Source organism: Pristis pectinata, chromosome 33 (assembly GCF_009764475.1).
Source record: "Pristis pectinata isolate sPriPec2 chromosome 33, sPriPec2.1.pri, whole genome shotgun sequence".
In the NCBI taxonomy this organism is placed as follows: domain Eukaryota; kingdom Metazoa; phylum Chordata; class Chondrichthyes; order Rhinopristiformes; family Pristidae; genus Pristis; species Pristis pectinata.
Window position 1 is genome coordinate 1,236,992 of NC_067437.1, and position 110,523 is coordinate 1,347,514.

General features: G+C 47.4%; 1 protein-coding gene across 2 annotated transcripts; it reads right to left on the minus strand.

Moving 5' to 3' along the window:
- Positions 1 to 46,890: 46,890 nt before the first annotated feature.
- On the minus strand, positions 46,891 to 97,432 carry LOC127585578 (vesicular glutamate transporter 1). 2 transcript variants are annotated; one of them, XM_052043152.1, is made up of 13 exons: positions 96,836 to 97,432; positions 86,262 to 86,494; positions 75,019 to 75,271; positions 70,452 to 70,570; positions 63,298 to 63,412; positions 61,873 to 61,960; positions 59,673 to 59,759; positions 57,761 to 57,903; positions 57,122 to 57,271; positions 56,350 to 56,482; positions 54,344 to 54,454; positions 54,019 to 54,146; positions 46,891 to 51,387 (listed from the first exon to the last, which is right to left on the minus strand). In XM_052043152.1, the coding sequence occupies exons 3-13, from the start codon at positions 75,130 to 75,132 to the stop codon at positions 51,055 to 51,057; spliced, it is 1,521 nt and encodes a 506-aa protein (XP_051899112.1). In that variant the 5' UTR covers positions 75,133 to 75,271; positions 86,262 to 86,494; positions 96,836 to 97,432; the 3' UTR covers positions 46,891 to 51,054. The 2 variants fall into 2 exon arrangements, with proteins under 2 accessions (XP_051899112.1, XP_051899111.1); XM_052043151.1 differs by lacking the exon at positions 86,262 to 86,494 and having other exon boundaries at positions 96,836 to 97,431.
- Between the last annotated feature and the right edge of the window lie 13,091 nt (positions 97,433 to 110,523).

The window sequence follows — 110,523 nt, forward strand, 5'->3', positions numbered from 1 at the left end:
TGGGGTCAGAGTGCTTGTATATTTTCCACTCTGCTTAAATTGACTGGGTTCGCTGGAAATGTTATTATACCACCGTGTAACATGATATAAGACCATAAGACATAGGAGCAGAATTAGGCCATTCGGCCCATTGAGTCTGCTCCACCATTCGATCACGGCTGTTTTAGTTTTCCCTCTCAACTCCTTTCTCCTGCCTTCTCCCCGTAACCTTTGATGCCCTTACCAATCAAGAACCTATCAACCGCTTTAAATACACCCAGTGACGTGGCCTCCACAGCCGTCTGTGGCAATGAATTCCACAGATTCACCACCCTCTGGCTAAAGAAGTTCCTCCTCATCTCTGTTCTAAAGGACCGTCCTTCTATTCCGAGGCTTTGCCCTCTGGTCCTGGACTCTCCCACTGCTGGAAACATCCCCTCCACGTCCACTCTATCCAGGCCTTTCAATATTCCGTAGGTTTCAACAAGATCCACCCTCATCCTTCTAAACTCCAGTGAGTACAGGCCCAGAGTCAACAAAAGTGCCTCATCTGTTAACCCTTTCATTCCCAGAATCATTCTTGTAAACCTCCTCTGGACCCTCTCCAATGCCAGCACATCCTTCGTTAGATATGGGGCCCAAAACTGCTCACAATACTACAAATATGGTCTGACCGACACCTTATAAAGCCTCAGCATTACATCCTTGCTTTTATATTCTAGTCCTTTAGAAATGAAAGCTAACATTACATTTGCCTTCCTTACTACTGACTCAACCTGCAAGTTAACCTTTAGGGAATCATGCACTAGGACTCCCAAGTCCCTTTGCGCCGCCGATTTCTGAATTCTCTCCCCATTTAGAAAATAGTCTACACCTTTATTCCTTCTACCAAAGTGCATGACCGTACACTTCCCTGCGCTGTGTTCCATCTGCCACTTCTTTGCCCATTCTCCCAACCTGTCCAAGTCCTTCTGCAGACTCCCTGCTTCCTCAACACTACCTGTCCCTCCACCTATCTTTGTATCATCCACAAACTTGGCCACAAAGCCATCAATTCCATCAATTCAATAAAAGTGTGATGAGTTAATACGTGAGTCACGTCCAATGATCTGAAAAATCTGCAAGTCCAGCAGATCAGAGTCGCAAGTGTGAGAACCTGCTGGAGTTTATTTCCAGATGTTACCCAGTTACATCAGGGCCAGTGTTATCTCTTCTGTGACTGCAAACCAGTGTGATTGGGTCAAGTGTCTCTGCAAACATCCAGATTTTATAAATTCACAACCTTAAAGCAATATAGTGGTTTGCATTGTAAAATATCCTGCCTAAAGGGAGTGTTATCTGTGCAAACATAAAAATGTAGTTTAATTTGTGTGTCTTTGGAAGAGATTTCTTTTGGCTATTATTGTAAAAATAAAAAAGACTCCTATATCTCACTTCTAAAAATAAATGAGTTTAAAATTAAGTTTACAACATTAGAGGCATGAAGTTGTACAGCATGGAAAAAGGCCCTTTGGCCCATATGTGTCCACGCTGACCAAGATGTAGATTCAAGTTAATCCCCTTCCCCGACACTTGGCTGATATCCCTCTAAACTTTTGAAATGTTGAAATATTGAAATATTCTTGAAATACTCTTGAAACATTGACACAGTAAATTTATAGGGTCCAGGCATTTTAACTCAAAGTTTTAATTTGAAATCAGTGTTTGATCAAAGTTTGAGCAACTGAGAATGGGACGAAGTTGTGCCTTGAAGGGTTAATGTTCAGGGAGCGCTGCAGAGGATTAGTCATGTGGGCACAAACAAACCTCGCACAGTGACTCCAGCGCGGGGTTGCCATGACGATTGTGCCTCAGAGTGAAGAAGGAACAAGGGCCACTCTGTGATCACTTGAGGCCTAGGTCTCTCATTGCAGCACTGAGCACTACAGTGGCACCGTTAGTAGAATCGCTGCCTCACAGCTCCAGTGTTCCCGGTTTGATCCTGACCTTGGGCACCGTCTGTGTGGAGTTTGCACATTCTCCCTGTGGATTTCCCCCGGGTGCTCCGGTTTCCTCCCACATCCCAAAGACAAGCAAATTGTTAGGTTAATTGGCCGCTGTAGATTGTCCCTAGTGTGTGGGTGAGGGGTAGAATCTGTGGGGAGCTGATGGGAATGTGGGGAGAAATGGGATTGTTTATGGGAGTTTAGTGTAAATGGGTGCATGATGGTTAGCATAGACTTGATAGGCCGAAGGGCCTGTTTCTGTTCTGCGTGGCTATAATTCTGGCCTTTTCCTGCTTCAATTTCTGATGTTCTGTCTTCTCTCTCTTTCACTTCCCTCTCTTATCTCGTCCCCAATGACAATTCAGATCATTGGAAGTAATCACAGAGACGGGCATTCAGAGATAATGACCCAGTCCTTATTACTAAGCAACGAGGCAACCAATTCATTTACTAACCTTCCTCAAAGTCGGGATTGAAGAAGTAACCTTGGAAATTGCAGATCCTCTTTAGGATGTCCCAGAAAGCTATAGAGCCAATTAAGTACCTTTATTTTGGAATTGCATTTCCAGTTGTAATGTGGTAAAAGCCAGACTCAGTTTGTTCAGCAAGATCCTACAAACACTGACAATAACTAGTTCGGCCATTAATTGGGTGTGACTGGAAAATAACTCATTTCTTCAGCTTAGTGTACTGGCATCTTTCAAATCAGCTTGCCATCTTATCAGAGAGTGGTTCCTCTAACATAGAAACATCGAGAGACAGCAGAGCAACAGGCCCTTCAGCCCCCAAGTCTGTGCCGACCATCAAGCACCATTTATACATAATACATAATCCCATTCCCACATTCCCATCAACTTCCCCCACAGATTCTACCCCTCACCCACACACTGGAGACAATTTACAGCAGCCAATTAACCTACCATTCTCTGTCTTTGGGATGTGGGAGGAAACCGGAGATCCTGGGGGAAACCCACACGGTCACAGGGAGAACGTGCAAACGCCACACAGACGGTGGCAGAGGTCAGGATTGAACCCCGGTCTCTGGTGCTGTGAGGCAGCGACTCTGCCCGCTGTGCTGCTGTATTGCCCAATCCCCCAATGTCCCACGTTGAATTGTCTTTGATTCTTGTGCTCAGGACCTTGTTGTGGGGTTTGAACTCGCAACCTTCTGGTCCTCTACCCACTGAGCCACACGTGGCCTGGGGTGGACACAGCAGGCAAGTGGAGAGGGATGGCAAATTCCTGGCAAAGTAGCGGCAAAAAACAAGATGCTGGAGCAACTCAGCGGGTCAGGCAGCATCTGTGGAGGCAGAGGGATGCAGGGTCTTGACCCGAATCAACGACTATCCCTTCCCCTCCACAGATGCTGCCTGACCTGCTGAGTTTCTCCTGCGGCTTGACTTTTGTATCCACAGATTGGGCAGGAGGTGCCTGATGGGGCAAGTGGGGGGGGGGGGGTAATTTGTGAGATGGTGCACTCCTCCCCCCACTGACACAGGGCTCCTGAGTGCTCCTGACACATGGATGTGGTTCTCAAAGCCATCCTGAAGGCCCCATCTTCACCGATTCAATACTTGGATCAATCCGAGGATCAAGGGCAGAACTTTCCAGTGTGAATGTTGCCTTTTTTCCTCAAGGAGGCTTTGAGAAGATCCTTGAATCTTGCCTTCTGGCTGCATGATCTCTTCCCATGACAGAGTGTCTACTGTGGGAGTCTGGTGTGGGGCATGCCAGCGATGCGACTCTCCCGATGGGGCCTCAGTACTGGGATGTTGCCATGTCAGAGAGGACACGGATGTTAGAACATTGGAAAACAGGAGAAGGAGTAGGCCACTCAAACCTACCCCACCATTCAACATGATCACGGCTGATCTGCCCCAGGCCTCATCTCCTCTTCTGTGCCAATTCCCCAGAGCCCTCAATTCCCTGATCTTTCCAAGATGTATGTTCTTCCACTTTCAGTAACCCCCAATGGTCGAGCCTCTACAACCCTCTGGGGTAGAGACTTTGAGAGATTCACTACCCCCTCCGAGAAGACTATGTTCCTGATTTGTTCCGCATCAACACCGAGATGTCTATAATTTATGGCAATATTTCTAAGAATTGGGAGTTTATTCCCTGTGTCCTACCCAAAATTTAGCTTTCAAATGTGGAACTAAAACAGATCATCCACCTATTACCAAGTTGCCAATTCTGAGAATTGTCGATGTTTTGGGACTGATGCAGGGTTTCAACCCAAACCATCAACAATTCCTCCCCACCCCCACAGATGCTGCTCGACCCACTGAGTTCCTCCGGATTTCAGCATCTGCAGTCTCCTGAGCCTGCCATTGTTGAGATCTTGCTGTGCACTGTTCTAGTATTAAACCACTGCAATTCAGAAAGAACCCAGTTGCTACAAAACAACTAGAGAAATGCAAAGAATGACAACATAAAAATATGTAAAACCAAATCTTTTATTCCCACCTTCACTTAAACAGTAAATTCTATTATTTCTGTTGTAAAATCTTATAAGAGCGGCAAACAGAGAAGTGTGACTTCATACAATTCATCAACAGGAGTGAGCTGCGATGGTTTCAATCCCGATTTCTCACTTCCAGGACCTTGATTTCGTTGCAGCCCAGGTTAATTTGGTGAAAACATCCAGAGCTCTGGGGATACCTGAAACAAGCTTTTATTGCGTCAACCACTCTGGCAGTAATTCCCCTGTGACCTGCTCCTCCACCTCTTCCAGTGCTACTGAGGATTAAAAAGCAAAGACTTAAGTGGGGCACTGTTCAAAAGTGGGGTTCCCTGAGAGCCCTTTAGAATTAAACCAAACACACACACACACACACACACACACACACACACACACACACACACACACACACACACACACACACACACACACACACACACACACACACACACACACACACACACACACACACACATGCCCAGGTGGTGTCCCTGGCCATGTGCTCAGATCTTGTGCTGATCAACTGGCAGAAGTATTTGTGGACATATTTAACCTCTTCCTGTTTCAATCTCAGGTTCCCACCTGTTTTAAGAAGACCACTATCATCCCAGTACTGAAGAAAAGCAAGGTAGCATGCCTCAATGACTACAGACCAGTGGCTCTGATATCCACCGTCATGAAGTGCTTTGAGTGGTTGGTCATGGCACGCATCAGCTCCAGCCTCCCAGACAACCTTGACCCACTGTAATTCGCCTATCGCAGAAACAGGTCTACAGTGGACGCCATCTCCCTGGCCCTACACTCAGCTCTGGAGCATCTGGACAGTAAAGACACTTACATTAGATTATTGTTTATTGACTACAGCTCTGTCTTCAATACAATAATCCCAAGCAAACTTGTCATTGAGACCTAGGACTCAACACCTCCCTCTGTAACTGGATCCTTGACTTTCTAACCAACAGACCGCAATCAGTGAGGATAGACAGCAATACCTTTGGCACAATTATTCTAAACACTGGTGCCCCACAAGGCTGCATCCTCAACCCTCTACTCCCTATACACTCATGACTGTGTGGCCAGATTCTGCTTTAACTCCATCTACAAGTTTGCAGATGATACCACCGTTGTAGGCCGTATCTCAAACAGCGATGACTCGGGGTACAGGAAGGAGATAGAGAGCTTAGTGGAATGGTGTCATGACAACAACCTTTCCCTCAATGTCAACAAGACAAAAGAGCTGGTCATTGACTTCAGGAAAGGGGGCGGTGTACATGCACCCATCTACATCAACAGTGCTGAGGGCGAGAGGGTTGAGAGCCTCAAGTTCCTGGGAGTGAACATCACCGACAGCCTGTCCTGGTCAAATCACATAGATGCCACGGCCAAGAAAGCTCACCAGTGCCTCTACTTCCTCAGGAGGCTAAAGAAATTCCGTTTATCCCCTTTGAGTCTCACCAACCTTTATCGATGCACCATAGAAAGCATCCTATCTGGATGCATCATGGCTTGGTACGGCAACTGCTCTGCCCAGGACCGCAAGAAACTGCAGAGAGTTGTAGACACAGCCCAGCGCATCACGGACACCAGCCTCCCCTCCTTGGACTCTGTCTTTACCTCTCGCTGTCTTGGTGAAGCAGCCGACATAATTGAAGACCCCACCCACCCGTCAATCTCTCTTCTCTCCTCTTCCATCAGGTAGAAGATACAAGACCCTGAGGGCACATACCACCAACTTAAGGACAGCTTCTACCCCACTGTGGTAAGACTATTGAACAGTTCCCTTATATGATGAGATGGACTCTGACCTCACAATCTACCTTGTTGTGACCTTGCACCTTATTGCACTTCACTTTCTTTGTAGCTGTGACACCTTAGTCTGTACTGTTATTGTTTTTACCTGCACTACCTCAATGCACTCTGTACTGACTCAATGTAACTGCACTGTGTAATGAATTGACCTGTACGATAGGTTTGTAAGAAGTTTTTCACTGTACCTTGGTACAAGTGACAATAATAAACCAATACCAATATCAATACCAACACAAACACACACACACACACACACACACACACACACACACACACAGATGCAGACACAAAGAGTTTAAATAAAAGATTTATGAAAATGTAGGGTTTTCTGAAATCCCTTTGGAGACACACACAGACACACAGAGACAGATACACACACACACACACACACACACACACACACACACACACACACACACACACACACACACACACACAGAGTTTCTCTCTGGCTGCCTCTGTTTGTTGAGTGGCTGTTTACTGGATTTCTCCTGTCCTGACACAGCTCAGCTGAGGTCACTTGGGAGATGCCAGGTTCCGTATGATCTCACATATGCCCAGGATGCTGGGAGAGGCTTGAGGTACCTGAGGAGGAAGGACACACCCACAACACGACAACTGCTGCCGTGACTCTGCACCCCAGCACTGTAAGTACAGATGGTCATGTGTTTGAGGAACTGATTTCAAATCTCAGATCAAAGCAGAAATTATGTGTGTGTGTTTGTGTGTGTGTGTGTGTGTGTGTGTGTGTGTGTGTGCGTGTGTGTGTGTGTGTGTGTGTGTGTAGGGAGAGAGGGAGAGAGGGGGGAGAGAGAGAGAGTGAAAGAAACAGAGAGAGAGAAGAAAGAGGGAGACAGAGAGAGACAGAGAGAGATATAGAGAAAGAGATAGAGAGAGAGAGAATAAATAGTTCATCATTGACCTTTCATCAGAACTCAGCTACCTTAGAGTTGTAGGTTTATTGGAACTCTCCCAGGGACGAGGGACTTCGGTTACATGAAGAAGCTCAGCTGTTCTCCTGGAGCAGAAAAAGTAAGGGGAAATTTGATAATGACGTTTAAAATCATGCCAATAGGAGTAAATAGGACACTGCCTCCATCAGCAGAAGGCTTGCTAACGAGAGGAGATTTAAAATAATTGGCAAATCCATTGGGATGAACGAGAAGAAAGCTTTCACAGTGAGTTGTGATCTGGAATGAAATGTCAGAAAGAGCAATAGAAGCAGTGCAGCAGGAACTTTCGATAGTCAACAGGATGAACACTCACTGCACGTTGGGGCAGGAACAGGGACATGGGGCTTAATGGAGAGCTCCTTCAGAGAGCTGATGGGTTGAAGGATCTCCTTCTGTGCTGTGAACCAAAAGGTCTATCCACAGGTGTATTTACAGCCTTGCTTCCACAGGCATACCTCTCGGTAGTTCCAGATATCAGACATCTCCTTGCCAGCAACTGTTTTTTTTGCCACCTTCAGATAATTATTTGCTTTGAAGCAAAACATTGCAGATAGAGTCATAGAGTCACAGAGCAATACAGCACGGATACAGGCCCTTCGGCCCAAACAGTCCATGCCGACCACGGTGCCCACCCAGCTAGTCCCAATTTCCTGCATTCGGCCCATATCCCTCCAAGCCCCGCCCCTCCATGTACCTATCCAAGTGCTTCTTAAATGACACTGTTGTACCTGCCTCACCCACTCCCTCTGGCAGCTCGTTCCACACACTCACCACCCTCTGCGTGAAAAAGTTGCCTCTCAGGTCCCTTTTAAATTTTTCCCCTCTCACCCTAAACCTATGCCCCCTAGTTTTGGACTCCCTTACACTGGGGAAAAGACTGTTACTGTCCACCCTATCTCTGCCTCTCATTATTTTATAAACCTCGATAAGATCACCATGCTAGAAATCAGAAACAAAAATGTGAATGCGAACACTCAGTAGGTTAGGACAAAGCAGTCCATCTAACCTTCCTAAATATTTGTTCCCTCCACAACTGTAAAGCAGTAAAACAGCCAGAATAGTCAAAGACCCCTCCCACCCTGGACATTCTCTCTTCTCCCTCCTCCCATAGGGCAGAAGATACAAAAGCCCAAAAGCACGTACCACCAGGCTCAAGGACAGCTTCTATCTCGCTATTATAAGTCCCTTAGTATGATAGGATGGACTCTTGACCTCACAATCTACCTCGTTATGAACTTGCACCTTATTGTCTGCCTGCACTGCACTTTCTCTGTAGCTGTGACACTTTATTCTGCATTCTGTTATTGTTTTCCCTTGTACTACCTCAATGCTCTGATGTGATGGAATGATCTATCTGGATGACATGCAAAACAAAGTTCTTCACCGTACCTCGGCCCATGTGACAATAACAAACCAATTTCCCGACTGGCTGCAGGGTGGACCATCACCGGTTACTCACACAGGCTGCTCCAACACCACCTCCCACACCCATGGCCAGCAGGAAGATTGAGGGCGGCAGGTGCGAGGCAACACCACCACCTACAGGTTTCTCTCCAAGTCACACACCAGCCTGACTTGGAAACATGTTCACCGCTCTTTCACTGTTGCTGGGTCGAACTCCTGGAACTCCCTCCCCAACAGCACCGTGGGAGCACCTTCACCAGGTAGACTGCAGAGATTTCAGAAGGCTCACCTCGCAGTTAGGGATCGGTAGTAACTGCTGGCCTTGCTGGTGACACCCAGATCGCAAGCAATGAATAAATAGGAAAGTGGAACAATGGAGGATCTCCTGCGGTTATGAAAGCACAACAGAAATTCAAGTCTTTCTTTAGCAAATCAGTCCGAGAGAATGCCATTGTTGTAGGGAGATACGGCACAGAAGCAGGCCCTTCGGCCCACTGAGTCTGCACCTACCCATTTATACTTATCCCACTCTAACTCATTTTATTCTCCCCACATTCCCGTCAACTCCCCCCAGATTCCACCCCTCACTCACACACCGGGGGCAATTTACAGTGGCCAATTAACCCACCATCTTTGGGATGTGGGAGGAAGCTGGAGCACCCAGTGAAAACCCACGAGATCACAGGGAGAACATGCAAACTCCACACAGACAGCGCTGGAGGTGGGGATTGAACCCAAGTCCCTGGAGCTGTGAGGCAGCAGTACTACCCACTGCACCACTGTGTTGCTCCAGAGTACAGACTCAGATACCTGATAACAACTTCAGCATTAGCTCTTTCTTCCGGATGTTCCAGTGGGCTAACTTTCTCCCTTCTCTTTCCTTTCAGTCTCAAGGCAACAAGGATCCAGAGACCTGGGACGTAGCGCTGTGGGAATCCAATGAATCCTCTGCCGAGCTTCCCCACCATTATACTCCTATGTGGTCTCTTCCATTCATCCATGGCCCTGTCAACCAATCAATCCACCCTCATGACGCCCTGCATCACCTGTGGTGTCAGCTATTCCACCCTGGAGGACATCAATGCAACGTTGGACCACAGCCCGGAAGGCAGTTCTGAATTGGATGCGTTCTCCAACACAACCGTCCCTCTCAACGGGTCCTCCACCGCTCCCAACGTGACAACAGCTGAGGATGAAGATCAACTCAGCAGCTCAGTGGGAGAAACAGGAACACTGGAGACAGAGGTGACCAACTCATCACAGGCAGTGAGTCTAACCACTGAGCCTTGGCCTGAGGTGGATCATCACGGACCCAACGAGACACTGTCATCTGCAGCCCCCTCCGTCACAGCCTCTCCATCAGAGGAAGCCCTTGTCCCGATGTCCCCGCCGACAGAAACAGCCCCTGCAACGAAGGACGGCTCTGGAGACCTTCCCACCAAACTCGGTAAAGATAACCCTCCTCCAGTTCCCCTACTCTTGTCCCTTTCTCCACACCCCACCCCCAGCCCCTCTGCAATCAATTTGTCCCCCTCCCGGTTCCATCCACCCCCCCCCCAACCCATGCACTTCACCCTCCGGCTCTTCCCCCAGCCCCCCCCCCCCCCCCCCCCCCCCCATCTGGTCCTGGTTCCATCTGCCACACACCTCTCCCCTAACGCTTCCCATTCTCACTTCCCAGAGTCCAGCACTGGTGGCCTCTGTATCCCACCCATCTCCCCCCCCCAGCTGTCTCCACCTTCGTTCTCCCCTCTACCCCCTCCCCACCTTGCTACCTCTGCCTCTTTCTTTTGGAGACACAAGAGACCACAGATGTTTGATGCTCTTTTTTTGTCTGTCTCCACCTATCACCCACCTGCCTCTGTCCCCGAACTCCACCCTCCCCCTCCCCTACCTGGCTCAATCTGTCCATCATCTTTCACCCCTCCTCAGACCACCAACCACCTCTGGCCCCTATCTCTTTACACCGGCCACCTCCCCCCTCCACTCTCCGTCCTGATGCAGGGTGTCAACCCTAAACACCGACAGTTCCTTTCCTCCCACAGATGCCGCTCGACCCGCTGAGTTCCTCCAGCAGATTGTTAGTTGTTAAAGAGAAACCATTTTGGTTGGACACCACTTTCCTTTGTGCTTGAGGGAAAAAAACCCTCGTATGTCTAACATGTGTTCCCTGATCGTAAGGGCACCCGAAATGGTAGGATAGCTCGGTGATTAAGTTACTGCACCAGTATCCACAGGACTGCCATGTTAAGCCACGGAGGTGAGTTCAAGTCCCACTGGGAATTTGAATTCAAGTAATGAATTGAGCTCTGCATTGAAAAGTTGCTGTTGGTATTGGTGCAACACAAAAAGCACTGAAGGAACTCAGTGGGTCAGGCAGCATCTATGGAGGGAAATGGACAGTCGACACTTCAGGTCGAGACCCTTCACCTGGACGGGTGATCATGAATCTGTCTAATTCCCTAATGTCCTTCAGGGAAGGAAATCTGTCGCACTTATCTGGTCTGGCCTCCACGTGACTCCAGACCACTCTTGTGTTTGGCTCTTAATTCCTTCCTTAGCCTCAGGGCAATTGGGGATTAGCAATAAATGCAGGTGTTGCTGGTGATCTCCACACCCAGACAATGAATTTATTAAACAGTCAAACGAGTGGTGGGACTGCTGGTACAAGTAGGTTTGTATTCACTGGACCTCAGAAGGATGAGAGGGGAGTTACATGAAACTTACTCGATTCTGTCAGGGGGAATCAGACGGGATGTGGGGAAGATGTTTTCCCTGACTGGGGCGTCTATAACGTTGGGTTACAGTCTCAGGACAGGAGAGGTAGGACTGAGATGGGAAGAGACTTCCTCTCTCAAGAGGGTGGGGAGTCTGTGGAATTTGCTGCCACTGGGGGCAGGCGAGGCCAATATATTGAAGAAGGAGTTAGATAAGTATGCAGACACATCAAGGGGCTTGGGGAGAGAGCAGGAACATGGTACTGAGGTAGAGCATTGGCCACGATTGTACTGAGGGGGAAAGTTTTTTATGGGGAGTGGTGGGTGTCTGGAACGGTTTGCCAAAGGTGGGGATGGAGGCAGTGTGATAGTGGTGTTTGCGGCTTTTAGGTAGACACATGACAGAGTCATAGAGTCATACAGCACAGAATCAGGCCCTTCGGCCCAACACATCCATACTGACCAACATGAATCTAAATTAATCCCATTTGCCTGTGCTTGGTCTGTGTCCCTTTAAACCTTTCCTTTCCATGGACCTGTCCAAATATCTTTAAATGTTAATGTACCTGCCTCACCCACTTCCTCTGGCAGCTCGTTCCATATACTCACCACCCTCTGGGTGAGGAAGTTGCCCCTCAGGTTCCTATTAAATCTCTCCCCCTCACCCTAAACCTGTGGCCTCTAGTTCTTGATTCCCCAACCCTGGGAAAAAGCCTGTGCGCATTCACCCTGTCTATGCCCCTCATGGTTTTATACGCCTCTGTAAGATCACCCCTCAGTTTCCTACTGGGAATAAAGTCCTAGCCGGTCCAACCTCTCCATATAACAGTCCCTCAGGTCCTGGCAACATCCTTGTAAATCTTTCCTGCACTCTTTCCAGTTTAATAACTTGTCTTATCCAGTTTAAAATCTTACCTTTCTTAAAGCAGGGCGACCAAAACTAAACTGAACTGAATATGCAGTGAATGGAGGGATATAGATTGTATGCAGGCAGAAGAGATATAATTTAGTTTGGCATCATGTACGGAACAGACATCATGGGCCGAAGGGCCTGTTCCTGTGCTGTACTGTTCTATGTTCTATGTTCCGTGAATGGTGACACGGATTTGAAGGGCCGAATGGCCTCTTCAAACTTCTGACACCTATGTTTCTATGCTTTTATGAATTCTCTACACTGAGAGAACCAGGGGGGCACAGGTTTAAGGTGAGAGGGGAGAGATTTAATACGAACCTAAGGGGCAACTTCTTCCATCCAGAGGGTGGTGAGTATCTGGAACGAGCTGCCAGAGGAAGTGGGTGAGGCAGGTACATTAACTACATTTAAAAGGCACTTGGACGGTAAAGGAAAGGGATGTGGTTCCACCGTGGGCAAGTGGGTCTGATTTAGACGGGAATCTCGGTCAGCATGGACCAGTTGGGCCGAAGACCCTGTTTCCGTGCTGCATGAATCTATGACTCTCCAGTCATAGAGTCAATGAGAGCTGTGGGGGTCAGAGGGGGGATCAGTTGGGGGGGGGGGTCAGTGGGAGGGGGGGTCAAAGGCGGGGGGTCAGTGGGGGGAGGGGGGTCTGTGGGGAGGTCAGTGGGCAGGTCAGTGGGGGGGGGAGGGGCTTCAGGCTCTCTTTGTTCCCAGCTGAAATGATTGGACGTTCAGTTCCAGAGGCTGGGGAACCAGTGAGGAGGAAGATGAGATTGGGATCTGTCCTGATGCTTTATCTACAGGCTGTAGGTTTGTTCCTGCCTTTGCTGCTTCCTCTCTGGCTCTGGGTTGGAGGGTGTTGACCTGTCGGGGGGTGGGGGGGGGGAGGGGGGGGTGGGGTTGGCTGAGGGGAGGGGGTAATGGTTTGCTGCCTGTAAAGCTGCTTTGTGAGGTCACAGGGAGCCCAGTGTGATGCTGCGAGGGAGCCTTGTGCCATCACAGTGCCCGGTGTGGTTCTGCTCCAACTGTTGCACGGCATCTCGTTGCTTCGTCTGCAGTGGAGGGGCCGGAGCCACTGGGGAGGACGAGCGGGAGAGGTGGGTCTCAGTGGGACTCAGACAGATCTCGGAGGTAATGTCGGTGGGGGTGGGGGAGTTGGGTGTTGTAGGATTCTAGAGGGAGAGCAGAGGCAGGAGAGAGCAAGTCTGAGCGCACCACCAAGAAAGGAAAGCTACATTTTCACGGCACCTTTCACATCCCTCTCAGTATGTCCCAATGGAATGTAGCAATGCAGGAAACACAGAGGCTGGCTTGTGCACAGCAAGCTCCCACAAACAGTGATGATGACTAGCTGATCTGTTTGCAACTCTCCTGCGATTTGTCCTGAGATGAACATCCATCTCACTGGGCAGATGGGGCTTTGTTTTATCCAGCTGATGGACTGTGACAGTGCTGCAGTCCCTCGGCACTGCCTTCGGTTCTGTGCTCGTGAGTCTAGAGAATGACACACGGATGGATGAAGTAGGAGCACAAGTAGGCCAATTGGCCCCTCTAGCCTGCTTCAGTGTCTAATACTGTCCCTGCTGATCTGAGTGCAACCTCAACTCTGCATTCCTGTCTCGTCCCGGTAACCCTTCACCCCTCTCTATTACTCTGCCTTTAGATCCACTTCCGTTCCATTCTGGGGAAGACAGTTCCAAAGTCTCACAAAGAAAATGTTCCCTCATCTCTCAGTGGGTGACTCCTTACACTAGGTCTATAGTCTTCGAATCTTTCACAGGAGTCATAGAGTCAGAGAGTAATACAGCACAGAAGCAGGCCCTTCGGCCCAACTGGTCCATGCCGACCACAGCATCCTCCCTGCTAGTCCCAGTTGCCCACATTCGGCCCATAACCCTCCAAGCCCCTCCCTCCATGTACCTATCCAAATGCCTCTTAAATGTGGCAATTGTACCTGCCTCGACCACTTCCTCTGGCAGCTCATTCCAGGTACTCACCACCCTCTGTGTAAAGAAGTTACCTCTCAGGTCTCTTAAATCTCTCCCCTCTTGTCTTGTATCTATGCCCTCTAGTTATGGACTGCCCAGTCCTGGGGAAAAGATGATGACCGTCCACCTTATCCATACCTCTTGTGGTTTTATAAACTTCTGTGGTCAGCCCTCTTTCTTCTGAACTTCAAGGAATAAAGATCCAGTGTGGCCAACCTCTCCCTATAACTCAGGCCCTCCAGTCCAGGCAGACTCCTCGTAAATTAAACCTCTCTGCACCCTCACCAGCTTGACAATGTTTTTCCTATAACAGGGAGACCAAAACTGTACACAATACCCCGTGTGGCCTCACCAACGACTTATAAAACTGCAACACAGTGGCCCTACTCCTAAACTCGATGCCCTGACTGATGAAGGCCAGTGTGCTAAACACCTTCTTCACCACCCTGTCTACTTGCGCGGCCATTTTCAGTGAGCTGTGCACTTGTACACCCAGGTCCCTCAGGAATGTTCCACAACACTCGTCAGTGCCCTGCCATTCACTGTACAAGTCCTCCCCTGGTTTGACTGTCCAAAGTGCATCACCTCACACCTATCTAAGTTGAAATCCATTTGCCACTCCTCAGCCCATCTCCCTAACTGATCAAGATTTCTTTGCAATTTATTGTAACCTGTTTCACTATCAACAAATCCCCCTAATTTATTATCATGAGCAAACTTGCTAATCGTGCCATGTACATTCATATCCAAATCATTTACATAAATAATGAATAGCAGAGGTCCCAACACTGACCCCTGGGGCACCCCACTAGTTACAGGCCTCCAGTCAGAGAATTGACCTTCAACCATCACCCTCTGCTTCCTATCATCGAGCCAATTCTGAATCCACCTCGAATGCTCCTCCTGAATTCCACGCAACCTAACCTTCCGGATCAGCCTGTCATGCAGGCCCTTGTCAAAGGCCTTACTAAAGTCCATACAGACAACATCCACTGCCCTACCTTCCTCTATCCCCTTAGTTACCTCTTCGAAAAACTTCAGACATGACCTTCCACACACAAAACCATGCTGACTATTCTGAACAGGCTTTGACTATCCAAGTGATGGTAGATCTTGTCCCATAGAATTCCCCCCAGTAACTTCCCTACAACTGAAAGGAAGCAACAAGAGGAAATATCTCCACATCCACCTTGTCAGCATCCCTCAGCATCTTACACTCAGTCTTCTAAACTCTCGTGGATACAAGCCCAGCCTTCCAACCTATCATAAACCAACCTGCCCTGCCCATTACAGGTGTTAGTCCAGCAAACATCCAGGTTACTTCCAACACATTAACGTCCTTCCTTAAATAAGGAGACCAATATTATTCATCGTACTCCAGATGTGGGCTCTCCAATGTCCTATGGAACTGGAGACTTGACCTTCTGACCCAACTGAAAACTCCACCCACTGCCCACTGGGCCTTGTATCTGTGGTTCATTGACAATAATCTGCTCTGGCACATCTTGGAAAATGTTAAGGACCTGCATAAATGCATGACTTTGTTAACTCTAAATTCATTTCTTGGTCCCTTACCTTTTATCTTTACATATTAAGTCTTTGAAACGTATGTTGCTGCATCAAAGACCCAGTGGTACATTGACATCAGCTGAAAGTCAAGTTCAGCCATAATAAAATAAGGTATCTTTATTAGTCACATGTACATCGAAACACACAGTGAAATGCATCGTTTGCATAGAGTGTTCTGGGGGCAGCCCACAAGTGTCGCCACGCTTCCGGCGCCAACATAGCACGTCCACAACTTCCTAACCCGTACGTCTTTGGAATGTGGGAGGAAACCGGAGCACCCAGAGGGAAACCCACGCAGACACGGGGAGAACGTACAAACTCCTTACAGACAGTGGCCGGGTCACTGGCACTGTAATAGAGTTATGCCAACTGCTACACTACTGTGCCTGCCAGTGACCTGTTTTCCCTTGTAGACTCAGATGTGATGTGGGGTGGGGTTCTGGGGGCTTTACAATGCCACTGGTGTGCTCCAGTATGTTAAGCAGGGGAAAGTGAGCAAGGACGGAATGGAAGCAAAGGGGAGGATGGTCCAAGGAAGGAGATCCAATGTCTTGGCACCGAGATTCTTCAGCTGCTTGATGGTGTGTGGACTTGATGGGCTGAAGGGCCTGTTTCTGTGTTATCTCTCTATAACTATCCGTGACTGTGGGAGGAATGAAATGCTGGTCAGTCAAATCCTCCTCACCAGTGAGAGTGCAGTGTCACTGGCATCCCATGATAGACAGCAGGAATTTAGATCATGTCCTCCTTTCAGAAAACATGTTTCTCCTACGAACTAGGAAAAAGTGACAAGAAGGCATTCAGAAAGCCAGGTAGGGTGTGAGATGGAGAGGGAGGTGAGAGGTTGAGGCTCAGTATCTCAGGACCAGGTAACTGAAGGCATGGCCACCAATGGTGGAGCAGTTACCTTCAGAAATGGTCAGGACTAGAGGACCTCAGTGATCCTGAGGGCTGGACAAGGATACAGACGCAGAGTCGGGTGAGACAATGGGTGGGCGATGGTTTAGGTACAAGGAGGGGAGTTTTAAAGAGGGTGAGGAGGGGAGGAAATGAGAGAGAGGGGCTGGGGGCAGAGTTTTACAGAACATCAGAGATGGGAGCAGGAATAGGCCACTCGGCCCCTCAAGTTTGATCTTCCATTCAGTAAGATCATGCTCTTTCTCTTGTCCCTCGCCTCCAAAGATCTATCTACCTCATCCTTGAATAAATTCAACTGTGCCTTCACCTGTTCTCTGGGACTGAGGTTCATGACTCTCTGACAGGAGCAATGCCACCTGTTATTCAGTGGGTATGCCTTTGTTCTGAAACCATGCCCCCTAGTTCCAGGTCCCTCCATCAGGGAAACATCCTCTCAATGCCCCCTGGAGAGACTTGCTCAGATATAAAGTCAGAACCTACCTGGAACCCAGCTACAGCTCTGCCACTGCTCAGTGCCCAGTATTACAACTTTTATCCATGTCCGACTCGACATGCCCATCACTGTGAATACAGCAATCTCAAACCATGGATGTGTTTGCGGATGGAACCATATATTGGCTGATAGGACTCACATGGTGGAACTTCAGTATGTGGATCAGGTTCTGGGCCGGGACAGTACAGCCGGACCTGACCTCAACCCCAATGTTTTATCGAAATGCACATGGACACAACTGGAGGCCAACAGTTTGGTCCCATCAGGCCTGGGTCAGGTGGGCAAGCTCCAATCTACCCTGTCCAGCTCTCTCACAACCTCACATGTTTTAGTAAGATCGCCTTTCATTCTTCTAGACTCAACCTTTCCTCCCAAGTCAGCCCTTTCACTGCGGATATCAACCTGCTGACCTCTGGACAGAAGCCAAAATCCAGAATCGGGTTCATTATCACTGACTTACATGATGTGAAGTTTGTTGTTTTCTGGCAGCAGTACAGCGCAAAAACACAAAAATGTATAATTACAAACATAAATAGTGCAAAAAAAGGGAATAACGAGGTGTTGGTCATGGGTTCAGGGACCATTCACAAATCTGATGGCGGAGGGGAAGAAGCTGTTCCTGAATTATTGAGTGTGGGTCTTCAGGCTCCTGGACCTCCTCCCTGATGGTAGTAACGAGAAGAGGGCATGTCCTGGATGGTGAGGGTCCTTAGTGATGGATGCCACCCTCTTGAAGGTGTCCTCGAAAGTGGGGAGGGTTGTGTCCGTGATGGAGCTGGCTGAGTCTACAACCCTTTGCGGCCTCTTGCGATCCTGCACATTGGAGGCTCCATACCACGCGGTGATGCAACCAGTCAGAATGCTCTCCACCATATGTCTATAGAAATTTGCAAGAGTCATTGGTGACATACCAAATCTCCTCAAACTTCTAACAAAGTAGAGCAGCGGAGTGCCTTCTTCATGATTGCATCAATGTGTTGAGTTCAGGGTAGATTCTCTAAGCTGTTGATACCCAGAAACTTGAAGCTGCTCACCCTTTCCACCGCTGACCCTTCAATGAGGACTGGTGTGTGTTCTCCTGACTTTCCCCTCCTGAAGTTCATAATCAGTTCCTTGGTCTTGCTGACGTTGAGTGCAAGGTTGTTGTTGTGACACCACTCAACCAGCCGATCCACCTCACTCCTGTACGCCTCCTCATCGCCATCTGAGATTCTACCAACAACAGTGGTGTTATCTGTGAATTTCTAGATGGTGTTTGAGGTGTGCTTAGCCACACAGTCTTGGGTGTAGAGAGAGTAGAGCAGTGGGCTAAGCACATGCTACTAAGGACTCTCAGGACTTGGGTTTCTGGCAGGTACAGGCTTGGGGAGTGGGCTGGTTCAGTTGACTTACACTGTACTTCTGGTTTCAGATCAGAAACATTTCAACACAGAGGACAGGGTGCCACGAGGGAAAACCCTGGGGGTCTTCATTGGCTTGGTGGTGGTCCTTCTCCTGGCCCTGGGCCTGAGCTACCTCATCTACAACAAGTCTCAAAAGGATGACCCCTTCTCACACCAGAGGCTCTACAACAGCGACCCAGGTACCACGGCTGGGTCACAAAACGGGACCTGTTCCCTCAGGCTTTACCACTTAAGTTGACAACCATGGTTTGTCCTGGAGGGCCCAGAAATGAGTGACAATCCCATACAGAGCAGCTGTGGGAGGACAGGCAGCAGGTAAAACCAAAGAAACCATTGGGAACAGCCCAAGCAGGTGGAGTTTCTCTGTAGATTTTATTTGTTCTAAAGATCCAGGAGATGAAATAAAGGTGGTTTGACTGACAAACCAGTTTACTAACTAGTTTACCAACTAACTGAATAGTTGGAAACCTTTTTGCTTTCCAAAGGATCTTGGCGATTTATTGCACAGGCCCAATTTGTTCATGACAACCGATAAACAGCATTGGAAACACATCCCCCTGTTAAGGTCAGGTCTATAGTCCTGGATGAAGGCATATTCAGTATAATTGACTTTTGGGAAGATTGATGTGTTACAAGAGCAATTGTTGAAGCCCAGGTTTAAAACCTGAAATCCACGTGGCAATACGTCCAACAAGGGCAGTGACCTGATTTACTTCTCCCTTCAACGGGGCTGGGGAGAGCTTTCATCTGCCTCCACTCCCTCCTACCCACCCCAGGATAGTGGAGGGCTCTCTGGACAAGGAGCTGGTGGGGAAGACCTGTGGAGCACTGATGGTGTAGAGAAGGGGTTTCTCCTCATAACTGGAGCAACCTGCTGCCCCACCACGTATGCCCCTTCTTCTCACCTCTCCATCCAACTCACCCCCACAACACCCACAGCCAACCCAAGCACCCTCTGGAACGTAGAGACGGCTGACTCTGGATCCCAGTGTGACCAACAACAGAAAGGAGGCAAATTTTATGTTTTTGACGGGACCCTTGATCTGTGAACTTTCCTGGCTCCGGGGAGCAGAGGGCAACAAGTGATCGGTGGTGGGGGGTGGGGGGGAATGAGTGTGTTTTACACCCCAGCCTTCACTGCAGGCCCTTTCTCCCTGCTGTAGATACCCTTGTGGCTGGGACCCAACCATATCAATGTCCTTACAGTCTCATCTGAAGTGGTTAAAACCAGTTCTCAAGAAGTTAACAGGGACAAGGGTATGGGGTGGTGAACTCACATCTATGGTTGTAGTGTGTTTTGTGGGGGCTATCGGTCAAGGCTCAGGGTGAAAGCAGTCCCTGAGGTTACAGTAGGTCAGATAGTGATGTAGATCAGGGATCCAGGTTGCATGCTGAGACCTGTTCAGGTTACAGATTGATCCCCGCGGTTACGGTTTATCAGATGGAGGGTGTCGGTCAAGGGTCAGACAGTGACACCAGTTCCTGAGGTTATAGAGTGTCAGAAACTGTACCTCGGCACGGAAAAGGCCAAGGTACATGCTACCCATCAAGCATCCATTTACACTATTTGTTCTCCCCACATTCCCTTCACCTGCACACTGGGAGCAACTTATGGTGGCTAACTAACCCATGGACCTGCGTGGCTTATGATCATTCAGGGACAAAGTTAAACTGGGAAGGTTCGACCATTTTACAGTTGCCACTTCCCCTTTACTGCTTTGCGTTTTATTCCCAGTTCTCAGCCTGGATGTCTCGATGGAGCCAGCAGATCGGTTCTATGGCGGCTTGGGTCCTGGATTTGGCGGAGAGGCTCAGGGGGCTCATCTGACATCACAGAGAGCCTTAAACCAGGCCCCAGGGGGAAGTGGAGACCCACCGTCCAAAGCACAAACCAGCGGCGAGATTCAGCTCAAACCCGTGTCCGAAAGCTCAGTGAAGGTCTTTCTCTGAATCTGTTCCTTGTTTCTTTCATTTAGAAGTAATATGCAAATAAATATCATGCTAATTGTTGCCTGGAGTGTCATCTCTGAAGAACTAGTCCCATGGAATTCCTTCTAGTCCACCCGTTCCTTCCCTCTCTTGAAATGGGATCTGATTGAAAATATATAAGGTTCTTTGGGGGTTATCGGGGTTAATGCTGGGAGGATGTTTTCCCCAATGAGAGAGAACAAAACCAGAGGGCAAGGTCTCAGAGTAAGGAGCAGCCGTTTTAAACTGAGATGCAGAAGGGTTTGTTACCAGCTGGATGTGAGGGCTTTGGAGAGGGTGCTCAGGAGGTTCACCAGGACGCTGCCTGGATTAGAGGGCATGAGCTATAAGGAGAGATTGGACAAACTTGGGTTGTTTTCTCTGGAGCATTGGAAACTGAGGGGAGACCTGATAGAAGTTTATAAAATTATGAGAGGCATAGCTAGAGTAGACAGTCAGAATCCTTTTTTTCAGGGTAGAAATGTCAAATACTAGAGGGCGCAGCTTTAAGGTGAAGGGGTGAAGTTTAAAGGAGATGTGTGGGACAATTTTTTTACACAGAAAGTGTAACGGGCTGCCAGGGGTGGTTGTGGAGGCAGATACGATAGAGGCATTTAAGAGGCTGTTAGACACATGAATGTGCAGGGAATGGAGGGATGTGGATAATATGCAGGCAGAAGGGATTAGTTTTGGCATCATGTTCGGCACAGACCTGGTGGGCTGAAGGGCCTGTTCCTGTGCTGTACTGTTCCATGTTCCTTGTTCTATGGTTCTGCATCTTTAGAATTCTTTGCCACTGGGAGCTGTGGACACAGAGCCCTTGGGTGTACTTAAGGCCTAGACAGATTTCTGATCAATCGAGGGTTTCTGGGAAAGGGCAGGGAAGTGGACGTTGGGAATGTCAGACCAGCTATGGAGCAGGATTGAGGGGCCGAATGGCTGACTCCTGCTTTCCCTTTTGATGGTTTTACGGCCTTTTTAGCCCCGGACAGCGCTCTGACTCTGCAGGTTGTGGGTTCAAGTCACTCTCCAGATAGTTCAGTACAGAAAGATCCCAGTGCAGCACCAAGGGAGTGCCGCACAGTCCAAGGATCTGTCTTAGAGATGAGATGGTATCCCCTCTCTGGTGGGCAGGAAAAGGCCGGTGGTTGTTGCTTTGAAAGAACATCAGTGGCCTTAGGGTCAATCAGGCTTTTTGAGAGGGAGTGGGAGGGCTGTTGAGAGAGGCTAATTTTGAAGGAGTGTGGGGAAAGAGTGGTACAATGGGCTTGGTGGCAAAATTCTCCTAGGAGTTGGCACAGACTCGATGGGCTGAGTGGCCTCCTTCTGTGCTGTAGAAACTCTGCAATTTTATGTCAGAGTCAGACAGCCATGCAGCACAGAAACAGGCCCTTCAGCCCAACTGGTCCATGCCCGCGTTTGGCCCATATCCCTCAAAACCCTTCCTATCCATGTACCTGTCTTCTAAATGTCCTTATTGTCCCTGCCTCACCCACTTCCTCTGGCAGCTCATTCCACATACAGGCCTTCCTCTGGGTGAAAAAGTTGCCCTCAAATCCCTCCTTTCACCTTAAACCTATGTCCTCTAGTTCTTGATACCCCAAACCTGGGAAAAAGGCATTCACCCTGTCTATGCCCCTCATGATTTTATACACCTCTACAAGGTCACCCCTCAGTCTCCTATGCCTGCCCAACCTCTCCCTCTAACTCAATCCCTCAAGTCCTGGCAACATCCTCGTAAATCTCTTCTGCACTCTTTCCAACTTAATGGCATCTTTCCTATTGCAGGGTGACCAAAACTGAACACAGTCTTCCAAGTGCAGCCTCACCAAGGTCTTGTACGACTGCAATATAACGTCCCAGCTTCTATACTCAGTGCCCTGACTGATGAAGGCCAATGTGCCAGAAGCCTTCTTCACCACCCTGTCTAACCTGTGACACCACTTTCAGGGAACCATGTACTTGTACTCCCTCTGTCCTACAACACTCCCCAGGGCCCTGCCCTTCACTGTGAGCTCTCTCCAGTGCCCTGGAGCTCCTGTATATGTCTCAAACAACACCACTCAGTCATGAGCAGGGATGTCTTGAAAGGGCTGGTTCTGATTTCCCCAACCTTCAGTGACTCAGTGCAGACACCAGGTGGTGCACATCACCCACCTATCACTTCCTTGGCCTGTAAAGGAACTTTTCAGGGTTTGGCTGATTCCAATCTCCAAATGTACAGAATTTTATTCTTTGCGGTTTAACAGCTGGGCTTTTTGGGGATTCTAAATATCTACAATGGGAGTAAGGTGGAGAACAAGGGTTGAGCCATGTAAGAATATAAGTTAGAGCAGAAATGGGCAACTCTCCCCTCAAGTCTGCTCTGTCATCAACAGGATGATCTTACCTTGGCCTCAGCTGCACTTTCCTGCCTTTTCCCCATAACCCTTGATTCCAGCAGTCCAGAAATCTTAGCTTTGAATACACGGAATCAGCTCTCTGGGGTAGAGAATTCTCACCACTCACCACCATCTGAGAGAAGAAATTCCTCCTCACCTTAAATGGGCGACACCCTATCTGAGACTAGGACCCCCAGCAAACATCTAATCAGTCAGAACTTTATAAGCAGTCACCTCTCATTCTTCTAAACTTCAGAGAAAATGGTCCAATCTGCTCAATGCTTCCTGATCGAACACACAAGAGAGAGTCAAACAGCAACGAATCTTTCATCAAACTGCCCTCAGCTCTCAGGTAGGGTTTGGGCCTTGGGTTTGTTTTACAACAACTTTGCAGACAGCAGCATCATGGATCAAGTTACTGGATGGGTATCCAGGACTTGGGCAATTGATTAGGAAGGGAAGGTGGGGAGCGGTGGGTGAGGGGAGAGAGGCCGGGGTGGGGCAGTGGGGAGAGGGGTGAGGGCCACAAGTTCAGTCTTGGCAGTTGGGGGAAAGTTAACTCAAGCTAGAAAAAAATAGTCTCAGCAATGGTGACTGCAAGACTAGTGGATTGTCATAAAAATCTTTGTCCATCAGTCTCTCCTGCTCTCTCTCCCTCCCTCTCTCTCTCCCTGTCTCTCTTTCTCCCTGTCTCTCTCTCCCTCTCTCTCCCCTCTCTCTCCCTCCCTCCCTCCCCCTCCCCCCCTCTCTCTCTCCCTCTCCCCCTCTCTCTCTCCTTCTCTCTCCATTGATGCTAATCTCCGTGGTCACTGTTTGGTCACTGACCCCCAACAGAGGAGGGGATCAGCCATCCTGGCCTGGTCTGGGCTACATGTGAGTCCATCCCCTCGAATGTTTTAACTGAGTCTTCAGTTCAGGGGCAAGGTGAGGTGGACAATAAATGCCAGAACTACCAGTAATATCCACACCTGTTGGACAAAGAAAATATAACCTGCGCTTACATAGTGACTTTAATGGAGAAAGACCTCCAGTTTCTTTGCAGGAACACCAGGGCATGGAGGGGGATAGCAGGGCCCGCTGACCCAAAGCCTGGTCAATGAGGTAAGTCTAAAGCAGTGACTTACAGGGGGAATAGAGGCAGGATGTCTCAGGGAGGGAACTCCAGAGCTTGGGGCCTCTGAGGCTGGACACAGCTGGACATAGCTGGACACAGCTGCCAGTGGTGAGCTGTTTAAAATCAGGGATATCCAAAAGACTGGAATTAGAGGAATGTAGACATCTATAGACCATCAGACCATAAGATATAGGAGCAGAATTAGGCCATTCAGCCCATCGAGTCTGCTCTGCCATTCAATCATGGCTGATTTTCTCAACCCTATTCTCTCGCCTTCTCCCTGTAACCTTTAATCCCCTCACCAATCGAGAACCCATCAACCTCTGCCTTAACTACACCTAGTGACTGTGCCTATGCAGCCCTCGGTGGTAACGGATTCCACAGATTCATCACGTGCGTGGGTAATGCGGGGTGGAGCTGGTTACAGAGATGGTGAAGGACGACACTACGGAAAGATTTAAAAATGACAAAAATTTTAGAATTGATGTGCCGTTAAACCGGGTCACAATGTAGGTCATTCAGATTAGTCTCAACCTTTCACCTTGTGTTTTTAGCTGCACATCTGCTGATATTGTTGTTTACCAGATGTGCAATGTAGCAGATTAAGTTTCTTGCGAATGGGGATTATTGAAGACCAGGCTTCAAGTCATGTCCAGCATTGCTCACTCCCCTCACAGTACCGTCCACACTGGCCTCTTCCTCAGTGCCTTGTCATACAGTCATACAGAAACAGACACAGGCCCTTTGGCCCACCGAGTCCCTGCTAACCACCAACCACCCATTTACACTAGTCCTGCACTGACCCCATTCTGTTCTCCCCACATCCCCCTCAACTCCCCTCAGGATTCTGATACTCACTCACAGATGAGGGGCAATTAACAGCAGCCAATTAACCCACATCTCTTTGGGATGTCGGAGGAAACCAGATTACCCACAGGGAGGATGTGCAAACTCCACACAAACAGCACCTGAGATCAGGCTTGAACCTGGGACTCTGGAGCTGTGAGGCAGCGGCCCTACCCGCTGTGCCACCTAATCCTTCATTTACCAGGTTGTGCCCACTGCTGGCAAGGTCAATGTTTACTGCCAACCCCTTTGAGAAGCTGGTGGTCAGTCACCTTGAACCTCTACAGTGGGTGTCCTGGTGTCCACGCAGTGTGCTGGGTGGGCAGGACAGGAACCAGTGCTGATGTGGGAAGAGCTGGTACATCTCTGGCTCAGTTTTGTGACGTGCCTACCCCCTGTGCCGACTGCTCTTGTCCCTCATGGTTCTGGGCGACCCTGTCCTGAGGGAGTAGTCATCCCTCGTACGTATCTGGACACTGAACGATGACAATCGCCCTCACTGTCCAGCTAAATCCCTTTGTCCACACTCTGAAGGGAGTTAGTCTCAGAGTCATCTCCTGGCTGGTTTGTCCGTCAGGTGGTGAATGAATGTGTTCAGGGCCCACCCTGGTGGAGGGGTGGTCTGGTCAAGGTTGTGGATGCTTTAGGTGGGGTGGGTGCTGATGGAGTGTCCCGGCTGTGGGGAACAAGATGATGAGATGCAGAGTTCCAGAAGTGTCTTTACCTGGAGAGCACTGAGAGTGGGGGACAGTGAGAGGACTGGTGTGAACGTGTTTCAGGGGAGGATGGACAAAGGGTGAGGTAGCAGGGACCGGACGTAGGTGGGGAAAGGTGGCAGAGGTTTGAGTGCAGGGGATGAAGTACTTTGTGGCCAAGCTTAACATAACCCAGTGATCGGACCTGGGGCATTCTCTGTGTGGATCAACAACAGAGGATACCATTCATCTGTAACCCAGCGCCCTGTGTCACTGGCTGTATCCCCACTGACGTTAATCCCCCCCCCCCCCACACTGTTCCTCAGTAACCCCTCTCCCCCAGCGCCCCGTCACTGACTGTATCCCCACTGACGTTAATCCCCCCCACACTGTTCCTCAGTAACCCCTCTCCCCCAGCGCCCTGTGTCACTGACTGTATCCCCACTGACGTTAATCCCCCCCCCCACACTGTTCCTCAGTAACCCCTCTCCCCCAGCGCCCTGTGTCACTGGCTGTATCCCCACTGATGTTAATCCCCCCCCCCACACTGTTCCTCAGTAACCCCTCTCCCCCAGCTCTCTCTCTCTCTCCCTCTCTCTCTCTCTCTCTCTCTCTCTCTCCCCCCCCCCCTCCCCCCCTCTCCAAACTAGTGTTTCTGGTCATTGAAGAGGAACCACCGGAGAATGTTGGAGGTTTGGCCCAATTTCTGAGCAGGTCTGGGACATATAGTATCTGGGCTCAGGCTGAGTGAGTGCTGTTGCTGTTGATGCTCTTGGCTACAGGGAGACCTTGGTATCAGCCTGCCTTTACCCAGGCTGGTACTAAACCCCGAGAGGCTGGCCTCAGCTGTGGTGTTGGTCCGCAGGTGCTGTGTGATGTTTCTGGCTGTGTAATTGGCAGACACCAGCCGTTAATTAGTAAAGGATGATGCACATTGTTGCAGCCTTCCAGGCAGAGGTCTGCGAGAACATTCCTCCAAGTGACGGCAGGAGACAGAGGAGAATATGGGGGGAGAGAGAGAGAGAGAGAGAGAGAGAGAGAGACTGAGAGAGAGAGAGACTGAGAGAGGGAGAGAGAGAGTGTGTGAGAGAGAGAGTGTGTGAGAGAGAGAGGGAGAGAGGGAGAGAGAGAGAGACTGAGAGAGGGAGAGACTGAGAGAGGGAGAGAGAGAGTGTGTGAGAGAGAGAGTGTGTGAGAGAGAGGGAGAGAGGGAGAACGGGTGTAAAGTAGAGAAGGAAGTGAATAAAAATGAGGGATGGTGAGAGAGGTGAAGGAGAGAAAAGGAGGGCGAGTGAAAGAGAGGAGAATGTGGGAGAGAGAGACAGAGAGAGAACCAGAGAGAGTGTGAGCGAGACAGAGAAGGGAAAGGGAGAGGAGGGAAACAAAGTAAAAGGAAGGGGATAAAAGAGTTGAAAGGAGAAAGGGAGTGTGAGAGCGAAAGAGAGAGAGCAGAATAAGGGAGAGAACCAGAGGGGGAGAAAAGATGAAGAGGTGGTGAGAATGAAACAGGAGAGAGATACGGAGGGAAGTTTGAGAGAGGAGGGGGTGTAACAGGTGGGGGGGGGGAATGAGAGAAGTGGGGAACGTGAAGATGAAAGGGGGGAGGGAGAGGGAGGGAGAGGGAGGACGAGCCGAGGAAGGCCTCAGCGGATGGATGGGCCAGAGGCAGAGAGGGAGAGAGAGGATGGGGAAGGGGTTACAGAGGGGACGGGGGAGAGATTCAAAGACACGGGGATTAAAGAAATGGAGATTTAGAGATTGAAAGAAATCGAGGCAGGACGACGAAAACGGTGAAAAGTTTGCGAGACCCAGAAAGAGAAAAGGGAAGGAATTGAGTGAAGAGAGGAACAGAGACAGTGCGATAACGGGGCGGGTACAGGCAATTAATGGGCAGAGTAATTAGGTACCTCGAGAAGTAACAGAGAATGGAGCAACAAAGCAACGAAGGTATCGAGGAAGAGAGAAAATGAACTGCCAGAGTGAGACAACAGAGAAGTGGGGAGTGAGGATCATTTCTACGCAGCCACGTTAACTGCTCCGTTCAGCAGGTGACTGGAGAAGACCTGAAGCCGTTGCAATCTGCTGTTACTGTTCCCCGGACTGAAATGTCCCCGGTGCTTGAGGTGATTGACTGTGATCGTGTGGTAATAAAGTCAGTGTCACAGAGAGAATCAGCACAGAAGCGGCCCTTCAGCCCATCGGGTCTGTGCTGACCATCAAACACCCATTTACACCAACCCTATTTATCCTGCCACATTTTTATCAACTCTCCCCAGATTCTACCCCTCACCCACACATGAAGAGCAATTCACATGGCCAATTAACTTACCAACCCGCATGTCTTTGAGACGTGGGAGGAAACCGGAGCACCCGGGAGAAACCCACATGGTCACAGGGAGAACGTGCAAACTCCACACAGACAGCACCGGAGGTCGGGATCGAACCCAGGTCTCTGGTGTTGTGAGGCAGTGGCTCTTCCAGCTGTGCCAGTGCTCGAGACGGTCAGGAGGACAGAAGTATGTCATTCTGTGAAAACGTGATATGTTTCCGTCAGACACCCGGTCACACTCAACTGTCAATGATCAATCCTTCCAAGCAATTACCTCTCTGCATCTCAGTTTTTTTTCTCTGGAAAAATCCTTAATCTTTTTAAATTTCTCACTATCTAGGTATTGTCACACTGAGCACTGGGAACCCGTTGACACCTTTGGACTGTCCCACCTCGAAGGTACGTTGTCCGTACATGGGCCACAAGGTGGGGTTGTGGAGAAGGCAGAGAGAGAAGGAAGGGAGAGAACACAGGACGGAGACAGTCCAGCACAGGAACAGGCCCTTCGGCCCACCATGTCTGTGCTGACCATGATGCCAATCTAACTAATCCTGTCTACCTGCACAAGGTCCATATCCATGCATTCCCTGCCTGGTCATGTGTCTGTGTAAATGATTCTTAAATGCTGCTGTTGTATTTAATTTCACCCTCTCCCCTGGCAGCGTGTTCCAGGCACCCACTACCCTCTGTGTAAAACCTTGTCTCGTAAGTCTCCTCTAAACTGTCCCTCTGGTGTTTGACATCAGTCTGTTTCAGGGGAGTCCAACCCGGCTGATAGATGCTGCTTATTTTACTTTTATTTTCGACTTTGCTTGTTTTTTAATTTGAGAACCATTGTCTATTTTTAGTGTCGTGTTTATTACTGCTGGGGGAGGGAGAGGAGTGTGGAGGATGCGAGGAAGAAAGAAAGGGAGGGAGAGAGGGAGGAAAGACGGAGGGAGGGAGGGAAGGCGGAGGGAGGGAGGGAGGGAGGAAAGGCGGAGGGAGGGAGGAAAGGCAGGATGGAAAGAATCAAAGGAGGGAGGGAGGGAAAGGAGGGATAGAGCAAGGAAGGGGAGGAAGGAAGGAACGGAGGTAGAGAGGGAGGGAGGGAAGAAGAATCGGATGACCCGCAGAGAGGCGAGAATGTGGATGGCCCAGAGGAGGTGGGTGTACAACAGAACCGTCAGTGCGACCAGCTGGACCGACAGCTTCTGCCCAGTTCCGACAGCCGCTTGGGCTGAGTTTGCAGAGGGATGGTGTGGTGACTGGAGATGTTCCTGCTGTGAGTGGGGTCCTCAGACCAACCACTCCTGAAGCCCACAGCCTCTGGAACCTTGGAAGATGTGGACCAATTCCCATTCCTCAGGAGCCACCTCTCAGCGTAGGCAGGCATTGATGATACAAATCAACACCACCTCCAGTGCACCAGCACAGTCTTTGGCCAATCTGAATAAAAGAATGAAGTTCAAAGTCAGACATTATCTACCGGGCAGCTCCTGAACATTCCGGAAGCTTGGACTGATCTCCCCAGCCCCTGCAAAAGCTTCTGAGCCCACCGCTGGTTCCCACACTGCCTCATCAGTCACCTCAGGACTTGTGGAGGTGAATCACCCTCCATCCTGAGGGTCTGTCTGAGGAGAATGTTCCCACACCTTCTCCCTGAGGGAGCGAGTCCCACATTCACACCACCCTCTGAGTAATTCAACCGCTTTTCTGCCCTTCTCTCCCTCCCTCCCCTCATCCCCCACCCTCCCTCCCTCCCCTCATCCCCCACACTCCCTCCCTCCCCTCATCCCCCACCCTCCCTCCCTCGCCTCATCCCCCACCATCTCCCTCCCTCCCTCCCCTCATCCCCCACCATCTCCCTCCCTCCCCTCATCCCTCACCCTCCCTCCCTCCCCTCATCCCCCACCATCTCCCTCCCTCCCCTCATCCCCCACCATCTCCCTCCCTCCCTCCCCTCATCCCTTGCCATCTCCCTCCCTCCCTCCCCTCATCCCTCACCCTGCCTCCCTCCCTCCCCTCATCCCTCACCCTCCCTCCCTCCCCTCATCCCTCACCCTCCCTCCCCTCCTTCTCTTCCTTTCCCTCCTTCCTTCCTCTTTCCGTGAATTCTTTCCCAGCACCCCTCACACCACCACGTTTCCTGGCCCTCGAATCCAGTGCTGCCCTTCACTGGATGGCGGGTTGTGAGCAGGGTTCTGCATGCAGAAAGCCCCAACCCGGCTGAGTTGCCCACAGAGCCTCGAACCCGAGGCAGGACAGGGGTCCGTGGGGAGGGCGGTGGCTGCGGAGAGAAACCAAAACAAGGAAAGGAAGGAGGTTCTGCAAGAACATGAGTTGAGTTTGTCAGGAACCTCATTAATAATTGACCTCCCCATTGATCCATTGTGATGTCCAGCAGTGGGCTTGTCTCTGTGTTTATTGTTGACGAGCCAGTTTCTGCCCTCTCACTGTTTAATGCTCCGTCTTCTGGACCAGGACCAGCTCCTAAGGGCAGACAGAGGACAACTGGAATAAACATTGTTGTGGGCCGGAACACGCTGCTTGATGGCGCAGCGGAAGCAGATTCAATGGGGAAGGCTACGGGAAATGGCAGGGAGCATGGAGCTAATTGGATGGCTTGTTCAAAGGGATAGCACAAGCATTATGGGCCAAATGGTCTCTGTTGCATGATTATATGAAAAGTGAAGGGAATTTGGCCTTTAACAGTGAAATATATCCTGTCATTAACTTGGTTGGACGTGAGTGGCTGTTAGCACTTGGATAGTGCTCAACAGTCTACGTTACCCCCCCCTTGTTTTAATTCCTGTGCATTTAAAGCCAACAGTTCCCTCGTCAACCAGATTATACTTGATGATCAATAAAGCTCTCCACATCCACTTACAGCTGAGGCTGCAGATCCTGAACCACAAGCTCAAGGTGAATGATTCGTTGTCACGGCAGGCACCCGAGACACCCTGTTCCAGGATTCACCCATGGACCGTGGATTCGCCGATCCTTTCACTCAGTGTGTGTGAGTTTCATTTTATGTCAGTGCTGGGAATGTAACGTTTCTGACATCTAAAGGTAATATTAAACACTCCCCGGTCAGGAACAAGTGTGCAGAGAGATCATGGTTTGGTACAGTAATTGCTCTGCCCAGGACCACAAGAAACTGCAGAGAGTTGTGGACACAGCCCAGTGCATCACGGACACCAGCCTCCCCTCCTTGGACTCGGTCTTTACGTCTCGTTGTCTTAGTGTAGCAGCCAGCATAATCAAAGACACCTCCCAACCGGGACATTCTCTCTTCTCTCCTCTTCCATTGGGTAGAAGATACAGGAGCCTGAGAGCACGTACCACCAGGCGCAAGGACATCTTCTATCCCACTGTGGTAAAACTATTGAATGGTTCCCTTATACGATGAGATGGACTCTGACCTCACGATCTACCTTGTTTGACCTTGCACCTTATTGCACTGCACTTCCGCTGTAGCTGTGACACTTTACTCTGTACTGTTATTGTTTTTACCTGTACTACGTCAATGTACTCTGTGCTGACTCAATGTAACTGCACTGTGTAATGAATTGACCTGCACGAACGGTGTGCAAGACAAGTTTTTCACTGTACCTCGGTACAAATGACAATAATAAACCAATACCAATAAACCAATACCAATACAACAGTACCATTACTGAAGCTCCCAGTGGTGCAGCGGGTAGACCCTCTGCCTCACAGCCCCAGAGACCAGGTTCGATCCCAGCCTCCGGCGCTGTCTGTGTGGAGTTTTCACGTTCTCCCCGTGACCACGTGGGTTCCCTCCGGGTGCTCTGTTTCCCTCCCCACCTTGGATCTGACATTTCACCGGACCAGCCATGTAAATACTTCGGGTGCCGACCGAACGGGATAGTGTGGAGCTTGTTGAGTGTTGTTGGAACTGTTCTCGTCCCGGACAAGGGGGAGTGTTCCAGTGTCGGAGCTGTTCTCGTCCCGGACAGTGGGGAGTGTTCCAGTGTCGGAGCTGTTCTCGTCCCGGACAGTGGGGAGAATTCCAGTGTCGGAGCTGCTCTCGTCCAGGGCAGTGGGGAGAATTCCAGTGCACTCCTGACTTCAGCCTTGTAGAAAGGGGAAAGTCAGTGGCTACAGGATATCTACTTGCAGCCATGGTTGTTCAAAGAACATCGATTCCCATATGTCCTTATCGATAGGAGGCCATTCAGCCCACGGGTTCACAGTGCAATCCCATTCCCTGACCAGTTTTCCCTGTAGCCTATTCTCTCTTCATTCCCATCAACGGCTCTACACCCACCTACACACAAGGGCTAATTTACTGTGACCAATTAATCCACCAACCTGCACATCTTTGGGATGTGGGAGGAAACCGGTGCTCCCGGGGGAAACCCATGTGGTCACAGGGAGAACGTGCAAACTCCACACAGTCAGTGCCGGAGGCTGGTTTTGAACCCAGGTTGCTGGCACTGTGAGGTGGTGGTTCCACCAGCTGCACACACAATGGTGGGAGAGAGAGGATGAAAGGTGGAGTGGGGAGCATGAATGCTTGGATAGACCGGATGGGCAGATTGGCCTTACACTTTGCAGGGTTAAATGGACACTGTAAATTACTGTAGGTTAATGGCAAAAAGAATCAAAGTAGATGGGTGTGGCAGGGGTACAGAGTAGATGGGACTGATGGGATTACTGTACTGCTGGGGGCTGACCTGGTGCTGAAGGGCCGAATCACCTCCTGTGTTGTGGAGCGGGGACTTCAGACACTTTATTGGGGAAGTGAACGAGCGCCTTTCCCGAGCTGTGGGGGAGGCAGTTTGTGAGGAGGGAGTTAGCTGACAGACTGGTGACAGATGGTTCCACCACTTGCCAATGGGAAGTGACAGGTGAGGAATGAGCAGTGAGATGTGAGCACAGCTCCTGGCTGCCGCATCATTACTCACCCAAGTGTGGGTGGTTCAACAAGGGCCAGAACTGCTGAGAGGTATCTCATTAAACCACACACTGACGTTGGAACCAAGGAGATGGAAGCAAGGGTACGGGCGATCGGTTGTGATGTTCACTGCTTCTGTTATCGTGTCTCCTTCTCGCTGTGTCTATACTCTGAGTCTCTGACCCAATGGCAGTCTGTACTGGTGCAGGATATGTTAACCAGCAGCGTCTGAGATCATGAAATTCATCTGCATGTAGCCCACGCAGGTACAGCTCAGGAACAGGCCCTTCGGCCCACCAGGTCTGTGCTGAACACAATGCCGAATTAAACTACATCCTTTCTGCCTGCACGTGACCCACATCCCTCCATTCCCTGCGTAGTCACGTGTCTGTCTAACAGCCTCTTAAACCCCTCTATCATATCTGCCTCCACCACCACCCCTGGCAGTCTGTTCCAGGCACCCACCGCTCTGTGTAAAAAACCTGCCCCGCACATTTCCTTTAAACTTTCCCCCTCTCACCGTAAAGCTGTGCCCTCTGGTATTTGACATTTCTACCCTGGGAAAAGATTCTGACTGTCTCTCATAGTTTTATAAACTTCTATCAGGTCTCCCCTCATCTTCTGACACTCCAGAGAAACAACCCAAGTTTCTCCTTATACTCACACCCTCTAATCCCAGCAACATCCTGCTGCACCCTCTCCAAAGCCTCCACATCCGTCCTGTAACGGGGTGACCAGAACTGCTCACTATCCTCCAAGTGTGGCCTGACCAAAGTTTTATACAGCTGCAACGTGACTTCCTGACTCTTATACTCAATGCCCCGACTGATGAAGGCAAGTGTGCCGTACACCTTCCTTACCACCCCATCTAGTTGTGTGGACACGTTCAGGGAACAATGGACTTGCACCCGAAGATCCCTCTGTACCTTAACGCTGTTCAGTGTCCTGCCATTAACTGTGTACTTTCCCCTTACGTTTGACCTCCTGTTGCAGATGCTGTAGCCGGGGCCCTTCTTGGTGGCAGAAAGTGTGTGTTTGGAAGGTGCTGTTGGAATTCCCGAGGTGACACATGGATACAGAGCCTTTCACCTCCACTGCTGGAGGTCCCAGAGTGTTACACAGACGATGAGTTACTTTTGGTCACAGTCGTGAGTTAGGAAATGGAACCGCTAATATGCGCACAGCAAGCTCCCACAAATAGCATGGTGATAATAGCCAGGTGACCTCGTTTAGAAATGTTGAAGTAGAGATCGATCGTTCAACTGCTACTGAATCGGACCCCAACCCTATTAAGGTCTGCTTGTTGTGAGTGGACTGTGCCGGTCACACACCAAGGTTGAGTGCTGTCTGCTGCTTGTTGTCGTTGCACAGAAGATCTGCATGAAAAGTCTGGGAGTGTGCAGTACTGGCACAGAGAGTCCGATCAGATTTAGCCATTGGATGTTGTTTTGAAAGAACCCCATTGCCTGGCACACGAGAACATTACACTGCCCTCTGGTAGAGTGGTGCTGTGCTGGGACTGCAATAGAGTGCGAGGCTAGCTGTTTATATTCAGGTCTCTGGAGTAAAACCTGAACCCACAACACACTGCTACTGACTGCTTATAAACAAGAGCTGATCTATAAGGTCGTAAGACACAGGAGCAGGAATTAGGCCATTTGGCCCATCGAGTCTGCTCTGCTGTTCGATCATGGCTGATTTATTTTTCCCTCTCAATGAAATCAACCGCTGAAGCACTGAGTTTTGGCACCTGTGTTTGGTAAGAATTTCAAGCCCTTGAGGAGATTTCAGAGGAAAATGATTGGAATGATATGAGGGATAAGAGGCTTTACCCAAACAGCGGGAGTGACCGAACTTGACGTTGTTCTTTTCACGGAGACTAACAGAAAGTTTAATGAGGCTGTTCAAAATGTACAGAGCAACGCATGAGAACTTGTGCCCCTGACAAGATTTAAGGTCCAGTTTACGGTTCTTGTCACCAAACCGTGGGAAGGATGTGGTTGCACTGGAGAGGACTGCACTGGGATGGAGTGTTTCAGTTGGGAGAGACTGGTCAGCCTTGGAGTGGAGCAGTCCTGACTGAGGTGTACACAGTGATGAGGCTTATAGATAGGGTCGATGGTAGGACACATTTCCCCATACAGACAGATCTAAAGTTAGAGGGGAAGGAATAAGAAGCTTAGAGGTGATTTGTGAAAGAATGTTTTCACCCAGAGGGTGGTCTTAATCTGGAACGCACTGCCTGACAGGTAGTGGGGCAGGTACTCTCATGACATTCAAGAATTATCTAGACGAGCACTTGAATCACCAAACGTAGAAGGCTACAGACCTAGTGCAAGGGAATTAATGTAGCTGGGTACTTGATGGGCTGAAGGGCCTGATTCTGTGCTGTACAACTCCATGACTGGGAAGGAAAGAGGAGTGTTAAGGAGAAAGTTTCATCACCAGGGAGACTTGCTGTGTTCTGTAATGTGTTGCTTGAAGGGGCAATGGAAACAGGCTCAACTGTAACCTTCAGGAGGGGACTGGATCCATAAACCAGATTCTAGGGAAGTATAGAGCATGGTGACTGTTCCCTCCTCCACCACTTCTGGCCACTATGGAAGCAATGAGCTGAAGGGAATCCTTCCATGACTTACATTTCATGGTTCATTGAGTCTCTGGTAAGCTGCGGCTGAGCAGGGGTGAAGGACCGGGGCTCTGGTGTGCGGTGATGGGCCAGTGGTACAGGGGATGTGTCTGAAGAGACTGGAGATGATCTGCATGTAAGGAACGTTGGTGAGGCTGAATTTAGAGTGTTGTGTGCAGCTCTGGTCGCCTACCTACAGGAAAGGTATCAATAAGCTTGAAAGAGTGCAGAGAAAATTTACACGGGTGTTGCCGGGACTTGAGGACCTGACTTATAGGGAAAGGTTGAATAGGTTAGGACTTTATTCCCTGGAGCACAGGAGAATGAGGAGAGATCTTATAGAGGTATACAAAATTATGAGGGGTTTAGAAAGGGTGAATGCATGCAGGCTTTTTCCCCTCAGGTTGGGTGAGACTAGAACTAGAGGACATAGATTTAGGGTGAAAGGTGAAATATTTAAGGGGAATCTGAGGGGAAACTTCTTCACTCAGAGGGTGGTGCGAGTGTGGAACAAGCTGCCAGTGGAAGTGGTGGATGTGGGTTCAATTGTAACATTTAAGAGAGGTTTGGATGGGTACGTGAATGGGAGGGGTTTGGAGGGATATGATCCAGGTGCAGGTAGATGAGACTGGGCAGAAGATCAGGTTGGCATGGACTAGATGGGCCAAAGGGCCTATTTCTGTGCTGTAGTGCTCTATGACTTTATAAGGATGGTTGAAACTGAGTCAATGAGTACTTTAAATGGTTACAAGAACAGGAGAATAGGACTACAGAGATCAGTCTGTAAAGGGCTGGGTAGACGTGATGGACGGAATGGCCTGTGTTGCAATGGCTTTATGATCGAGAAGCTGGCACAGCTATGATAAGTCACATGGCCTTTGGCACTTCTGGCCTATGGCACGTCAGAAATCAGGATGGGAATGGAACCAGTTTCCAGGGCTGAGCCGTGTGGGACAAAGATCCTTCCCAGTACCGCAGGATCCCGTCGTCTAGAGAAATAGTAAACGAGGGGTTAAATCACTTCCTGACGGGTATGAAACTGTAAACAATGAATATGTTAGTGGTTTAAGTCAACAACTTCTGTAGATTAAGGGAAGTGATAAAATAACCTAGCAAATGGGAGAATAGTAAATCCAATAAAGAGTTTAACGGAGATTTGAAAGGCTTTCGTATTGTATTTGGTTCACTTTTGTCTTTTTTATTCAATGCACTTTGTACACTGCATTTTACTGGTGGTCCGTGGAATGTAGCAATCAAAAGATAAAATGGCATTTGGGCTTGAATCCAATGCTGTAGAGTGGTGTTCAAATCTGAGAATGATGTCCCAATGGAGCACTGGCTGAGTGAATGCGTGCATGCATGTGTGTACATGCATGTGTGCGCGCGTGTGCGCGCATGTGTGCGCGTGTGTGTTCATGTGTGTGCGTAAGTATATGTGCACGTGTGTGTGTGTGCATGTGTGCACATGTGTGTATATGCATGTGTGTGTGTATACGTGTGTGTGCGTGTGTGCATATACGCATGTGTGTGTGTGTGTGCGCGTGTGTGTGCGTGCATGTGTGTGAGTGTGAGTGTGTGTGAGTGTGAGTGTGTGCACATGTGTGTGTGTGTGTGTGTGTGTGTGTGTGTGAGTGTGATTATTCTTTGATGAATCAGAGCAAGGAGTCAGTCTAACGAGCAATTACTTGCAGTTCCTGTACCATCCTTAGTAACACCGTTGGGTGTGCTGAGCATTCACCCCCTGCCCCATGACAGGGAGTGACTTCCACAGCGATAGTTTCAATGCTTTTACAAAGGACACCCTTCTGTCTCCCCCAACATCACATCATGACAACTACTCAAAACAATTGTGACAAAATGATCTTACATCACAAAGGACTAACTTTTCATTAATGTTCTGAGCCCCAAAGATGCGGAACTCCTTATCAGACTGCAATATTGTGAGGTCGTAACTATTTATTTACAGTTTTATGGCCGTTGCTGAGTAACAGTAAAGTTTCCAATCAAATGCAGTGTTAAATCAGCTCCCTGGTACACCCCAGGCACAACCCCGGGACCATGCTGGCAAAGCTCGAACTAGTCCATGCCCAGAAAGACGCCAAGTGCTCCTTCCCTCTGGGGCCATACCCACGATACACCTGGATCCATGAGGACACCCCAGAGGATGGCCTGGACAAAGCTTGCTATGAGATCTGGAAACGTGTCCAGCAGCTTTCAGCCCAGCTCGACCACAGCCCAAAGGAGGTGAATGGATCCGAGCTGAGCCAAACCGAGCTGGACTTTGAGGAGGAGGAGGAGCCAGGTGACACGGTCCGGGACAAGGCCGAAGGAAAGGTGGCGGACAGCTGCGGCAAGGATGACGTCTCTCTGCTGGTGCAGTTGGAGTACCTGAGCATAATGGGGGAGAATGCCAGTGTGGACCTTCACCAGACCAGGCAAGAAGGGAATGGTCAAATGGTGTCCATCCTGGAGCAAGGTGTGAAGAAGAGGAAGGAGTTGCAAGGCCCTGGATCAGAAGCTCCAGATAAGGACAATTTCTTGAATAGTTTCTTAAAGTCTGGCGATGGGACAGAGCTCAATCAGAGCAGCTTGGCCAAAGGAGAAGTGGCAGAAGAGAAGAAAGCAGAGCGGGATACAAAGGATGATCTGCAGCTTGAACCCAGCACCGGTGTGTCCGTCGCCTCCAACAAGGAAATCTGCCAGCTGCTCGCCCAGTTTTCCCTGAAGCACATCAACGAGTCTGAAGCTCCTGACAACAAGGTGATGATGCAGGAAGCCCAGATCATCAAGGACTTCCTGCAGAACAGCATGTTCAGCTCGGCTGGAGACAGGAAGGTGGAGGTGTCCTCGCCGCTGCCTCTCAGCTCCCAGGAGGCGCCGGACGAGCAGTCCCGGAGGCAGCTGCCTGTCTTTGCCAAGCTCTGCGAGGACCCATCTCCCTCCTCCAAGCTCGAGGGCCGCCAACTGCTCGCCATGGGCGGGACCTCCGACTGCCGCAAGGAGCCTCCCGGAGTGCCCGTGAGCCTCACACCAGCCTCGGATGCACGGCTTCAGGAGATTCCGGACTCTGGGAATGACTTGGTCAGGTTGCTTTGCACTGGCCAGAAGGAGGCCTATCAGCATGAGGTGGAGGGACAAGATTCACCCAAGGCTGTGTCCCTGGAGCTGAAGGAGAAGATCCAGGTTGGCTTGCCCACTAAGTCCGAGCACAGCTACAGCACCACACGCCACTCATTGAAAGGTCTGGCTCCCTTCATGCGTAGAGCCAACCAGGCCTCGAAGGAGCCGGGCAAGTTAAGGGAAATCCCCAGCGGACAAGTGGGCTTCAAGCTCAAGGAGGACTTCCCTGGGATCAAATGTGGCGATGGCAGGAAGGAAACGGCTCACAAGGTGACAGCCTTCACACTGAGTGAGGAAGATGCCAAGATGCCGGTGTCCAGGAGGGACTGTCAACTGCTGGAGAAGTCCGACGCACAGGACGGTGATTCGACAGGCAGTCACTCCAGTTCAGACTCAGTTGGGTCCGGGTGCCCGACAGGGAGCGGGGAGGAGGACCACGTTGGGGGGTCAGGCCTCCCGAAGGTCAGCGGTGGGAAAGACAGTGAGGGCAAGTGTGGGGGCAACCCCTTCTCCTCACCAACAGAGATGGAGTCTTCCGGCACGGAGGGCCCACCGGTTGGTTACCAGGACAAGTGCGCAGCTGGCTCCACGCTCCAGCAGACGGGCAGTGTGTACGACTCCAGCTCCAAGTACGGCACCGGCGTTTACCCAGCCCGTTACCCCGGAGGCCCGGTGACAATACCCAACAGGCCACCCCTCATCAACTACCCTCCAGTGCCCACTGCCCCTCCTGCCACCCCCTCTAACCCTGGCTACACCCAACACCAGCCCTTCTACCAGCCCCGCACCATGCGGATGCCCCACCAGCAGCCCACCTACCAACAGGCTGGTTGCTTTGTCCGTCCCAACAACCCCTACAGCTACAGTCAGGTGGCACAGGAGTACGTACCACGCCAGGCGTACATCAGGGCTGCCTATGCCCCCTTGGTGGGCTACTGGTCCTTTGTGCCAGAGTACTCCTACCCCACACGGAACAACCCAAAGCCCATGAGCTCGGTTGGTGGAAGCAACAACCCTCCGCCCATGGCAGGGGACGGGCCTCAGTGTCTCTTCCAGCCAGCTTATGGCTACTTAGACTCTAACGTGACACCCACAAGGTTCAACTCCGGGCGCACGGGACCCCTGTACAACAGCAGCAACTTCCAGATGTACTACCCTGCTGATGGAAGTGGTTACAGCTATTGGTAGACGAGGGAGAGAACGGAAGCAAGAGACAATAGGCCAGAAAGCCTTGAAGCTGATGGAACAGTGGAACAACCTAACTTATGATGGATGTCCAAATGTGACAACCTTCCCAAGTTTATAAAAAATTATCCTAGTTCATAGATAAATCTCCCTTTCCTATATCTTCCTTCAGTAAGTTACAGAAGTCTTTTATGTTTCTATTTTTTAAGTGTTACTAAAATGTGTTATGAGTGTCTCTGGGATGTATCTGTCCACGTGGTTTATCTAATGTATGCTATAGATACCTATGGACCACATATCTTCTATAGCCTACCTATAGCATATAATGGATCCCCATATGGTGTACATACATCCCGATAGCTCCCTGAAGCATACTTTGGACCCCCATGTAAGGCCACTATAGCTTATCTGGAGTAACTTGAGTCATGAAATACATATAGTCTGATAGCTTCCACAATCCTATGGCCTAACCAAAGGAAGCTTTAGGGCTCTGTATATTATGCTTTTGCTATGGATTCAGTTGGAATCAGATAGTTTCTGGAGGTTTACTGCCTCCTTGTTCTCATTTTAATCTGCTCTTGAATTTTGGAATGTGGGTCATCATTTACTGAGACACACACCGTTAATGACCAGCCACGGTCTTGGAGCCACAAGGTGAGACTCTGCACCCACACACCGTGGCCGAGAGCACCTTGTAAACTGGTTTCAGGGAAAAGCTGCTCTGACTACAACTCCTTTCCCTTCATCAAAAACAGACTGGATTTTCTGAAACACTGTCAAACACTCATCTCCTGTAATTCAGGTCAGTTGGAGATGATTATTGGCGTTTACTTACAAATAAATAAATGCATTAAAATGAGGTATTTTTTCTCTCTTTGTCTTTCTAATTTATCTTCCTCAAGGATTGTAGGAAGTATAGCAGGTGATATGTACAGATCAAAATCCTCTAAAGCATGAGATAATGACCAGGTCATCTGTTGTTTCTTTGCGATGCTGGTTGATAGTTTGTCTGGGATATTTGGGAGACCTTTAGATTGGGAAAGTCTTCCGTCCACCAGTTAGGTTTAAGTCTCATCTGAAAGATTGCCCCAGTGACAGTGGGAGTGTCACTCTACACTCAATCCCAATCCCAAACTTTCCAGTAAAACTCCAATAATCCAGAACCCAATTTTTCGGGAATGCCGATGACCTGGCACCAGCTCACCAGATGATGCTTCCTGGGCTCACTGGGACCCTGGCTCCTGAGCTCTGCAGAGGAGCTTAGGGGCAAAATGAGAGAAAAGGCGGGAGGTTCAGAGGAATAAATGGAGACTCAGCAGTCATTTGCTTTCATCATGATTTGTAATTAAAGGGTATTTGTGTGTGGAAGAGAACAGCGCTGCTTTTTCACTCAGTAGGGGTCTTTGTGGAGTTCTGACATATTTTCTTTTGATAAATTTACTGTCAAGCTAACCCAGGGTTGGTTCTGCCTGGGGATGTCTGCTCAATCTGTTACCTGTAACGTTTGCAGTTTATTACCAAATTATTTATTTTCCCATCTGTACATAATTCAGAACTAATTGGGACAGCAGGAGAGTTAACCTGCCAGTGGTGACAGGGCAGGGCAGGGCAGGGCAGGAAGCCTGGAACAAGTTTTGAGCTGCTGGCTGGAGGCTGTGACAGGAGTGTGCAGCTTTCTCACATCACAAGGTCAATGAGCAAAGTAGGGCTGTAGGCTGCAGGCGGTACCAATGTGGACGGGCAGTGGAACGTTGTGACCCACCTCACCCAACACTGTGGAATGCCAGGCGCTGCCAATTGCCTTGATATGCATTAGGTGAACTTCAGGCTGTTGTAGGTAGATCCAGTGAAACAGTAACTGACAATGCTGGAAAGACTCAGCAGGTCAGGCAGCATGTGGGAAGGAGAAACAGTCAGCGTTTCAAATCCGGAACCCTTCATCACGATCTGGACCTGCACCTGAAACATTGACTGGCTCTCTCTCCCCAGACACTGCCTGACCTGCTGAGTGTTTACAGCATTTTCTGTTTTTATTTTAGGTTTCCAACATTTGCAGCTTTTGTTTAGGTTGGTATAAAGTGGAGGAAAAGGACCTCACATATCTGGGGCTCCTTTTCCCACACCACCCGCCTTTCTTTCACTGACCAAATGGTAAAGAATGAGTCCATTCAGCCCATCGTGTCTATACTGGCCCAGAAGAGGGCTCTTAGGATGAAGTGCACCTTCGTGCTCTTTGGTCAGCAGCCCTTCTGCTCACCATGTCCATATTGACCGTCACGTCCAATGCATATGAATCCCATTGACCTGCACTTGGTCTGTACCTTCCATTCCCTGGAGATTCAGATGCTCACTCAGATACTTCCAAGATGCTGGGAGAGTTCCTCTCTTCCATCCCCTTCCAGTGGCATGAGCTAAGTGATCTGCCACTCCCTTCAAATCAACAGAACTATATTTCCAAACCGGAGTGAATGGAAATGTGCCCACAACGTTTCACATCAGTGCAACTGACCAGAGACAAACTTCTGCCCCGTGGATGTTGATCACCTGCCAGTTGGAGACTGCTGGATGATACATGTTCATCCCCGTAGTTTTAGGATGCAATCTCTGCCTCTATCAGTTCCAAATCCCGTTTTTCTACCTAAAATCCACTCTGGACAATGTGATAGCAGCCAAAAGAAATACATCCAGGTCACCTTGAAATGGTTCTGCAGGATACGTCACACCACTGCTCACATTACCACACAATGACAGGCGAGGAAGGGGCAGTGACAGAGAGCCAATCTGCTGCTTCCTGCTGTCATGAGACAGATGGTGGCTGCATGACCCACAGATTATCCTACCTCTTCTGACAAGGGCACGCACCAAGCTTGTGTCAAAGTCTGGCCTGGTAAAGCAGGAAGGGGTTGGAGGAGGGGTAGTTGGGAGTGGGAGGAGGCCAACCCTGATTTATGGTGTTGATGACATCAGGACTCAGCTGTTCTCTGCCTGTCCTTGACTACTAATGAACCATAAGCCCTGTTTAAACAGAAGGACAGCTTCTTGCAGAATATATATCAAGGGGAACTCTGAATGTTTTATGTATGAGTTCAATATCCTAATTAAAATGTTTTTTTTAGTGAATCAAGGACTGTTTTCCTGTTTTTAACTAACACCAGTTCTCCCAAACTATTTGTTTGAACTTTTGTTAGGGTGGCCTTTTTGGAACCAGGCTATCCCAGCATGCACCTGGGAATGACCTCTACCTCTTCCTGATCTCCCTGGAACAAGGAGGTCACAACCCAGTCACTCCCCACTGGAGTCCCCTCTTTACCTATCTACCTCACTGCAGGGAGAAAAAACTCTTTGATCTTCCTTGACTGACGTTTTAATCAGTTCTCGGCTATTTTTAGAGCAAAACAGAAGATGGGAACTGTTTCTCCAGGAACAGTGATCATAGAGTTTAGCCCCTGGAGACAATGAGACCATCAGAGTTGGGCTGTGAATGAATTTCTGGGATGTGAATCACCAAAACTCTGGATTCTGCAGCTATTGAGCTTTCTATCTCCTGACGAGAAATATGACAGATTATGATGCATTTGGAGCCTTATGAAAGAAAGATTTGGGAACCACAGTTTTGAAATGACGTTAAGGCTTTGAAAAAGATGCAGAGGAGAATTGTCTCGGGGGTGAGGAATTATAGTTACGGGGATGGTTTCTGATGAGGGAGATTAGTCCCATAATCTCCTGAGGCTGTTCTGTCAGTTCTCTATTCTTGAAGAAACAACTCTCATTCTCTCAATATTGCACTAAAGATAGCCGAGAGAATTATGCACTTGCTACACCATTGGATAAATCTTGGACCTGCATCAAACCACTTCTACATTCTACCACTCAGATACTATATAAATTAAAGAACGTGTATAAAAGATGATCTTTCACACACCCCTTGTGTTTTTCCTTCCTGCTGTAGCTCAGAACGGTGTCCTGGAGATTAACCTAAATTCCAGGAGACGCCACTACAATTCTGGAGCGATTGTCAGAAATCTGATGGCTTTCTCTCTCATTACTGTGCAAAATGCATCAACACGGGCTCAGCCTGCTCCATAATTGATATGTTTCGCAGTCGGTATGTTGCATCGCAACAACTCGAGATCTGCAGCTTCCCTCCCCACATCCCCTGAGTCAGAGGATTAGAGGATTTGGTTTGCAGTTTTCTGCGATGTATCATCTGTTCAATCCGATGAGATCCTGGTTTATCCGACTCCTGGGCTAGGTTATTATTTCATGTTGGCATTTGATGCAAGTGTTCCACTTGGAAGACAACAGCCCTGTCCAGCTTAAATGTCCACAGACAGAAAGATCATAAAATCATATCAGGGCCTGTCAGTCATGTTCGGGGAACCTTACCAGGAATTTCCCTTTTCCTGGTTAACCAGATTGATGATCAGTTGGCACTGGAGGTGGTGTGGGGAGGGACCGTCAAATCTTTATACATTTCCCAGTGGATGTGGCCTAGTTTCCTTCCTTTCTCTCTTTCTTTATGTCATTCCTTATTAACCCATGGTTATCAAATGCTCTATCTTCTATACAGATACGCACACCTGCTCATCTGTCTATCTGTCTGCCTCACTGTCTGTCAGTTTATCCAGCTCCCTCACACCGCCCCTCAGTAACCCCTCTCCCCCAGCGTCCTGTGTCACTGACTGTATCCCCACTGATGTTAATCCCCCTCCCTCACACCGTCCCTCAGTAACCCCTCTCCCCCAGCGCCCCGTCACTGACTGTATTCCCACTGACGTTAATCCCCCTCCCTCACACCGTCCCTCAGTGGCCCCTCTCCCCCAGCGCCCCGTGTCACTGACTGTATCCCCACTGACGTTAATCCCCCTCCCTCACACCGTCCCTCAGTGACCCCTCTCCCCCAGCATCCTGTGTCACTGGCTGTATCCCCACTGACGTTAATCCCCCTCCCTCACACCATCCCTCAGTAACCCCTCTCCCCCAGCGTCCTGTGTCACTGACTGTATCCCCACTGATGTTAATCCCCCTCCTTCACACCGTCCCTCAGTGACCCCTCTCCCCCAGCGTCCCGTGTCACTGACTGTATCCCCACTGACGTTAATCCCCCTCCCTCACACTGCCCCTCAGTAACTCCTCTCTCCCAGCGTCCTGTGTCACTGACTGTATCCCCACTGATGTTAATCCCCCTCCACGCTGTCCCTCATTGACCCCTCTCCCCCGTGCCCCGTGTCGCTGACTGTATCCCCACTGACATTAATCCAGTTCCTCCACAAACCCACCCAGTCACTCCTCCCAGGTATTAACGTGAGTAGCCACTGCTCCCTCTTTTGCCCTCCTCAGGTGAAAGCACGCATTCCTGTCATGGTTAAATTAAATAAATGTTGCAAGAACTAATAATTGGTGAGCTTCCTGGGCACAGGTTGGGAGGGCCCAGTGAATGAAACCTGCCGTTAACACGGCTTCATTTACTGAGCAACTGAGAAGAAGCCTATCTTTGAACTTTGAACTCCAAGCAGATCCCAGAGTACACACAGGGGATCCCAAGGAGGCGAGTGTTGCCACAGCTTTGTACACGGGACACTCTCGGGATCCGATCAATAAATCATATGGATGTGGGCTGCTCCTTGACATCAATTGTGGATGTAATCACGGGCTCTATGGACCTCTCGGGAACACCAGCCCGCCTCAACCTTGGCCCCCTATCAGCAAAGAACAAAGAGAGACTCATCAAAATTTATTGCATGCATCGACTTCAGGGCTTGTAATACGTGAAAATGACATTAAAACATCTTCTCCCAGAACGAGCTGATTGAATTATTTATTTATCGATGTCCTCCTAAATCTCTTCATAAGCAGCCTTCCAGAGCCTCTGTCTGTCTCCCTCTCCTCTCACCCCAACACTCCACACTCTCAGTAGGAAAACTCAGGCAGTGATAAGACTCCAGTGTTTAGTTGCTTTACAGCTTCTGTTTGGTGACCAGCACAAAGAGTCACGCAGTGCAGATGGGTGCTTTGCAGTCAAGTCTTTCAAAGGAATATCATTTTCAGACGGTTTACCTCACCCGAAATACTTCAGTCAGATGATAATTCTCCCACACCTCGCCGATTCTTTTGACCAAACCCCTTACCCTTGCCCTTTCTGTACAATGCCAATGGATTTAATCCTTATTTCTCTCCCTATATTAAATGGCAGCCTTTTCCATTCCCTTTGCTTGTAGAGAATTGCAATGGATAAAAGCTCTTCCCATTCCCTTCTCCTTATAAAGTTCCAATGCATGAATGCACTTCCCATTCCCTTCTCCTGTACAGAATTCCATGGATGAATGCCCTTCCCATTCCCGTGTAGAACTTCCTATCCCACAACCCTTTCTTATTCATCATGGATAGATAGTCAATGATCCAAACCCCTTCCCGTTCCTCCCCGCATCAAATCCCAATAGACCAACCCCCTTCTATTCTCCTCATCCCACATACAATCAGCAGATTGAACCCCTTCCCATTCACCCTGCATGGGATTTTCTACTGGGAGGGGGTCCCGGGTTAGACTGCAGCATCAGTGTATTCATGAGAAGGTTGACACACTGGAACACCCACCCTCCCTCATTATACAAGCTGGGGACTTCTAGAGAGCAGTCATCTCGAGTGGAGAGGCCAGAAGCTCCAACCTGCTGACTGCTGGCAAGTGCTGGACAACTTGAGTTCCTTTGGACTGCAGTGATTCCAAGTTTGCTCTGAAGTCCTCTGAGGCCTGGGAATTTTCATTGAGTACCAGGGGCTCCAGGTCAAACCTGGAGAATTCCCTGCATGCTTGTAAGGTTCCACGGGGAAATGGAAGTGGCCCAAGGTTGGGTTCTGGGTGGCGATATAAGGAGTCGTCAACTCTTTATCCCAGTTTTTGGAAGAATGCTTATATTCCAGGGCCTAGGCAGCAGAAAACTTTTCCTCAAGAATGTTGGAAAAGTGAGAAAAGTAAGTGAAAACACACATGAAAATAGATCCTTTCCTTTTATCTGCAAGTGTCTTTATGGTGCCAGAGCCCCATCGTATTGTGTCTAAGTAACATTGACCCAGTCCCACCTTCACTGTGACCTGTTGAATATTATCTGAAATAATAACAAGAAATTAAATTTTTAAAAAGTTTCCTTGTGTGATATTTTTATTTGAATTTTTTCCAAGATTGGGGAATAACAAGGGAGCTGCTGCATTCAGGATTTATGAAGGAGGTGGACAGTGGTGGGGTGGAAACTTGGTCACACAGCACAAGGAGGCCCTCCTCTCAGTTCAAACTACGCGGATGGGAGGGAGCCAGTGTTCTGTACCTAATAGGAACATGGGCCATTCCTGCTGTGGTGAACGTTCTTCCAGTCAGTCCCATTCTGCTTGCTCTGCTTCTCCGTTTATCTGCCTTATTTTCGGATCATTTAATGGACTGACCAAATAAGACATTGACAGTGCACGTTGACACAGGCCAGAGGATGGCACCTGTCGAGATGATGGCAATGGTAGCTGATTCTTCTCTGTTGAAGAGTAACAACGGAGTGTTTGTGATTCAGTCACTCTTGCACTTCACTCTCTCGAGCTCTCTGCTCCTAATCCCGGTGTCCTTTCCCCATCATCTGAAACCTTGGCTGTCCCACAAAGTGGGTCTTGGATTCATCCCATCAGGATGCACTCCAGTTAGGTTCTTTCATAATAGCCCCACACACCCTGAGTGACCTCAGAGATGTCCCTCAGACCCCACACTCTGCATCCTCTAAAGATGTCCTCAGCCCCCACACTCTGCATCCTCTAAAGATGTCCCTCAGCCCCCACATTCTGTGCATCCTCTAAAGATGTCCCTCAACCCCCACACTCTGCATCCTCTAAAGATGTCCCTCAGCCCCCACACTCTGTGCAACCTCTAAAGTTGTCCCTCAGCCCCCACACTCTGTACAACCTCTAAAGTTGTCCCTCAGGCCCATACTCTGCAACCTCTAAAGATGTCCCTCAGCCTCCTGTATGTTGAACAACCTCTAAAGACTTCCCAGGCTCTTATTCCTCATTGTATGGGTGTTGGGGATTGAGGTTTGAAGGTAGGGATGGCAGGATTCCATCAGTATCACCAGGGGCATCACACTGATATGACACTGAATATTATCACCATCAAAACATGAACACACTTTGGACATACTTGTCATGCTGCAAAACATCTGGTTTTATAAGTACAAGTCCCTTTACTCCCTTTACCAGGTCAGAGTGAAGTGATGGATCGTGGGGGAATGACTAGTTACCTGACCAGTTTGATCTGCTGGTTTGAAGTCTGCTGCAGCTGGAGATCAGGAGCTTGGAGCCTATTGGCTGGGGGGTTATTGGGCCAAATGGTCGGGAGTGTGGTTGGCAAGCTGGCTGGTGGGCCTGGTGTTTGGGACCTTATTGGGTCTCAAAAGGTCCTGGCTGTTGGAGTGTGGTAGACTTTGTGGTTGGAAGTTTGGTGGGACAGGTGGTTGGGTGTTTGGTGGGCCAGTGGGTGGGGAACATGGTGGGACGGGGGTGGGAGTTTGATGGGTCAGGGAATGGGGAACATGGTGGGACAGGGGATGGGGAACATTGTGGGCTGGGGGTGGGGAATGTGGTGGAACAGGGGGTGGGAGTTTGATGGGCCAGGGGGTGGGGAAAGTGGTGGGACAGGCGGTTGGGTTTTCGGTGGGCCAGGGGTGGGGAACGTGGTGGGATAGGGGGTGGGAGTTTGATGGGCCAGGGATGGGGAACATGGTGGGCCAGGCTGTGGGGATACGTGGTGGGCCAGGGGGTGGGGAACATGGTGGGACAGGCTGTGGGGATACGTGGTGGGACAGGGGGTGGGGAACATGGTGGGCCAGGTAGTTTGGAGCCTGCTGGAACCTGGACGACACACCAGCAGCTTGCTGGGGTAAGGTTCCCCAGTCCGCCACGGGTCCCACAGTTACTGACCTCAGCTGAGCAACATCAGAACAGAAAATGCTGGAACCACTCAGCAGGTCAGACGAAGGGTCCTTGACATGAAACATTAACTCTTGTTTCTCTTCCCACAAATGCCGCCTAATCTGCTGAGTGTTTCCAGCATTTTCTGTTTTGATTTTAGATTTCTAATTTCTGCAGTTTCTTCAACTTTAATTTTAAAAGTGGGTGCGGTGCTGAATGCAGTGAACCCTCTTACCCGCTGGCCCGTTCACACTGTGACACATGGGAGCTGTGTGGGAGACAGGCCTGGAGCCAGAGAGGGTGAGGGAGGTAAGCTGGGTCTTCATGGCCAGTGAAGCTGCCAGGGTTCTGGCTCGGAGTGAGTTGGTCAGGTGAGGGGATGGACTAGAAAATCAGAGGAGGTAAACTGAAAGGAAACGCATGTGCATACACACAGCAAGCACACATTGATACACCTGCACACGCCACACATGTGCGTGCACACGCACAAACACGCACACAGTCAAGCAAAAAACGGATGGATCATAGATTTAACCGGGCAGTCTCTGGGGATCCCGACCAGAACGAGACTCTTCCAACAGACCCTCACTGAGCAGTGGAGGGGTTTGGGGGGGTGTGTGGATGAGACGAGCTCTCAGTCAACACATCCTGCTTCTGACCAACTGCTCTGGCCCGAGTTACTTCTGGGACTTCCACCAGTGGGATCCAGCTCAGCTCCCACGTGTGATCCAAGTGCCAACCTGCCCACTCCCACTTGGATGAACAAGGTCGGGCTTAGAACATTCCCGGGGCTGAGAGTGAGCACAGGTTTGTGACCAGTTCTAGGCAACGGTGGCAACTGTACAGGGGTGGGAGTTTGGTGGATCAGGGGTGAGTGGGTCAGGGGTGGGTGGAACAGTGGTGGGAGGGTCAGGGGTGGGTGGGTCAGGGGTGGGAGTTTGATGAGCTGGGTTAGTGATCTCTCACAAAGTGTGGCATCGTGTTTAAGGGAGCCTCACTTCAATAGTTGCTGTGACGTGACTGTGGAGTGACCAGACATGGATAGTTGGGGTTCAGCTCTGGTCTGCCAACCACTCAAGTTCCTGAACACCCTGCCCTACCTACCTCTTCACGGCCCAGCCCACCTGCTCATATCCACATCCAACTGATCATCATGGAGTCACTCAGCACGGGAACAGGCCCTTCAGCCCACCGAGTCCATGCTGACCATACAACACCCATTTCCACTGATCTCAATTTTTTCTCCTCACATTCCCATCAATTCCCCCAGATTCTACCCCTCATGTTAACACTTGAGACAATTTATAGCAGCTAATTAACCCACCAACCTACGTGCCTTTGGGGGGATGCCCACACAGTCACAGGGAGAACATGCAAACTCCACACAGACAGCACTGTAGGTCAGGATTGGATCAGGGTCACTGGAGCTGTGAGGCAGTAACACCACCAACTCTGCCACTGTGGAGAAGTTCCCCACACAAGGTCCCTGGCTTTGACCTCTCAAACAGCTCTGACCCTGGCTGATCGGGACAAGAGGGAAGTGAAATGTTCCCCAGTGTGTGCCTGATCCCATCCAGGGCAGGTCATGGGCTGTGTACCCGTGGTGTCCCGGTTCCTTTACATAGTCTGGTGCTCACCCCTGCAGTGCATTTATACTATCAGGGTATGTGAAAAGAACAGACATGTCTTACTAAAGAACTGACACAACCATGTACATACCAGCTGGAACCTATACTCGACTGATCTATGAGGTAGCCTTGACTTATGATGTCATCACATTGTTTGGCATGTGACCCTGTTGTAGCCAATCATTGATTTGGATCTATTACCCAGTTATGGAGCTATACAAATGCTGTAAGTCTTGTAAATACACCACAGGAATGACTCAATGTGCAATCCACAAGTAGATTGGAAGTGTCACAGCATACAACCAGGCTGGAGCCATTGTCTGGCTCAGCTAAATGAAGTGAAGGAAGAGTCCTCTCCTCCCCAAAAATGAGAGAGGGCAACATGAAGGTGAGGGGCATGGGACTAGCCTCCAGGAAAGGATGCAACACGGCTTGCAGGGCACTGATTCAACACGGAAGGGTTTCACTTACAGTCTCCCAGTTCACTAGGGGCAGTTCATACAGTCTCTCACACAAGCAGTGTTTCTCAGCTGCACACACACCCACACACTTTAAATGTCACTTGCTTTGCAGGGAGAAATTGTCCTTTAAACAATTGGTTACTTATGTACAGAATATTCTACATTGCCCTCTCCACTATCACGGTTACCAGTTGGACTTTGTTTAATGATGGTTCTGGGAACGCGGGACGGAGAGCTCCCCGCCCTCGGCTCTGTGCTCAGGGCAAGTCCCTATCTTGCGCACTGCCGTACATGTACACATCCCTGCCCTGCTCCTGAACAAACTGTTCCTTCTTGTCCCACTCGGGGGCCCAGCCCCCGTTGGTGACTTGGGTTGTCTCCGTTGCTCCGTAGCTGCCGTAGCCTTGGACGCCGTCGTCCATCTCATTGGCCAGCTCGTCCTCGTGGATGAAGCCACACTTCTCCTCGCTCAGCTCCTCGGGCTCCGCCCAGGCCTGCTTCTCGCCCGAAGCAAAGATCCCGTAGAAGATGACTCCGCCGTAGTGCACCAGTGAGGCGATCAGGAAGACGTACTGCCATTCTTCTCGGGTCTTTGGGGTGGCGGCGGGTGTGGGAGGGACGGGGAAACAAATACAGCGGCCGTTAGACAGGCTTCAGGATCATATGACTGGTGGAAACACTGGCCCTGCCCCCCCCCCCCCCACACACACACACATGCACACACATGCACACAGACACACATGCACACATGGATACACACATGAATGCACAAACACACACATGCACACACAAATGCATGCCACATGCACATGCATGCACACACAAACATGCTGCATCCACATACATGCATGCACACACACAAATGCATGCACACACGCGCGCACGCACACACACAGACACAGACACAGACACAGACACACACACACACACACACACACACACACACACACACACACACACACACACACACACACATGATGGAGGGTCTCTGGGGTCTGGGAAGGTCTATAGAGACAAACCGTGGGGAACCAGAGCCCAACAGAGTGCCCACCCATCTCCCCCTGTCCTCACCCATCTCCCCCTGTCCCCTTTACACAGCACACTTTGTGATGCCTGGGTGTCATGAAGTGGAACTGAAGTGTTTCAGTTAACACACTTACTTGGTCTTGACTGGTACAGTTCTGCTGTGGTTAAGCAATTAGACAAGTAACCAGAGTTCTGGACGATTAATCCAGAGATATGGGTTCAAATCCCACCCTGGTAGCTGGGGAACTTAGATCTAATTAAATAAATCTGGACTGTGATTAGAAAGCTATGGTTTCAGTAACGATAGGCACAAAACTACTAGGATGTCACAAGAGCCCAGCAGTTTGCCAACATTGTTTGGGGAGGAGATGCGCCTGCTTAATTGGCCTGTCCTATATGTGATTGCAGACATGAGGTGTCTGACCCTCACCCATCTCCTCATACGGGGCAATGCCAGCAGGGTCCACATCCTGGGAAAGAGAATTGGGCACCCACCATTCATTTCCAAGCCTGTGGGGCTGGGGAAGGGGTAGTTGGCTGCTGTGGTTCCAGTGATGTGGTCACTGGGTGACAGTGAATGGTTCAGGATGGATTTTTGTTGTATTCTCACTCAACCTCCTCCTCCTCTCGTCAGGCTGGGGATGTGGGGAGTGTGGTTTCTCTGGTGCCCTGGTGATGTTCTCAGCACCTACACACCCGCCCAAGTAATGTAGGAATGATGGCAGCCCTCCTGTACACAGCTAGCTCCCACAGACCACCACAACATCATGACCAGATTGAGGGGTAGGCACCTGGCAGAGTCCCTCTGGTCCTCCAGGTGGTGACTGTTGGACCTTTTACTCCTGGGGTTAAAGTCTCAACCAAAAAACAACCTCTCTGATGATACAGTGTTCCCTCAGCTCCGCATGGAATGCTCACTGGATTTTTGTACACAAGTCCCTACAGCAGGATTTGAACCAGGAACCTTCTGGCTGTGGCAAGAGTGCAGCACACTGATTCACAATCTTCCCTCTGAGTCTGACACCAGTACTGTGCACACCAAAGGCCAGGTATAATGGTCTGATTTGCTGACCTGGTGATGTCAGCAAGCTCAGTGGGCTGGGAACTGAAGAGCGGGGCAGGGCATCTGGGCAGGGTCATAGTAGGGTCATCACCCTCCCTTCCAACATGGCTTTGGTGGAAATGGTTCTGGTTTGCTCCTGGGAACCTCTTGTCTCCGATCTGTGTGGTGAGTGTCAGTCTGCAGTGACCAGGGGCTTCGGAACACTGGTGCCTTCAAGTCTGACACCTCTTGACTTGGACATGTATCTGCTATTCCTGCACCTTATACTTGCAGAGCCCAGAAGGAGGCCATTCAGTGCATCGTCCATGCCAGCTCCAAGGGGAGCAATTAGGTTTCCAGCAACACCTTCAATAACCAACCCACGCATTGTTGGAATGTGGGAGGAAATTGGAGCACCCAGGGGAAACCCATGTGGTCAAAGGGAGAACGTGCAAACTCCACGCAGATAGCATAGGAGTCAGGACTGAGCTGAGCCTCTGCACTGGTTGTCACTGGATTGAATAGTTAGAACTTCCGGCTTCCATTTCACCACAAGGATTGGGATAGGTCAGGAAGGTGTCTCAGTGCTGGTGTGTTCAGGGGTAACTAATACATAGGTACAAGAGCACATGGGAGGAGTTGAGCATTTAAAAAGCCTCTTCTGCCTTTCACTGATTTCATGGCCGACCTTTGACTGAACTCCATAGTTCTGCCCATCTCCCATATCACTGTTATTTTTGGTAAGCAAAAGTCTATCATTCTCCGACAGAGAACGATCAGCCTGACATCAGTTGACCTTTGCAGCAGAGCTCCAAATTTCAACCACCCTTTGCTCATTGAAGTATTTCCTAATGGAAACATCTTGGTCCTCCCTTGTGTGTCTTGCCCCCAGTCCAAGCTCCTCAATTCAATCTGCCAGCTCAGCAGCTCACAACTGACAGCTGGACAAACCAGGCATTAATTCTACACCAGGTGGCATCCCCACAGGAAGAGTGGAGATCCTCTAATCCTATCCTTGGCCTATGCTAAGGCACCTAACCCTTGGGAGAAAATGACCGAGGGATCTCCAAATGCCATGTACTATTGCCAATCCTAATATTCCAAGCCCAGGGGAACGTTGAAATCCTGGATGACACCATTTATGATCGCCTACCTTATGTTTTGTCATGGCTCCCACGATTAGAGGGCAGACCATCCCAGATAATGTCCCAACCCCATTGGACAGTCCCATCAGGATACTGGCATAACGTGGAGCGATGTCCAGGTGGTTGACATTGAACCCTTCAGTGCAAAACGCAAACAGAAACTGGTGGATTAAACATAAGTCATGTTTCCTTCTGTGCCAGCAAATCACACATGCTAACACATGATAATTCATGATAATGCAATCACATTTATGCTAATAGCTGATTCAGGCAAAGTACTTTTCAATAATACGTGATAAACTCACGGGAAGCAAGGACCAGAAGACAAATCACCTGAGATTGCGAATCCACTGAAACCCACGGCTAGAATAAGGAAAGAGATGGCAACGCCTTTAGTGTGGGAGAAGCCCACCACCAGCAGGAAGGTCGCTTCCATACCAAAACCTTCAAAATAACAGGAGAATGAGGTCATTGCAGAGGATGCAGGGGTTCTTGTCGACATTCACCCCCAGCAGTTGCACTACACAGGACTCTCTGATCTACGGGCTGTTCCCAGGTCTCAGTGTGATGGGTATCAAGTGCTGCTGGAAGATCAACTCAGTGAAGGACACCCTTTGGGCTGCCCGAAACTTGTTAGTCTTCCAGTGTAAGGAGGTATCCGTAAGGGAATGCTGCTGACCAGCAGATTCCAGGCTGCAGGAGTATGTGCTGAGGGACGCACTGAAGCTCGGTTCAGCCAATGCAAAGCCTCTGTGGGGAAGGACCATAGTCTAGGGGCCTGCTGTCACTGGACTCTGTTCACAGAACCACAACAAGACAGTGGATTTAATATAGAAAATCATCCCAAGATACTTCACTGGAGAATAATCAAACTAAAACAGTTGATGAAACACTGTAGAAAGACTTTGCGCAGATGATCAATAGAGAGTCAACTAGGAGACACAAGAGGCCGCAGATGCTGAAATCTGGAGCAAAACATAAACTGCTGGAGGAATAATTTACTCTTTACTCTTATAATTTCAAGCACAGCGGGTCGGGCAGCATCTGTGGAGGGAAATGGACAGTCGATGTTTCAGGTCGAGACCCTTCGTCTGTACTGAAGGATAGAGGGGAGATGGCCGGCATAAAGAAGTGAGGGGGAGGGGTGAAGCAAGAGCTGGCAGGTGATAGGTGGATCCATGTGAGGGGGAGGGGTGATAGGCAGATGGAGGAGGGGAGGGTGGGGACAGTGACAGAGGCCGGGAGGGAATAGGTGGAGGTGACAGAGGGCTGCAGATGGTGGGATCTGTAGGTGGAGCCTGGAATGGAGGGAGGGAGGTGGGGAGGGCAGATGGGGACAGTGGGGGAGGGGAACCAATGGGAGGAACTAGTCAGTTAGGTAGGTTTTAGGGAATATCGTGATAGAGCCAGAAGGGTGGTGAGGTTGAGGGAGGGAATTCCAGAGTTATGGCATCTCAGCAGCGGAAGGCACACCTGCCAGTTGAACAGCTCCAGGTTTACAAGTACACATCCAAGGTTAGACGGTCTGAGGGTTTCTGTCTCCATCACCTCTTCAGGCAGAGAGTTGCAAACCTCATCACCGTGTGGGTGAAACAAAGTTTCCTCATTTTCCCTCTATTCTTCCCATGAAATACCCACTGTCCATTTCCCTCCTCAGATGCTGCCTGACCCACTGAGTTCCTCCCGAGTCCTGTTTTCTGCTGCAGATTCCAACATCTGCGATATCCTGTGTCTCCATCTTAGGTCTGTGTCTCCCTGGTTCTTGACCCCTCTGCCCAAGGCAACAGGTCCTCCCTATCTGGAGACACAAGAGACTGAAGATACTGGATTCTGTGGGGGGAAAGGAACTGTCGACATTTCCGGTCGAAACTGAATCAGTCTCAAAACATCAACAATTCCTTCCCTCCCACAAATGCTGCTCGAGCCGCTGTTCCTCCAGCCGGTTGTTTACAGGTCCTCCCTATTTATTCCTTTTAGGTCTCTTATAATTTCACGCATCATAATTAAGTCTTCCCTCAGCCTCCTCTGTTCCAAAGAAAACAACCCCGGCTGATCCAAACTTTGCACATGGCAATAATTTTCCAGTGGCAAGGCCTCATAAATCTCTTCACCTCTCCGTGTAATCCCTTTTCTTCTTGCTGTAAAACATTCCATCTATGGTGGAAACAGATGGACGTGATGGGGCAATGAGGTTGGGTGGTCAGGCAAGGGTATCATTGGAACGTTTGAGTCAGTGGATGAGGACGTGGCATGCAGCAGGTAGATGGGCTTGGTGTTTGATGGGGAGTTGGCCCAGTCTCTGTGATATAAAGAAACTCATCAGCTCTGCAGAAACAAACCTCCACAGTTCATCATCTTCCGGACATTGGTGGTGGACATGAGTTTCTTGGCTCGGAGGAAGTCCGCTAGCTGTCCACCTATGGGCACGATGATTGTCATTACGAGATGGGGAAGAGCAGACAACATACCGACCTGAGGGAAGAGAAAGGTGAACGTGGAATTAATGATCACAAGTGCACTCGGCCCTGGTGTTCTCAACTCCTTCCTTCTGGCAGCTCAGGTCTGAGCGAAGAAATTCCTCTTGGGCACATTGCAAAGGTGTGACATGATACCGGTCGTTTGATGTACTCACTGTCTGAAACCCAGTCCCATGGTCTCAGAATACGGCTGACTCTTTATCTGAGACTGTAACCCTGATTTCTAGACACCCCAGCCAGGGGGAACATCACCCCTGCATTTACCCTGTCGAGCCCCACATGTTTCCATGAGAACAGCTCTCATTCTAAAACTCTAGGGAGTAGAGGCCCAATCCAATTAATCTCCTTGACTGGACAATCTCCTGTTTCAGCAGTTGAGGATGCATACTTCCTCCTCTGAAGGATAAAAATTAGATGAGTTTTTACAATAATAGTAGTTTCATGTTCTCTATTACTAATAGAAACTTTTTCATTTCAGATTTATTTAATTAATTGCGTTATAATTATCCTGCTCCTACAGCAAGGTTTGAACTCATGGCCCTCGACCAGCATTCTAGGCCTCAGAGATGCTGATGTACGCCTTTTACCAGAATGATACAGCACCCACTTGATAGTAAAAGGGTGCACGTTGTACCTTGCTGATTTCGAACCCAAACACCTCCTCAAAGTACGCTGGCTGGCTGATCAGGAGCAGGTAGAAAGTCCAACTGCGGCAGAAGTTGGCCACTATGATGGCATAGACAGGCATCGAGGTGAAAAACTTGCGCCAGGGCGCCTTGAATTTCTGTTGGAAGACACAATCAAGAGGAGAATCAGGTCAAGGTCAACGTCATACTAAACCTAGCCCCACGCCTTACCCATCATGTCCCCAAAATCCCAACAAACATTCAAATCAAACAGCTGAGAGGCCCAGGGTACCTGTGTGTTGTCCATTACTCCATTACTCCCACCACCTTGCTCGTTTCTTGTGGGCTTGTAAATAATCTCAAACTTTATCCCTGATGGTTTATTTAAATCCCATTAACTCGTGGGATGGGAGCACCACTGGCGAAGCTGGGGTTTGGTCCAAGGATCCTGGGAGCAGGGGGAAACTTCATGGGGAAGCATTTCCAGGTGAGGTTCCAAATAGGGAATTTAGTTGGTTTTACTCCTTGGTTTCCCACTCAAACTGGTGTCTGTGGGAGCACCCTCATCTCTGGTCTAGCAGGTATGGGTTCAAATCCCACTTCACACTCTGTTAAACATATGGGGCTTAGAGAACAGACACACTCACCGCTAGTGGGTTCATAAGGTTGGCACCTTCTCCAATGGCTTCCTCTATATAGGTCTTCTCTTCGTCGGAAATGGTGGGGTGTTTGGCTGGACTTTCAAAGGACACCAGCAGCCAAAATATGTACCACACCAAGCCAAAGCTTCCTGTGGGACAAGAGAAAGGTAGAAAAGGATTTGTTTTGGAACATCCAATATGTTCCCTCCAACATGTGCTCATACAGTCAGAGAGTCATACGGCATGGAAACAGGCCCTTCGGCCCAACTTGTCCATGCCAACTGTGTTGCCCAGTGAGTTAGTCCCACCTGCCCACGTTTGACCCACAGCCCTCTAAACCTCTCCTATCCATGTACTTATCTAGATGGTGAGGAGAGATCATCTGCCCGCCTCAACCACTATTTCTGGCAGCTCGTTCCAAATACACACCACTACTTGTGTGAAGAAGCTGCCCCTGATATCCCCTTTAAATCTCTCACCTCTGATCTTTAGCTGATGCCCTCTTGTTTTTAGCACCCCCTCTCTGGGAAAAAGACTATGTGCCTTCACCCCGTCTATGCCCCTCATGAACATTCACACCTCCATCAGGTCACCCCTCAATCTCCTACGTTCCGGGGAATAAAGTCCTAGTCTACACAACCTCTCCTTGTAACTCAGGCCCCCAAGTTCAGGCACCATCCTGGTAAATCACAGAGTCACACAGCACAGAAACCAGTCCTTCAGTTCACCGAATCCGTGCCGACCATCAGCCACCTCCTTACACCAATCCCATTCTCCCCACATTCCCATCAACTCCCCCCAGATTCTGCCCCTCACAGCCACAGAGAGAACGTAAAAACTTCACACAGACAGTACCCAGGGTCAGGATTGAATTCAGGTTTCTGGAGCTGTGAAATATCAAGCACCCATCCACAGCAATCTTGCACTGATCCCATTTAATTCTGCCCACACTCCCATCAACTCCCCCCCGATTCTACCCCTCACCCACACACTGGGGACAATTTACAGCGGCCAGTTAACCCACCAACCCACAGGTCTTTGGGATGTGGGAGGAAACCGGAGCACCCGGAGGAATCCTATACAGAATGTACAAATTCCACAGGGACAGCACCCGAGGTCAGGATCGAACCTGGGTCTCTGGCAATGTGAGACAGCGGCTCTACCCATTGTGTCACCTGCCGCCCTGTGTAACTCAGTGCCAGTTTCTGCACATGGAGAGGACACAGAGGGAAAACAGAAACACTTCACAGTTCAGCTCTTGCTTCTACGTGAGGTTAGTGGCAATTGGCTATCATCTTTAGGTCACATGACCACCATAAGAGAGTGGCTAAGCAAGCTCCTGCGTTTGCCTTAAGTGACTCTCAGATATAGGTCCCACCACTGAATATCTCACTCTTGCAACGTGTCCAATGTTGTTGTTTGTCATATCGAATCGGATGAGACCAATTTGTTCCTTTTTTTACACGGTGAAAGGTCCAGAAGTACTTACAACAAGTGGGAGAAAATTAATGGGTGACCGGAATGCTAAATATTTTTCATTCTCCCCCTCCACGACCTGGGGTACAACAGTCGATGATCCACTCGCAGGGCAGAGTAAGTGTATTCATGTTCCACCCCTGGGAGTCCTTCTGATCACCAATGCCACTGTCACCACCCTTCAAGTAAACCAGTGCCATGGTGCCCCTCGATGGGAGGATCCATTGGAGGATGGACACAAGGAAAATACTCCAGTTGCTGACTCCAACCACACAGCATTAAACAGAGAGGTGTAGAGTGCAGGAGCTGACACAAACTTCCCACACCAATGAACAAAGGCCACGCAGGGGTGGATGGCAGTGAATTGCTCCATTTTGTCCACTGTGTACTGTAGTTCTGTAACATTCTGTAACAAGCCCACTTCCCCTCCCCCAGCACGTACCATAGACATAGAAGACAGAAGACCACCCTGAGTACTGGACGAGGACTCCTGCAAGGGGCATTGCCACAACGGCTCCTGCATAGGAACCTGTAAAGAAAAGGACGTGTAAAATACAACGGAAGTGGTGATTAGTGATCCATTGACCAGTGGGAAGCAGAGAAGTGAAGCAGGAGCGGGCTGGGCCTATCACCCAGAGATAGAGAGATCAAAACCATTTTAAGGTGGCACAGAGTTGCAGTGGGGAGAGCTGCTGCCTCACAGCTCCAGCAACCTGGGTTCAGTCCTGACCTTGGGCACTGTCTGTGTGGAGTTTGCACGTTCTCCCTGTGACAGTGTGGGTTTCTCCCATGTGCTCTAGTTTCCTTCCACAACCCAAAGTGTGTGGGTTGATGAGCTAATTGGCCACTGCAAATGGCCCCTCGGTGTGTGGGTGAGGCGTAGAATCTCTGGGGAGTTGATGGGAATGTGGGGAGAATAAAATGGGATCAGTGTAGGATTGGTGTAAATGGGTTAGATGGTTGGCACGGACTCAGGGGGCTGAAGGGCCTGTTTCCGTGCTGTATGATTCCAACATTTGAACATTTTCTGCCATTCCATTAGATCATGGGTGATCTATACTTCTGCTCCAATGATACTGAGCCTCACACTCGACGCCCAGCAAAGGTCTGTGGATCTCAGTACAGGGTGATTGATGCCGGTTAGGTGTAATACAGAAAGCTTTATCCTGTGGCCTCCTGTTACTGACTGCTCTGCCCCATGCTCCCACCATTGGTTGCTTAAGGTGCCACTCTTCACATGGCATCACTTCCTCTCACCAATTGGAAAAGGATCAGAATCTTCCTTACCTGATTGGTTGAGGCGCACTGTCAGTCAAATAGCCCCATTCCTGGTACTGTTACAACTAACATTCAGAAGGCTTCAAAGAAAACGGAAAAAGAGATTTGGACAATTTTACTGAATGTGCCTGTGATTTTTTCTTGCATCAGTGACCTGGAGGCTGAGCTTCAATTCATGGAGGTTTCAGGACAAGGCTCAGCAGCACAGGACAGGGTCCTACTGAAGGACCCAAGCTCACTGCAACATGGGCATGATGTGTGGAGTGATGGTCACTCGTGGGCTGTGGGAAGTCTGAGTTTCCCTCCAGTCAGGAAGAATGGGATAGGAATTATTTATGGGAATAATGGGATGGATATTTGGTGATGCCATTTGAATCCACTACCTCTTAAGGTGCAGTGATAACATGGCTGCTGTTATAACACTCTGAGCACTGTTCTGAGTTTTAGTCTTCGCCACAGAGTAACCTATAGAGTTCAGCACGGTCCACAACAATGAAAGATACCTGGGATTCCATAGCATCTAGAACATGGAACACTACAGCACAGGACAGGCCCTTTGGCCCACCATGTTGTGTTGAACTAATTAAACCAATGACTCCTCAGTAATCTAATCCCTCTTCCCCACATCCCTCCCTTCTCTGCATATTCATGTGCCTATCTAAGAGCCTCTTAAACGTTCCTATACTATCTGCCTCCTACATGTACATACTGTATATGGTACAGAAACAAGCCATTCAGTCCAACCTGTCCATGCTGTTCTCTACGATACACTGGAGCCTCCTCCCACCTATTCTCATCTAAACCTAGCAGGGTCAATCTTAATTTCTTTATTTCCTAAATGCTTGATCAACCTCCCAGCATTCACCTCAACTATTCCTTGTGGAGCAACTTCCAAATCCTCACCACTCTTTGGAGAATGAAGCTTTTTCTGAATTCCCTGTTGAATTTTTGGGGGACTCTCTGACACCGACTTAGAGTTATACACCTTCCCTCAAGTGGGAATGTTTTCTCTGTTTGCAGTCTATGTGACCTGTTAACCTTCCCTGCACCTTCTTCACTGCCTCCATATCTTTTAATAATATGCTGTCCACAACTGTACGCAGTACAAAGTGAGGTCCAACTAATGCAGGTTCAGCTCAACCTCCCTACTTTTCTCTTCAAGGTGTTCAGAAGCATGACGACTGGTTTGCTTTCTTTATGTTCTTGTGAACCTGTGGTGCAAGTTTCAGGGACTGACGGACTTGGACTCCAGTATGGGCCCAGCCTATCCTGGTTCTCGTTATGGTGCACTCAGGGAATTCCAGCCCGGCTTCAGTCCGACCTTCAGTGGGAGGACAACACGCTGACCGTCACTGCATACTTACCGCAGAAAGAGGTGGTGGCAAGTCGGCTTCGCTCTAACGGAGGTGCCCACTTACTCCAAATGCCATGGCAGGCAGGATACGTAACCCCCTAAAGGCAAATGACCACAAGGAAATATCAGTCTTAGCAGCCTGTCATCGAAAGGAGCAAGAATTTAATTCACTGTTTAACAGGTAATATGTGTGTGTGTGTGTGTGTGTGTGTGTGTGTGTGTTTGTGTGTGTGTGTGCCCGCGCGCGTGCGTTGGTATGTGTGCGTGCGTGTGTGTGTGCGAGTGTGTGTGGGTCTGTGTGTGTGTGTACACGAATACCTGTAGTATGGACCTGTCTGTATGTATTTTGTGTGTGTACATGGGTGTGATGAGAGTACATGTGTGTGCTTTGCATTTATATGTGATGTGGGTGTTGTGTGTACATGTGTTGTGTGTTGTGTGTACATGTGATGTGTGTTGTGTGTACATGTGTTGTGTGTGTTGAGCCTACCTTACAGCACAGGAGATCACACCACCCACCCTACCCGTGCTGGCTGTTTGAAAAGCAGTCCAATTACTCCCACTCCCCTACTCTACTCCTTTAGAAATATTTTCCCAAATCCTCATGGAAAGTACAATGGATTTCACTCCCAATGCCGTTCCAGATCAACAACAGCTCTCTGCATGAATAAACGTTCTCTGCAGCTTGTCCACTGCCCTCAGTACTCGCAAGGGGTGGGATGGACCTCCCGCATAATAAAACACTGTAGATACTAGTGAGACCGCTGGCAATGACCAGTGGATAGGACAACGTCTCTGTAAGTGTACACATACACCGGACGCACACCCTGCCCACACAACAGCTGACCTCACAAGTACAGGTACGTGTTCCTGCTCTTTTGGTGTCTGTAGAAAAGAACTGACGTGAGGCCTTGGGCAGATCTTGTGAGTGTGTGGATCAGCTGTACTGAGGACCCAGTGGCCTGGGCAGAGGGAGAGACAAATCAGAATCCGGATTGCTGCATATCACTTGCCTTAAATCTATGAGCTCTGGTTGCTGACCTTCCTGTGGATACAATTCCTTCCTAATTACCCTTCCTAAAAACCCTGCTGAAGAAGTCTCGACCTGAAACATTGACAATTCCTTTCTTCTCACAGATGCTGCTCAACTGCTGAATTCCTCCAGCAGATTGTTTGTTGATACTTTATACCTCATGGATAGGGAGCAAAAGGAACTGTTATCCAGGCCTACATCTAGATTAGTTCTCCCCTAAACCCCCACAATAGCCCCTGTCAATCTCTCCACGTAACCAAAGCAACATCTGCATTAACCCTCTGAACTGATACCCTTCCTTACACAGCCATTTCCCAGTTGGAGACTAATTGTGACCATGGTGATTAAAGGAGTGATCCAGAGAAGTGAATAACATAAAGTGTCTTTCACCGACCTCCTTACCTCAACCAGGCCTTGTAGAATCCTGACCAATATAACACAGCTGTAATGGACTTTTGCCGCTGAGGGTATCAACATGTTCAGTGACGACGTGGCCACAATCGCCCAGCCAAATACTCTGTGGGAGAAAAGCAAAAGTTGCTTCAAATAATTTGAAAAAATTTGCGCTTGGTTAAACTCAGGGATGGCAACCAGGAACATCAGCAAAAGGAAACAATGACCTTCAGATGACAACACAGTAAACATGGCCACACCGAGATATAGGTTTCATTACCAAGGACCTCTTCACTGCAGAATTCTGCTCTTGAGGTTCTGCGTGGGATTTGAAACCACACTCTACTGACCTTGATCAGCTTGGGTAAGTAGGCCGAGGATGGCAAATGGGTTTCAATTCAGATAAATACAAAGTGTTGAATTTTGGGAAGTCGAACCAGGGTAGGAGTTATGCAGTGAATGGTGGGGCCTTGGGGAGTGTTGTGGAACAGAGGGACCCAGAGTACAAGTACATAGTTTCCTGAAAGTGGTGTCACAGGTAGACAGGGTGGTGAAGAAGGTGTTTGACACACTGGCCTTCATCAGTCAGGGCGCTGAGTCTAGGAATCGGGACATTATGTTGCAGTTGTACCAGACGTTGGTGAGTCCGCACATGGGATATTGTGCACAGTTTTGGCTGCTCTGTTATTGGAAAGACATCATTAAACTGGAAAGAGTGCAGAGGAGATCTACGAGGATGCTGTCGGGACTCGAGGGCCTGAATTATAGGGAGAGGTTAGCCAGGATAGGACTTTATTCCTTGGAACGTAGGAGATTGAGGGGTGACCTTATAGAGGGACATAGATAAGGTGAATGCACACAGTCTTTTTCCCAGGGAAGTGGAACTAAAAACTAGAGGGCAGAGGTTTAAGGTGAAAGATTTAAAAGGGACCTGAGGGGCATCTTCTTCACGCAGAGGGTGGTGGGTTTTTGGAGCAAGCTGCCAGAGGAAGTGGTTGAGCCGGGTACAATGACAACATTTAAAAGACTTCTGGATAAAATAATGGATAGGAAAGTTTAGCTAGAACCAGGGGACACGACCTCAAGATTCAGGGGAATAGATTTAGAACGGAGATGAGGAGAAACTGCTTTTCCCAGAGAGTAATGAATCTGTGGAATTCTCTGCCCAGGGAAGCAGTAGAGGCTACCTCATTAAATATATTTAAGACATATCTAAATAAGTATATTTAGATTTTTGCACAGTTGGGGAATTAAGGGTTATGGGGAAAAGGCAGGTAGGTGGATCTGAGTCCACGGCCAGATCAGCCATGATCTCATTGAATGGCGGAGCAGGCTCGACGGGCCAGATGGCCGACTCCTGCTTCTATTTCTTACGTTCTATGTTCTCACGTTTAGACGGATATGGGCCAAACGTGGGAAAATGGGACTAGCCTGGTGGGCACCTCAGTCGGCATGTCTCCTGTTTCCACGCTGTATTACTCTGTGACTCTGTGAACTGAGGGACAAGAGGGCTGCCCACTGACCAGTGGCTGGTACCCCCAGATCAGGGCAGTTCCAGCAAGAAACCAGCCTGGGGTTCACTGTGGTCCTGCCATTGGTTTGGGTTGGAGTCTTCATGGGTCTGCGAAGTGTCTGCGATCAATGAATTGTGGAATGAATTACCCAATCAGACAGCAGGATGGCAGTCGAGGAAGCAGTTTGAAGAGAGGGTGGGTGTTGAGCCTGTGGCCTGGGGTAGGGACCTTGGAGCCTCAGTGTAAATGACAGGTTCCACGTTTGGATTATTCAGGGTCTGTGCTCTGCAGGAGGGTATCTCTGAGGTGGGGGGGGGGGGAACAAAAGAGAAGTATGCAGTTTGGGTTAACATTGTGCTGTCCCTGCCCTGGGAATGTTTGATGGAAACATGTAGATGGAGCTTTGCTCAGTATCTGACCCATCCCTTGTGTGTGTGATGGGACAGTGTAAAGGGAGATTTACTCTGCATCAATCAGTACCACACTACCCAGAGAGTGTTCGATGGCTCAGTGTAGGGGGAATGTTAGAGATATAGAATTATACAGTATTGGAATAGGCCCTTCAGCCCATCGAGTATATGCTGACCACCAACCACTTATTTACATTAACCCAACATTACTGCCATTTTTATTCTCCCCACATTCTCATCAATTCTACCACTCACCGAGGAGCAGTTAACCCACCGACCCAAATGTCTTTGGGATGTGGGAGGAAACCAGAGCACCCGGGTGAAACCCACGTGGTCACAGGGAGAACGTGCAAACTCCACACAGACAGCACCTGAGATCAGGATTGAACCCGGGTCTCTGGCGCTGTGAGACAGTGACCCTATCTGCTGCACCTCTGTGATACTCTGTGCCACCACTTAGTCTGTATCTAATCTCTGCTGAATTTCATCTGGAGTGGGCAAGGTAGTTCTCTCCATATGCAGCTGTGTACATCTTGCTGTTGACATGAGAGTGCTCCATGGGATCAAGTGAAGTTGAGTTTAGTGAGTTTACTACATGTGCACAAGTACGGTGAGGTACAGGTATGATGCTTGCAGCAGCATCACAGGTGCACAGGTACAGACAACACACAGAATATAAATTATACAGAAATACATAAGTGATGATAGGAGCTTAGTTTGGGGCAGCGCAACTGGAATGGAAATTCCGATGACAAGCCACTTTTTTGGAGGCCATTCCCTGGAAGTTCATTGGTCGCCAGAAGATTCTCTTCATCTTGAATCAGCCAGAGAGAAAGACACAGAAGTAGAAACGTCTCCTGTTCTGGATTTTAATTAGTTCCCAAGGGCGGGAGAATCACTTGTGAGGCTCCTTGCATGCTCCTGGTTCAACTGCAGGCATTCCAAGGTGTTCTGCTAATTAATCCAGAAATAACCCATCTGCGTCACAGACACTAGACCACATGCCCAGGGCGATTATTAACACTTTAGCTCCCATCTCACAATGTAAACAGAATCTGGGCTGCTTTGCACGGTTCTCTAAGCTATTTAGATCGCCTCAGCTTGTTGGGAAGTGGGAAGGAATGAGATCCACGATTATGCACAGTAACCACAGTCAAAGGCTACAAGGAGAATCAGGGCACCTCTCCAGCTCCCTCAGTCAATCCTCATACAGCGGGTTGTTTTCCTGTGAAATCTGGGGATGCCTGGGATGGAAGGGTTGTCCTATCACAAGTACCTGAAGAAATTATTTTGCTATATTCCTTGGACTACACAGGAATGAGGGGTGATCTTATTGAAACATAAGATCTTGAGGGGGCAGGACAGGGTAGATGTGGAAATGTTTCCACCAGTGAGGGGACATAGTTTCAAGATTAAGGAATGGTTATTTAAAACTTAGACGTGTAGGAACTTCTTGCAGAGGGTGGTGAATCTTTGAAATTCTCGAACCCAGAGTGGTAATGGTGGCAGCATGATAGTGGTGGAAGCAGACACGACAGTGGTGCTTGAGGCTTTCCGATAGACACAGAAATGCAGGGCGTGCAGGGATATAGATCGTGGACAGGTGGAAGGGATTTAGTTTAATTTGTCATCACGTTCGGCACAGACATGGTGGGCCGAAGGGCCTGTTCCTGTGATGTACTGTTCTGTATTCTATGTTGTATTGTGAAGGCTGAATCACTGGGGTCTTTAACGAGGAAGCAGATACATTTTTGAACAATCTGGAATTGAGGTTCATGGATGTCACTGAACATTCTGAGATTCAAAGCCTTTTTACCAGCACTCTCCTCTGAGGAGCAGAAAACACATACCAAAGCAGAAAGGAAAGTTTAGGGAAAAGAACCAGAGATTATCAGATGGTCTAAAAGTCTGGCAGCTGGTGCACCCCATGCCTGGGCAAGGTGCCAATCACTAGGCACGAGGTTTCAAAAACTGTTAACTAACCTTACCATCAGCCTCTCGGCTGGATGCCTTCCCTCCACAAAATAGTTAATCATTTGTTCAATATGTAATTCTGTCTCTCCAAAGAGAAGAGAACTGAAAATCAGTTTGACATTTGTGTTTCCTTGGTTGTGCTGACGTGAGCTCAGTCTCTGGGGAAAGGACCTATATTTTCGTGGACAGAGAGATACATCACGGAACTACTCCACCAACCCAACGAGTCTGCGCCAACCATCAACGCCCATTCACACCAATCCTACCCCAACCCATTTTATGTCACAGAATGATACAGCACAGAAACAGGCCCTTCGGTCCGACTCGTCCATGCTGACCAAGGTGCCCAACTGAGCTAGCCCCATTTGCCACCTTTCAGCCCATATCCCTCTGGACCTTCCCTGTCCCCTTACTTATGCAAATGCCCCTTATATGTTGTTATTGTTCCTGCCTCAACCACTTCCTCTGGCAGCTCATTCCATATAATCACCACCCTCTGGGTGAAGAAGTTGCCCCTCAGTTCCCTTTTAAATCTTTCCCCTCTTGCCCTAAGCCTGTGCCCTCTAGCTTTTGGTTCCCTTTCCCTAGGAGAAAGACTGCGTGCATTCACCCTGTCTATGCCCCTCATGATTTTATACACTTCTATAAGATCACCTCTCAGTCTCTTACACTCCAGGGAAGTGTAAGTCCCAGCCTGCTCAACCTCTCCCTGTAACTCAGGCCCTCGAGTCCTGGCAGCATCCTCGTAGATCTTCTCTGCACTCTTTCCAGTTTAACCACGTCTTTCCTGTAACAGGGCGACCAGAACTGTATATAATACTCCAAGTGCTCCTCCAGGTTCTACCACTCACCTACACACGAGGGGTATTATACAAGCGGCCAACCTCATGTTTTTGGGATGTGGGAGGAAACCGGAGCACCTGGGGGAAACCCATACAGTCACAGGGAGAACGTGCAAACTCCACACAGACAGCGGCCGAGGTCAGGATTGAACCCGGGTCTCTGCAGCTGTGAAGCAGCAGCTTTACTGTGTCATTGTGCCTCCTCTACATGCAAACCCTGTACAGTTGCCAATTCACTCTCCAGCCCTCCTCCCTCTTTTGCTGAGGGCACTGACTTTTGCTGCTTGTTTTGTACACTGCCAACCCTCTCATACATTGGCCATTAGTGGGGAGCAGACAGGGTGCTCCACAATGGCAGCATGCTGGCAATGTCCCCGGTAATCGCCATTGTCCACACTTGTCACTAGGACAGGAATCCTGCCTGATTTGTCCTCTCCTTAACAATTATAGCAGTTATGGAAGCAATAACAACACGGGTGCAGCGAGTGGAGACGTTGTCCCACAGCTCCAGAGACCAGGGTTTGATCCCGACCTCCGGCGCTGTCTGTGTGGGGTTTGCACCTTCTCCCTGTGACCGCGTGGCTTTCTTTCTGGTGCTTTGTTTTCCTCCCACATCCCGTGGGGACATTAGGTTACAGGGAAAATTAGTGAGGGAATGGGATTACTCCTGGTGCTGACATAGACTCAATGGGCCAAATGGCCTCCTTCAGCTTTTGCCTAAGGTAGTACAGAACTATGGAAATCTAGAGGTGGATGGGGTGAGTGGGTGTGTTCTGTGGTCTGGGGTGTGGTCTGTGGGCATGGCCCAGGTTGTGGGAACCTGGTCTGGGGTTTGGGAACATGCCCTGCAGTGTGTGGGTGTGGTCTGTGGGCATGGCCTGAGGTATGGGGGAACGCCCTGCAGTGTGTGGGTGTGGTCTGTGGGCATGGCCTGGGGTATGGGGGAATGGCCTGCAGTGTGTGGGTGTGGTCTGTGGGCATGGCCTGGGGTATGGGGGAACGCCCTGCAGTGTGTGGGTGTGGTCTGTGGGCATGGCCTGGGGTATGGGGGAATGGCCTGCAGTGTGTGGGTGTGGTCTGTGGGCATGGCCTGGGGTATGGGGGAACGCCCTGCAGTGTGTGGGTGTGGTCTGTGGGCATGGCCTGGGGTATGGGGGAATGGCCTGCAGTGTGTGGGTGTGGTCTGTGGGCATGGCCTGAGGTATGGGGGAATGGCCTGCAGTGTGTGGGTGTGGTCTGTGGGCATGGCCTGGGGTATGGGGGAACGCCCTGCAGTGTGTGGGTGTGGTCTGTGGGCATGGCCTGGGGTATGGGGGAATGGCCTGCAGTGTGTGGGTGTGGTCTGTGGGCATGGCCTGGGGTATGGGGGAATGGCCTGCAGTGTGTGGGTGTGGTCTGTGGGCATGGCCTGGGGTATGGGGGAATGGCCTGCAGTGTGTGGGTGTGGTCTGTGGGCATGGCCTGGGGTATGGGGGAACGCCCTGCAGTGTGTGGGTGTGGTCTGTGGGCATGGCCTGGGGTATGGGGGAACGGCCTGAAGTGTGTGGGTGTGGTCTGTGGGCATGGCCTGAGGTATGGGGGAATGGCCTGCAGTGTGTGGGTGTGGTCTGTGGGCATGGCCTGGGGTATGGGGGAACGCCCTGCAGTGTGTGGGTGTGGTCTGTGGGCATGGCCTGGGGTATGGGGGAACGGCCTGCAGTGTGTGGGTGTGGTCTGTGGGCATGGCCTGAGGTATGGGGGAATGGCCTGCAGTGTGTGGGTGTGGTCTGTGGGCGTGGCCTGGGGTGTGGGGGCGTGGCCATCTGTGTGTGCATTAGGGAGGTAGGAGATTTTGGGATGTTTGAATTTGCTATGCAAACTTTTAAAAGTTTGTTGGTACAAAAAGCATTCAGAATGAGTGGTGGGGTAATACAGAAGCACTGCAGGCTGCTGGCAGGTTGTACAACGTCTGTACAGAGAGAGAAACTAATGCCAGACCTGCCGACCTCTTCCAGCATTTATTCCAGCTCCACTGGGGGGTCATTCATGGTGGATAGTTAACCCACCATCCTGCACATCTTTGGGATGTGGGAGAAACCCACGCGGTCACAGGGAGAACGTGCAAACTCCACACAGGCAGCACTGGAGGTTGGGGTCGAACCTGGGTGTCCACAGCTGTGAGGCAGGGTACTAACCACCACACTTCTGTGTCACCCTTCCCTGCTTCTGGGACCGGTGTCAGATGTTTCCTGACTGCACGGCTGTGAAGTGGCTCAGGATGTCTTACCTTGGATTGGATGCCAGGTAACTGGAAGTTGTTGAACGTTGCACGATTTGATGACTTACCACCCCCCCCCCCACCCCCATCAACCATCCTGGCTCTGTTGGTGATATCCCCCCACCACCTGAGAATGAGAAGCTGCCGTGCTGGGAAAATCTCTTACCTGTTGGCAGCAAATTTCTGTGCAATGTAACCTCCTGGGATCTGTGTAACAATATATCCCCAGAAGAAGGATCCATGTATCATTCCCACCGTCTCTGGGTCCCAGTTAAATGTGGCTTTCTGGAGAGAAAGGGAAGAAGGATTAGACTTTTCACTTCAGTGCCCCTCCTCTTTGTTCAATTGTGAAGGTGTGGCTCAGTCACCCTTCTGCGTGACGAAAATCGTGGCGTCGTGCTCTGGTTACGAGACTTAAATGTGACATTCCAGTGCAGTACTGAGGGACAGCAGCTGTGTCAGTGGGGCCGGCTTTTGGATAAGATGTTAACCCGAGACCTCACCTGCCCTCCCAGGTGGATGTAAATGATTCCAAAACACCAGTTGGAAGGCTCCTTCCTGGTATCCTTGCCCACATTTTATCCCTCATTCAAAACCTAATGCTTTAGTTTTTGTCCCCACTGTTTGCGGGAGGTTGCTGTGAACAACATTACAACATTAAGTACATTGGACTTCTTCGAAACACTGTGGGACATCCTGATGTCACGCTAACGTGTTCACTAGTATATGATGAGAGGGGACTAGTTAGTTAGGTAGGTTGACACTCTGACCTTTCACCAGTGGGACTGTGATCAAAAGTTTTGGGTTGACCAAGGGACAGGTGGGGGAAGGCCCAGGGTTAGAGTGAGCTGTCTGGCTGCAGCTAATTTTGTGCCTCCTTGGGCCAGCCACACTTTTACTGTACCCAATGGTGCTGCTTGATACTGGGATACTTCATTCAAACAGGATAGCTGAGAACTACGACTGGCATAGAGTCACATGGCACAGGAGACCATTTGGTCCATTGGGCCAGTCAATACTATCCAATCAATCTCACTCTCCTTGCTCTTTCCTCAGACCCCTTCTGTTTTTCTTTCACTTTTCAGCTCACTCGCAGTACAAGTACATAGTTCGCTGAAAGTGGCGTCACAGGTAGACAGGGTGTTGAAGAAGGCTTTTGGCATGCTGGCCTTCATTGGTCAGTGCATTGAGTACAGGGAGTTGGGACGCTATGTTGCAGTTGTACGAGATGTTGGTGAGACCACACTTGAAGTATTGTGTACAGTTTTGATCGCCCTGTTATAGAAAAGGCATCATCAAACTGGAAAGAGTGCAGAAAAGATTTATGAGGATGCTGCCAGGACTCGAGGGCCTGAATTATGGGGAGGGATTGGGGAGGTTGGGACTTTATTCCTTGGAATGTAGGAGACTGAGGGGTGACCTTACAGAGGTGTTTAAAATCATGAGGGGCAGAGATGAGGTGAAAACACATGGTCTTTTTCCCTTGGAAGGGGAACTAAAAATGAGAGGACATAGGTTGAAGGTGAGAGGGGAAAGATTTAAAAGGGACCTAGGGACTCCTTCGCCCAGAGGGTGGTCTGTATATGGAATGAGGTGTCAGAGGAAGTGGGTGAGGCAGGTACATTAACAACATTTAAAGGCACTTGGACAGGTACATGGATAGGAAAGGTTTAGAGGGAAATGGGCCAAACACGCTCAAATGGGACTAGCTTGGTGGGCACCATGGTCGGCTTGGACAAGTTGGGCTGTAGGGCCTGTTTTTGTACTGTATAACTTCTGTGACTCTATAACTCTACATGTGTAGTTCTTCACTGGAGGTTACTGCTGAATGTACTTCCAGTATCCTTTAACGTTGTGATCACAGTAACTCACTATGTTACCGTAAAAGGCCGTAGGTGGTAACAGGGCAGAGAGGTGAGGATTGGGTTACTCCCCTGTCAAGCTGCACGTGACTGATGATTTTATGTACATTGTCCATACGTAACTTGCTCTGAGTCATTTAGAGTCAAACTCTGATAATCCACTTTTGGAAATCCTCCTGGTTCAGGATAAAGCTCACCGGGGCCCTGTTTCCCCCACTCTTAACATTACTGGGGATCGGTTCCCAGCCTCCCTTTAAGGTCACCAGGACCCTGTTTTGAATGCTCCCTTTAAACTCCCTGAGTTCACTTGAAAATTTATTATTTTACGGTGTAATAGCTTAAAAAGAACAATTTAAAAGTCTGTCAGGGTATTAAGTGAAATAACCTCCAAATCGTCTGGAAAATCTGCTGGTCCAACAGCACCAGATTAGCAGAGTTTTACTGTACTTGTTCCTCCTCCAATTCATTGGCTGATAGCAATAGATACCTTCCGAAATAACTGGCCCATCTCCTTTTTACCAAATGCCTAAAGTCTCTGGTAACTGGAAACAATTCTTTTGTGGTTACTCTATTAAAACCCCTTCAGAATTTTGAACACCTTTATTTAACATACCTGGACCCTTCCTGAGGAGAGAAACGTCCCCATTACCAGTTTGAACTGTCAAACTTAGTTGGGCAACTTGGTTGGCATGGACGAGTTGGGCCGAAGGGCCTGTTTCCATGCTGTATAACTCTGTGACTCTGAACAAAATTTGACACCAAAGCACCAAGGATATTGGAGGGTACTAACTCCAATTAGTATCAGATAACAGAAAATTGTCACCAGAGGAGCCCACGGCACCCTTTGAGCTTGCTCTCCTGTTCAATAAGATCATGGCTGATCTTCTGTTTCATTCATTCTTTTCCTTCACTTCTTGGGAAGTGTGAATTTCAGGAAAGGCCAGTGTTTATTGCCCCTCTGTAATCACCCATAAAAAGGTAGCGATGAGCTGCCTTGTGGAACCACTGCATTCATTTATGGTGAGGATATTCCCACAACGGTGTTGAACGGGGGTTCTGCAGTTTAGACCTAGCAACAGTAAAAGAAAGGTGATACTTTTCCAAGTGGAGGGAAACCTGCAGGTGGTGGTGTTCCAGTGCCCCTGTTGCCCTTGGCCTTCTTGGTGGTAGGGGCTCTGGGTTTAGGAAATGTTGTCAGAGTAGCCTGGACAAGTAACTGCAGGACAATTTGTAGATGGTGCACACTGCAGCCACTGTGATTAGGCTGGTAGAGGGGTGGCACTCAAGGGGCTTGCCTTGTACTGGACGGTATGAAGCTTTTTGAGTATTGTTGGGTCCATTGGAGACTATTCATTCACAGTCCTGACCCATGCTCTGTAGATGGTAAATAGGTTTGGGTTGTCAGGGGGTGAATCGCTTTCCACAGAATGCCTAACCTGTTGTTGTAGCCTCACTGTTCATGTGGCTGGTGCAGTTGATCTTCTGATCAATGATGACCCCAAGGACGTTGATGATGGGATACTCAATGATGGTAACATCATTGAATGCCAAGAGTATGTGGTTAGACTCTCCCTTGTTAAAGTTGATCATTGCCCAGCAAATCTGTGGCACAAATATTACTTGCTACTTATCGGTCCACACCTTGCTGCAGACATGGGCTGCTTCATTTCCTGAGAATTTGTAAACAGAATTAGACATTGCACAATCAACAGCAAGCAATAATCACCAGATCCTCTTGGATTCCCTTCAAGTCCAAAATATTGAGTTCACCCGTAAATGTACTAGTGACTGAACATTCACAGTCCTCATGGTAGAGAATTCTGATGGTTTACACCCATCTGCATCTTCTCCTCATCACAGTTCAAAATGGCTTTCCTATCGCCCAAGACAATGTTCCTGATCCTAGATTCTCCAGTCCTTAGGAAACTGCCCTCTCGACATTTGCCCTGTCATTTGGTCTCAGAATCTTATGTGTCTGAATGAGATCATCTCTCATTCATCCAGAGTAGTGAACCTTTGGATCTCTCTACCCTGGAGGTTCTGGAGGCTGGATCCTTGGGGGGATTTAAAGAGGAGGTAGATACATTTTTGAAAGATCGTGGAATTGACGGCTATGAGGAACTGGCACAACAGAGGAGTTGAGGCCTGGGGCAGATCTGCCATGATTACATTGACTGGTGGGATAGGACTGAGGGGCCAAGTGGCCAACTCCTGCTCCTGTTTTTATATGTTCTTAAATTCTAAACCCCAGTCAGTCTTATGGAAACTCCCCTCAAAGGGCAATCTCCTCACCCCAAGATCTACCTAATGAATTGGTGCTACAAAGACTCTATGGCAGAGACCAAAATATTGTTTGTCATAAAGGAAAATGAGGGGTGGAAAGGTTTAGTGAGAGAGGGTGTCAGTAGATGAAGGCATGGCTGTCAATGGTAGAGTGGTGACATTTGAGATGGCAGAATTGGAACTGTGCAGAGATAGAATCACAGAGCCATACAGCATGGAAATAGATCTTTCAGCCCATCTCGTCCATGCTGACCAATGTGTCTTCCTGAGTCCCGTTTCCTTGCATTTGGCCCATATCCCTCTAAACCCTTCCTATCCATGAACCTGTCCAAATGTCTTTTAACCATTGTAATTATACCCACGTCTACCACTTCCTCTGGCTGCTTGTTCCACCTCCCCACCACCCTCTGTGTGAAGCACTTGCCCCTCAGGTACCCCTTAGACCTTTCTCCTCTCACCTTAAATCTTGGAGGAATGAAGATCTGGGAGGGTCTGAGGAGTAAGGCATGGGCAAAGCCTTGTCGGAGTTTGAATCACTTTGGCTTTGGTCTAACTGGGCTAAAGGCATCTTACTGGGATTCTCCTCACCTCCATGACCAGCTTCCCGTCCCTGTAGACTGTCTTGTTGTTGACCATGCTGACGATGGCCACTCCCAGGTTACAGCGGATCCCAAAGGAGATGCAGAATCCCAGGCCACTCATGATGGCGATGATGTAGCGTTTCGGCAGCCCAAAGCAAGTGCAGTCCAAGAGGGGCTTCTGTTTCTCAGCCACTCCGACGGCACGGCCCTCCTCGGTCAGCTCGATGGTCTCTCCGACGTTCTGTCGCTTCTCTAGGATCCTGTGGAGAGGGGCGTATAAACAACACAGGATTAATGCTTAGGAAAAGGCTGCGTTTAACAACATGCCCTCCCCAGCCAGTGAGGAGATGATTGGGTAACCCCCTACCGGTCAAATCCGGTCTGTCTAATTTGTGTAATTACTTTCTTCCCTTCACTGGATGTTTCTGGAGCAGCTTTTATTGGGAACACCAAGGAGCTCCTGCCATAACCTCTGATCCTTTTGCTCTGTGGGTTGATTGACTTTGCCTGCTGTGGGGTTGACTGTTGGTGAAGACCAATCGCTTGCCCACCATTCCCACAAACGAGCCGGCACTGCGTTGCTGATGGGCGTGCTGTTAAGGAGGATGCAGGGATTATACATAGAGTTCTAGACTAGTAATAATGATCCTTTGGGTGAAGCTACTTCCTGTCACGGATGCTAATGCGGATATGGCTGTCGATGTCTACATCCCACTAGTGAATACATTTAAAACAAACCATTTAACATAGAACCTAGAGGGCATGAGTTTAAGGAGTGAAGAGGAAAGTCTAATGGAGATGTGCGGGGCAAGTTTTTTTTTAGATAGAGAGTGGTGCGTGGCTGGAACTTACTGCCAGGGGAGGTGGTGGGAGCAGATACGGCAGTAGTGTTTAAGAAGCATTTAGACAGCCGGGGATGGAGGGATACGGGCCGAACGTAGACAGGTGGGCAGTTTAAATTGGCATCATGGTTGGCACAGACATCCTGGGTCGTAGGGCTCATTCCTGTGCTGCACTGTTCTGTGTCCTGTGTACTTAGAGAAAGTATTTCGATGTGATTTAAATAGATCTCAGCTCTCTAAAGTGGACACTGATGTGGAGAAGGAGATATTAGAAAGAAGTTTTGGTTCCCTGTTTATAGGAAAGATGTGGTTAAACTGGAAAGAGTGCAGAGATTTACAGGAATGTTGCCAGGACTCGAGGGCCTGAGTTACAGGGAGAGGTTGGCCAGGCTGGGTCTTTATTCCTTGGAACATAGGAGAATGAGGGGTGACCTTATAGAAGTGTTTAAAATTATGAGAGGCACAGATAAATGTATGGTAACAGTCTTTTCCCCAGGGTAGGGGAGTCCAAAACTAGGGCGGGCATAGGCTTTGGGGTGAGAGGGGAAAGATTTAAAAGGGACCTGAGGGCAACTGTTTCATGCAGAGGGTGGTGAGTACATGGAACGAGCTGCCAGAGGAAGTGGGTGAGGCAGGTACAACAGTGTCATTTAGGAAGAACTGGGATAGGTACATGGAGGGGCGGGGCTTGGAGGGACATGGGCCGAACACAGGAAATTGGGACTAGCCGGGTGGGCACCATGGATGCCATGGACTGTTTGGGCGGAAGGGCCTGTACCCGTGCTGTATTGCTCTGTGATTCTATGAGAGGCAAAGGCGTGGTTTAAGGAGGGATGTAGAGTCAGAGACAAAGCAGGTTTGAGGGTTGGGAGAGGTCATCACAGAGTCATAGAGCAATACAACATGGATACAGGCCCTTCGGCCTAACCAGTTCATCTGACCACGGTACCCACCCAGCTAGTCCCAATTTCCTGCGTTCGGCCCATATGCCTCCAAGCCCCTCCCCTCCATGTACCTATCCAAGTGCTTCCTAAATGATCCTGTTGTACCTGCCTCACCCACTTCCTCTGGCAGCTCGTTCCACACACTCACCACCCTCTGCGTGAAAAAGTTGCCCCTCAGGTCCCTTTTAAACCTTTCCCCTCTCACCCTAAACTTATGCCCCTTAGTTTTGGACTCCTCTACCCTGGGGAAAAGACTGTTACCGTCCACCTTATGTTGTAGCACCAAGACCTGCTAGTCTAACTACGATTTGGTACAGCACTTGCACAGCATTTTTACCCAGTACTGACTTTACATCACCTTAACTGGCCATTTGGCCCAACTAGTCTATACTTCACACCAGCCTCATCTCACCCCTTTCATCTCTCCCTACTGCACATTTTCTGTTCTCGGAAGAATTTCATCCCAAGATTTGAATCCATCACTGCTATTCCGACTCACCCACTCCCTGTGGGAGTGAGTTCCACACTGGATAGAGTCTCCTGACTCCCTGCTGAGTGATTATTTTAAGTAGCTGCCTGACAGTCCATCCTTCCGCTCTAGTAGAAGCACCTTAGGTCTACTTTGTCCCACTTTCTGATTGTGGAGACGCCTGGTGATTCACTCCCTAAACCCTGGGCCTGCTCACTTCTGGAGACACGGGATTGCATCAAATTTTGCAATCTGTAACACTGAGCACCCCAAATTTCCAGAAGTCGGAGAAAATAATACGTACTTAATACATACTTGCCACCAATGTCATGAGAATGAGTGGTTTTAGCATTGGGAAAGATTAATCTCCAAGCAAGTTTTATTTATGAGAGAAATAATCAATCTCGATAAATGCAAGACTGCTTTGCAAAGACACACAGCGCTTTAATCGGGATTAAAGATGGATCAAGGCTTCAGCAAAACTGAGGATAAAAATAGCAACCTGCTAAATGCTTATGGCGCAGTCCATTTAATCATTGAGGTAGCAGCCCCGTCTACATCATATTAACAGCACACACCCCAGCACAGTTTGATTGCTAAGTGACCTGCCCCCCAGTATCGTTCAACAATACACTGATTATGTTGTATCCAACAATTTGGTCAGTATTGGACAGTTGAAGACTAAACTGGGCTAGGGATTCAACCACACAAGCTGGGCAAGTAACACCCAGCAGTGAGCGTGAAAGCACAGACTTTTGCCTGCTGATATTTTCAGCATCGTTCCGGGATTTGTAAGGATGGGGTAAGGTTAATTAAAAAACAGGAAAGTGAGGATAAAATGGTTTGGCTCCTTAGAACCTGCTTGGAAGAATTGGAGAGAAGTTGACCCATTGAAGTGAGCTGCAATAGGGATGGATGGTATTTTGGAGCGTAACAGTGGAGGGGAGAGGGAATGGGGCGATCCGCTGAACTGTAATCAGACAGAACAAAGAGTGCAAGGAAATGAGAAGCGGTTTGATCCATTGTGGTGTAACAGTGGGAGTGAACAGAAGGAGGATTAGCTCTTTGGAATAAAGCACAACTAATCTCAGATTCAATCGTCAATTGGTGATTGAGGAAAAGTGCTCAATGTTGTTACCATTATTTGACTGTAAGTGAGTCTACAATTTTTAGACCATGTTCTCTGGCCTAAGGTGCCCCATCCAGTGGAAATAGATTCTTTCTGCTAAATGGAGAGACATCACTAATTCTGGAACATGAACGAGACGGAAACAACACGTGATGGAGGCTGGGAGCAAAAGCAGAAAATGCTGGAAATATTCACGAGCTGTGAAGAGAGAAACAATATTTGGGTTGTTGAAACCTCATCAGAAATAGGAAGAGTTAGAACTAAAACAAGGTTCAAGAGGCAGAGAAAGGAGGGGGGATTGGAGGAATAAGCAAAGGAAATGTTGTGAGTTAGAGGGTAGGAAGGAGAGATTACATTGCAAAGAGTGATCAGACGAGGCAAAACTGGCTGGTATAATTAAGGCCAACTTGCACATTGTAAAATCACTGCCACATTGTACACTTGGTACTAATGGCTTCAGGGCAACTTATCAGTAAAGAATCTACTTTTCAATATTGTACAAAAAGAACAATCCAATGTAGAACAGTGTCCATGTTCCAATACAGAACGACAGTATTACTCAATTCCAATACATCAACTAAACAGAGAAACAGGTACCCCAAGTCACAGACTAGAGAAATACTCCTTAATTGTCACTGGGCCTTTAAGTTCTGGGACTCCCATCTGGCAACAGTGTGGGAGCACTTTTAACACAAAGCATGCAGTGGTTCAGGAAGTATGGCCTTTACAAAGCCAGAGTGACATTCCCAATCCGACTGTACCCAGATAAGGAGAATGGAAACCATGGAAGTGTTGTAGGTTCTAAACTGCAGTGCAATATAGTCACAGAATCACCATTCCAATGTAGGACAGAAATATATTTTATCCTCCACACCTGCAGAAAGAGCTGTACGTGTTTGGGTGGGAGTCGTGCACTCCTGTTGAATGGTCACTGTGTGATCTGGGCTGCGCTGGATCCGTGGATACAGTCGATGGTTCCAGGCCCACAGGAAGCCAGATAGTGTCCCAGACCCTGACCTCCTCGGTGATCGGGCTTCCCATCCTGTCACCTCCCCCCCCCCCCACCTTCTGGATTTCTCTCCTGCCAAGTGTGACACCTGGAGAACTGTAGGGTGCACCCTTGACAAAGAGCAGTGGTGAATTTAAAGTCGTAGAGTGATACAGCATTGGAAACAGGCCCTTCAGCCCATCAAGTCTGTGCTGACCATCAAGCATCCATTTTTATTCTCTCCCATTACTTCCCCCCAGATTCTACCACTCACCTACATACTGGGGGCAATTTAAAGAGCTCAATTAAACTACCAACCTGCACGTCTTTGGGATGTGGGAGGAAACCGGAGCACCTGGGGGAAACCCATGTGATCACAGGGAGAAAGTGCAAACTACACACAGAGACCAGAGGTCAGGGTTGAACCCGGGTCTCTGGAGCTGTGAGACAGCGGCTGTACCAGCTGTACCACTGTGGCACCCAACAGTAACTCATGGCCTCCAGGCACAGCAGCAGTTTTTGTTCCAGGAGGCTGCAAACATGCTGCTCAATGTGATATCTGCAGAGTGTTAGGATGAACCCATGGGGAATTCAAAGTCATACAGTCATGCTGCACGGAAACAGGCCCTCCAGCCCATTGAGTCCGTGCTGACCATCAAACCCCATTTACACTAATCCCGATGGAGACACAGGAGACTGCAGACGCTGGAATCTGGAGCAACAGTTGCTGGAGGACCTCAATGGGTTGAGCAGCATCTGTGGGGGGAGAGGAATTGTCGATGTTTATTGCTGACCCTGAGGTACCTGTGTTCAGACACCACAAGGAAGTTCATTCATGGCCCGGAAAACCTGTGCAGTGAGTATGACATACCCTAGCTGCACCTTGTTGGAAGTAGCATTACTGCAGACAAGAACAAATGGGTTTAATCGATAAAACTTGCAGAAACCTCAGAGGCCTGTTAACAGCTCTTGGTTTGTGAGGTGGCCAAGTTCCCTTTTACACCTCTTGACGCACATTGACTAAAACCTTCTTGTGCCAACCAGCTGTCTGAGGAAAGTCAGCATGCCCTTCAGAGAGATCGTGACGACTCTGTACTGCGGGTGTGGATGAATCACTGATGCAAGGCTTGTTGAAATGTATCAGAATGGATAAAAGTAGATGCTGGTGTTATTCAAACCCTTCTGTATAACAAACTGCCCTTCAGAAGTTGGTCGGATACCTGAACAAACAGATCAGTTCTGATGAAGGGTCTTTTCCTGTTTTACTTTCCACAAGTGCTGCCTGACCTGCTGAGTGTTTCAAGTGTTCTGTGTCTCAGGGTGCGTTCCCAGGCTGAGAGAAGCCATCTTTCTACTTTCGATGAGATGAGAGGGTTGAGTATGGGCAGCACAGGGGCGCAGCAGGTAGAGCTGCTGCCTCACAGCTCCAGAGACCTGGGTTCAATCCCGACCTCTCGTGTTGTCTGTGGGGTTCTCCCTGTGGCTGCTCCAGTTTCCTCCCACATCCCAAAGACATGTGGGTTGGTGGGTTAATTGTTGGCTGTAAATTGCCCCCAATCTGTGGGTGAGGGGTAGAATCTAGGGCCAGTTGATGGGAATGTTTGGAGAATAAAGTGGGATCTGTGTGGGATTAGTGTAGTGGGTTGGCACATGCTCAGTGGGCTGAAGGGCCTGACTCTATGACTCTAAGTCATTGATTTGGGAACTTTTCAAGATCCTAAAATTCACCATAACTGCAAGCCACACGGACCGGATCCCGAGAGAGGAAAAGAGCTTTTCAAAGAAGATCATTGAACATTTAAGGTGCACAAGGAAGCCATTCGTTCCATTATGTTTGTGCTGGTTGGAAAAGAACTTCTCAACCCTACCTTGCCTTCCAGCACTGAACCCAGAGCCTGCAGGTCACAGCTCCAGGTGCAGGGACAGGTGGATACTGAGGTGGGGCTTCCTCCACCGCCCTGTCAGGCAGTGACTTCCACAACCTCAGCACCCTCTGGGTGGAGACATTTTCCCTCATCTCCCCTCGAATCCATGCCCTTTTGACCCTATGTTAAAGAAAATAAATCCCCCCTGTTTATTCTGACAAGGATCCTCATACTCTGTTTCTCTCTCCACAGATGCTGCCTGACCTGCTGAGAGGTTCCAGCGTTTTCTGTTTCTGTTTCAGATTTCCTGCGTCTGCATTGTTTTTTGACTGACGAGCCCCCACACACTGGGGGCAACCTACAGTGGCCAATTAGCCCACCAACCCGCACTGACTATCTGCAGCATTTTCAGATTTTGTCTCTGAGTTGCAGCATCTGCAGGATTTGTTTTTTGCTTTCCAATGTCACAGGTGGCCCTGACGTGGAATTTCATTGCTATATCTTCTCTAGACCGGCATCAAAATTACCCAGCAGTACTTCCTACAGTTGGCTCGAAGCAGACTGACAGAATCATAGAGACCTACAGCACGGAAACAGTCCCTCAGCCCAGTGAGTCTGCACCAACCATCAACCACACACTTGCACTGACCCTAATTCATCCCATTTTATAAACTCTCCACATTCTCACCATCTCCCTCCAGATTCTACCACTCAGTTACTCATTGGGGACAACTTACAGTGACCAATTAACCTACCAACCTGCAGGTCTTTGGGATGTGGGAGGAAACCGGAGCACCCAGGGGAAACCCACGCGGTCACAGGGAGAACGTGCAAACTCCACACAGACAGCGCCGGAGGATGGGATTGAACCCGACTGTAAGGTAGTGGCTCTACCACCTGCACAGTTCAGCAAGTGAACCTCCAACAACTTCTACCACCCTCCTGGCAGTGGTTAGTGTTGGACAATGAGCAAAGGCCTCGTCAGCAATTCACACATACCCTGAATGGGCAATAAAGGCACTGTAATGGAGAAACTATTCTCCAATGCAGATAGAGAGCCTAAACTCAAACCTCAACAACTGCAGAGAAACTACACTAGTGCAGGTCAGCACTGGGTACCTAAACCTCTTTACAGAATAACAATAATCTGTACGTTAATACTTCAGCTGTGGAAGACCTATAAATGAGATTCCACTTCCTGGTAACAAGTCTGTACATTTCTATACAATAAGTCACACTCCATCCTGAGTTTGAAGTATATTAGCCATTCCTTCACAGTCACAGGGCTGAAATATCTGAAACTGCCTGAAATCACCATGCTTGTCCTTTCACAGACAGCAGCGCTTCATCACACATCTCCTCAAGGCCAATGTGTGATGAGCAAAAAAATGGTTTGCCACAATCTTGAATGGATAAAAATAAAAAAAAATTAATAGCATCCATAAGCCAATAAAGAACAGAAAGGGGGAGTTTACACTTTGAAGAGAATAGACTGCACCACTAGCAAAGAACAGTAATCTTCCTGGTGCATTGCTTCAGGAAAGTTAACAGTATCATCACGGATACCTGCCACCCTGGCCATTCCCTTTTCTCCCTTCTACCTTCTGGGAGAAGATACAGGAGCTTGAAAGCCAGGACTTCCAGACTCAAGAACAGCTTCTTCTCCACTGCTGTCAGACTCCTGAACCAATCACCTCTCTCACATCCCCTTCCCGGTGGTGCTGCCATGCTTTTGGACTCTGAACTCTCTCTCTCTCTCTCGGTTATTCCATTATTGTCACTTTAGCATTTATGTTTGCACTGCTTCAGTTTGCACTGCAATCTTTGCACCATTCTGCTATTCTGCGCTTGTCGTTGTATCTATGATTACCATGTACACTGTTTACTCTGTGTGCTTCAGGTGAACGAAGAACTTCATTGCAGCCTGGTGTATGTGACAATATTCTAAGCTAACCTAATGGACACTATATCTCAATACGACAAAAAAAAGACATCATCATTAACATTCAAGTCATGTCATAGTAACAAGGAATGCTGCAGAGTATCCATGTCAACACAGAATAACTCTAGTCTCCACTAAAGCAGCTATAGGTGAGTCTAAACTCCAGTGCAAAACAAGTAGGTTGCTTCGATATAAAATAATTAATGTGTCCTTTGCCCAATACTGGATAATACTTGTGATAGAATTTATTCATGATCTCTTGTAAAAAATGCACTGCATCTGAAACGAGTTCCATTGATTTCATTAACTCTCTTAAATAAGAAACTGGAGCCTTGAATTTAAATAAAGCTGATGAAATAGGGATTGGAGCAAATTAGTGAAGCTAGATTTATCAATTAGATTAAAAAATGAAATTAAACAGGAGAGAAATAATCCATAATGCACAATAAACACTCCACCATTAACAAGTAAAACATTCCCAGCAAGTGATCTGTCTGTGGCTAACTGAAGACTTTAAGGATAAGATTAAAATGTAGAGTAAGAATTGGCAGAGTTTTAGAGAACAGCAAAGGATGTACAAACATCGATAAATAGGGAGAAGATAGAATGTAGAAGTAACTTAACAAGAAATATAAAGAAAAGTTTGTAAGTTAATCTACAGGTTGTGCAAATGTAGAACAGTGAAAGTCAGAAGCAGGAGGAGGTTATAGTGGGAAATAGTGAGAACAACAGTAATACAGCTGGCTTGTTGGCTGGTACTTTGAACAAGCCATTATATGGCAATGTTCATCAAATTTGTTTTCCTCTCCTACCCTACAGACCAATACTGAGCCAGGGATCCTGGGCTCACTCACCTGAGGTCTCTCATCACTCAGCTGGTCACTTACGCCAAAAAATCTTGGTAGAGCTGATCAGCTGAAATCCATGTGATGTTAGTGTAGTGAATAGTAATAATAGAGTTCACTGAGAAACTAAACACATTTTACCCACCGTCACAAAAATAATGGAAATTGTGGAGGACCAAGAATCTAATGAGAGTTAGAAACTTAAATTCGTTAGTGCCACTAAAGAATAGTTACTGGAGAACTTAAGGGAGCCAACAAAAACCTGTGGAACTGACAGCCTGTGTTGTACAGCTCTGGCTGGAGAGCCAGTAGATGTGGTGAGGTGATTGTACATAGTTCCCTAGATTCTGAAACAGTCCAGTGGATCAAAGGGTAACAAAGAAATTCCAGAAATTTATTTATTTTTGTAAGTCGTAGTAATTTTATGTCTTTGCACTGTCCTGCTGCTGCAAAACAACAGATTTCACGTCATATAAGTCAGTGATAATAAACCTGATTCTGATTCTGAAATTGCTATTCAAGAAAAGAGTGGGAAAGGAAAAGGGAAATTATAAACCAAAACTGAGCTGCTGGAGGAACTCAGCGGGTCAGGCAGCTTCTGTAGAGGGAAATGGACAGTCGACATTTCGGGTCGAGACCCTTCATCTGGGCGTCGACTGTCCATTTCCTCCACAGATGCTGCCTGGCCTGCTGAGTTCCTCCAGCAGCTCGTTTTTTGCTCCAGATTCCAGCATCTGCAGTGTCTGGTGTCTCGAAATTATAAACAAGATAGTCTGCCATCAAGAGCTCATAAGATGCTAGAATCCATTATTAAGGACATGATAACAAAGCAGTCGGAAATAAACGTGATTAGACAGAATGAATGCAGTTTTATGAATTGGAAATTGAGTTTGACAAATCTGTGAGAGCTTATGAGGATATGATCACCAGGGCAGGTAAAGGCAAACCAATGGGTGGAGTATATTTGGGTTTTTAAAAACATTTGACAGAATGCAATATTAAGAAAGGGTTCAACACACACAAAATGCTGCAGGAACTCAGCAGGTCAGGCAGCATCTGTGGAGGGAAATAAACAGTCTTCCCTCATTCCTGTGGCCCCCCCTTCCGCCTTCTCTTTCCCCTTCCCCCACCCTCAGGACATGTCCATCCCTTCCCCCACCCTCAGGACCTGCCTTTCTGTCCCCCACCTCCTTCCCTTTATTCCATGGTCCACTGCCCTCTCCCGCCAGATTCCTTCTTCTTCAGCCCTTTGCCTCTTCCACCCATCACCTCCCAGCTTCTTACATCTCCCGCCTCCCCCACCCACCTACCTTCCCCCTCTCACCTGCCAGCCTGTGCTCCTCCCCCTCCCCCCACCTTCTTATTCTGGCTTCTGCCCTCTTCCTTTCCAGTCCTGATGAAGGGTCTCGACCTGAAACATCAACTGTTTATTTCCCTCCACAGATGCTGCCTGACCTGCTGAGCTCCTCCAGCATTTTGTGTGTGTTGAACCCTTTCTTAATATTGCATTTTGTCAAATCTTTTTAAAAACCCAAATATACTCCACCCATTGGTTTGCCTTTACCTGCCCTGGTGATCATATCCTCATAAGCTCTCACAGATTTGTCAAACTCAATTTCCAATTGATAAAACTGCATTCACTCTGTCTACACATGTTTATTTCTGACTGCTTTGTTATCATGTCCTTAATAATGGATTCTAGCATCTTGCTCCAGATTCCGGCATCTGCAGAATCTCTTGTGTCACAGAAAACAAATACTTAGGACATTCTGAGGTTGGTGATCTGCCACTAATGAATCTGTATGCAGCAGTATTGTCCCTTCAGATACTCCACATTAACGTTAGTGATGTAGATATTGAATGAACAAATTGTAACGCACCCAGTTTGTTGACAATGCAAAGCTAGCTGGAAGGTGAAGTGTGAGGAGGGTGCAAAGGATCTGCAAAGGTTAAGTGAAGTGGTACGTGCAAAGTGGAAAGTTGTATTGTGGGTTGTGGAGAACAGCATCATCAGCAGTGAGGAACCAATGTACGTTGGTGCAGAGGGGCCTGGGCAATGTGGTACCTGCAACACAGGAAGCTAATGTGTAGTGAAAGCAGCCAATTAGGAAAGGAAACAGCACATTTTCCAAAATCACAGGGAGATCGAAGTACAAGAATGAGCAATTCTTGGGGTATCTGAGTGACGAAGCAACTGCTGAGACTTTGCTTTCAGTTGAAAGGTACCTGGATCAGTGGAGGACTTGCCAGCGCTGAGCTGATTAACCCCTCGCTGTGGTTCTGGCAGCTGGAATCTTCCAGACTTCTCTTGGACTTTCAGCAGATCAGGTCTATTGAGATTTCTTGGCGTAAGTGACCAGCTGAGTGGTGAGAGACCTCAGGTGAGTGAGCCCAGGATCTCTGGCTCAGTGTCAGTGAGACCACAGCCTTTCCCAGGATCCCTGGCTCAGTATTGGTCTCTAGGAGTAGGAGAGGAAAACGAATTTGATGAACATTGCCCATAAAATTGCTTGTCCAAAACACCAGCCAACAAGCCGGCAAGTAAATGGAGGTGGATGTTGGCTCTCATTATTTTTTGCATTATTAAAATTTTTTTCTGAAACTTTTATACTCCCACATCCTCTCAATGATTGTCATGGAAGCCAGGGTGATGTTTCCCAGCTTGGTGTGTGTTTTTGGGGTTGAAGGATGGCGGAAGGGTGCATTGCAGAGGTAGGAAGTCGTGAAGCCATAGTTGGATTTGACAAAAATGATAAGGATTGCCAAATTCAGGTCTAGCAGAAGTCAGTCCAGGTTGGTGACATTGAGGTGATGGGTGCATGGGGTGGACTGAAAACTAGAAACAGGACCATCACTCCAGTTCAGAACAATGATAAAGTCATCCCAAACAGAACACCATGAGCTAACTCTGCTTGGCTTTGTCCCTTCCTATCTCTATAACCTCCTTCAGCCATTGCAACCCTCCAAGATCGCTTCTAATTCTGGCCTTGTGATCACCATCAACTTTCATAGTTCCAGGTCCTCAATTTAAGGTAGCGATAGAACAATAACAGAGAGTTCCCCCGCAATGCAGAACTCCATTAGGACTTATCCTTCAACATGGAACTGTAATAAAGCCGTCCTCTAATACAATGGTGCAAGTGAGACAACACTCCAAATAGAGATTCAAATAGAGATTCTACAAATAGAGATTCAAATAGAGATAATACAGAGCTTCCATTGGAGGTAACACAGAATCTTAGCTTCAGCTTCAGATGAGAACATCATACTCTAAGTTGCACAACGCCCTGGCTTGGAAAATAAATCTGCTTTCCTTTATCATCATTGGGTCAAAACCATGGGAGTCCCACCCAACAGAGCAACAGGAGCACCTTTCTCACATGTGAACAAAGGTTCAAGATTCAATACACCCTTCTCAGAGACAATTGTGTGGGCAATCAATAGAATGTACCGAAGGATCGTGGAGGTTAGTGCAGAACGGCAGTAGTGGATCCAATACGAACAATATTAACATGGTAAACCTTTGTACAGAACAATAATAGCACCTACACTCCAAAACTATTCTCCAGCGCAGAAAAGTGATAGAATCTATGCTCCTTTCCAATAATTACAATTTGTACTTGTATAGCAAAACACAATCTGCTGGAAGAACTCAATGGGTTGAGCAGCATCTGTGGGAGGAAAGGAATTGCTGATGTTTTAGGGTGAAACTCTGCCTCAGGGTGTCTCCATCATATTTCTATAGCTTCTTAAATGTAGCAAAACATTCCAAAGCAATGGACAAGGATGCTCTGAAACAAAAGCTGAGGTTGAGCAAGCTACTGAGGACTAAAAGCTTGGTCAAAGGGAATGTCTCAGAGGAGGAAAGAGTGTAGACACAGTGAAACCAGGGATTTCCAGAGCTTACAGCTTTGATAGCTGAATGAGCTGAAAAACATGTTTTAAGGGATAAACATAAAATAAATTCTATTTTTTTGCAAAAAAGAAATTTTGAAATATTTATCAGGGAGAAATAGACAACACAGAGAAAATCAATGTCTTTTAGCAACAGACATGTTATTAAGCAGTAATTATAGATCAATGTTCTGTTAAATACTTAGTTACACCTTATTTGACAAGGTATGACATTTTCAGGCTCTACTTAGAAGCAAAAAAATAATCAAACACTTGGAGGAGAAGGCAATTGACACATCGGCACATTTTCACACTCGAAAAGTTGCTGCCAAAGTTTTCACTAATGTATTGGTGAGCTGAAGTAACATGGGGACAAGGCCAGATCCAAGGACTGGGTTCTCTGCAGTGAGTGGCTCAGCTCCCACCTCCAATTACAAGGGCAGTAAAAATGTGATGGAATATCTCCACCTACCCTTGAAGTGTTCAGTTCCAGCTGCACTCAGGAAGTTCAATGCAACTCAGGCTAAACCACACTGTGTTATTGGCACCAAAGCTATTGCCTAGAAAAGAATTGATCATTTTTAAGTTTTAATTGATTGTTGCTTTTTTAAGAGGCGGGAAGGGTGGAGGAGGGGTTGGAAAAACTCTGGACTTCCACTATCTTTGTTATCTTATCCAAGAACAGCCCTGTTCCTCGTTTATCATCCAGGTTCCCTTCCCAATGTAACCTGCTTCCCTCCATTTATGTTGAATCCCTTTAAAACAGAAGAACATTTGAAACAGAAGCAAGATTAGACCATTCAACCTATCGCACTTGCTCCACCGTTCAACGATTGGATGCTGATCATTTTGCGCAACTTAATTGGATCACCACTCGACTAAGCTCAAGGGAACGCAGCCCAGATCTGTGCAATCATTCTGCAGAATGGTGTTATTCAGGTGAACCTGCAGCGTATTCACCAGATGGCAGCGGATATTTACAGCTGCTATCTTCAACCCTCTGAAAAAGGAAGCATTAACGACTTTCACACATCAACTGATTTTTAATTAAGTAAAAACATCAAAGATTATGGATCAAAGATGGGTAAATGACAAGACAGAGCAGAGGGACTGAGTCATTTATTCCTATGCTCTGATATAACACAATGCCAAAGGCACACAGTAAACTACCTTTAATCTTGACTTAGTTACTACTGAGCCCTTTCATGTTCTGGACATTTTTCATAATATTAAATCAGGTCATCAGTTTGAAAATCTCCAAATGTAATGCTCCCAAATGTCCACAAAATGGTCGACCTTTTAAGAGGTGGCTATCCTGTTAAAAGATTGGTTAAACATTGATAGCAATTTTAACACTGCAACCATGGTTGGAAACCATTGAGGCTGGATGGATGGAACAACAGCCAAAATTATTCCCCGTGGACTTCAATGAACAATAAAATTAAGCAGGGTGTAAAATCAGAGTTGTAACCAGTTCCTGATGAGTGTATTGGATTGAAGTTGCTCCTTTTGTATTCCAAAGATAAAAGGGAGTTTAGAAACTGCATCACCACCAGCAAAGATACATCAGACTGATGACCTTACTCTTAAAGGATAGAGCGTTCTTGAAATGTTAGAACAGGAGCTGGCTTTGCTTACTAAGCTGCAAAATGAAGGCCAGAGCTCAGCTGTTTATAAGCTGCAGACAGACTACTTGACCTGTAGCTTAATCAAGATGTAAAAGCCATGTCCTGGGGTTAATTGGATAATATACAATTAAAACATTTATAGATAAATAAAGCAGTGCAGACAGAAAGCAGTCAAATAGTATTGCACAGAGTGTGTACCATTGTGCCTTACGAATCTGAGTGACAGCTGGACCTGAGGTTTATGGTGCACACTCAATAACTTTAATTCTGTTTCAGTTGATCCTATATGGACAGGAATATCATCTCACCTTTGATCAAATATTGTGTTGAGAAGCCTATTAGCAATAATGGTGTCCTCCACATGTCCTATTGATTAATTGAGTTCTATCAAAGTTATATTTGAATTGAGGTAGAAGACTTGCATTTCTATAGTGTCATTCACATCCTCTTCAAAACAAACCAAAGTGTTCTATAGCTTTTGAACTGTGGTCACTGTTGCAGTGTAGTCATTGCAGCTATTTGTGTGCACGGCAAGCTCCCACAAACAGTAATGTGACGAGGAACAGATAAATTGCTTCAGAAATGTTGATTGAAAGATGAATATTAGTCAGGACACTTTCCCTCTTTGAAAGAACAGAGGAGGCTTTCTTTGAAAGATCTTAGCCAACCAAAGTGAGAACAGATGAGACTTGGGTTTAACGTTTCATCTCCAACAGTGACCCGAGTATTCCTGCATTGTAAACCAAGATTTATGTGCTGGCGTCTGGAATTTGGACTCAGAGGTAAGATTGCTACAAATTGCACCAAAGATGCATACAAGTAAAACCTTAAGCACTGATTTAGTTTCTAATACATTCTAAATATTCATATAATCATTATTCTGCTGTGGTTTGATGCCTGCGCAATTTCATTAGTTGTAAATAAACCATTTTGTTAAGTTTTTTCCTGAACATAACTTTCTGATCATGTGGCAATTTGCTTTCTTTTAGAATAGATGGGAGATGATCCAGGTACTATCTTGTAAAGCTAATGATGCCAATTCCTTTGACATCATTGGGAGTGATTCTAAAATGGCTTGTTCTATTGGATGAGCGATCACAAATCCTGCTCTTGACTCCACAAAGATCACATAAAAACCTTTTTATTTATTATCTTTACTTTAGTGACATCTGGTGATCCTTCAAGAGTCACAATTCCCATTGGTATTTGCATTAAAGTTTTACTGATGTCACAGTTTACATAACTGATCTTGTTTCTAATGGCAGATTGCTGAATTTCCAAGGCTAGAACTTAGAAGAATTAGAGAGGATCTAATGTAAAGTTACAAAATCCTGATAGAGCTCGACAGATGTATCCCCTTTCTGGCATTTCTCAAACCAGGGGTCACAGACTTAGGAGACAAGACATTTTGTACTGAGGTGATGACATTTGTTCATCAATGGGTGCTGAACCCATGGAATTCTCTGCCACAGAGGGATGCAGAGGCCAAGTTGCTGAGTATATTTAAGAAGAAAATAGATACATTTCTAGGTACAACCAAGCAGTATGGGGAAAGAGAAGGGCTGAATGGCCCACTCATGCTCCTATTTTCCTGTGGTTCCCACCAGAAGAGAGCCCTGCTGAAATGGAGTCATAACTGCTGCTAGTTTCCTTTGTTCTACCATTCACTGGGGTAGGAGTGAGCTGGATGGGAGCAGGCGGTGACGACGGGTTGGGGTAAAAGTTACTCCTGGAACCAACATGAATTTAGGCACAGAGGAGATGCAGCATTTTTGATCATGACTAGAAGTGCTGGGGCGGATTCTCAGTAGCCAAACTCGTTAAAAAGGAATTAAACAATTGCAACAATGGGACAACACAGGGACTAAAGTGTCAAAGTGCTGGCAACAAAGCAAGCCCACATTGAGAGCTCTGCACATTTTGGATAATTGAATTAGACAGTTACCTCTCAATGTCTTTATTTATTTAGTTTTATATAAAAGTGAGAAGATTATTCCACTAAGGTGGAGCACATTCATCAGAATTATATAACAATGTAATTTAGGTGACTACATTAGATCGTATGTAATTCAGTGAATGTGCTCCACCTCGGTCTGATGACCCAGGGCAACCATTTTGCAAGTGAAGTTTTGGTGCAATCCTTTGTTGCAATTCAGAGTGAGTTTGCATCAGAGTCCTGCAAATCCCTACCTAACAACATCACGAAGTATCTTCACCACGCAAACTATGGTAGCCCAAGAACATATATATGGACAGGTAATAAATCTCATTGATACTTGTGATGTGGGTGTGAAATAATCATTCATTGCTGGTAGGACCCAGTGATGTAATGAAGATAGAATCTTTACTTGACCACAAGTGACTGCTAGTGTTGTGGATAAAATGCACAGAGTGTGTTGAATGTCCTACTTCTGTTCATATGATACTGTTTCAAATGCAGCATTGTGTTCTGTGTTCTGTTTATTCAGAACTTTTCCATGAAACTTAAACATTATTTAGTAATTCAAAGTATAAATAAACTTCAGAAGCCAGAAATCTGAAATAAAAACACAAAATGCAGGAAACATGTAACTGGTCAGGGATCATTAGAACTGGTGAACTGTTTAGTAATTTGCAGTCTTAAATTAATCTTTTTATTTCATTCTCTGGGCTATGTGAACCCTATTGGGCAGACATAACAGATTTCATTGTGATATTTCAGAAAAGATCATGCTATTTCTCCCTGTGCCTAAGTTCAGTGAACGTCCCTCAATCAAAATCATTGAAACTAATTACACAGGCATTGCATTTTTGCCGTGTGCCAGTGACATCATGAATTGGGGCAAAGGACAGTGTTCTGTACATAATATCAGCGAGGAGGGTACTATCATTAAAATGGGTGTCACCACCAGATTGTCAGATGCCTATGAGTTGGTAATACAGATGATTTTTAGAAATATATCCTTGAATACCTCTGGAAATGTCTGCATTTATTGTCCATCCCTAATTGAGGAGGTAGTTAAGAGTAAACCCAGATTGGTGGGTCTAAATCCACAGATCCCCCTGACAGGGCAAGGATGGTAAATTTCCTCTCCTGAAGAACATTAGTGACCAGGTGGGATTTTACAGCCATCAGCTAGTTTTGTTCTTATTGAGGCTAGGATTGCGAACTCAGCTCTTTGGATCAGTGGTCCAGAGCTCTGGCTTCTGATCCAGTAACATAACCTCCACCCATTGCAACAGGATGTGGTCCTCCTAGGAGAACACAAGAAAACAGGACCCCTCAAACCTATCCCTCCCCATCTCATCTCCTTTTCAGCACCAGTTCCCCAAAACCTTCAATTCCCCAACCTTTCAAAATGTTATCTGCTATGGAAGAATTTATCTCACTTCTGTGTAAAATTTATGAGGAAGTTCCTTAACTTGCCCTGTACCCATTGGCTGTTTTGTTTCCTGCAACAACTACTGGATTTTAAAGAAATATTCCATTGACTATAGAGCTCTCAGGGAGACTGGGAGAGGTGATTTAATTCAGAACTTCAGTTCATCAGATTTCTGCTGTCGTGAGGAAAACAGCCAGAGATGTTGACAGGTTTTGCAGGGCACTTGACATACAGCTTCAGTGCTGCTGTTGGGCGGATAAATTGCTGAATAGTGTTCCCCAGAGTTATTCTATGACCTCTTGATCAGATCACGTGGAAATCTAAAATCTATTATTCATCTTCATTCCTCAGATATTGATGACATTGGCAAGGCCAAAGTTACCACCTGCCCCGAAGCTGCCCTTGAGGATGTTTTTTTCCCCTGAACCATTGCGGTCTATAACGGTGAAGGATGTTTATTGTGCTGTTGGATAAGTGCTTCGGGATTTTGATTTAGAAATAAAAAAAACACACAAGCAACGAAGCTCAGATGACACAAACAGTTCCATTAATTTTCCGTTGGTCTCCGTGGCTCTGCTGCTACTTTGAACCCACCGTCCTTTACCAAGCTTAAAATGAAACATCAACTCGGTATAAATCAAACTAATGGATTCCCTTCACTGGCTTACAACCATTATAAATTGAAATAATTTTATGAATATTCCGAGAATGAGTTGCAGGCAGGAATTGAATTACAGCAATAATAATGAATTCTGGGACCGGCTCAAAGTTGGAAATCTAACCGACGTCTCATAACGGATATCGGGAAACGAGTTCTCATCTGGGATCTATTTGGGAATATTGAATGGTTGTTGTGTTAATAAAGGATGTTCGGAGGCGATTTACAAAATGAAATTTGCCAGTGGAAGTTTGGATTGTTCCAACTCTAGTTCTTCCGATGTCAGCTACGCACAGGGCAGGCGCTTTCTTCCCTTTGGAATTGGATGTTTGATACTAATCCTGTCCGGTGCAAGAAATAATCCAGGAATCCAATTCATCAGCCTTAATCCTCATCAGAGGAACAAAACTGTTGAATGTGACGGTGAAATTAAATAGAAACGAATTTTAATCAAACGCTATTAAATAAAACTTTGACCCGCAGACGGTCTGTTTAATAATTCCGTTCCATTTGGGTTTTGTGAATGATCTCCCTGCGAATACGATATTTGTAAAAAAATTAGTTTCTCGTTTCTACCCTTTTCTCCTAAAGAACGAAAGGGCAAGTTTTGTAACAAAAGATATCAGATCTGAAAAAAGAAAACAGATTGAGGCGCGTACAGGCCGTGTCCTTCAGAACGCCGTTTACCAATAATTCACAGATATTTTGATCTCAACGTCCCTCAAGAACTCCTAGATTCAATAAGTAAACATATTCAAACGAAATCTGCCTAGCCAGTAGCTAATTGATCACATGAATTATTAACGATTATCGTTAACGTTAGCCGATTCACCATGGTAAATGTACAATATTTCTGATAGACATGTTGGAAATGATGTTTGCATTTTATAACAAAGCGGTAATTTGTTTGAATTTGGCATCTACCACGGAGTAATGGATCTTGAAGGGAACAGTTCAAGCCTGATTTTACATCAATTATCGACTTTTTGCGGAAGTTTCCAAACCGAATCCAGACTTCCCATTCACATCTTTGTGACCATGGACTACATCCACCACAGTTTTTGGACAATCACCTTTAAATAAGGAAGCAAATCAATGGTTTCAGGACATCATCAACATGGTTTCAGAGGGGCAAGTTTAGGAGGAGCTCTACAGAAATTGCAAACTGCTTCATAGCAAAGGTTGGGCTCGCCATTATGTACGAGAAATGTCTCAAATTTACATTACCTGACCAAACACTGGAAAAATCCCTTCGAAAACTCAGCAAACTCAGTCTGTCATGTCTATTAAGGTCCTCCAAATGTGTAATGGTTGAAGAAAGGTATGAATTCAGACGGCTGTGTTTAACAAACGGGTTGGGTAATCGTTTTCACTGGGGCAATAAGCAATGCTCAATAAAACCCGCATCAATAATACCCGCATCAATAAAACCCGCATCTCTACTTCTGAAAATTTATCTCGCGTCTCTGCAAATATCAGTTTTAACCAGAGTGCAGGTATCGTCAGCCCCCGAGCTCTGCACTATCTACAGATATTTAGCAGTGTCCAGCTAACAGTGGCATCGAAATAACAGAACGTATACACCGCGATCCTCCAAACTGATAAGTATGGTCACGCCCTCGGTTTAAAATTAAATCTAAAAACGAGTTTACTCTAGTCACTGGGAGCCATTTAAAAAAAAAAGACCCCTTCCCCTTCAGTCTTTCTAACGTCTCCTCGAGAATTAAATTTAAACAAATATATTTTAAAAAATCACTCAACGCAGTACCTAACCCACAGTGGGATTAGAATGGTAACATGCTTGTAAAATCATCACAATAATCAACCTTTCAGCCAAGAGCTTGGCATCATAAGTATATTACACTCTACAGAACATGTATAGACGCAGATTACACAGAGCAGGGTTAGATTTGGTGTGCTACTAAAACCTGCCCTGGTCTTGCGATTTTGTGGATGGCCTAAATATACCGGAGGAGGTGATGAGAGTGGATGGGGGACAGAATGCACTTCAATCGCTTAAATTATTTATCAGCCGGAGATCATTTTTTTTCTACAGGGAGTGACTTTCAGCCAAGCTAAAAGGGAAGGAATTCAAAAGAGGAAATGAGTCAGGAAATCGTTCGTTTCCAACTGTATTTTTGACCAGACTACAGACATTAAATTGGAATCAACGGAAAATAATGAAGCTGTGAAATATAAATATCTTATTTTAAAGTTCAACAGCAGAATAAATTGAAAATATATTCTTAATCTACGTTAATGTAAATCACGCAAATCTACAGAAGAAAAGATTCTGTATTTTAAGTTTTCGACATTCACGCAACACATATGAATAGACAATTTAGGGTCAATACTAAGGCTCGAGTAAATCAGGTAACACTGGAACCAGGATGCAATGTTAAGTCGTTATAAAATGAATAGAAAGTGGCTGACTGTGTGCTTCATAGATGCAATTGCCAATATAGGTTGCATTTCAGAGTTAAAACCATAGCCTTTCCTTCCCCGTAAAGTCAAGGCCCTGTTTGACTTTGTTTAAAAATGTCGTATCCTTGGCAAGTGTACGAGAAGACGGTCCTTTATTTCTTCCATCATTGATCAGAACGGAGCGTTCGAATGTGAAAAACGTGTTTGTTGTTAGAAATCCAATTTAAATAGTTGTGAAGCAGGGAATATAAGAATGTAGGACAGAGATGAATTAATTAGCATTTGTGCCTGTCTTAACATGAATATTAAAATTATAAATTAAAAAATACATCGTTGGAATATTTTAATGAAACAAGAAAACAAAACACAATAATTGATATTTTAGGTGCAGTCTTCGTTAAAGGAATTCCGAATTCCATTTTCCAGAGCCCATTGCAGTAAACCCACCCAATTAATTATTAACCGATAATATTCGTTCTTCATATTGAGCCTGTCGCCTTGAAAATGAAATAATTAAAAATAAAAAAAATTAAAACGAGTTGTCAGAATGGGCAGACGTTATGGAAAGGCATCGGCAGAGGAATCCAAGTCTGTGTAGATATTTCTAACGGGCTCGGGGTCCTTTACTGAAACGTTGGACACACGCTAATTCCAAAAAGATAATGTTCTGGAAATCTAATTTTGAAAATGCTAACGTCTTATCCGGAAACTGGAGCAAGGAGACACCACACAGTCTTCAACTAACGTGGAAAAAGCAACAAATATTTCTGCCTTAAAATCACACTATAATTTCACATATCAATTATTTGCAACTCTTTCTAAGAAAACACTCACCTGTGCAAACGCCCCAAGCCATCCCCTGCCAATTTTCTCATTTGTTCTTTCCTTATCTCCATAACTCCGCCAGAAATGTTTCCACCGTCAATGTGATATTATTATGAATAGATCGCCTTATATAATTCCAGTTACAATCATCACGGAGCTTAAGGCCGCTCGGAATATTATAAGAAGTTTACTAAAGTGACCTTTTTTTCTTCCCAACGTCCTTGGGATTTCTACCGGTTTATGGCAACAGAAATATAAAGCGCCTATGGACCATATAGTAAAATAGACACATGTTTTCTCTTCCTGCAGATTACATGCGCTCAAGACAAGTTCGATTGGGCCATGATTTCACGGATTAACCTTGCTATGGGGGCGGCAAGTCCTTTGCACCCGAGTGTTTCATTAGAATTGAGAGAGCAACTCATAAGCTAAATGGCCCAAGTTTGATGAGCGGGTCCGGTGAGTATTTCAGCACCACCGCTGGTGGACAGCTCCCACTGCGCATCTCAGCACCACGGACAGCTCACGCTTCCTCCCGACTCCTCCTCCTCTCCTGAAACTTTCCCGGCGCCGGCCAGCGCGCCGCTCCAACACGGGGTCAGCTTTAAACTTCACAACGTTTGCCAATTGCTGCCATCCTGCATTGCTTGAATAAGTCAACGTAGTTCGCCATTGGCTCCCCGCCCTGTCAATCAGCGCTATCTGACTGGATTGAAGCCAATCATTCTTGGTTTCCCATCGTGGATGCTATGGTAACCATCTGAGATTTGATCATCTTAACTGCTGAGAACATATGGTCACACAATGCAAGCTGTTTGTGTAAAACAATGCTCCTATCTATATAATCTATGCACAGAGAAAACGTGTTAGGGAATCTGAAACATGAGACAGTAATAAATCCAAAAAGAATTCAGATGAAACTTCTTTATCCAGAGAAGACTACATGGAGCATCGGATCTAATCCCACGGATGCATTTAAAGGGAATCTGGACAAGCTCAAGTCCAGGACAGTAATAGAAGGACATGCTGAGAAATGGAAGGAGGCTTCATACAGTATAAACACCCGGAGGGCAATTCAAACTCGGCCAATTAAATATATTTGTTACAAATTTATATTTCTTACAAATTTCTATAGATGTACGGTGGAGAGCATTCTGACTGGTTGCATCGCCAGCTGGTATGGAGGCTCCAATGTGCAGGATTGCAAGAAGCTGCAGAGGGTTTAGACTCAGCCAGCTCCATCATGGGCACAACCCTCCCCACCATCGAGGACATCTTCAAGAGGTGGTGCCTCAAGAAGGCAGCTTCCATCACTAAGGACCCTCACCACTTGGGACATGCCCTCTTCTCGTTACTACCATCAAGGAGGAGGTACAGGAGCCTGAAGACCCACACTCAACGATTCAGGAACAGCTTCTTCCCCTCCACCATCAGATTTCTGAATGATCCATGAACGCATGAAACTTATTGTACACTATTTATTTATTTTTGTAATTTATAGTAATTTTTTGGTCTTTGCACTTTACTGCTGCCACGAAACAATAGATTTCATGTCATCTAATTCAGTGATAATAAATCTGATTCTGGTTTAGAACAAAAAGCCAGCATCACAAGCAACAAGCCGGAAACAGCTACCGGATTGTTATAAAAATCCATCTGGATCATGAATGCATTCGGAGATCTGTTTTCACATGATTCCAATTCCACACCACGATGTGGGTGATGCATAAATGTTAACAGAAATGGTCCAGCATCCCAGCCAATTCAAGGGGTAATTAGGGATGGATGATAAATGCTGGTCCTGAGGGCAGTGCTCATGTTATATGAAGTAACTTTTAATAAAATGTATTCCTTTGAAATAAGAAATAAGAAAATCACACTTACAAGTAATGAGGGTACAAATATTCAGGGCATTGGCTGAAATCATTTTGAACATCCAACTAATTGTGTATAAAGAACATTGTGTTGGTCTATTGCTCACTTCAAAGACCACACTGGCATATTTAAGAGATACTTGAACACTGTACAATTCTGGTCAATATTACAGAAGAATATGATTGCATTGGAGAGGTTGCAAAGGAAATTGATGACAATGTTGAAATCTGAGGTATGGGCAAAGATGGGAGAGACTGGAGTTGTTTTCTTTGGAATAGAGGATGTTGATGGTGGGTTAGGGGACTAGAAAAGTAAATAGGAAGGAACAGAGGAGGCAAATGTCTGGGAGCAAGGGAAGGATTACAGAAAGATCATTTCGCCCAGAGGGTGGTAAGAGTCTGGAACTCGCTGCTCGAAAGGGTGGTAGAGGCAGAAACTCTCATTACCTTTAAACAGTATTTGGATGTGAACTGGGAGAGCTGGGACCAGCAGGGCGATGAACCAAATCAGGGAGTTGAGTAACTTTAATTCGACCAGTATGGACATGATGAGCTAGAGGGCCTCCTTCTGTGTTGTAGAATTGCCATGATTCTACATGCCTATTCTAGAAATGATATTTTGTCAAATGACTGCATCTTTACTGTATTTTGTTTTAAATTAATAGTCTTCTGGATCTGTGTACATGTACAGTTACTATTTTGAACTTATTTGTTCTTCAACATTACATCAAATATCATCTCATTTTTTGAAAGCTAGTTGCTTATAATTAGTATTTTCTTTTACTTTGTTTTATCATTCAACACCAGCAACATGACTTGTCTCTCAGCAGGACAGCCACCATGAATGGTTTTCAAGATATCTATCCAGTAGCCTGGCATATTTGACCTTGGGGGGAGATATTGTTTGCATCACATCTGATCTCCTTTATAGTGTGCTCTGAAACTCTGAAATAAAGACACGCATCTACATGTACAGCAACTTCCTTTGAAAATCAAAAAAATCTGCAGATGCTGGAAAACAATAAAACAGAAAATGCTGGGAACACTCAGCAGATCAAGTAGTATCTATGCAAAGAGAAATAGAGTTATGCTTTAGGCCAAAGAGCCTTCATAAGTTCTTTTTTAATTATAGCAACTTTGCATCCATTTTAGAATGCTTCAGAGTCATTACAGATAAGGAAGCTCTTTTGAAGTGTAATCATATTACAACATAAGAAATATGTAGTAAATCTGTGCACAGCAAGTTCCCTCAAATAGCACTGATCTTGGTCTCTTTTAAAATGACATATTAGGATCTTATAGGCGAGTTGAGGTGACAGACAGGGCCTGATTTTAACATTTGAAGGATAGCTGCCTGTTCACCTTGAACACATAATATATTGCCTTTAGAATTAATTCGTACTTTAACAAATGTTACCCTATCCCATTGTTATAAGACTATTGAACGGTCCCCTAGTATGATAAGATGGACACTTGACCTCACACTCTACCTTCTTATGACCTTGCACCTTATTGTCTGCCTGCACTGCACTTTCTCTGTAACTGTAACACTTTATTTTGCATTCTGTTATTGTTTTCCCTTGTACTACCTCAATGCACAGATGTGATAAATTGATCTGTATGAACGGTATGCAAGACAAGTTTTTCACTGTACTTCGGTACACGTGACAATAATAAACCCATTTACCAATTCACCATTCATCTTGCATATTCAGAGAACCATAGGAGACAACAGCATTGGAAGTGACATTCCGCCCATCATGCTTGTACTGTCTGTATGAAGTTGTCAGATTGGTCCTATTCCTCAACTCTACATACTTTTTCTTTTCAAAGATTCATGCAATTCCCTTTCAAAAGTTACCCTTCAATCTGCTTCCACTGGCTTTCTAGTCTCTAGGTCATAATATTCTGGATCTTATTTCCATTCCAGAGATTTCAGCACAAAAATCTATGCTGGGGGAGTCCTTGGGCTCAAGGGGACATTTTTCGGATAGATAGGAAACTTCTCAGTGTTGTTGCTGGCACTTCCAAAGCCCTGGTGCCCTGGTGCCCAGGTGCCCAGTGACGGCTGGGTAAGGTCAGCTGGTTGACAATACTCCTTTAACTTCACTTGTGCAAAGTTTACACCATGTTTGGGGCCTTGAGTGGTTCTAACTGAAGGAGTGTGGCCCACTTTGTGTTGGTTAAAGGTTTCCATCCTACACAGGTCTGAGAAGAATGTCCCCCTCCAGCTACAGCCCTTCCTTACGGGTGGCTTTCCACTGCTAGTGGCTGCCTTTGTCTGAATCCAACCCACACCATGACGGTAGTGGCCTCAGTCATCTGACACCATCATCAGCCTGAGTCCCACCATCTGTCTGACCCTTTCTTCAACCACCCCCATCATTGACATGAGCCCCATCATCTCCCTAACCCTCTGTCTGACCACCTCCTCTCATCTACGCAAGCCACACCTCTCCTTGACCCACTCTCTAACACCCTCTTAGATCCCATCAGCCACCCTGCACATAACCCCCTCCCTCTCCTCTCACCTCCATAATATTGGAATGTTGCATGGGAACCTTCTCACAGAGGGGGATGAACCTCTCCAATCCTTTACGTTGGAGAGCTATGGAGGCTAGATCTTTGTGGGTGTTTAAAGATAAAAGGTTGGGTAATTGATGGCTAGAGGGAACTGGCACAGAAGAAGGCATAAATCCTGGGGCAGATCACGCATGATCAGATTGAATATCGGGTCAGACCTGAGGGGCCAAGTGACCTATTCCTACTCCTATTTTCTTGTGTTCTTACATTACAAAGGAAGGACCTCTTCTTCCACCCTCAGTGACTGAGCCTGATGTACAGCAGAATATTGGAGGTCCTTCAGTGGCCAATGCCAGGCTGCTAGCTACGAGGTTGGAGGTGCCATCCTTTGGATGAGATATCAACTGAAGGTTTGTCTGTCCTCCCACAAGGGGAGCAGATCCCATAGACTCATTAATTCCTCAATCAGCTTCAGGGTAACACATTATCTTCTCATTAGCATTGTGGTTTCTTACTGTGGCGAGACGATGGTGTTTATTACATTAAACAGTGACCACACTCTTCAATGGGAAAGCACTGGCATGGGGCATCTGAGATGGTGAAAGGTGCTAAGTAAATGCATGACTTTCCTTCTTTGAGCCAAGTCTCTCTGTTCCTTCAATTTCTTAAAAATTCCGAGGAAACGTTTTATTCTCCTGAACCTCAGAGATCTGCTTTACTGAAGCTTGTTTTTTTTCATTTTGCTTTCTGAATTTTTTATTAAGTGTGAAAAATTTGGAAAAGGAAGTTCATAGAAAGATCTCAGTCTTTTACTTTGTACATCCACCATTGGGGAGATTTAACTGTTGAACTAGCTATCTCGTCAGAGAAAATACGAAACATACATTATAAATGTGCATTGGTAGCAACATCTGCCTGCGCAGTAACCATGGGTAACCACAGCTACCTTATCATTGGCTAAATATATACATTTAAATACATTCATAGCTACAAATTCCATAAATAAATTATTAAAAGGGAGCACTTTTAGAGCATTGACTGAGATATTCTATACTTTATGGAGAAAAATATATATCATCTTGTCAGGAAATAGCTAGAGAGAATGATAAGAGAGATAGGAAGACGTAGTGAGCTAGATAGAGATTAAAAAAATAAACGTATAGATAAATACATAGTAGATAGATTGATAAACAGATCAATACTGTAGCTACAGTGACATCTCAGCAATAACCAACACTGAAGGGAAGTTCCTGGGCTAAAGTTGGGCAGCACTGAGGGAGGCCCTGAGTGCCCAGACCCACACCAGGGCATTACCGAGCAAGTGCCCAGACATCCCTGACACTGCACGTCACTACATTTGTTATCATCCCATTGACTGCATATTGGTGATTACTGTACAACACTGTGAGATTCTGCATGTTCTTCAACCATGGATGTTTGCAGGCTTGTTATCCACACAGTTCTATCCTCCACTCTCTCTTTATATCTGCTAATATTTACTTCTTTGTCTCACTGTTAACATTTGTTCTGTCAAGACCTTGTGACAGTTTACTATTTAAATGCAAGTTGCTTAGAAGTTTATAGCACTCTCTATTTGCCTGTCTGTCCATTCATCTAGCTACCTATCTTCCATATTATTAGTCTATCTGTCTACCATTGTGATCTCTCTATGCACCTGTCTACCTATCCAACTATCCATCTTTAGAACATAGACCAGTACAGCACAGGAACAGGCCATTCGGCCCACCATGTCTGCGCCGACCATGATACCAATCCAACAAATCCCATCTTCCTGCAGATGATCCACATCCCTCCATTCCCTGCCTGTTCATGTGTCTGTCTAAATACCTCCTAAGGAACACCATTGTACCTGCCTCCACCACCACCCCTGGCAGCCCGTTCCAGGCAACCACCACTCTCTGTGTAAAGGACTTGCCCTGCACATCTCCCTTAAACTTTCCCCTCCAATCTTAAATGCATGTCCTCCAGTATTTGACATTTCTACCCTGGGAAAAAGACCCTGACTGTCTACCCATCTGTGCCTCTCATAAATTTATACATTTCTATCAGGTCACGTCAGCATCAGACACCCCAGAGAAAAAAAATTAAGTTTGTCCAACCTCTCCTTATAGCTAATACTCTCCAATCCAGGCAACATCCTGGTGAACCTCTTCTGCACCCTCTCCAAAGCCTCCACACCCTTCCTATGGTGTGGTGACCAAAACTGCACACAGTACTCCTAATGTGGCCCAACCAAATTTTATACACTTGCAAAATAACTTCCCAACTTTTATACTCAGTGCCCAGACAGATGAAGGCAAGTGTGCCATATGCCTTCACTATACTATCCACTGTTGATTTCAGGGAGCTATGGACTTGCACCCAAGATCCCGCTGTACATCACTGCTCCTGAGTCCTGCCAATTATCGGTCACTCTCCGCTAGCATTTGACCTTCCAAAAAGCATCACCTCACACTTGTCCAGATTAAGCTCCACCTGCCATTTCTCCAGCCACATTGCCAACTGATCCATATCCTGCTGAATCCTTTGACAACCTTCCTCATTGTCCACAGCTCCACCAATTTCTGTGTCATCTGCAAACATACTAATCAGATCATCTACATTTTCAGCCAAGTCATTTACATGTATCACAAACAACAGAGGTCCAACTCTGACTGAGTTTTTTGAGGCAGTAACTAAGAAGATTGATGAGGTCAGAGCAGTAGACGTGGTTTACGTGGACCTTGGTAAGGTTTTTGAAAAGATCCTGTATGGAATGCTGGTTCTGAAGGTTAAGACACAGGATATCCAAGGAGTGTAGGTACACTGGATCCAAAACTGGCTTGGTGAGAGGAGGCAGAGGGCAGTGGTGGACAGGTATTTATCTGACTGGAGGCCTGTAACCGGTGGTGTACTGCCGGGGGCAGTGCTGGGACCAGCGTTGTTTGCGTTATATATAAATTACTTGGATGAGAACATACTGTGTATGATTGGTAAATTTGAAGATGGCATAATAGTTGGTGGAGTCATAGGTAGGGAAGAAAGTTGCTTAAGGATACAGTGAGACATAGATCAGCGGGAAAATTAGGGAGCTAGAATTTAATCCAGACAATTGCAAGGCAATACACTTTGGGAGGTCAAATTCTGGGAGGACATATAGAGTAAATGGCAGGGACTTAAAGAGTGGTGATGTACAGAGAGACCTTGGATGAAGGTTCACAGATCGATGAAAGTGGCAACACAGATGGATAGGGCAGTGAAAGTGGCATTTGCTGTACTTGCCTTCGTAGGTAAAGCATTGAGTATAAGAGTTGGGACATCATGTTGCAGGTGAACAAAATATTGGGCACTCTGCACTTGGAGTATTGTGTACACTTTGGGTCCCCACACTACAGGAAAGATGTGGTAGCAACAGAGAGAGTGCAGAAAGGATTCACCAGGATGTCTTGAATGGAGGGCTGGAGTTATAAGGAGCGATTGCACAGGCTGGGTTTAATATCACTGGAAGGTAGGAGGTGATCTCAGAGACGTTTATAAAATTATGAGGGTCATAGATAGGATAGACACAGGATATCCTATGTCAGAATATCCTGTATCAGAATCTTTTCCATAGGACAGGGGAGTCTAGAACTAGGGGGCACAGGTTTAAGGTGAGAGGGGAGAAATTTAAAGGAGATCTGTGGTGTAAGTTTTTCACACAGAGGGTGGTAAACATCTGGACCAATCTGCCAGAGGAGGTAGTGGAGTTCGATACAAAGGTGTTTGGACAGATACTTGAACAAGGAAGGTGCAGAGGGATACAGGCCTAATGCGAGGAGATGGGATTCGTGTAGGTGGGCACGACGGTTGGCATGGACAAGGCAAGCCGAAGGGTCTGGTTCTGTACTGAAGGATTCTATGATTCTAGGAATACAAACGAGGGAAGAGGCAGGTTCAGTGGAGAGCAGAGTTTCTTTGAAAATCCACAACTAATTTAAAACAGCAGAGAATCAAAGTTCAAGAGGCTGATGAGTTGTCAATTGGAAAATTGTGGGTCAGCCGTGATTACAGCCAATAATCTGATCAGGACCAGATAACATCATAAATCGAGGCGCACTGATCAGTCTCGACATAACTGGCTGCAGTAGCAGGGAGCTGATTAGTGATTTTGTTTTTCCTTTGTTGACCCCCACCTACTGTCCACACCCTTCTCATGCCTCCTTCCTCCACTGCTTGCTCTGAAGCCAATGATTCCATCCAATATATCGTCCCTGTAACCCTGGGTGAAACACTTTGCCTTTTCTTTCAGCGGGTTTGAGGAGGACTTGCTTCCACTCTGGTTCTGTGGGTCCAGAGGCCAACGTGGAGAATGTGGGATCTTCCAGAGGTGGGAGAGGAGGTGCCTGACGGGTCAGGAGGGGTGGTCTCTGACATTTGAAGCTACTGCACTCCCCACTCACCTGGAGCATTGTAACTTCCAGGCAGAGGCAAGAGGTGATTAAAAACCCATTTGTGTTTGGGAGGAGGTGGGAACCTGGAACATTCCTCTGTGAAGATAAAACAAAACTGCAGATGCTGGAAATCTGAAATAAAAACAGAAACTGCTGGACACATTCCGTGGGTCAGGCAGTGTCTGTGGAGAGAGAGTGAGTTAACATTTCAGGTCAAAGTTTTTGCCAGAACTGCAATTCTCATAAAGGCTTTGACCTGAAATGTTGACCCTGTTTCTATGTCCACAGGTGCTGCCTGACCTGCTGTGTACTTCCAGAATATTCTTTTTCAACTGAAAATTACTGAGGGTGGGGAGGTGAAGCTGGCCTGGTGAACTTTTTGACCTTGGAACATAATGAATGAAAGGGCTTGGATTAAGGTTTGTGAACAAATGAGGGTTTCGCCATTCGGGACTTGGGAGTGATTTGTTTAAGGTCTGTAAGATGAAGAACGTGATAAACTGTGTTTGAGTTGTTCCAAATAAACAGACCCGGGAGGACCACTGGGCTTGGATAGGATCTACAAATAGTTTTATGTTTACAATTTATATGTCCTACCAAGAGAGACTAATCACTTTGGTCTGTATTCTTTGGAGTTTAGAAGAACGAGGGGTGACGTTATTGAAACAAATAAGATCCTGAAGGAGAATGCAGAGTAGATGCTGAGCTGTTTCCACTAGTGGGAGAGTTAGGGGGACAGAGCTACAACAATAGGGGTGGTCATTTAAATTTCTTTTACAGTTGTGAAGTAGCTTGCCTTTATCACAGTCCCTCCGCTTTTGCCTCTGTCTTTGGAATGAGATGTTGAACTGAGACTCTGCCTGCTCTCACAGAAGTAAAAGATATCATGAGCACTGTTTGAAGAAGAACAGGTCAGTGATCTGTCCAATATTTGTTCAAGAACTGTTATAATTAGAAAAATTTCTGTTTGCAGAGGGCGGTGAATCTCTGTAAATCCCTGCCCCAGAGGGTTGTAGAGGCCAAATCATTAGAAGTACTCAATATGGACATAGATAATCTCTGGAAAGTTGTAAGCAGGACACTTCTGGTCACACTTCTCTCAAAACTCCCTTTGCCTCCGAGCAGGGTATCCTAGATGCCTCCCCATCAGTTCCCGCAAGCCATTGGGCATGGCAGTGGTTTAAAGAGAAGTGAGGGCTGTGGGGAATGGCAGAGGAGGAGCTGAGACTGGTGTAGATCAGCCATGACCATATTGAGTAGTGGGGCAAACTTGAGAGGCCTGCTGACTGACTCCGGCTCTGTTTTTGTTTTGTTCTTGTGTCCTGATCTAAGAAGTTCCTCCTTCTCCCAGGGATCTGTGGCACCTCCAATTTTGTTCCTCTAGATATCTGCTCAGATATAAAATTGAAACCTGACCCAAACCCAACCTGACCATAGCCAAACCAAACCCAACCTGACCACAGCCAAACTAAACCCAACCCAACCTGACAACGGCCAAGCCAATCCATCCCAACCTGAACACGGACAACCCAACCCTACCACGGCCAAACCCAATCCAACCCAACCTGACCACGGCCAAACCCAACCCAACCCAACCTGACCACGGCCAAACCCAACCCAACCCAACCTGACCACGGTAAAACGCAACCCAACTTGACCACGGCCAAGCCAACCCAACCCAACCTGATCAGGGCCAACCCAACCCAATCCAATCCAACCTGACCATGGCCAGACCCAACCTAACCCAATCTAAACCCGAGCATTTATAATTTATTCCCCATCTAATCCCACCGAACCCATCTATCCTGTAACTATAACAACCCCGGATGTGTTATTCGTGTCTGGCACTACTGAGAAACACACCCCCCACCTGGATAAAATATTTAACCTAAACAAAATGCTGTTTTTTGGAATGTACGCCCAAACCACTCCAGCAGAAAAATAGGGTTAACTCAGGCTCAGGTCAGGAGACCAGAGTTCTGTCCACCCCGAATGCCCACTAACTCAGCCTTGGGTTTCCGTCTAGTGCCTAGTGTCCAGTCACTGGGTGTGGCAGGGAATCCATAGCTCATGAAGCACCAAACATTGCCAATGGTGAGGATCAGCCTGGATGGAAGAGAGGCTTTTCTCCTCCCTGATCCCATTGTTGTGACCAAGCCTTTCCTTGGATTCCCATCGTACATACCGATCGTTTTCTCTATGCACTGAATCCACCCTTTCATTAATTTGAACTGAGTTTCTTTCGTTTGCTCACAATGTGGATTGGAGTTACTATTCTGGTAACGTTGACTAACCTACTTGATGACAAAGCACTATCCTGCGTTCTAAAATTAACATTCTCACTGGTATCTAACATAACTATAACATATCCACATCTCACTGGTATCTAATGTAACTATAACATATCCACATCTCACTGGTAGCTCTATTAGATGGGATCTAATTGGTAAAGTGCAAAATGCTTATTTATATTTCACAGCAGGAATGACTTCCCATTTCCCCGGGGTGCAATGCCAGTGACTCTCACCAGACACGTTTAAATAGATTTTTCACACTGGTTATTACACTTACTATTCATACCAGAATGGTGTAGCAAAGTTAATTAAGCATAACTGCACCAGCAGGGAGCAGAAATCCAACTTTGATCTCCCAAAGGCACCGAGACAAAATCACTTCATGCTGACACTGACTTTCTTTGGCTAAAAATAAAGACAACTTCAATTCCCACTCCGGATCCCTGTCATAAATCTACGCATTTGGCAATCAAATTAGCTCAGGCAGTTGTGAAGTAGTTTGCCTTCATCACAGTCCCTCTGTTATTTACTTTCTGTCTTTGTCTCCAGCTTTGCAATGAGATGTTGAACCGAGGTTCCGCCTGCTCTCAGAAGTAAAGGATATCATGAGCAGTGTTTGAAGAAGAACAGTCCATTATGTGCTCTGCCTAATATTAGCATTCATTTGAAATTCATTCCTCTTGAAGACTAGACTACAAAATCAAGTTGAAGCTTCATGAGGTGTTGCTCAGACTGCGTTTGGAGCAGTTTTGGGCCCCGTACCTAAGGAAAGATGTGCTGGCCCTGGAGAGGGTCCAGAGGAAGTTCGCAAGAATGATCCCAGGAATGAAAGGGTTAACGTATGTGGGGAGTTTGATGGCTCTGGGCCTGTACTTGATGGAGTTCAGAAGGATTGAGGGGGGATCTCATTGAAATCTACCGAAACCTATTGAAACCTATTGAAAGGCCTGGTTAGAGTGGATGTGGAGAGGATGTTTCCATCAGTGGGAGAGTCCAGGATCTGAGGGCACAGCCTCAGAATAAAGGGACATCTCTTTAGACCTGAGATGAAGAGGAACTTCTTCAGCCAGGAGGGTGGTGAATCTGTGGAATTCATTGCCAGGGCTGTGGAGGCCAAGTCACTGGGTGTATTTAAGGCAGAGATTGACAGGTTCTTGATTGGTAAAGAGGTTAAAGGTTAAGGGGAGAAGGTGGGAAAATGGGGTTGAGAAAAGAAAAATCAGCCACAATTGAATGGTGGAGCAGACGATGGGCCAAATGGCCTAATTCTGCTGCTACGTCTTATGGTCTAATATTTGTTCAAGAACTGTCATCACTACAACACAATGGAGCTTGCTGCGTGTGCATTGACTGTCTTGTCTCCTTATTCCAATGGAAGCTAAACCTCTAAAGTATTTCACAGGCTTAAAACTCTTGGGGCTTCCGAAATTTGGGGGTTTCTTAAATTCCTGGGCGTTAACATATCGGACGACCTGTCCTGGGCCCAGCACATAGACACAATCACAAGGAAGGGCACGCCCAGCATCTTTACTTTCTTAGGAGGTTAAGAAGGTTTCACTTGTCACTGAACATGCTGCCACAATTCTACAGATGTACCGTTGAAAGTATCCTGACTGGTTGCATCGTGGTCTGGGACGGCAATTCGAATGCGCAGGAATGTAGGAAGCTGCAGAAAGTAGTGGACTCAGCCCAATACATCATGGGCACATCCCTCCCCACCATCGGGAGTAGCTGCAGGAGGGCGCTGCCTCAAGAAGGCAACACCCACCATCAAAGATCCCCCCACCATCCGGGCTGTTGCCATCTTCTTGCAGCTCCCATCGGGCAGGAGTACAGAAGCCTGAAGTCCCACACCACCAGGTTCAAGAACAGCTACTTCCCTTCAACCATTTGGTTCTTGAACCAACCGGCACAACCCTAATCACCACAGTTTAGCAACACTGGGACCACTTTGATCACTTTGCATTAAAATAGATTTTTTTTTGTTCTAATTGTGTTCTTTCTTGTAAAAATTGTGTATAACATGTTTAATTTATGTTTTTCTTGTGAATGCTGCTTATCTGATGCTCTGTGCCTGTGATGCTGCTGCAATAAGCTTTTCATTGCACCTATGCATACGTGTACTTGTGCATGTGACAATAAACTCGACCTTGACTTTGACTTTGAGATGAAAGCCCTAATGGAAATTCCAGTCCTTTTCCCATTAAGACCAGTCCATCACGTCCTGTTCTATTTCAATCAGAGTTTCTCTGACACTAAACAGTCACAAGAAAAGACCTGATCTGAAATGCCAGATATTCCTGCACACCACAGATCAGCACAGTAGTGCAGCGGGTAGTACTGCTGCCTCACAGCACCAGAGACTCTGATTCAATCCTGATCTGCTGGTGTGGAGTTCGCACGTTCCCCCTGTGACCATGTGGACTCCCCCCCACTGATGCTCCGGTTTCCTCCAAAGGCGTGCAGATTGGTGGGTGAATTGGTCGCTGTAGAACCGTAGAGTCATAGATACAGCAAGGAAACAGGCCCTTCAGCCCATTGAATCCGTGTTGACCATCAACTACCCACTTACACTA

Coding starts and splice junctions, on each gene's coding strand:
- LOC127585578 (XM_052043151.1), bottom strand. CDS start 96,897: ATGGAGATAAGGAAAGAACAAATGAGAAAATTGGCAGGGGATGGCTTG. Junction 54,455..56,349: donor GAAGATGATGAACTGTGGAG/GTTTGTTTCTGC, acceptor GTTATTTTGAAG/GTTTTGGTATGGAAGCGACC. Junction 51,388..54,018: donor GAGCCATGACAAAACATAAG/GTAGGCGATCAT, acceptor GCCACCCCAAAG/ACCCGAGAAGAATGGCAGTA.